Source organism: Prinia subflava, chromosome 5 (genome assembly GCF_021018805.1).
Source record: "Prinia subflava isolate CZ2003 ecotype Zambia chromosome 5, Cam_Psub_1.2, whole genome shotgun sequence".
NCBI classification, from domain to species: domain Eukaryota; kingdom Metazoa; phylum Chordata; class Aves; order Passeriformes; family Cisticolidae; genus Prinia; species Prinia subflava.
In genome coordinates, this window is record NC_086251.1 from 59,316,541 (window position 1) to 59,458,934 (window position 142,394).

The 142,394-nt window shown below is 45.7% G+C and overlaps 2 protein-coding genes across 4 annotated transcripts; both read left to right on the plus strand.

The window, feature by feature from the left end:
• The first annotated feature begins 11,411 nt into the window (after positions 1-11,411).
• SLC35F4 (solute carrier family 35 member F4) lies at positions 11,412-121,265 on the plus strand. 3 transcript variants are annotated; one of them, XM_063399610.1, is made up of 8 exons: positions 11,412-11,586; positions 98,472-98,660; positions 102,654-102,951; positions 109,780-109,999; positions 115,602-115,727; positions 116,819-117,011; positions 118,316-118,405; positions 120,186-121,265. In XM_063399610.1, the coding sequence occupies exons 1-8, from the start codon at positions 11,484-11,486 to the stop codon at positions 120,425-120,427; spliced, it is 1,461 nt and encodes a 486-aa protein (XP_063255680.1). In that variant the 5' UTR covers positions 11,412-11,483; the 3' UTR covers positions 120,428-121,265. The 3 variants fall into 3 exon arrangements, with proteins under 3 accessions (XP_063255680.1, XP_063255681.1, XP_063255682.1); XM_063399611.1 differs by lacking the exon at positions 98,472-98,660; XM_063399612.1 differs by lacking the exons at positions 11,412-11,586; positions 98,472-98,660; positions 109,780-109,999 and having other exon boundaries at positions 102,811-102,951.
• Positions 121,266-127,514: 6,249 nt separating this feature from the next.
• On the plus strand, positions 127,515-137,320 carry CCDC198 (coiled-coil domain containing 198). The gene is made up of 6 exons (XM_063399613.1): positions 127,515-128,130; positions 131,169-131,245; positions 133,909-133,995; positions 135,027-135,125; positions 135,509-135,674; positions 136,562-137,320. The coding sequence occupies exons 1-6, from the start codon at positions 127,941-127,943 to the stop codon at positions 136,804-136,806; spliced, it is 864 nt and encodes a 287-aa protein (XP_063255683.1). The 5' UTR covers positions 127,515-127,940; the 3' UTR covers positions 136,807-137,320.
• The last annotated feature ends 5,074 nt before the right edge of the window (positions 137,321-142,394 follow it).

Below are 142,394 nucleotides of genomic sequence, written 5' to 3' on the forward strand. Positions count from 1 at the left end.
GGCACTATCAAGTGGTTAAGTGGGAGGTTTTAAGCAGCAAAATAAATTTCCTTTCACACTATGCATTTTAATGTGAGGAACTTCTTGTTGTAAGACTGTGTTTATAGAAATACCTGCAGACATTCAGAAAAATCAGGGAATAAAAGTCCTTTTAGATGCAGCTTAGCAATCACAGAAAAACATCTTGCCACCTGTCTGAGGCATTTGAATTAGGATGGGATGAAGCACCCTATGGAACTGATTATCTTTCTCCATTAATTGCAGCAGGAATGCAAAGGTTCACTTTAGACTTAACCAGGATGTTTGGAACAGCTAAAGGAAGGTGTGATAATTCTTCTCACCCTTTCTGACAAGTTCTCCTTGGAACTGACTTGCACAAGGCTTGTAGGAAGATAAATCCTTTCAGGTACGAGGTGACAAGCCCAGCTTGTGATCAGGTCAGCAAAAGCTGGATGCTCTGGCTCAGTGTTGGAAAAGCACAGAAACAGCAGAACAGAACAGAACAGTGTCCTGGAAAGATAAGAAGCAGATCCAGAAGGGAGCAGAGGAAGGTGGAGGGTTCAGAGTGGCACAGCCCAGCCCTTTGGTACACAACTGCCATCCATTGTTGCTGACACTGAAAAGGAATTACAAGTGCTTGGAAGCCACGAGTGTTCCCTCAGCTTCCACAGCAATTCTGTGAATTACAGATTCCTCTGGGTTTCATTTGATGTTCTTGTAATCTCTTAAGTAGCATTTTGAGGCTGCTTTACAAAGTGGTTGCTTTTATTTCTGTTTGGTGGTGGTGTTTTTTTTTAAACGCAGACACAATGTGTCTTTGCATCACAGAATTTTGGTCTGATTTCCCTCCTGTATCTCACTGAGTGATGCTGTCCCAGAGGTTTTGGTCTCTCAGGTTCTGATAAGGAGATTGATTTTTGCTCCAAGAACACAAAGCCTTTGTCAGCATTTCATTGCCAGGCAAGGCAACCAAAGCAGGAGGAGGGATGATAACCAAGTTTCTTATCCCCTGTGGTCAGTGATTATCAGTGATTTGTTTTGGGAGGACCACTCAGACACCCAGTAAGCTTGATTTGGGGATGTCTTGAGCTCTTCAAGCTACCCCTGAAAACACTGAGAGCTGTGCCTTGAACATAGAAAGTGCTAAACCACAGTTAAATATCTGGAGAATTGGTACTTTTGTCTCTGCACCTACTTCCCTGAGTGTAAAACAAGGGCTTTCCATGCTAGTGGTATGCTGTGAAATCTAAAAAGTGATTTTATTTGCAAAAACTCCCAGTTTCTCCTGTGATGAGCATCCCAGAAAAGTCCCACAGGGAATAATTCATGTTCAGTTCAGTGCAGAGGTTTGGTTCTGTGTGGGAAGCAGAGGCTCAGCTCTCACACAGAGCATGGAAAAAACAATGACTTGGTGTCCTGTCCCCACTGTGTCAGCAGCTCCAGGAGGTAAGAGACTTGCAGGAAAAAATGTGTACAGTAATCTCATGGAATGTGGGCTTGGATTTAGAATGATGAGTAAAAGCCAGCTTTGAGACTTTGCTACCTTTTAAGCCCTGGAGATGTGAGAGGGGATGTGTGTGGAAGGCAGGATGGGGATGGCTCTGTGTCCAAGACAAGGGGGAGCAGGGGATGAAGAGCCATCCTTCAGACTGGGCATAAATAACTTTACCATAACATGATTTCAACATGAATAACTCAGCTTTTGGAAGTGGGGCAGCTGCACAGGAGAGCTGGAGGAGCTTGTCAGGGCTGCTTCATAACAGGAATGATTTCACAGGTGGTAAAAGCCCACCCAGCACAGACACCCTAAAGTCTGGTGCTTCTGAACCTTTTAGTGCTTGGCCTTACAACCTTAACCTTAGTAGTGCCTGTTCTTGGAGTAATAAATTGAGAGTATCAACAGAAGTTTCAGGTACTCATGACATCTCCTTGAGATAGAAACATTTGATTTATACCACAATTGAGTAGCTCACAGGGAGGTCATTTATTAAAAACAAAGAAAAATGACTGGAAACCAGTTATTCTTCACACCAAATGATAGGAAATGGTTATTACTTCTCCAGATTTCAAGAGTATAACAGTCACAGCCCTGAGTTTGGTGAATTCATTTCTCTTGGAGATTATACAAGCAAATATGTCACCTCCATGTTACACTTGAAATAGAAACCCAGCACTGCCCTGGCTGTCACAGGTTTCCTGCCCTAGAGTATCACTTCTCCAAGTATCATATTAAAAAAATACAAAATAAAATTAAAAAACCTTCCACAGAACCAGTGCTTTGTGGTACCCTTTCACGTAGCTCTCAGTGCCACCCCAAATAACATTTTTGTCATTGAAAAATGATCCTGCCAGCAGTGTTGGGAATGAATTGAGCATTTTTTCTTCCCGAGTAAAGAAAAATTCTGGAGATTTTTGTAAAGATAAAGATTCGCATATGGCAAGAGGGAGCAGCAGAAAATGAATCACCTGCAGACACTGAAAACATTGTTCATGGTAAGTTGCATTACTCTGGAAAACAGCAAGAAGTGTTACAATTTAAAAGTAATATATTTAGCTAAAACCAGTAACAGCTGGCTCTGTTCTTGATGAAAGGTTTCATAATTTATGCGATGAATAGCAATCAGGTTGGATGTTTTCTGGATATTTCAACATGACAGTGTCTGTGCTGGTATTTGACAAGCCCTGTTAGAAACACAAGCCAAACTCTGATCACTGTGAAGACCAAAGACCGCATTTAAATGACACCAGTGGAATGTGTCTGATCACTAAAGGAAGAACCATATTGCCATTTTCCTCCTGGCAATTTCAACTTTAAAAGAAAGTGTGGCATTTGGCAAACATGGGATAAGGGGCTTTGTTATAAATATCAGATGGAAAGGTTGCCCAGGGCTTGTTGGCAGTCTGGAGAGCTCTCTAAATAAAATGTCATTAAGAAGGAAAAAATGAGGTCTCTACACTGGGATCCTACCTCTGAGGGCTGAAGCACAGCAGCAGACTAGGAGATCTTGCAGGAAGAAATTTTTAAATGCTTATGGAAGCAGGAACAAATCCCATCAGAAAAGTTTGGGTAGCAGCAGGCATCTCTGTGGACACAGAAATAAATCTCCAAGTAGAAGAGCTCACACAGGAATTTCAGAGGCAGCCAAAAAATACGCCGGGAAAAACCTAGATTTCATTAGAAAACTGTTTGCAAAAGAGATCTGTTGCCCCTCCCAGGCTTTCTCCTTGGACACAGGGATAGATCTCCAAAGAGCAGGGCCAGGTCAGTGGCAAACAGCACTGGAGCAGCTTTGGCTTTGGTAAAAGGGAATGGCTGAAAAGTTGTACCAGCAGAGGGAGCGGGACACCAGATTTCTTTTCCTACACAAGCGTCCAATCCAAGGAGTTTCCAGAGAGAAACCAGATTCTAAAATGCAAGCTTTACCCACTGATCCTTTAGAGAAAGGGTCAGTTGATGTACATTTTCTCCCATGGCTATGAAGTAGCTGTAGAGGCAGAAGAATAAAGTCCAAATATGTTTTGCATATTTGCAAAGGAAATGAGGAAAAAGCTCTTTTTAGAGTACTGGTCAGACCCTTCCAGTTTTGGTTTTGAATGGCTTATCATGAAACATCTCAAATTTGAGGCAGATGAGATTCAGGAGTGAATTCTCTGGGCAGTGGGGCTGCAGCATGTGATGAGACCTGGATAAGGACACCGGGTCAAGTTTCTGGGGTTTTTTGGGGGAAGGGAACTGGGCTCCTTTGGCAGGGACTTTGGGAGTGATGGAGCTACATATGGAGCACCAGCAGCAGGTCACAAGTCCTACATGTCCACTTGTGAGGCAGAAGAGAGATGACAGTGCTGGGCTGCAAACCTGGCACGAGGTGTGCAGGGCTCCAGCCAGATCTGCCACATGGCAAAGGTGCAAAAACGTGACAAACACAACTGCAGCACTCCCAGGCAATCTGAATTCATGAGGTCCTTCTGCAGAGGGGTCAGGGATGTCAGAGCTGCTTGGCAATGTGACAGAGCCAGCAGGCTGGGGCCGGGCAGCGAGGGCTGATTGCGATCTGCCTGACTTAGCCCAGCATGGCAAACAGATGGAAAGCAAAGGATAAAAATCAACCTCACCTCCACAGACAGTTCACGCCATAAAAACCTCATTCCCAAGAGCAAAAGGGCTCAGCTTGCAGCTGTACTGCTCCAAAGGGTGATGAACCATCCTCCTGAGGCTGGCAGGAAAGCAGAGCACAGCTGAAGGTACCATCCCCAGCCTGGGAGCCTCTTTCTCCACGTTTACCTTCCTGCCAGACCAGCATGTCTTGAAAGGAGATATGCACACACACAGGCTAATCTGAGTGCTTGCCCCTGGCCTCTGTTGACTTGTGCTGCCCCATCCCATTCCAGGTACAATTTGGATAATTCAGAACAGGTAATCACCAAATCCAGCCTTGAGATGCAGAAACAGCCTGCTCTTGTGCCTCCTGGAAGTGACTCAGGATGAGACATCCCAGCCTTCAGAAGAACCAGGATGATGTTTTTTCCCAAGCCAGTCACTCTGGTATTTAGTGGTGGCACTGCGGGCTTCATTCACACAAAACTTCAGAGCAATTTTGGATGTGCTCTGATTCAGTCTTGGACATCAGAAAGAGCTGAACCTGCATCCTTCTACAGGATGATCTGAGGGACCTGTGAAGGGCAGGGGACATGACTCACTTTATTGCTGGAGCCAAGTCACATCACTAGTTTCAAACTCCATGTTCTGAGAGCGGGTGTGGAGAGTTTGCTTTCTCCAACAGCACAAGATACTACAAAAGGAAGGAGGCAAAAGAGGAAATCTTTCATCTTGGCTTTGCTGTCCAGAAAAGTAAAGCCAAGATGAAAGATCTCCTCTTCTGCCTCCTTCTGTGGAGAAGCCTGAAGGAATTGATCTGATGTAGGCAGGGAGAAGTGTGGGAAGGAAAAGCTGAGGATAATACCTTATGTATCACTGGGAATTTTGAGGAACTATGGAACAGATCTGAAGACACCAAAACCTTTGCAGCGATGTGAGATGATCAGGCCTCAGCCCATCAGCATCTCTCCTGTGTACACAGACAGGAAATCTCTGCCACCAGGAGGTGGTAGAGATTTTTGAGCTTTTCATGCAACTTTTCATGAACTCTTTATCTCCTCAAAACACCATCTGGGTAACTTCATAGGTGCAGACGTATCAAAAGAGCCAGGAGTTTATCATTTGCAAGAAAGCTGCCTTGTAAAAGTGCCCAATAGTGCAGATTTCTTGTGTGTGCTACATTGTGAGTCCTGCTGATGTCAAAAGCCATTGAAAAAATGCCACAGACAATCTCAGAAGAGATTTCTGGCACCACATCATGAGCTCAGCACTGTCCTGACCACCAGCTGTGCAGACACTTCCATGTCAGTGCATCCACCTGCATTCCACTTCCAGCCTCTAGCTCCAGGGGCAGGGATAAATACACAAAACCTTACCAGGTGCTCAAGAAACTGGTGTGGGTCTCATCCCAGCTGAGTGCTGAGCCACAGTGTGGAACTCCAGTTTCAGAGAATATTCAGGGATCAAGTCCTGGTTTGAACAGGAAGGGCAGGAAAGGAGTTCCTTGGAAATACCAACACAGATTTATTCCAAAAAGCATCCCATGTCCTGTACAAATAATGATTTCATTTTCCTATCCCTACCACTGCACTGGAATCTGGAAGTCCAGCAGACTTTGTCAGTCTGAATTCTCACTGCTCCCAAGAAAGATCTGCTGGTACATGTGGCCACAGCTCTACTGAAAAGTGCAGAAGAATTTAGTTGTGGTGGTTTATCATTCTCAGACCTGCTGAAGAAGTGGGAGTTGAAAAAGTACAGCAATGGATATTGCTCTGTATCTCCAGCTGCTAAAGGGAAAGGCAAAAACATGATCAGTACTTTGTAAAAACAAGTCTCAGCCCATCTTAAGTGATGCAGAACACAGTGGCCATGTGCTATTTGCATTTATATGGAGTTCTGTGACTGTTAGTCTTATTTTGTCATTGAGACTGAGCAGTCTTGGATGATCCTTAGGGAGCAAATACCTGCAGCAACCAGCTGCAATTTCAACTGAGTCTCCTCTCTGCTTCCCTCCCTTTGAAACAGGCATCAATACATTGACAGTGCTACTGCTAAATAAATGTTTCCAGGAAATGTTTGAGTGTGGACTCAGAGGAATAACTACGTCCCCTTGCTGTTTGCAAACAAAAGTGATGAGTGCCCTGAAAGCTCCTTTCTTGCTGCCTTTGGTTAGAATGAATGCACTGAGCTGGGGGCTTTCATTTTTATACAGCATGGGGGCAATTGTTACTTGCCCCCCTGACTCCTGGTGTCCCAGGTGGATCAGAGCATGGATACATCCATACAAACTGCTTTGGAACATGCAGACTGCCCTGGCAGCTTTCTCCTCCATCCTTAATGCCTTCTTTGTGCCATGGTTTCAGAAAGAATTGATTGTTTCTTGTTCTGCCTCCCATCAATGAAATCAACTGGCATTAAAAAAGCTGCCTTGCTCACTGCCAAATCAAATCCTTTTAATATCTGGTGATGCTCTGAAATATGTTGGAACTGGGTTGCAAATTTTGGTCCAAGCTGGAATCTCCCCAGTGTTCAAAGAGAGGGGGGAAAAGCTCTTAAAGCTGAGCTGCCAACTTGAGGCATCTTTACACTAAATAATTCCATATTGTCAGTGAGTCCTTTCGACCTTGAGCACATCCTTCATTCCTGGTGTGCATGAGGCAGATTAGGCAAGAACTGGCTTTGCTCCAGTGACCTTCATGGTGCCACTTCAGAGGACAATTAAAGGAACTTCAAACACTATAGATTTTCTTTTCTTTTCTTTTCCCTATCTATGGGTCCAGCTCCTTCATGTTTATGCTGGTTTTGCACCAGTGTGACTTGTCTGAAAGGAGAACTGGGTCCATGACACACAAAATAATTTTCTCCAAATGACAGGAGAGAAGTCCTCTTGGCCATGACTTTTTAAATGTTCTTGCTAAGGTGTAATCCAAGCCAAAATGACACATTCTTGTTTAAAAACCAGTGTATTGGAAGGATGAGAACAGCTAATTTGGAATGATCAACTTGTAATTAATTTTTCACTTAAAACTCTTCCTTGGCATTAAACAATCCTCTCTGTGTGAGTCCTTTTTTCCCTTTTTCACACATTCACGGGCTCACAGGTAAGCTGCATGACAGACCAAAGCTGCCTGCTGCTTTTTCTTTTATCTCTCAATCCTCATAACAACACAGGGCAGAACCTCCTAAAAAAGATGAGATGACAGGATTGGCAGCAACCTCAGCTCATGGTGAAAAATCTCCCCTTTCTCTCACCTCAGGTGGACTGGGGAGGCACGTGGAGAATGATGGAGTAGAGGAGAAGGACATGGAATTGGCATGGGAAAGAGGGGAACTGGGTTGTGTTCCTCAGATCCTGTGGTTGATCTGCCAAGGGATCTCAGGCAATCTCTTCAACTCTACGCATTTTTTGCCACCGCTCTTGCCCTAAATCCTAAAGTTCTCAGGCTCTGGGGTGAACTTATTCAGGCTTTCAGTCCCTAAAGGGGCTCCAAGACAGCTGGAGAGAGACTTTGCTTAAGGGCATGGAAGGACAGGACAGGGGGAATGGCTTCACACTGCCAGAGGGCAGCGTTAGGTTAGATTTTAGGAAGAAATTCTTCCCTGTGAGGGTGATGAGCTCCTGGCACAGGGTGCCCAGAGAAGCTGTGGCTGCCCCATCCCTGGAAGTGTCCCAGGCCAGTTTGGATGGGGCTTGGAGCAACCAAGGGATAGTGGAAGGTGTCCCTGCTCATGCTAGGAGGTGGAACAAGATGATTTTTAAGTCTTTTCCAACCCAAACCATTCTCTGCTGTCCATGACCCTTTGGGCTGTTTGTCCAACTTGGGGAGCTCTGAGCTATCACCACTGGGTCTTTAGGGTATCTTGCAACACAAATAAGCAACTGCAAAGAAAGAAATTGTGCCTCTTACCTCACAGAGAACAAACCAGTGGTCAGAAAATGGGCAGATGAAGAAAGGTCTGCCTCTTCAGGCTCTGCTCACATGAGGATACTCACGGTTTCATGACAGCCCCATCCAGTGGGACTTGAAAAGCAGCTGTGAAGTACACCCAGACTCTTGTTCCTTTCTATTTGAGGCTGTCTGGGAAAGCTGTGAGCAGCAAAAAAAAAGACACTGGGACTGTCTGCAGAATCAGCAAGATGATCAGGAGACATTTACATTGTTCTCTCACTTGAGAAGTTATTTTTGCAAACATATGGCCTGGAGTTAGGTGTGGTTTTTTTGTTGAAAACACTGTGGCCATATTCTGTGGCCAGTAATGGTGTAAGGCTCTTTTTTTTCTTTTAGAAAAGGCACCTATTTGTGGAATCTGGGGGAAATTTACCCTGTACAATAAGCTACAGGTTAAATTGATGCTTTTAAAGCTCCTTTCTGGATCAAGAATCAAATTTTAGTCACGGAATGGTAAATACACAAATCTCTCTGCAAAATCACTTCAGCATATTTATGCAAATAGTGACTTTGATGGCCCTGTTAACTTGAAGAGAGGAAACAAATCCCCATGTGCCCCTCACCATGTGTCTTTTTCTTGGTAATAAATGTAGTTAATACATCTTGCTCAGCGACGTTTCCTCTGCACACCTTTAACTGTAACTTGCAAAAAGCCCAATTGCAGAGAAAGCAATTTGCTTGATCTTTCTGAAAAGAAAAATAGTCAGCACAGAAAGAATTCAGAAACAATACAGAGCTGCTGCAATTCATTATAAGCTTTCAACAAGACAGAAGGTATCACTGTGCCTCCATTGCACAGAGTGATATTGGAAGGAAACCACAGGCAGGAGCAATTTCAAGAATGGCTTTGCTTGTATTATCATCTAGTGATGTTTAAACATGCACAGCATGTCCTTGAAAGCCTAGGGATAAGAGGAGGAGGGGAGATGAAAAATTAAGCCTGAACTAAGGTGTTTGGAAAGCTTGAAGCTCAGAGTTGTTTCTGGGTACATCAGTTTAACCTTCAAATGAACCAGCCATTTCTTTCCTTCTCTTCAAAGTAACACTTTTAAGTCCCAACATTTGACTTTGAAGCTGAGATCAATGCTAGTAATGTTCTCATAACACCAACTCCCACTGGAGGTGAAATTGGGAAGGGGGGGACTTGTGGTTTGTTCAGAGACTCCACACAACACACCAGGCAAGTGATTTTTGCATCAACTGTGCTTCCCTAAGTAGGACAGGGAATTTTCATCCTGCAGAAGAGCTTAGAGCCTCACCAGCTCCTACTGACCCAGCACCTCTCAAAGCCAACTAATATCTGGTCTGTGTCTCAGCTGCTCTGTCCCACGGTCTGGGAAATCCTGGAGGGATGAGGGCTGCTTTGGCACTCCACAGATTAGAGGTAAAGGCAAATGTCTTATGTCAGTTGGTGTGAATTTGCCATGCAGGGGTCAGTGCTTCTGTTGGACAAATACAAAAAAAATCTCTACACTGAAAAGCATGAAGAGTCACTGATCTTGTTTCGCACCTAGCTTAAAAGGGGATGGGGAAACTGTGGAATGAGCTGTGCCTTGAATTCCTGAGTTATTTTAGAGGTTGGTGGTTGATTTATTGCTGATTTGTAACTGCCCTTAGTATTACCCAGCACCAGGGGAAGAGACAAGAAATCAAGATCAAAAGGGTATTTCATATTGCAAGTGCATTTTCATATCTGCATCCACACATCAGAAAACCTTGATCTTCAAAGCACTGTACAAACACTAACCAGCTAATGACTCCCTGAGCAAAGCCACAGCAATGGCTATTTTTAATACATCTGTTATTTGTTTGTGCCCATAAAAGGCAGTTTTGTGCCATCAGCTTATTTAGCCAAGCACAGAACGGAGAAAAACGAGTGTGAGCAGAGGAAGAAGCAAAGGATATGGAATGTCTTGACTGAGCTTCCCATGTACCAGATAATGAAAATGACTGGTGGAAAAGGGGCAAGTGAAGGGAAGCATGATACAGCCACAAGAAAAAAAAAATAGGGAGTTGATTACTGTATACAGACACATTGTAAAGGAAAAAAGGCTTCTTGCTAATGGTCCTTTCAGTCTAGCAGTGAAAAGCGTGGCAATACCAGCGGCACGAAAAGTCAAGTAATTCAAAGCCTAATTGTTGCCAGAGACAGAATTAGCTTCTGGAATGAGTAACAAAGCCAAATGGTGAATTTGTCACCTTTTTTTTTTTTTTTTTTTTTTGAAATGCAGGCAAGGATTTTGTGGACATTGTACGGAGAGATCTTAAAACAAGTGTGCAACCTGTCTGGGTAGCAGATATCCCTTTTCTTCCTGAACTCTGGCACAGTGTGGGATGGCAGAGCTGCCAGCACTGAGGCAGCGTTTCCAAGTGACACAGGGAGAGGCAGGGGCTCCTCCGGAGGGATGTGATGAGGGTGTCAGATCAGAGGCAGGAGCTCCTCTGACATGGGGACAGGCTGGAGAGCGGGAGCTGTCCAGCCTGGGGAAGAGAAGCCTCTGGAAAGACCTTAGAGCCCCCTCCTGGGCCTAAAGGGACTCTGAGAAAGCTTGGCAAGGACTTTGGACAAGGGCATGGAGTGGCAGGATGAGAGGGAATGGCTTTAAACTGCCAGAAGGCTGGGCTGGATGGAATATTGGGAAGGAATTCTTCCCAATAGGGAATGGTGGTGAAACCCTGGCACAGGGTGCCCACAGAAGCTGCGGCTGCCCCTGGGTCCCTGGAATTGTCCCAGGCCAGGTGGGATAGGTCTTGGAGCAGCCTGGGATACTGCAAAGTGTCCCTGCCCATGGCAGAGGGTGAAACTGGATGGGCTTTGAGGTCCTTCCCAACCCAAACCAGTCCATGACATGCACAGCATGGCGAGGTGAAACCTTGTCCCCTCACAGTCCGAATTAAAGGACTCTCTCCTCCCTCTGACACCTGCGTGCAGCCCCTGGAGGGGTCAGATCTGAGGGCCCGCACCCTCAGGAGCAGCCCAGGATCGCTCCCCGTGCCGGGCTGACCCCGCTCAGCCCGCGGCCCGCCGAGGCTGTGGGGCTGACGGGGCGACAGCGGCGCCGCGCCCGTCACACGGACACAGCGCCCGAAGCGAGGGGCAGGACAGCCCTGAGCGTGCCGGGGGCAGCTCCCACCCTCCGCCCCCGCATCGCGCCGCACCTGAGGCCCGCCGGAGCCGCCCGCTGCCTTCCCGGCCGTCCGCGGAGGGCGGGGGCCGCGCTGCGGACCCGTCCTGCGCCAGGCGGCGGAGGCAGAGCGAGCGCCCCGCCGGCACCGCCAGCTGCGGCGGCCGCGCTCCTCCTCCCCCTCCTCCTCCTCCTCCTCCTCCTGCTCTCCTCCTCTCCTTCCTTCCCCCTCCTCCTGCTCCCGCTGCTGCTCCTGCCCTCCCGGCTGCGCTCGCCGTCCCGCCCGGCCGCCCCGCGCGGCTCCTTCCCTCTATGGATGGGAAGGCAGCACCCAACGGCGTGGCCACCATCGAGGACAGGATCCTGCGCATCACCGGCTACTATGGATATTACCCGGGATACTCCAGCCAGAAAAGTAAGGCTGCCTCCCGCCTCTCCCGGCCCTTGAGGGGGGTGTGTGTGTCGGCAGAGCCCTGAGGGTGCCCGTGCTGCCCCCCAGGTGCTGCCGCGTCCCTCGGGGTGAGTGTGGGGCACAGGGCGCGGGGTGCCCGCTGTCCCCCGAGGGGACGCGGCGGCTCTGCGGCTGGAGACCGGGGCGGCGGCGCTTGGCCGCGGAAATTCGCGGCTCCGAGCCTCTCAGGGCTGGCGTTTTGGGGGTTCTTTTTCATTTCCACCCTTCCCATCCCCGCTGGGGCCGGGGGTTCGCTCTCCGCCTGCTCCGCGCCCGCCGCACCGGGAAAGTTTCGGTCTCGGTGGGTACCCCCGGGCAAGCGCTCTAGCTCCTGAATTATTCATCTTCCTCTCGAAACTAATGAGATTTTTCCAGAAAAGTGGGGAGTTACCGACGATGGGAATGTTCCTTCGTGCCTCTTTAATACCAGACACTTGTGGTTTAGGGGGTCGATGCTGGTTCGGGGTCTTTCCTTTTTTTTGGTGTGCGTTCTCTTTATTTCCCTTCAGCGAAGACGCAGAAAATAAAGCAGGCGATCCTTGCAGAAAGTTTTTTTTTTTTTTTTTTTTTTTTTTTTTTTTTTTTTTTTTTTTTTTTGCTTTTTGAAGTTTTTAATTAGGAGCAGCGGGTTTCTAGCAGCTGGGAGAGCCTTAGTGGGTTTCTCTGGAATTCTGGCGGTCCCAGCACTCTGTTTGATGGGGAAAGTTTGGCTAATGAAAGAAATGATTCATTTTTACCACCGAGGAAATCAGGTTTTTATTGTGTTAGTAGTTGCTTTGCAGTTGGCAAAACTATGACATGCCATAGCTTAATGAACAGAAGAGGAATTGAGGTGAAGTGAGGGGCAAAATAAAAGGAAAGGCAAGGAGCCCACTTGGGTGAGGTGAGACTTTCTTCTGCACATTCCCCTTGGAATATTCTGCTTTCCAGAACAGCCTGCACAGTACTCCCCAGCTCCAATGCCATAATAAACAAAAACACAATTAATAAACTGCTAATATCAGAAAAAACATATCTGTGGGCTTTTTATGATGGAGGAAAACCATGCATTGAAGCCACTTAATAGGAATTCCTCTGTGTAATAGATGAAAAATCCAAGTCAAGCCCAGTGATTTTATCCAGCTGTTATTTGTGGCACACTAACAGCATGACAGGTGTTATGGGCATTTATTTGGTGAGGTCAGTTGGTTTTTCTGCAGTCAGAGGAGTTGGGAAGAAGCTCTGAACAATCTGGAGGTGTGGCTATATGCAGTCCAGGGATTAGTTAAATCTGAGCCATGTGGGACCTGTGTCCCAAATTCTGTAGTGGCTCCAGAATATCTCTACAGTGTGATCTCCCAGAGAAGGGTGAGGATTCCACTTTAATAGTTTTTTGCAAGTTTGCTTTGGTGGCAGCATGCAATTTTTCAGTCTGCAGCAACACTCCCACTCTGTATCAGGTTGTAGATCTGAATCCCGTGTTGTCAATCCAAGTTCTCCTTGTGGTGCAGTGGGAATGTCAGGAGAACACTGCCTGGACAGAGAAAAACTCTCTCAGACCAGATTCTGCAGATGCTGCAAACTGCATCTGCTTAAAAATTAGCAAAAGCATGCCAGGAGAGGCCAAGACTTTCACATGTGCTGACTCTTGGGATTTTACTGCAAGTCTCCTGGCCTTTTGTGCCTTTCTGTCTGGGTGCTGAGGCAAAACAAAATCATCAGTAGCTCAGGTTTTGCTGTTTGAAGAAAACAAGCAGAATTTGTGGTTGTCGTGTTTAAAGAGGAAAACTGCAAGTGTGTAAATCAGAGGTATTCCAATACTTAAATGCCTTTGGGTAAATGAAAGACATGAACCCCTTCTAAGCTGTGAATGCTTTTTAAAGCAGTTCCCTAAGTTTTGGAACCATCATCATAATTTTTAGAGTGCTTGCAGTTGGCAGATGACTGCTTTATCCTCATGGCTCTATGGTTTGGGTTTATAAAGTACTTGAATGCTTCTACAAAGATGTTTTGGCCTTACCCAAGGTAAAACCAGGCATCCGTCAGGAATCATGAACGTACATCCCCTTGGCACTCAGCAAGAGTCACTCTTGGAGATGCTGGCTTGGAGTTTTTACTCTATTCCTGTGTCGTGGCCAAAGTATTGCCTCTGAGTGGTGCTGCTTTGAAGTTCTGTTGTCTGACAGTTCTTGTCGTGGCTATTTGTTCACACAGAGGCAGCACTGTAAGCATGCAAGGTGGGGAGATTGTACCCCTAATTATTAATGGATTTGATATCTCAGTTTATTCAGTGAGGGCACGATTTTTGTCACCGCTATCTAAACTCAGTTCAGATGGACAGTGCTGGTGGCACGCAGCGTGCTCAGAATTCCAGGCAGGTTGTGTCCGTACCCTCCCCAGTGGCAGAGGAGCCCTTTTCCTGTCACATGCCCAAGCCTGTGGCACGGGCATTCATCCCCTTGTGCTGTCACCTTGCTCCTGCCTGGCTCTGGAGCATGCCTGAGGATGAGCTGTTGTCCCCAGGATGGCTTTGTGCTCTCTGCTTCAGAGCAGAGAGCTGGCCAGGCACCAGATGGAGTGACATGATTTGGGTGGTGACAGCCTGCTGAGGGTCACCACCTTCCTTGAGGCTCCTCTTTGTCCCCAGCCTGCAGTGCCCAGCTAGGGACAGAAAGATTCACTGGGGGAAGTTGAAGGCAGCAGTGGGTGGCTGCTGTTCTGCGCACTCGTGGAGGGTGCCTGGAAGATGACAGGGAAAGCCCAAGGCTTTGTGAGATGTGCTGGTGATTTGCATCCCTCCTTCAGTGGATTGGCTTGTATTCCATGGTCTAACAGGAGATCATGCCATGCTTTCTGTGTGGGAAGGCTGAGGACTGCTCACAACTAGCCATGAAATCTGATGTTAAAGCACTTGGTGTTCAAGAGCTGAGATCACAAAGAACTGCAGTATTTTCTATTGACTTGTGCCTCATCGTCTATATTTGTGTGCATTAACCTACTTCAGACTTGGGGTGTGCATGTGATGATTCTTCTATTAATTTTAAGTCAGGCGCTTTTATAGTTTTATTTATTCTTAAAAAGTTGCTAGAGAAGGAAAATGCCTGTTTTATTTCTCTGTACATCATCTGAATGAGCAGAAAAATGTATTTTTGTCTGTTACTTACATCCATGCCTATTGCAAAAATCCTATATCCTGCCTAATAAGAAAAAGATAAAATTTTTTCCCCCTCCACTTTGTGCTGAGATGGGAAGGACTCTTCCTGATCCCAGTTAGCTTGTACTTGGGATGCATGGCTTGATCCCTCACTTTGTGCATTTTAAATATGCAGACTGTGTATGAGGTACCTCACTTTTGTGGGAAGGGAGGGGGCCAGTGTCTCTCTCCCAGCCAGTTTCTTTGGAATTCATATTTTCCAGGGCATGGTGCTGTTGTAGATTAGATGCTCTGACCTGGGCTGCACATGGTGCTCCCATGTAAGCTCCCCTTGTCTCCATGTTTCCCTGTGTGCAGTTTCATTTGGTCTGATGCAGCTTTTTCATCTACACAAACAGTGGGAGACTCTGTTCCCTCTCCTGACCTTTGCTGTAACTTCTCATTCTTCTCTGACTTTTCTGCTGGCAATACAATCACGTTTAGTGTCTCCAGGGTCAAGAGTACGTATGGGGTTTGTTTTTTTGTGGGTTTTGATTTTCTTGTTGTTGTTTTTCTCTCTTTTTTCCCCCACTCTTTCCAACTGCCACCCCATCTGCCTTTCATCTCAGTACTGAAACCTTTTTTACTTTCACACTACCAAGTTCCTCTCCTTCAGGTCTGTCCTAACACCTCTTCTGTGCCTTCCACTGAGTTAAAACTGCTCCAGTCAAAGTTTCTCATCTCTGATCTTCATCAGCTTCACCCAGTCAGGTTTCTGCCTGTGTTGTCTTTCTGATGGAGCCCTTCCCACTATCCACAAATCCTTATGTCTTCCAGGGTGCTCTCAGCATCCCAGATCTGCATTTCTGTAATGCTGTTTTCTCAGGCCTGGACGAGCACAGCACAACTCTACTGAAAATGCAGTGGTTCCTCACATGGGCTCCATCACCTTCTCCTTCTCATTGTGCTTGGAGAGCTTCTCTTACTTGCACTTGTGGCTGGAGGGTTTGATTCCCACCCCTGCAGGTTATGAACACCCATCTCAGTGAGGCTCTTGCTAGACTTTTAAACGAGTTCTTTGGACATTATCCCATGCTGATTCCCTTTTTCCTCTCCTTCAGGCCTGACCTGCAGCCATGGAGTTGTGTAAGCTCCTGGAAGCAGAAGGTGCTGTCACGTGTCTGTGCAGCAGCAGGGCTGTGACACTGGGCTCACAGTGGGACACTGGGTGGCCGTGCCTCTGCTGGTGTCTGCCAGGGAGCTGGGGAGCCCTTCCAGCAGCCTGTGACCTTAGCAGTGCCTGGGGGAATGCTGGACCTGTCCTTGCCATGAGCACAGTGGCTGTCAGGAGCAAGCTGTGTGTGTTTTCCTGCTCCCCTGCAGAGCAGCTCTAGCAAAGCTCTGGTTTAATTTGGCAAGTTCAGCCTCAAGTCAGCAATCTGAATTTAAGCACCGAGTTAAGTCTGAACTTGCTCTAAGACACCAGGCTTTGAGAATGCGTTCAAAGTTAAGTCTGTGCTTAATTGCTTTGCCTTAATAAAACTGGGATTAAGGCATTCTAAGCCAGCATCAGTGGCTTGACAATTCGGCTCTTGCTCCCTGAGCAGAGGAAAAGCCTGTGGAGGGAAAAGCTAGCCCTGAAACACTGGAGAGAATTTTCTCCTGGTTATCACAGCAGCTGTGCCAGCAGCTCTGCTGCAGTACAAATCACATGGCAAACCCAGATCATCTCTGTGCTTACTGAGCACCCTTCCCTCCTGGTGGCTTGTCCCTTCCAGTGAGAGAAGCTGTCTCTGTCTGCTGGAGGCTCCCAGCCTCTCCTCCAGCAGTTTCCAGAGCCTTCAGCTTCTCCATGCAGAGCAGGCACAGTGGGAGCTGGGAGAGGGGCACTCGAGGAAGGGTGCTTTGAAATTTGTGGTGGATGAGGCTGGTTTTGCAGAGCTGTGTTTGAGGGCTCTGGGAGGGAGGAAGCAGTGTCTGAATCTCTGTGTGAGTTGAAGTCTCAGGGCTGTGTTGGCTTCTGCCACTTGTGGCAGCTGTCCCTGTGCCACCTGGGAGCCTTTGGGGTTGCAGAGACTCCAGATGCAAGGCTAGCCTGGGATGAGCTTTATTTCAAAGCCTTCCCTTTCCCAACTGGACAGGGTTTTCCACAGCAGGGCTATGCCCTGGGAGGGTGTGCTGCAGTGAGGGCTGGGTTGCAAACTGCCAATTTCAACAATTTCCTCCTCCCAGCTCTGGGGCACAAGTGGATGTCGTGGCACTGCATGCAGTCTTGTTGTGGTTGCTTTTTCTCACACACTTGCCTCTCTGTTTGGGTGGAAAAAAAAAGTATGGCTGTATGTCAGCACTGGTGGCAGTAACTTATGAAGTAATTTCTTTCAGCAAAACAGATTTTATAAATACTCCTTTGCTGACTAATATTGGCAAGACCAGGTTTGTTTCCTGTAGTGGAATAGGGCCAGGGTTTGTGTGGATTTCTGTTTGTGCTGGAAGGGGATGGCCTGGCAGTCTTGCACTGGTAGTTGGAATATGGGACCTTCCCCTCAGGTGAGGACATGAATTCTTGTGGAAATGGAGGGGTCTCATCAGCTGGGAGGAGAGGAAACGGCTTCAGTCCTTCCCTCAGGGACTGATTCATCCCCTTGGGGTCAAATCCCTGAGCTGTGGAACTGTGGTACTGGGCATGGATACAGTTCTGGACATCTGTGGGCAGGAGGGATGAATCCAAATTGGGAAGGACACCGTGGTGAGCAGGGCAGTGAAGAGCATATCCTTGTGAGAGGGGGCTGACAGAGCTGGGCCTGCCTGGGCCAGGATGGGAACAAGGCTGCTGCTCCAAACACATCGTGGCAGGATGAACAAGGAAATGTAGGAAAGAAGAGTTATTTAAACTGAAATTGCATGTTGGCACACAGGCAAATGGGTAGGAACAGGCCATGAATAAATTAAGGCTGGAAATTAGCAGAAGGCTGAGAGTAATGGCCAAAAATCTTGCTCGGTCTTATGTATTTAAATAAGAATTATTTCCCAAGCTTTAAAGATGCCTCATAAAGACATCTGCCAAGATTTTAAGAAAAATTACCCCTATTTGGCAGGGAAAATTGAGACAGTAAGATGAGGGGAGTGATGCTAATTTGCCAGAGGTTGCTCAGAACAAGCCATAAGTTTGATGGAGCGATCTCTGCCTCCACTGGTGACTGCACAGCAAGTCTGGTGCTGGAGCTGGCCCAGTGCTAAAGGTGGAGGAGGTGCTCTCTATAACTTGGTAGCTTTCTACATGTGCTCTCTGCCCGCTGTTGAGCTCCTCTGCTCTTCTGTGCTCATTCTCAGGTCACCAGTGGGATCCCAGGGCTCAGTGTTGGGCCCATCCTGTTTAATAACTTTATTGATGATCTGGTTGGGGGGTTGAGTGTCCCTTCAGTAAGTTCATGGATGACACCAAGTTGTGTGGGAGTGTGGATGTGCTGGAGGGCTCTGCAGAGGGATCAGGACAGGCTGGATTGATGGGCTGAGGACAGTTTTGTGAGTTCTAGGAAGACCAGTTGCCAGGTCGTGCACTTTGGCCACAATAACCCCATGCAGAGCTACAGGCTGGGACAGAGTGTTTGGAAAGCTGGAAAAGGAACTGGAGGTCAACAGTGGCTGGACATGAGCCCAGGTGTGCCCAGGTGGACAAGAGGCCAATGGCACCTGGCCTGGGACAGCAGTAGTGTGTCCAGCAGGGCCAGGACTATGATTATCCCTCTGTGCTGGGCACTGGTGAGGCCACACCTCAAGTGCTGTGTCCAGTTCTGGGCCTCTCATGACAAGAAGGACTTTGAGGGTCTGGAGCATGTCCAGAGAAGGGAACAGAGCTGGGAAGGGTATAAAGAGTAAGTCAAATAAAGAATGGCTGAGAAAGCTTGGGGGACTTGTCCTGGAGAAAAGGAGGGTTAGGGGGAAACTTCTCATTCTCACAGCTCTCAGACAGGAGGATGCAGCTGAGGAGGAGTCAGACTCTGCTTCCAGAGAACAAGGGACATGATGAGAGGAAATGGCCTGAAGCTGCGCAAGGGGAGGTTCAGGTTGGACATCAGGAGGGATTTCTTCATGGAAAGGGTTGTTAAGCAATGGGATGGGCTGCCCGAGGAGGTGGTGAAGTTGTGTGTTCAAGAAACAACTGGACACGGCACTCAGTGCTCTGGTCTGATTGACAATATGGTGATTGGTCACCAGTTGGACTTGATGTCTTTTCCAACCTCAATGATTCAGTGGTTCTGTGATTATCACAGAAAGTCTTCCTGGCTGCTTGGCCCTCTGGGTGTTGTCTGGGATGGTGGCACAGCTCTCTGTCCCCTCCTGCCTCACCTCACCTGCACCTGGTTCACCTGAGGTGGCTTTAACCTTGCCTACTGTGACATCACCATGGCTGCATGGAGCTGCTCTTCCTTCTTTCCTTGTTTTGCCTAAAAGTGTTGCTGCTGCACACAGCTCATGGGGACATGACCTGGACGTGCCCTGAGCTCCTCAGTGCTCTTCTGGAGTGCACAAAAGGGATACCCCTCATTTTGGCTGTTCTTCCACCACTGTCTCCTTGACATTGCCTTCCCCAGGCAGGCAGCAGCATATTTGGTCCTGGTTGAATGTGGTAAAATTATATTGCAAAGTGACAGATGGTTCTGGCAGACTTTTATCCCTCCAGTGCTTGCATTCCTGTTTTTTAATAGTGGTTTTAAAGGTTTGCAATTATTTCTTCTGCACATTTGGAAATTGATGGGCTTTTGCTCAACTGCTTACATGGGAATTCACCCATGAAAGTGAACTTACTGTTTGTGGAAGGATTGGTGGCAGGAATTTTTTCACATAAACCTGCTGCTGAATGATCACAGCGATGAATAATGAAAATGCCTGCAAAAAAAAAGTCAGTGTCTCTTTGTGGCAAATGTGAGAATAGGGTGGGGGGAACAAAACGCAAAGTGCTTAACTGAGTGCTTCAATTATTTATCAAGTGGGCCAGCTCTACTTAGTGAGACTGAAAATTGTTTTTTCTTGTGGTGAGGTGAAGTGAGACTCCCTGGTGGCCAAAGGCTTGGGCTGGCCCTGTGCAGATTTCACTGCAGGGAGGTGGAAACTGCAAGGTTATGCTGAGCTAATGCCCAGGGTATGGCTTTCACAGAGCTGTAAGTGAGAGCTGCCCTGGCACTTCCAGGGCCAGCAGTGAATTTATTCCAAGGCGTGCAGGATGGGCTTTTTGGTGTGTCTGCCACACAAAGACCTTCCTGTTAGTCCTTTAAAAACATATTGATTCTTCCTAGACCTCCCTTGGAAATACTTTTGGTAAAATGAATATGCACTGTCCAGCATTCAGCTGGGCTGGATCAGGGGTAGCAGAGTGAGAGAGTGAGAAAGGTGCCTCTGCTGTTCTTTTTGTGGAGGCAAGGAAGATGATTTGCTCCTGTTCTGGGGCAAAAGAGAAGATTTTAGGTCCAGGGTGATATATGATGTTTCCTGCTGATTCTGGCAATCTGAAATCTGTTCCTTGTCTCAAAGCTGTCCAGTCTGTTTTGTCTGATACAAGAAGAGCTCCCATGCCTGTTTTGATTCTTATTTAAGTTTCCAACTACTTTTTGGGGGGAGAGCAAGGGAGAGGCAAGCACCAGCCTGGCAGCTCATGAGTCAGTAAAACTCCCCTAAAACAGGTCTTCCAGATCCACTTTTAGACCAGTTTTAGTCCTGGCAGTGGACTCTCCATCCAGAGTGAGAAAGACATTGTAGCTTGAGGCCAACCTGGTGACTCTTCCAGTTTTATTCCTTCTTGCTCCTTATGGCACGGAACTGCTTGAGCAATTTCCTGCTGAAGGAAAATCCAGTACAGCTCTCCCTCTTCCTGTGGAGGCTGAGTCTTCTTGGGGACTTCTAGAGCTAACACACCTCTATTTTTAATGGGGTAGTTGGTGACTTTATGGAATAAAACCTTTCCTGCTGGGGACTGATTTTTCCTAGGATTCCTGGGAACACAACTCTTCAGGCCCTTTCCAGCTAATGGGCATCGTACATGAATGTTCTGAATGTTCAGAGGACAGCACTGGAATCATCTGTGCCTGTGTAAGATAAGCATGAAACAAGGCTGGAAACACATGTTCTCTGTTGGGGAGAGAAAATTAGTCCTCATGGTGTGATTTATATTCTGCATCTTGAAGTGAGATGGCAGAGTTGTAATAAAGCAGTCGACAAGTGCAGTCATTGCAACCCTTTTCTTTTACATATCTGAATCCTGGAACTTTAAAATCCTTTCTTACACAAAGCTTGGCATGTGGAGTGTGCAGCCCTGGAATTGTGTGGGTGCAGATTGGGGTTTTTCTCTGCAGTGCCAGAAATAACCTGTTGTGTGATACGTTACAGGGGCTAGGATTTGTAGCAGCTTGTGTGCAAGGATGCTTCAAAGGGTTTCACCAGAGGAAAATCTTCAGTGCTGACAGCATGGATAACAGGAAGATGAACTTACCTGGTGTTTCTGCACCATGGTTTGGACTTCTACATGAGGAGGGTTGGTTTTATGTGTGAGAAAGCTTTTGTTCAATGCTCAGTACTCAGTGGGGCTGCTAACACAAAGACCAGGTGGAAAATGATTGAACTTAGCATTTACCAGGGATATATTTGAAGTTTCCCGATTTCCTATCAATTTTTTCTTCTTTCTCAGGTGGGATGGAATGGGGCAAAAAAAAAGTGAGGAATTAGATAAAAAGAAAATTAAATACTTCAAGAACGTTTCTGCTGAGGAAAAATAATCGAGGTCTGAAATGTAACTAAAGAAGTGCATTCCACATGCATTGGAAAACAAGCCTTGGAGGAAGGAACAAAGAGCATTTTTCAGCTGAAAGGCTGAGCTGAGCTGCTGTTGGTGTGCCAAACCATATGTGTCCTGTCGAGGTGATTCATCCATACAAGTCCTGCCTTCTGTCCCTCTTCTTGGGGGGCCCTGTGGCAGCAGGCACGGGTTTGTGTGTGCTTGTGCTCTACAAAGCAGGGAGCCCTGGGCTGAGATCAGTGTGCAGGGGAGTGCACGGCTGTCCTCTGCTCTCCTCATGGAGCTGTGTGTCCAGGAATACTCATTCCTGTGTCCATGTGCTCTGGGATGCAGCCCTGACTGGTTGTTCAGTGTCAGGAGTTGTCCTTCCACCCATAATTGTTCTGCAGCAGGGAAAGGTAGTGAGGAGGCTGCTTAACTGGGTTTTCCAAGGCATCCTGTTTGTTTCAGTGTTGGAAAGGAGGTTAATTAGATCAAATTAGGGCAACTCTATTTCTAGCTGGGGTCTGTGCAATGTTTTTGTGCATTTCTGCTTTGAAATTAATTCAGAGCAACTGTTTTGAGCATCCTGATTGAGACAAGCAACCCTGGCTGTGGGTTTAGAGAAGTCAGCCAGAAGAAAAGGTTGTCTACATTTGGGCAAAATCAAGAGAACTTCCTTAAACTTAGATATTCCCACTGTGCACGGGTACAGCAGTGACTCCTCTGAGAGCCAAAGACTCTTGGGCAGACCTGGAAATACCACTGGAGAGGGACTGTGAAGCTGCACTGCTCTCAGATTTTGTGTGCCTGACTTTTAGAGGCACTGCCTCCAAGATGTGCTCCTTAATTATTACTGGTGTAATGTTTAGTGAAGTTTTGTAGCACTTTGTGGAGATAAAAGATTCATTATAGTTTATTGCTTTAGGAAGGCAAAGAAAAGTGGGTGGTGCAGCTCCCAGATTTGCCCTGTGTAGGGGAATGTAGGGTAGAAGAAACCTGTCATTGTTATTTGGCACATTATTAACAGATGTTGGCTTTGGTCTCTATTTTATCTGCAATCTCAAATTTGCTGTAGGAACAGTAACTCAGTTAGTTTGGTTCAGATTTACTTTACTTCCAAGGCTACTCCCAGACATGGGTTGTTCACAGCTGAGGGTGTTTTTGCAGACAAAACTTTTGAGGGTGTTTTAGTTGCAGACAAAACTTAAGCCATTTTAAACATGATGTTCTGACAAACACAGCTTTGGGGAACAACGTCAAGGTTCTGATAATTTTCAATGCCTTTTTTCCCCCCTCTCCATGCTGAAGCAGTGTGATACCTGGAAAATTATCACCTTAGGGCAGGAGAATCCTCTGGTGCTTTAATGACTGTTGCCATTCATGTCCTCCCTGTGGATGATGGATTATGTGGGGCTGCCTAAAGCAAGTAATCCCATTCTGTTCATGATCCCCAAGTTTTTCTGTTTCCTTTCTTGGTACTCTGGACAGAAACTGTAGTTTTGAGCAGCCTGATTTGCCAAATATCCTCTTTGCACACAAAGACAAGATTCGCAGGACTTCATTTGAGGGTTACAGCCATCTTCTGTCACGTTCAGGTGTCTCTGAAAGCCAGCTGGAATTGCACAGTGCAGTTTGAACTGACTCTGCAGACACTGGGTCTTCTGCTGTATTTATGCTTTCCCTGTGTATTTTGGTGACTTAAGCCACTCTCCATGGTCCTGACTTTCCTTTTCATCCTATCAGCCTCCCTTCTCTCCCTGTCTGTGGTGTCTCCCTTCAACTGGGCTGGTTGAAGGGATGATCTGAAAGGAATTTTATTTGGTGCCTTTGATGTGCAGAGCCTTTTTTCTCTTTATGGGTTATGAACAAAAATTGTGTCTGTGTATTCCCAAACTGAAGAATACATGATTGCTGTTCCCAGCCTTCCTCTGAGAACAGGCTTTGACATCATTCATACTCTATAATTCATGGTATTTTTGTAGCAGTCTGTTAAGGTCTGCAAGAGAGTGAAAGGGTTGGTTTAGAAAGGCAAGAATCATCCTGTGCCTTCTGGTAGGTCTGTGACCAAGCAGATTCCTGCTCTTTGGAGTTGTTACTGGGTCTCTTTTATCATGGAATAATTTTTCTTTCTCTTTGGAGTTGCTACTGGGTCTCTCTTTTATCACAGAATCATTTTTTAAAGGATGATGTTGTTTTCCTTGGTGCAAGCACTTGCTCCTTGTCAAACACATCCTCGTATGCCCCGCTAGGACTTTGCGCCTTGTTCCGAGGTGTTTTAAAAGCAGATTACAGAACGTCTTGTAACTCGTCAGCTGTTGGTTTTTTTAACCTGGTTTCTTAAGGAAACAAGGCTTATGTGAACACCATCCCTCTCCCCCTACTCCCTCCCCGTGTAGCTTTTGAATCTGTTGGCCGAATCCAAGTGAAATTACCAGGAACGAGAGAGCACAAAAGGTGCGAAATCCTGATGGACCTCATAAAAACACAGCTAGAAACAGGGGGCTCTTGGTTCTCTGCCAGTGGAAAAGCTGTAGGAGTACCTCATTCCTGGAGATGAGACGTGCTGTGTACAATTTTTGGGGATCTTGTCAATGACACATCTAGTTAACATCCAGCTTCAGACAGTGACCAACAGGAGATGTGCAGGGAAGGGAATAATGAAAGTTCCTGGTGCACTTCTGTCCATCATTGATCTGTGCTTTGGGAAGCTCTTGGTGTTTGTCTGTTGTTGTTGCTTTTAATGGCTATTTCTTCCATGAGTTGGTAGGGATGTGACTTTGTCCTTTTTGCTGTTGTGGGATTTCTTTTCTCTGTTGCTTCTGGCTCTTTGGGTGTGGCTCTTCTGCTGAGGAGTCAGGGTAACTCCCATGAAATCTTGGAGGCAGATCCTTCCCACCCCCTGATTTTGTGGAAAGAGAGGAGGAGAAGGAGAACAAAATGTTGGTCTGTTAAATGTGAATAAACATCCTGTGGAGCTAACACATGTTTTATTTCATAATTCTTTCCAGCACAGAGATAAGATACTCTCCTGGGAGGAAAGAAATTGGCTTTGGACTGTTTGGCTGCTTCCTCAGGCTGTAGTGGGATGCCAGAAGCCTCACAGGGTACACCTGCCTTTGTTTGGGACTTTGAGATGAGGCAGTGAAAAAAACATAAAATGATGCCACAGGACAGTTTCAGGTTTTGGTCTGAAATTCAATGAATAAAAGATTACTTTGCAGAACCACAGCCATTGGTAGAGATCTGTAGAGCAATGCAGGCAATGGTTGTGAACACTTTGCAGTTTTAAAAAATGGAGAGAATGGAGTTGTTTTATTATGGCTACAGAAAATGTTATCAAATATTCATGATGATCATCTCCTCTTATTTGAAATAATAAATCCAAGGTTAATTTTGTACTTGTAGAAAACCGGTGCCTGACTGTTGGCCCCTTATTTTTTCGCTGGTGTAATGTAATGATAATATTTAATATTTTATCTACTTTGCAAGGATGTTATTAGGCTCACAAGTACATCATGGTACCCAGAGAAGGAAAAGTAAGCTTCTTCCTCTTTCTCCTGCAGGTTAGGGAGAGGTTTCTGCTGACATTTTAGAGCTCAGGGAAAGAAAACATTGTGCTCAAGAAGGCTCATATAGGGCATAAGTTTGTTGATGAGTTTAATGTTCAGGGTAACTATGAGGTTTAAAACAGGCAATAAAGAAATGCCGCCAGTTCTGTTTATTTTAAAGGCTAAGTCCTTAAAAATTATTTTTATCACTCATGCCATCCATCGTGTTGCCAGTTGTGACATTTGTGACCTGTGTTGCAAATTAGAATTCGACATTGTGGTGACTGCACTGAGCAAGGAAATATGCCCCAGGGGCTTAGAAATAGTATTTAAAGCACCCATCCCATGATTGCATTTTATTATTCTGCTGTATTTGTTTTTGTTATTTATTTCCCCCCAAAATGAATGCAAGTTTTCAATATCACCATTTGGCAATGACATGAAGACTTTTCAGTCATCGCTGCTGTACAGAGTATTGTAAAGTCTGACATCCCTTTGAAGAACTGTTCTTAGCCACTGCTGCTATTTTTATTTTTGAGTTGTTCTCTGTGGAATATTTTTTATTTTGTCCTCACGTGCCCTGAATTTTTGAAACATTTTCAAATCAATCGAGGTCTTTCCCTTTCCTATGTTTTCCCCACTCTTATTAACTTGTACTGGACTGTGCCTTCGAAAATCTAGTTGAAAGTCGTTTTCCCTTGAACTCCAAGGAGCCTTTAGAGAAACATCTGCCAGAAGCACTGACCTACAAAATCTATTAGGCTCTTCCCACTGGTGTGAAGCTCATTTATGTAATGCTGCTGGATGGCACTGCTCTGCTCTGGAGATGAAATACAAAATTCAGTTTTGCTTTCATAAGCATAGGTGCAAAGAAGTGGCTGATATTGAGGTGATGTAATAGTGTTAAAGGTTGGATGTTAATTGTGATCATATATAACTTGCCAGTTGTAATGTGGCAGAGAATGGTGTCAAAAACAGGGGAGTTAATTGTCCAAGAGAGAAATATTTCTTCCCTCCATTTCTGAGCAAAGCAATAATTTAATGTAAAATTAGTCAGGTTGATTAATCTCATTATAAACACAGAAATATAAACAGGTGATGGGAAGCATGTAATTAGAAGAGTTTATAGATTTTCATCAATTATTTGATGATCTTTTGAGTTTGGTGGTTATAGTTAAAACTGGCAACTTACTCACACTCTGTATATTATTTATAAATACTCTGATAATGGGAAGTACCAGATAAAGTACCAGAAGTTTATCAAACCTTTGCCCTCTGAAAGATCTTCCAGGGGTGGAAATGCGAAGGCATCTGCTCCGTCAGAACATAAAAGTGGAAGCAACAGGGGTAGTAAAATGTCATGTGTTTCCAGTGGATCAGAGGAAAAGGGAAACCAGCACATGAATTTGAACTTGCACTTGCCTGATGTGGACTTGGGAGATGAGCAGAGAAAGTTCTGAAATTTTCCTCTTCAGTTTTGGGGATTTTGGCCTTTGGTGATATTTCACTCAAACTTTATCCCCAGTGGATGAGTGAAGTCAAAGCACAGCAGAACCCATAATCTTCACTACATAAGCAGTAGTATTTGGAGAGGCTAGTATTATATCCAGCAGCTTGGAGCTGTATGAGCAAGGAGCTGCTCAGAATTGGAATAATTTAGAATGCAGCCTTTGGTGCAAATCCAGACCAAGTCTGACCTTTGCCTCAAGGCTGATGAAAGGATGCCTTAATCCTACTGTCCCAGCACCTATTTTTAACGCTATGTGTGCCCCCATTTGATTTTGGAGGAAAGTTTTCTAATTCCCTTTGAATTCCCTTCTTGGACAGTCATCATCTTTATCTTTTTGAAGAGACATCAGAAAGCTGTGAATCCCTTCTGAAGTGGGCTGGGGGATGTGTCCCAGACACATTAATAAAGCTCCCCATCCTGAAGTATCAGGAGGAGCTAACAGAATATTTATGCCTGCTTGTTCCCTGACCTTCCATAATTGCCCCTGATTATTCTATTACAGCAGAACATTTTAAAGTAATTGTGGACATTGGATGTAAGTGTGCAGCCACAAAGGCTGTCCTGAAACTTGGCAAAATCATGGACAGGCATCCAAACTGTGAGTCAGTCTGCCCTGATCTTCCTTCTCAAGTGGGATGTGACCCAGGCTGAATAATGATTTGTCCCTCCAATGAAGTTACATGGTGAAAAGTGGCAGAACCTGACTTGGTTCTTTGATATTTTTGCCACCAATGCAGATTCCAGAGTCGGGAGTTTGGACTGCCTACAATGTTTGGGATTTGGCCACTTTTACAAAAATTGTCATTGGTGAGCTCTGTGGTTTGAGCAGTGATCATCTGCTAAGCAGATTGCAGAGCTGGCAGAGGTGTGGAGAAATACCTTGTGTCTCTAGTGGGCAGGGTCAGCTGGATCATTCTCAGGGGATACATGCCTGATCCATTTTGAAAACATCTCTGGTGGGGACTGCCCACCTTCCAGGCATTCTGTTCCAGTGATTCATTTATTGTGGTTTTCTCATGACTAAATCTTTCTTGCTCTAGTTCAGACCCAATCCTTGTCCTAGTACCTTGTAACTGGTCTCCCCCTCTGCAGCAATATCTTTCAGATCTCAGAACCCTTTTTTCTTGTTTTCCTTCATTTTTACTAAACAAACCAAATTCTTCCACTCATTCTGTGTAGTCATTCTTTCTGGAAGCTTGCTTCTTGTCTTTATCTTCTGAATTCTAAGCAGTATCCATCACCTTACTTAAAATTTCATTCCTCAAATTGGACCCAGGTCTGAAGTTGAGGTCTTTCCCATGTAGCCTTGCAGGGAAGAATTACTTCTGTTCATCTCACTTCTGTGTCTGAATTTTTGGCAACTGTATAAAAAGTGATGCAGCTTCAGCTTGGGATTTCCTTTAAACTCCCAGTCCTCTTCTAGCAAACTGCAGTTGTTCCCTGAACTGTGTCTGTACAGCTGATTCTCCACTTTGGTGGGAATAACCTTTCACTTTTTACAAATAGTTCTTTATCCAGGTGATTTCTCCATGTTGTTAAAATCATTCCAGTTCTTTCTTCAATGTACTTGGAGCCTTCCTGTTTAATGTAACTTTAAGCTCCCTATTATGGAAATAAATGCTAAAAGGACCCTCACTTAAAATCCTTTTGCCTGACAGAACCAAATGATGGCAAGCCCACGGTTGGCTCTTGAGCACTTTTCCTCCCGATTAAATTGTTTCCCTGACATGTTCTGCTGGGAATTGTCAGTCCTGGCATCAAGATCTGTGATGTCTCATGACCTTCACTATGCACCAACCTGTTATTCTGTCATGGAAAGAAATGACATTACTCTGATGGGATTTAGTCTCAAGGAAGCTCTGACTGGCATTTTCCTGGTTTCCTTTTCACGTATCCTGTTTGATTATTTGGTCTGGTATTTTGATGGAACAGAGGACACGGGCTGCTGGTTACATCCAACCGCTCCTGTTTATTTTCTATTCAAGTTTATATCTTTCCACTCTTTTCCAATTTGTTTGTACAACCTAGCATTGTCAAAGATGTTTTGGCAACCTGCTCTAGTGGAAGATGTCCCTGCCCATGGCATGGCACTTTATATTACGGTCTTTAAGGTCCTTTCCAACCCCCTTTGTTTCTGTGAAGCTCCCTGTAACATTTTTTCAGCTAAATTTAAAAATTCCATTGATTTCCCAAAACTGAGCCCGGCGCTTTTTGTATCAGACCAAGCTGTTGATGTGAAATGCATCCCGGAGCTCCAGACAGGCCTTGGTTTGGTTCCACCTCGTTACTCCTCAGGATTTACTGCTTCACAGAACAGTGACTGCAGAGCCACATTAAAAATACAATATTTCATTGCTCCATTAACAATTTAAAACATATATGTTAAGATAAGGTTGTCCTTTTCTCTTATGTTTATGAGGAGATCAAGGTAAAAGCTGGGCAGATAATGAAGCAAAATTTTTGGCCAAGTTGTCAGTGACTTTGAAATGATCTTTGCAATTTTTGTTATCTTCTCTCCAGCATTTTGCCAGCACTTGGGAAGTGAAGTCATGTCAGCATATTGCTCACAGATGGTGACATTGTTAGATGTGGTATATGGAAGCAAAGGCTCAGGTACCTTTCAGAGTTAGATTTAAATGCCTTGTAAACACTGCTCTGACCTTGGCACAGGTTGAGAAATTCACCTGCACAACAAATTACAGGAGACAAAAGGAATCGGAGAGGAGAAACTGTTTAAATACCAGACGAAATGTGTTTAATGGTCCTAATGAAGAAGTACTGTGTAGTATTGTGAGTGTTCAGGAGATTGTTTGAGATTGTCTGGTCCAGGCCATCTTGGCCTGTACCTTTGGGAATTCAAGAATATCCATTAAACAGCAGGCTGGCCCACCAGGCAAACATCTCCCACTTCATCACCTCATGAAAATGCTGCTGAGTTGCACCAAGAGTTGCAGCTGTACACATGGGAGGTCTGAACAGTGAAGGGGCTGGAATTCAAAACCAACACCTAACCCATGGCTGAAAATTCTGAATGATCTGTGATTAGGCTGTAAAGGACAAGAACAGGGAGCAGTGGCTCCTGGGGTTAGATTAGATCAGGCTGATGGTAGATCCACCTAGAAATGGTATCTAGGAGGAAGTGTCTCCCCGTGGCCACCCAGGAAAAGGACCCAGCAAGCTGAACTCTTCATCCTTTGCCTCATTCCAAGCCCCAGCTGGATGGATCATCATCACATTCCTCTCTGAATTTCATGAGGATTACTTTTTAAGCTCATAATCACCAGTGTGTCTCTTTTTAGTGTGACTCACTAATATTTTAAGGTTCCCCCCCCACCCCAGTTCTTTGTAAGTGAAGTGCTGCATTCTTGGTGGCCTGACTTTGGTTTAAGCTTCAAAATCCTGACACAACTCAAAGAGGGGATCATGACTCCTCTGTGCCTCAGTCTCATTTTGCATGGTATGGAGAAGCTGCCTCAAATAAGCTGCCTGATGACTTCTGTATTCTCTAGAACCATCTATTTTTTTGTCATTGACTCTCAAAGCTTGAGTTTTGCATGTTGTGCAAAGGGTGACAAATGCTTTGTGCCTTTGGTATCTTGGGAGATGGAGAAGAAGCTGATGAAAAGTAGAGTCTTGCTGTCTGCCACATGGGTTAGAGAGAGGCTCTGGTTCTGGCAGAGTTGTCTGTGGGTTGGATATTCAGCTGTTAGGCAGGTTCTAGAGCTGGATTCCTGACTCAGGCAAAACCACTGAAAGGAATGGGAATGTTGCCTGGTGACAGGGCTGCAGAAGTAGCCCTTGGTCTATTTTTTCCCCTCTGCTGCATTTTGGCTTGTTTGAATCAGCTTGCAAATCGACTGCACTTACCGGTGCATAAAGTGAGTTAATTTTGATCTTATTTGCAGCTACTCATCTATCAGCCTGTGTTTGTTTCTTTTGCCCTGCTCAGTGGCCATTTCTGCAGATCTAACTTGCAGACTAGGAAGACTCAGCCTGGGAGAGCAGATCACTTGGGTGTGCTCGGGTTTTGTCTGCTGCTTTGTGGAGTGTGTTATTTGAGTTCTTTGTAGAAAAGCAAACAGCTGACTAATAACTTTAAATGTTATATACTATTTCAAAGTGATTGCAGCACTGTTAATTTAGTGATCACAGGAAGATGGGACTGTTGTGTGAAATTAGAGAGGACTGTATCTTTGTTATTTTCTTTTATCTGAGAAAGCAGGAAAGCCTATTCTATTAGTTTTTTCTAGAGCAGCAATATGTTCTTATCTTAAACATGCCATGTAACATAAATAATTAACCACAAGGATTAAAAATAGAAATAAATATAGGTTAGTAATCTTGTGTCTAGATGAATCTCCTCTCCATTTAAAAAAAATACAGTGTTACACCAGTGTATAACTTCTGTGAGTGAGATCAAAATTAGATCACTGAATATTTAGGTGCTCTGTCTGTGTTTGACAATTCTCATGTCTCGGTGCTTTTCAGAAGACTGCTGGAGCCTATTTATAGCACAGATTTTGAGCATCTGACACATAAGCTCCTGTGGACAGTCAGGTTAGTTTTTAGATGCAGAATACACAGAGTTTGCTCAAGTTGAAAATGCTTTTTTTAATATTGCCTCGTTAAGCTGTCACCTTCTCCTCCAGGCTGGGAAATGTGGCTGTTTGTGAGCTTGGGATCAGTCTGAAGTAGCTGCTTATGAACAACTCCTTCACAACATGGGAATTTATTTCAGGTTCACACTGATGTAACTGGGATCAGAGCCTTGGGATACGCAAACACTTCAGAAACAGAGATCACTTTAGGGTGCTCTGCAGTAACTTGGAATTTAAATTGGCTTTGAACAAAATTATCGTCTGCTATCTGCCCAGGACAAGGGGGAATGGTTTAAACTAAGACAGGAAAGTTTGAAAGAAGTTCTTTACTCAGACAGTGCTGAAGCCCTGGCACAGGTTGCCCACAGAAGCTGTGGCTTCCCCTGGATCCCTGGGAGTGTCCAGGCCAGGTTGGATGGGGCTTGGAGCAACCTGGGATAGTGGAAGGTGTCCCTGGCCACGGCAGGGGGACTGGAGCAAGACAATCTTTAAAGTCCCTTCCAACCCAAACCATTTAGTGATTCTGTGAATTCTTGAGGCCTTCCAGATGAATCTCCTGGGGTGGCTAGTAGGGGAAATGAAATGTATTCTGCATTCTTCCAGCTCTCTGGAATCATCTGTTAATGATTTTACTCCTCATTTATCTGACATACATTAAAGGAAATATGATAAATATCTAAATAAAAGCAGGCTCTACATTTTCTCCTCTATGGGATTTCCCTACTTGTCTATTCAGATCTAATTCATGCAGGTCTAATGTATCCAGATATCCAAGTGTGTCTGCTTGGAAGGCATGTGGGAAAAGAAGTTTTGATAATACCTGAAATGAGCCTCCTAGCTATCACTGAACCTCTGAGGTCTTTCTGAATTTTCATGAGGACAGCTCTACCTTGGAACCACTTCTCAAGTAATTATCTTCTCTGGTAGTTTGGCTCCAGAGGTCTCCTTCACATCTGAGCTTTGTGATCTGCCAAGATGAAACAGGAAAGTGAAAGTTTAAAAGGCCTTTGGTGTAAGCTCTGTTCCACCTTTACCACTTTTAGTGGTCACCTTCACCAGTGAAAAAGAATCCTACCTGGACTGGAATATTCCTAGGAAGCTGTGAAGAACCCTCAGAGCTGCTGGGTTCTGCTACCACCAGTGCCATTCTTAGATCCCAATGATGTTTGATCCAGGGAACTCTGACCTGGTCAGGACTCCTTGTCTGGGTTTGTCTGGCAGCTGGATCAGCTGGGTCTAAGTGTTCTAAAGCCTTGTGACTGATAGATGTTTTTAAGGCCAGAAGGGACAATTAAGGTGAATCTGACCTCCTTTATTTTTGTATTACCTTATATACCAATACCCATTATTATCTAGTCTTAACATTTACTATATAAACCAAGACATACATTGTAATACAATTTTAATGTAAATGTATTAAAACCACAGTACAGCAGTCAAATGTTCTTGAAGCTATGAGAAATCCCTGGAGAATCTCTGGGTGTAGTTGGACTCAGTCTCTGGATCTCAGCAAGGGAACATGAAATTTTATGCCTGAAGCTTGCTGTGAACTTGGACACCGTGCTTTGCTCCCAGCCTCCCATGCTTGGACAGAAATTGGTCAGTTCCTGCTCTGGGGAAAGTCATTGCAAGCTCAAAGTGAATATTTACAGATGGTAATCAATGGGAAAGGGAGGACAATTATTTTTAGTAATGTGATTAAATGCAAACTGTTCCACAGCATCCAGGCTTGTTTTAGCACCTCATCCTTGGTATGTTTCTGAAGTCAAGCAGAGCTTGCTCACAACTCACGTTCTTTTAGCACTTTTGACCATAGTTATGTGATTTAGTTGACAGACTCTATCTCTGAATGAAATTTTGATTTCGTATTCTAAATATAAAAAGGTACCACCCTTCATGAGAAATTCTGGTTATCTTTGCACAGTAATTCATGAATACCTGGCAATCATTGAAGATCTTTCCCTTGGTTTTGCGTGAAAACCCACAGATTTTAATGGAATTGTTGGGGATTTGTCCTGATGCAATTGAGAGAACCTGGCCCATGTGTTGCCTGTTTTTTCTCAAACACATCTTGTGTTTCAGTCAATGCATCTCATCTCAGAGCACAAAATCATTAAACCAGAAACTTCAAATCCTAGGAGACAATGCAGGTTGGCTAGTTTTCATTTTTATTTTCATTGACCTTGACAAATGCCAGTTTTTCTGTTATCCTTGTTTACTTTAGCTTGTCTTGCCCTTAATCCCCTCCAGTGTTTGTAGGAGAGATGCTTGTGGATACTCAGGAGGTGTGGGCCTTCAGCTAAAGTTGGATTGGTCATGGATGTCTGGACATGGGAATGGAAAAATCTCTGTTCATTGGAGTTTATACTAAAGTCTGATCACAGTGAACAAAAAAACCCCAATAAAACCACACCAAAGATGAGTTTTGAGGTTTTTCTTTGGCTGTTCTGCCTTTGATCAGTCTAAATCCAGCCTTGTCAGAGTATTTCATCATACATTTCTGTCTGTTTTACATACTGCATTGCACATCCATCCAGGATAAGAATAAGGCAAGGATAACTGCAATGATCCAGCTGTTTGTTTGTAGTAGAAATTATTCTTTGATACTGAATTAATTAGTTCTTAATGTGGATCAGACAGATTTATATAAACATTTGGAAAGAAAGGACAGAGTGATGACAAAAAAAATCAACTGGTTATGGAAGAATTGAAAAACAAGACAAAAATGTTTTATAATTTTGCAACACAGCAAGCTTTTTTTCCCAGCAAATATGAATTGTTTAGAAGTGTAATAAAGAGAACTGCATTTACTTCATGCTGTCTGATTAGAAGTTTTGGCCTTTTATATATTTCAGCTTGGTATGTTTGCCAAGCACTCTTATTACTTCAATCAATTTAAATTTGCAAGACTGATGATCCTGACAGAATCCATTGGCACATCATGTGATCCTGGAAGCTAAAAATACCATTCTCTATGGGGCTTGCTTATTTCATGCTTCAAAGCTTAAGAAATGTTCGTTTTAGGAGAGGGAAAAAAAAAAAAAAAGAAGTTTGCACTTTGTGCAATACCAGTAACTTCTTGAAGGAAAAAGATCTGGTGCTTTTGATGGAATCTTAGGGATATTTTGTTTTTGCAGTAGTGAGCTGTGAGTTGTTTTATAGAAATGCCTGGAAATTCCAGCTGGAGAGTGGGAGACAATGTCTGGATACAGAAAATGTCCCCACTGTTGGGGCATGAGAGGGTGAGAGCAGCAAGGAGGACGGGGCACACTCCCAAACCTGCCTTCAGCAGGGATAGGAATAGGAGCAGCTCTCGTGTCTGTTTTCCTTAGTCCATGCAGCCAAGCCTCACGTCTTCATTAACCAAATGATGTCTCCCTGCCCCGGGTGTGATGGATAAGAGAGAGCTACAAGAATTGCTCTGAGTCTACCCTGAACTGTGACTCTTCATTTTAGAGAGGGTGTTTTAGAGTCTCAAAGTCATCCGGGTGTTTGCTTTGCCTGTTTTGGGGTGATCTGGCTCCACCATTCACTGTGAGTGTGTGCAAGTCAATACTAGTGGGATGCTTGAATGTTAACTGTTGAAATCTCTGTAAATTGCCTGTAAATCTCTGAATTGTCTTCCTGTGCATGATACAAAATGCTACTGAGAGCTTTCAAACCTCTCAGTTGTCTCTCAGCACTCACTAAGAGCTGAGGAACGTGAAGAAACTCATTGCTTTGTAGGTTTGCTCTGTTGGTTTTGTTTGCAGCAGCTACAAGCTGCAGTTACATCTCCTGAGCACCTCTGAAGTTGTCCCTTAGCTGGAGGTGAAAATAACAGTGCACCCCTACAGCTGATTTAAAAGGGTGAAAAAGGTCAACACTCTTGTCCTTCAAGTTGCTGCTTGGGAGGTTTGTTTGAGGAATTTTTGGGATTTCCAGTTGAAGCAGGCTGTCCCTGGGAATGGCAGACACTCCATGCTTGGCTATCAGGGTTCAGCTGGATAAAGCCATGGCTGACCTCATCTGCTGCTGGCCTTGGTCCCACTTTGAGTACAAGGTTGGTGGGAAGGGAGGAAATGTCTCCAACATTTCTCTGCCTGTATTGCAGAACAGCTGCTTTTTATCCATGCCTGATTAACGAGCAGTGTTTAATTAATGCCCGGCACTCTGGGTTTCCAACAATATCTCTGCTGCTGAGAGACAGTGTTACTGTGTTGTGACGTTTTTTCATTTCTAATTTTCACCTGCTTCTCTCCACACATGGAGTTGGGCAGCAGGGCAGGAGAGATATTACTTTATCCAGAATATATTCTGGAGGTTTAGCTTTGGACCTGACTTTGTGTGAGCACATGCTTGCCTGCAGAATAGCAGAATCTGAAGTGCTTTTTCCTCTGTTCGTCCTTCAAATTCGGAGAGCTGAGTTTGAGTTGATTCTTCATGCTTGGAATATTTTCTTTACTTGTGTTATTCCTTATTCCACAAGTATTTGTGCCCTGTCCTAAGATGAGAAGTTTGAGCCATGATGAGCTGTCATCTTTTAGCTTTACAGACCAGACTTCTCAGAGCTGTGTAATGTGGGAAAATTTGGGCTCTCATAACAAACCAAAACAAACTTCTTGTAGCTTTTGATGGGCATTTCCATTTTTTCCATTCCAGGCTGTTTTGTGACACTCGAGTGTTAATTTACTTCTGATAGAGCTGGCAGAACTTAAAGCTAGTGTGGGAAAGCTGGAGGTAAAGTCTTGATGCAAGTATCTGGAAGAGTACTTAGAGAATTGCCTTGTATAGTGAAGCATTTGACTCAGCATTGTCCTGGCAGGGACTTAAATTATTCGCAAGTGGTAAGAGTTCTCTAATGGGATGAACAAACACTCGAAGGAAGAGCTAAACAAAATTTTGCAGTTAGGGCAACAGCAGGTTCTCAGTCCTGGTCTCTTTGCTTTCAGAGGATTTTTTGTGCAAACAGCATCTCAGGGTTGCTGCAAAATCTGGGGATCATTTGCTTTTTGTATGTAAATGTGTTCTCGTCCTCCAAACAGCATGAGAATGAAAAAAGAATTTTTTTTAGATGGCCTGGGGAAAATCTTCCTTGGAAAGTCTAATAAGGATCAAATTAGTGCAAATAAGATTTGATTAGCTCCAGAAAGGGCAGTTTCATGGGACTAATCCTTGACTTTTTTTTTTTTTTTTCTCCCTTGAACTACTTAGTCATCCGGCAAGGGTAGGATTCCTTTCATCTGCTGGAGGCAGGAGACAAACAAACTGATGTACTGAGCAATACACTGACATCCTTCCTTCCATATCCATCTCTGTGGTGTGGAGCAAAAGTCAAAACCTAATAATATTTGTTTAGCTCTGGCCTTTGCTGATGAAGAATCCTGCTACAGCAGGTGCAGACAGTGCCAATTAAATCAAATGTCCATCCTCCAGTGGAGCTTATTGACTCTCCATCTAAATATAAACACTTGTCAAATCTGTACTTTGGAGCTAAATATAAGCCTGAGCTTGCTCAAGAGACTGTGTCCGCTGCTCCCGTTGGAAACGTGCAGGCTGGGGTGAGGAGTAGGATCCAGTTTGATCTCCAGGGGTGGAACAGGAATGTGCTGTGTGTGGGTGGATAATTCCAGGCTGACATTCCTAAGCTGTCCACTTCCAAGGAGTCTGGGATAACCTAGAAAGGGTTTTAGGTCAGCTGAATAAGGAACGAGGAGTGCTGGAGTTAGAGGCGTGTGTGGTGGTGTGTTATTTTTTGTTTGTTGTTCTGAAGTGCTTTTGGTACCTTTGATAATGATCTTGAAATTCTGTGTGGGATGAAATGGGACAAAGACAAGTGGATGGATTTTTAACTCTTTTTGCTCAGCTTTTTTTTTTGCAGTGCTTTGGCTCAGTTTATCAATAAAAGGAGCTTTTGCTGTCTCTCTGGAGTCTGTTATTATGCTTGCAAGGAGTCTTTGATGGTGAAAGGAAGTATTGAGTGAAAGTAAACCATTCCTAATTCCAGCAGCAGAGCCTGCTCCTTCCTCGATAACCCAGACACAGCAACTGACTGAGAAAACCTGATAGAAATTCATGGGCTCAAATAACATTCTGGCAATTTGAAGCAGACCAAGTTCATCTTAAATTTACTTTGTCCCCTAAAAGATCAGCTGGGTGAGACATGCCCTTCAGGGATAAGTTCCTCTAATCATAAATAAAACATGCACTTTCCAAGGAAGGCAAGGGAAGGAAACAGAACTGAAAGATTCAGCAGTAAATTAAGACTATTGCTTTGCTTTACTGTGGTGCTTTTCTTAATAGTGTGGCTGTCAATTTTGGTTGATGCAGGCAAAGGTTCTGTTTTGATCTCTCCTCAGTCCCTTGAATTTTGCTTTATACCAGTGTGAAATGATTCAGGTTGTATTAAGTAGATTCATTTCAGCTCCTAGTATTTAATTATGCTTTTGAAAGAAAAAATCAAATTTGGGATCAGATTGCCTCCTAGTTATAGTAAGTTCTCTTCCATCTATTACTGCAGCAGCTGAATTTCTGTCTCTCAAACATCTTTATTATAGAGCAGAAAAATGTGCGAGGCAAGAATCAATGCCTTACATAATCAATCCAGCTTCTGCAGTGAACTTCTTACGCTTTGGCTGGAATGCTAACAGAGTGTTTGTTTATCAAAGATGAGGTTTTTCTGTCTTTAGGAAGATTCTTTAACTGCTGGAGCAGATAATCTCCTGTAGGCTGTAGAAGAGATACTGAGGTCAGCACAAAGCACTGTGATTTGCTCAGCTAGGCTGGTAAAAAACAGGCACATTTTCTAGAAGATGCATATTTGGAGAAGGTGTTCTTGTGATTAAATGAAATAAAATGTGGTATAAAAGAATTGCTTGCTTGACCTTTTAGTGGGAACTTTGTGGTTCTCTTCAGAAGGAGACGCCTTGGATGTGCAGTAACATATGTTGATCCAAGACAGCTTTTTCCATTGAGTTTTATTTGGTGTTGAACATTTGAAAAATGGGAAGAAGATGCAAGCAGCAGTGAACAGTGGTGACAAATATGCCCTCATGCCCTGGTATTTATTTCAGGGACGACTTTCTGACTTCTTTCCTTGAACCTGGTGTACTGTTCTTTTGGATGGCAATAGCACAAGTTGAAAACAATTTCCCCTTACTCCATTCCATGGACTTTGGCCGATTTTTTCCTATCAATGCCAGCAGAGAGTTGCTCCCAGGATCTCAGTCCTCAGGCTGTGTAGGCATTCCTGTTGATGGGAGCTTCCCAGTCTCTGTATCCCATTCTTTGGGCCTCACATTTCCTAGGAAACACAGAGCAGTACCAAGCCTTTCGTGGAACTGCATGTCTAAATCAGCAGTGCCTGGTGAATTGGATTGCTTAATGGAATGAGCACTGCTATAATCCTAAGTAATCACCAATATGCTGGCGTCTCAGGGGAGGAAGAAAAAAAGAACCCATGAAATCATTTTTATTGAAACAGTAACAAAGTAGATTGCCTGGTGTGTACATCGCTGGATTTGTCACATTGGGTTGGAGCAGAAGCCATTATTCTGTGCTGAACTGTTTCATTTTAAGGAACAGCAAAATTATATCCATGTTTGATTACTTGGAGCTGTAGTAATGGGGCAGGTGAGAGCACAATCCTCCTTTTACTCTAAGAAGGGTATTTTTTCCCATACTTTATTTCTCTGTCTTGATGACACAACACCACAGCACAATAATCCATGGCCTTCATGGAACATTTAGTAATTTTGATCCTCAGATAATTCCACTAAATATATTGCTGAAGTATGGCTAATTTTGCAGAGGGTACCAGTATTTCCCAGGGATGCATTCAGCAGGCTCTGCTCTGCTCCTGCCACTCCAAGTATGATTTGCAGTTTCCTGCCTTTAATTGATAATAAACCAGATGCATTCCCGTTTTGCTCGGGATCCTTTTGTTGTATGATGAAGAGCCCAACGCTGTTGCCTCTGGAGAGTGAGATGTGCTGGTTTTAATGGACTGAAGGGCTCTGGTGCACTCCAGAATGTCCAAGGTGACTTTGGGACCTTCCCATTCTCAGGGGTCATTCTTGTGTCCTGCAGACCTGATGCTCTTCTGGACCAGCTCAGTCTCTGATAAAATTTCCTGCAGTGGCTACTCAAGTCCAGGTCTGCTCTTGGGGTTTTTCTAGAGCAAGTCAGAGCATCTCAACTTGAGGCAAACACTCAACTCGTCAGACACAAGATTACAGCTCCTGTTGTTTGGATTGGCACTCTTAACTCAAAGTCCCTCTGTTTGCTTTGTGCCTGATCCCATAGTGAATGTGAGGGTACAGTGAATTTTGCTGTGAAACTCAGGAACATGTTTTAGATGAGCTGCTTTTAGTGGTCACTCCCTGCTTTTAGGTGGCAAAAATGTTAAAATTTGACCTCTTCTTTCAGCTTTAATTTACAGATCTCAACTTACCTGGATGTGTTTTCTTTTTTTTTTTTTTTTTTTTTCTTTTTTTGTTTGTTTGTTTGTTTGTTTTGTTTTGTTTTGTGGTTTTTTTTTTTTTTTTTTTTGCCTGCATGTCCATGTAAGACACACGGCCTAAGCCAGGTTCAAATTATTACCTTTATTTTTCTTTGGTTTTTTATTGGTACTGTTTCCTTAGTCAGTGCAAGAGCAATCAGAAGCTGGCTCTACTTGCCTGTGGAGCATTCATCACTGTTTGAAGGCATTGGTTTGCTGCTGGAAGGTGTCTGTGTTGTTGACTGAGTGCTACAGCTTTCCCTTCTTTTCCAGCCTGTATCAGACATGCATTTTTATCAAAATGTCCTGGGCAGCCAGCAGTGCAGTGTGAAGGGCAGCCAGCTGAGGCAGGGCAGATCTCTGATGGGAGCAGTGGATTTATCACCTAAAACACAGCTGGGAATTCTCCAGCTGACAGATTCCAGGAGATGGCATTTTGTAGGAGGGATGGCATTCCTGTGGGAGTGCTCCACCTGAACTGACAAATGAGGAACATCTTTCAGGTCAAAGAAGAAATTCTGACCAAAGGGAATAACCAGTGCCATGGTGCTAGGGCTGTGCTGCTGGAGCTCCAGGCTTGTCATTTTTATGAATTTAGGATATCAGGGTGGGTGGAATCCACCACAAGAGGAGGTAAGTGCTGAAGTGGGGATCACTGGAGCTGAGGACACTCCATCTGTGGAGACATTAAAAACTCAGCTGAGTAAGGTCCTGGGCAACCTGACCTACCTGTGATGTGAGGCCCTGGCCTGAGCAGGTTGGACAAACACGTGGAGGTCCTCTCCAGCCTCAGTTACTCTGTCATTGCCACACAGTCAACATCTGGAGAGCTTAGAGGGCCTAGAGGGGAAGGCAGGAGCCTCATCATAAAGCTGTGACGCTCTGAAACATTCTGCGAGATAAAAGGAATAAATTCAATGCTCACATGGGGCCTGAAATTGCAAGAAATCTTTCCAAGAACTGTTTTGTTGTGGGAAAGCACAGTGACCTGGAGGAGATGGAATGTCCCTCCCAGCTTGGCAGCCTTTGGCAGGGCTTGTCTTCAGCAAATGCTGCAGTCTGTTTCTGGTTCAGCAGGTGAGAATCACATCCCAGCTGCTGCAGAATAAAATTTAAACAGTTTGGGCCAGTCACTTAGTATCAATTTCTGTGTTCTGTCAAGGTCACTCCAATGCCTTTTGCTGACAGGAGATGGAAAATGCCCTTTGTGGCTGAGCCACGTATGGGATGTGTCTTACACCAAGAGAGGGTAAACTGACCCCAACCACATTTCCGTGCAAGTTTTGGTTATTTCACGTCATGTGGGAGCAGAATATACTGACAGCAGTGGTTACCATACTGCTACCACACATCAGTAGTGTTCCCTAAAATCGGTGGAGCCAATTCACCTGCTTAGAGGACTTCATTTCAGAGTCAGAAAGGCTCAGAAGGGATATCTGAGTGCTCCTGCCTTTGTGGCACGAGGCACAAGGTGGAGGTGGGCAGTAGGTACAGCCACTCCTTCTTGCCTCACCCCCTTCTCCAGGTTTGCAGCTGTCCTGGTGAAAGCAGCCTGGCTCCTGCTGTCCTCCAGAAAGGCCGTGTTGGACACCAGGCCATCCATCACAGCACAGCCTGGCACTCCTGAGGCTGCACAGTTGTGAAAATCCATGGACAGGAGAACAAGCTGTTCCACTTCAGGTGTCTGAAGTGGATTTGTGATGTCGGCACAAAAGCCAGCTCTGTCCTGGAAACAATCTGCTGCTTCTCAGCAAGGGGAGGTGCCAGAGCTGCCTTCTGCCACGGGGATGTTCAGGACAGCTGTTCTTTGTGTGCCCTGAGCAGTGGTTGATCCAGGTGGCTTTTCAGGCCCTGTCCCTTTTCCTGCTGGTGGGCCCTGCTTGTAGCATTGCTTGAATAGCTTTGGTTTTCTGTCTCAGGACTTTCCTCTACACTATTTTTTTGCCTACAGTGTTGTTTGCCTTTACATCATTTCCCCTCTGTGCCACGTTTGGGGTAAAGTCAGGAGAAGCTTTTTCCCTGCTTCCCTTCCAGCTGATGCTGGTACTGTGAGGAGCCCAGGGGATGCTGAGAAAAACGAGACAGGATATAAAAAACCTGCTCTTTTTATGTAACATATCCCTCTTTGCCGTTCTGAGAGGAGATCACTGGTGTGCCTGATCTGAGGGGGAGAGGTTATACATGTTCTGCCCAGTGATGCTCTCTCCCCTTTTCATTTACTCTGCATTTTGAGCACATTCCCCACAGGGGTGATGCCAACTTGTCTTGTGTCGTTCAGCACCATTTTACTGCCTCACATAACATGCAAACCCCACAGATGAATTGATGTCAGCAGGAAGCAAAACCAGCTGATACTTTTGTTTGGAAACTGCTATTTCTTTCCTTTAACCACCAAGACTTTGAATTCTGAAATAATGTCCCTCTCCTAGGAGCAGTAGATAAGGCAGCTCTGGGTTTTCTAAGCTCTGTCTCTTTGAGGTAAAGCACTCAGAGGGTGATGTGTTCATGTGAAAAAAGGGTATCTCACCTCTGGTTTGCTGTGACTGATTTAAGGTTGACGTTGCAAGCCAAGTTCTCCATGGGTTATAAAGGCATGCAGTGGAAATTCATGGGGAAAGCAGCCTTTTGGGGCAGGTTAGAAGTAAATGTCTTACAAATAGTAATGTCAGTCCCTACCTCAGCTGTAAAATCAGTATCATAATTTAAAGGTATTAAATTAAATAGGCTTATAAAGATGCATCTGTGTAGCACAGACCTTGCTTGCAGCTGCAGCAAGCAGTGAAGGGTTTTTGTGGAGCCTTTGGCTCAGCTCTGGAGCTGAATTCACTGGGCACACACATTGAATATGAAGGAATATACACATCTCTCAGGCTGATCTCAGGTGAAATCTGTGCTGTGTCAGAGAGGTTCCTTTAGAATAAAAATGTGCTCTTTGATTTTGGGAGTAGTTTGGTGAAAAGGGCACAGACTGAACAGGCCAAAGAAGAAATTGTAGTAGTAGCATACCTGACAAATCAGTTTGTGGAGATGTGGAGTGGCTCTATGGCTCAGAGCCGGGCAAGGCAGCTCTCTGAATTGTCAAGTTGCTGGAATAAAGTATCTACTTACGTGGGCAAAATAGCTCATTGTAATGCTTGAATAGGCTGTTATTTAAAGGCCCGTGAGTCTCATTCTATATAGAGCAACATTTCAAGGGGTAAAAAGACTAAATTTATATTGGTATTTTATTAAAATTTATGCTGGCACAGCAGCACTGGAGCTCCAGTTGAAGCTGAGTTGGCTCTTTCATTCAAAGTCACAGTTCTGCCTGCTTTATAACTTAGTGAAAAATTACCTGTGGAGATGAGGTTTCTCATCCTGATCTCAGCCCACCAGGGTGTTTGGTCTTTTAAGTGCTTCATAACCACTCTCTGCTGCTGTGGGTGTTTAAATGATGGGGCTGGAGAAGGTGCTTTCCTGGCGATGCTTTCTCTGTATTTAAGGATTGATGCTTTATTATCTTACTTAATTATTTCTTTGCTGTTACAGAGGCTGGGGACATGGCTTCAGGAAAAGCAAGGGAGCTCCTCAGCCTCTGTCCCACGTGGGAAGGGGCAGGCAGGCATAAGGACAAGAAAAGGATTTGCCTGCCCTGCACAGTTCAGCCAGCAAGAGGACCCAGGGCAGCTTGGCCAATTTTGTGCCCTGGCCCACACTCCATCCTCAGTTAATTACCTCCAGCTTGTAGACTTGGGAAAGGCTGAAGTCATCCCTGTCATCTCTTGGCTCCAAAGCTGTCACTTGGCCTCTTGCCTTTGTGCTGGAGTCTCCTGCTACGTGCACGGCTCACAGGAGCAGAACAGGAGCCCTTTTTACACTCATCCCACATTGCTAAGGAAAAGCAAAAACAATACTGTAACCCTCTCTGTACCTGGAAATAAAGCTGACCTCGGTTTAGTTCCATACACACAGCCTGGATGGCATTGCCTCTGTTGTGCACCCTCATTCCTGTAGCCTCTCTGCTCAGGGGATTGTTTCTGTTGGATTTATGGCTGTAAGGGCCTCACTGAGGAACTGTTGTTGTAGTATTTTGGACAGACTAGGAGGAAATTTCAGAGGATTGAGGGGTGGTTTAAGGGTATGGTGTGTTCTCCTTTGAAATTTATTTCCCTTTTCCTTATTCTCATGTGTTCGGGCAAACCAAGCCCTGTGCCCATTCCCTGAGGTGTTTTTGTTATAAATGCTGGGATAATTTGTCCACAGCAGCCTTGGCCAGGTGATGTCAGAGTTGGCTCAGTGAGGTGTCCTTGGAGACAGGAGCCACCTGTCTTCACTGTTCTTTTGATGTTGGAGCCTGGCAACTTCCTGCTAGGGATGGCTGGCTGTGAATCCCTATTGAAATTCTGGCCCAGTGCTGCCTTGAAAACCCTGCAGCAAGTGTTCATATTTGGAAGAGCTGTAGCCTGAAACCACCACCTGACTTCTGGTTCCAGAGCAAAATCATCCCACAGGGTCTGGTAGAGATGTCCCTCACAGATGTTAATGCTTCAGGAGGATTTATTTTCCAATCCCATAATTTTCCTGTGTGGTTTCATCCTAATGGATGCCAAAGTCACCTCTGAAGTCCTGGTCCTGTAAAATATTCCTTGCTAGATAGGTACAACCTGCCTGCCTGAAGGACCTCTTGTAGTTTAATCTGTGTAAATCCTCCTCTGCTTTCCATCTTGGAGTCACCTTTATGGGGCCAGTCACATGTGGCTCATTCCTTCACCTCAGGAATGTGGAATATGGATGTGCGATCCTCAAATCTGAAGTTCCTCAGGAGTCTGAAGGAAGATGTGCTTTCCATCAAAGGAGTGAAGCAGCTGCTGGGCAGTGGTGGATAGGAAGCAGGACTTGTGTGGGGTGAAAATACCTTGGAAGTTCTTGACAGATGAAGGCAGGAAAAGCAATGCTTCAGTTCTGCCTTTCTTTGAGAGCTAGAATGTAGGTGTCCTCGTTTTTTTTTAACTTGTGACTTTGTCATCCAAGATATGGCCGAAAAGAGAGACTAAAATGAGCAACTTGTTCTCTTTTTTCCCCTCCACCGTTGATGAACATATCAGCAAGGACTGTGACCTGAGACTAGAAAACATCTGGCTTCTTTCACTTGTTCTGTCCTTGCTTCTCAACAGGCAGAGGGAGGGTCTTTTGCAGGGTGTTTTTATCATGCTGATGCTCAGGTGAATTCCCCTGGGCTCCCAGCACTCCTGATCCCATGTTCTTGCCCCTTTTGCTCCAGCATTGTCCTGCTCTGCAGTGGTTCTTATAATTTCATTAAGAATGTGGTCAAGGTGGTTGCATTTGGATTCTCTGTCTTTTCGCTGTTCATGCAAAGTCTCCCTTAGCTTCTCCCAGTGCTGTAGGAGCTGTGGACTCTGTTCCCTTCCTACCTCCATTATTTAGGGCTCGGTACAGCAAAGCTCTTAAGCTCATGGTTTATTCTGAGCCTGCAGATGATTTCACTGGGAGCAGAGTTTGGGTCTCTGTTCCAATTTTTGTTGTGGTTATTTCAATGACAATCAGAGAGCTGAGATAAGACAGGGAGAACGGCAGACATGAGCTTGAGGTTTTTTAATTGCTCTCATCTCTGCAACAAAGAAACCAGTGGAAAGATCCTGTGAAGTGATGCAAATACAGAGCAGATGCTCCAGCTGGGCTGGACTGGTTCCAGATCTGTGTCTTGATGAGAAATGTGATCTGTGGATCTCACTGGCATTGGGGGGAGAGGGTGGGGGGATGCTCATGGTTCCAGAGAGGGACAGTGTCTCTTCTGGGGACAGGCCCCAGAGTGGCACTGCCAGTGAGCAGCTCCTTCTGTCAGTGCCCAGCAGTGGCTGAGATGCTCATGAAGAACCTGGCTTTACCCAAGACCTGTCTGATTTGATGACTAAACCATTACAAAGTATGTGGCAGAGAAATGCTGAGGAATTTTCTGCTTTGGAAGGGAATATTGTTGCTTGGTTGATTTGAAAGCCCATTTATGGCATCAGGTCAAAGGCAGTTGCTTCTGCTTCTTCCCAATTAGAAGACTTATTTATTGATGGATAACTGAGGTGAGGAAGTGAAAAGTCTTGATATATTTGTCCTCCTGGAAGAGCTGGCTTGCTGTCACAGTGGTCATTTCTCTTCTTCTCTGATTAGGTCCTTGTTTATCTTAGGAATGCAGTGGAAATGCTAATCATTGTGGCTTTTTTAATGCTGTGGACATACCATCTATCAGAGCTGGCCTCTGCTCTTTCAGTGACTCATTTTCCTTCTGGAATGTTCTGAGGATGTGCCATGGAGCAAGTTCTGTCTTTCTGACATTACAGATGAGGAGCTGCACTAAACTCTTCTTCCTTTTCCATGCCTCCCTCCTTCAGGCACTTCCCATTAGGTTAACTGGGCAAATCTGTGCAGTATAAAATTTTTGAGTACCCCTCCTCAGCCCTGTGGTGGGAATGCTGTGGAGGGAAGCATCAGGCTCATTTTTTTTGACATCATTGTCCAGGAGTATCAAGGGGTTCAAGAGTTCAGGGTTTTTAAGTCCTGGTGAGTCAGCACTGAGGAACACGTGAGCTTTCAAATGTGTGAAAGAAAGACAGGACAAATTGTTCTCTGGGACTGTTGTGGATAGGGCAAGAGGTATTTTGCCTCAAGCTGGTAAAAGGGAGTTTGGCTTTTTATAAGGAGATGCTTTCCCATGACTTGGGAGGGAGAAACATGTGAAGCACTGGGACTGGCTGAGAAGGAGACTGTGGAGTACCCAGTGCTGGTAGCTGTGTGGACAGGATGGATCCTGTTTTTTGGGAAGGCAGGGAGGGATGGGAATGTCATGGTGCATGTGGTACCAGCCAGGCCAGGCTCTGCACTGGCCATGTTTGATGGTGAAGCATTGAGGGGCTCTTGAATGGCAGAGGATGGAATGAGCAGTGCTGTCTCCAGGAAAATTTTAGTGGATTTGGTACTCAGGGATGCTCAGAGAGACCCTGAACTCAACAGCTGGGCTTAAAGAAATAGTTCTCATTGTAAGAAGGTTCTTGTGGAAAAAACACTCAAAATTAAGAATCCTGAGATTTTTAGTTTTGAGATCCTGCTGCATTATCAGCTGTGAGTCAGGCTGCTGGAGCTGAGCTTCGTGCTCCCACTTCACCCCGCACAGGCTCTGGGAGCGTTGTGCTGATTTAACTCCCCCAAACGGCAGAAAACAAACACAGAAAGAGGGGGCGAGGGGAAGGCACCACAAATACCCTCTTGATTTCTGTCATCTTTCCAAACTTGCAATTTTAAACACTGTGAGCTGTGTGGGGTGCCTGGAGGTAAAACGAAGATTGCTGTGGAATTAAGAGCAGGAGCAGGCAGTGGGGTATGGAGAGACCTTTCCCAGTAACAGGCACAGTGCAAAATTCACCTCTAACTGTGCAAGCCAAGGGGGTCTCACAAGCACCCTGGAGCAGAATCTCAGCCTTCCAGAAACATGAAAATTGCAAAGTTTTAATGAGAGTGCTGGCAGCAGTGTGGGGAGCAGGATTTACCTTCCTGCCCTAAGGAGAGCCATTATGTGAAGGTGGGAGGTCTGATGCATCCTGGAGCTGGTCACCATAAATTCTTTGGAAACAGCAGAGCTGCTGGTCAGGCAGGAGGGAGGGATGTGTCTCTTTGCTGCACTCAGCATGGGATGGTGCCATCATCATCATCTCAACCTCTCTATAGCCGAGGTTTCATGATAAAAAAAAATAAATCCTTGAGTTAAAATCCTAAAGAAACCCCTTGAGCATCTGGGGGAAGGGGCTGGGGTGAGTTGAGCTCTTTGTTTATGGAAATGTGCCAGTAGCTGTTCTGTGCTCACTTTCCCCTTCCTCTTGTTCAGGTAAGATCACCCTGCCCCATCTTTGGTGTACATTTTTGGCACTCATGTGCTTGCACCCTGCCAGGCAAAAGATTTCTGTGGCTGACTAACAAGACAAAGCTGCCAGCCTCAATGTTCAGCAAATGACCTCAGTTCTTAATCTTCTTTCCTGAAAATACCAGGTTGCTGAAGGAAATGTTACAGAGAAAATGCATCTGAGAAACTGCACCATGTTCTCAATAGATCCTGGCTTCAGGTGCGTGAAAAATTTAAGAATTTCTCCCCTTGCTGTATTTTAGCATGATTTCTTGGGAGGCAGTTGATATTATGTTACTGAGGATCTGTTTTTTCTTAGTAACTTTTGAAACCCGTTGCTCCATTTGAAGTAAATTATACAGATCTTGGGGTTTTTTGAATTCACAAAATATTCAAATTGGAGTAACAGTTAATTATTAGTTTTAAGATCCTATAAATTCCATTACAACACTGACTAATTTCCATGTCAATACTAACTAACTCTATTATTTAGTACTGCAATTCAGAGAATGATGCAAGAGGCCAATGTGGAGCAGGGAATCCTGAAGAGCCAGGCTGTGCTGGCTCTGCTGTTCTGGATTTGCTTATTTCCATGTGAGACAGAGCCAAGGGGATTCCAGCATGTGCAGCAGTGACTGGAAGTCAAAAGACAAAAAAAAAAAAATCCTAACCAAACAAGGTTTTCAAGTGGATTTTGTTTTTGTGTCTCCTTTTTATTTTTTGGGTGCACCAGACTTTTTCTTCTTCTTACAATGACATGATGCCATATCCACCTTCCTAGATTGTGCCAAAACTGAAAGAAAAGTAGTTTTTCATGCAATTCCACGTTGCATCTGTGTCTTGCTGCATTTCTGAGCAGTTGTTGATGCTGATTAAAATAAGTCCCTGATTTGGTTGACAACTAAACAACGAAGACTTGGCCAAATTTTCCTTTGCAGTGGCGCTACAGACAAAATTGCAGATGTGAATTTTTATCTCACATGTCCTGACACCCATCAGGTGCTGGGGTGGAGTCATCTTTCAGACAGACATACAAACACCCAAACAAGTATCCAGGTGTAGCAGCAAGGTTGGGCAGTAGGGAACAGGGATTTTCACCTTTGAAAAGGCTGTGGTTAGTTGTGTTGGAGCTGCTGAGCAGCTCTGGGCCCTGTGGGGTACTCACATGGCTGTTCCAAGAGAATAATTGAGGGTTTAAAATAGTCACAGCTCATCCTCAGCTAGGAAAATCTCGCAAATCTTGGAAAATCTTGCAAATGCACTGCTGCAGTCCAGCTTGTACCATATCCAGGTAGAGAGCACTGATGTTACATCAGCTTACAGCCTTAGCTCTGTGTCCACAATGCTTCACTTATCTGCTTCTCCTTCCTGTGATCCTTGCCTAAGAGGGACTTGTGACCGTGGTGATAATTATATCTCTCTATATATGTCTTCATATTCTGCTCCTTGAAGTGTCTGAAAGCTTCCTCTTTGATGTGATTCTGCTCCCCAGAATACATTATACTTTCCCAAAACAAGCACTGTGCTTGTTATAATTATTGCAGAAGTGCTGAGCATTTTCAAGTGCTTTTCATCATCCCCAAATGTGGAAATAGATGACTTGGCACTTTCTTTTTACTGCCAGCTGCTAAAGAGGCCAGTTCTGGATTAGGAGAACACAGTGAATCCATTGCAGAGAAATGTCTGTGGTGGTTGCACAAGACTGGTTTTGTGTAAAGACTGCTACGGTGTAGGGCTGGAGGTTGGGGTTTATCTTCTGTCTTGTATTAGATTTTAATACAATTAAAATCTGAGATTTTAATCTTTGACTTGGTTTCCAGTTGTGCTCAGTTTTCTAGGGCAGGGGCTGGCACAGGGCCTCAAGTGTCTGGTGGAAGAAATGGTCCTTTGTGCTGTCAGTCATAGAATCACAGAATCACAGATTGCTTTGGGCTGGAAGGGACCTTAAAGGCCATCCAGTCCAACCCCCTCCCATGAGCAGGGACATTTTCCACTATCCCAGGTTGCTCCAAGTCCTGTCCAACCCCTCCTTGAATATTCCAGGGATGTGGCAGCTGCAGCTTTTTCTGGGTAACCTGTGCCGATGCCTCACTGGCCTAATTATACAAAAAAATTCTTTGTAATATCCTGTATGAACCAGCTTGATTTTTGTGTAAAACTTCACTAATTGTTTGGTGGGCCAAGCAAACCCCCTGGTGAGGTGGGACCTGTGTACTTTGTGCTGTACTAATAAAGGGCAGACTTTGACTGACGCTCTCTTAGTACTCCAAGTCTGTGTTAATATTCCAAGAGTAACACTTGTTGTCATCTTCATTGTGGAGGAATTCCCACAATCTTGTAACAGATATTTGCTTATTAATAATTTCTATACCATTAAGAACTAGCACTAGTTATTATCATGGAATCACTTAGATTGGAAAATCCCACCTAAAGATCATGAAGTCCAACCAATTCCCCCAGCACTGCCAAGGCCACCACTGACCCATGTCCCCAAGGCTTTTAAATCCCTCCAGGGATGGTGATGCCACCACTGCTCAGGGCAGCCTGTTTCAGTGCCCTTTCAGTGAAGAAATTTTCCCTAATATCCAGTCTAACTCTCACCTGGTGAAATTTGAGGTCCTGTCAAATGTGGAGCCTGACCCCTGCCTGGCTGTCCCCTCCTGTCAGGGAGTTGTGCACAGCCAGAAGGTGCCTTGATGCCTTGAGAGGCTGATCTGGAACAGAGCCTAGACAGAGTTAAGGGAATAAAGGAGGTGTTTATTAAAAGGCCTTCAAAGGATGCACTTTGGGCAGTACAAAAGCCCAGCCTGGGCTCTGCCCAAGATGCACCCAAGATGGATGGCGTGTCATGAGTTTTCACACTTTTATAGCTTATGATCCATTTGTATATTGGGGTAAATTGTCCAATTACAGCTTCAGGTTATGAATCTCGTCCTCCTGGTTTGCTCTCTTCCATTCACCATTGTTTATGCTCTTTGGGCCTGAAGCTGTAATGGTTGTCCTTGGTTCTCAAGCTGGAAAAGGATTGTTTTGTCCAACTACCCTGTGAAGAGAGCTGGTTAACACTTTATATGAAGTTCAGAGTTAAACATTAAGGCAGTACACAATCTAAAAAATATGAAAACTAAAATTTAAGGCATCACCCTGAGCCTCCTTTTTTCCAGGCTGGGTCCCCCCAGCTCCCTCAGCTGCTCCTCTTGGTCTGTCCTGAAGATTTTAAACTGGAGTAGACATCACCTACTGATGTCACCCAGACCCCACAGCTCAGCCTAGGGGGCTCCCCTACCAAATACTGTCTCCAGACCTTTTTTCTAAAATATTCTTTAAAAGCTTGGTTTTCAGAATTGTACTCAAATTAGCCAGTGACTATCTACAGATGAATTTCCATCTCCAGAATGTTGCTCCTCTCCTCAATTTCTAACAAAAGCATTGAGAGCTACTTGCAAAAAAAAAAATCGATATTTCCAATCAAATCCCTAATGAAAATTCTCAGGAGAATTCAGCTCCCCAGACAGTTTAATTCAATTTGTTGTCCATAGGAAGAAAGCATACAACTAATTATTTTAGGGGCTAGGACCTAGACTTTGTTGAGCTGTGCAAACATATTTTGAATACAGTAAAGCCAGATAATTCTTTGCATACAATTGAAAAAAAAGAAAATTTCACTAAGCCTTCAATAAGATAATTAATCACTAAGGAAGAGTCCTACTCTGAAGCACAGAAACTTCTCCAGCTGAAGTTGGTCTTTGCAGCTGAGCCACTTTACCTAAAGATGTTTGTTGTTTGCTGGAGAAACTTCTCCTTCTGGATTAACACTACTTTTTAAAAATAACCCTGGCACTTCATAGCTGGAGTTACTCAAGTGTCAGATTTAATAATGATATATCAGTTTGGCTAATGAAAGCCAGTAGCTCTCCCTAAAAGCAAGCTTTGCCTGCAAAAGGTTTGCAGCTTCTTACAAAATGAATTTATGTCCAGTGAGGAATGTTGAGCAGTGAGTGTGATGTTGTTGGCTGCTTTTGGATTCTCCAGGGGACAGAAAATCCCGTTTCACTTGCCAGCTTCAGCTTTGCTCCTGAGAATAATGGATGTTTTTACTAGAGGATCAGTGAGTGATGTGGCATCAGTTGTGTCAGTCCCTTTCCCTTCTCTTGTTTCACTGCTGCTGGGTAAGAAGGTGGAGGTCAATTCTGACACATTCCTGCAGGGATTACAGGTGGTGAAATCCACTTGGTGTTGATTCGTTTTGTTGTTAGTTTCTGACAAGTTCAAAACAAGTCCATTTTGTTGTTAAGAAGGACTGGTTTGCCCTTTAACCCTTCCATCTTGTTCTTTACATTGCTGGCTGTTCATTCACAGATTTCAGACACAAGTTCTTACAATTCTCCTTTTGAACTCATTTTCTCAGGATACTAGGCAGTCATTAAGGTCTTTTTCTGTGTGTGATGTTCATCTCATCCTCTTCTGAGTTTTGAACTTTGTGGACCATCCAGAAGGTTAAAGAGATCCAACCTCTTGCAATATAATTTGAATTAAAATTGAAAGGTAGTCTTTTTACTGGTTCTGGGCATGCAGCAGGCAGAGTAAGGAAATAATTCCTCAGAACTCTGGGAAAGTCTGTCGTATGAGCTCAACCCTTACTAGACATCAGAAGAAGAAGCAGCAGCAGATGATCCTTATCCACTGCTGAAATTCCAAAGTCAGAGTTTGCATCATTTTGGATACCAAAGCTAAGTCATTGCAGGAGACAAGACTGAGGAAACCAGAATTTCTAATGGAATCATCTCTGTTTTTCCCGAATTGTTTGTTTTATTCTGTCACAGTTATTTCCCTGTCAGTCCTGTGCTTAAGCTTGTTATGGGTGGTATGTATATGTACTGAAGAAATACAGAAAAGCAGATGGATCATATCCTGCTTTCCTCCCCCCACCGTAAACCCATAAAATGCATATGTAGACCAAGCATTCTTTCAGTTTGTTCTTTACCTCTTCAGCTATGTTTTATACTTCCAAGGTTGCATGTGGTCATCTGGATCAAGTAGCTTTGCAAGAGCTGTTTGTGAGCTGAAGAACAGCTCAGCCTGGGGCTGCTGAGGGCTGGACCTCAGGAGTTTTGTATTGCAGAGCCACCAGGATGGCTGAGGGTCCAGGCACTCAAAATAGGTCTCCCCCCAGCTGGGAACCAAGAGGTGGAATTTCTGTCATGACTGGATAGTAGACAGTATCTGTATCTTGTGAACATCACTCAGTGCCTCAGAAATGCATTTTGGTGACTCAGAGGAAAGGGCAGCACCACAGAACAGCAGTTCTCAGATGTTCCCAGCAGGTACTCTGGTTTCTATAACATTTATTTGTTCTCAGGCAGGGAACAGCTCTGTGGTGGGAGTTCCACTCTGGACTCCCCACACGATCCAGAGGCTCCAAGTGCTCCTCTTCTGCACAGAATCCAAACTAGTTTCATGAGCCTTTGGGTGTGATTGCCACATGTGGTTCACAAAACTTGCCCCACCTGACCAAAGTAGGGTTGAAGCGTGAAGAATCTAATTTGGAAGAAAAGTGCAATGTGGGTTTGTGAGGGTGTGAGTGACCATGGCAAAACCAAAGCCCTGGCAGGTTGAGCTTGCTGTCTGTCAGTGTTTCTGTGAAGGTGAGCACACAGGTGTGATGTAAAGAGTGGGTTCAGCACATGTGCTTAGATTTATCTGCATTTAAACAGGGTCTGCTGCCCTGTGCTCTGCTGCCCTGCTGAGCCTGGGGCTGCTGTGGTCTCAAGTGCTTTGCATGTCACCTCAGCAGTGCAGGACCTGCTGCCTTCTTGCTGTGGGAATGTGCTCCAATTTCATGCCCAGTGTATGAGCTGTGGCTGCTCTAAAAGAGTAATGTAGCTCCCCTGATGCTAAACGTTTGTGGTTTGTGCAGAGAGACTGGATAAAGTGAAAATAATGTGTATTTAGAGTGGTTTGACCTTATACTGCCTTCCTTCTAGGAAGTCCAGCTGCAAATGCTCAAATGCTCCCTTACTGGTGCTTGCCAGCCAAGTATTTTGAGTGTAGCAGTGAGCAGTGACTTACTACTGACTCCCCAAATAAAACTGGTAGGGACCAGTAAAAAAAACACTGAAAATTCATACAGGCTTTACTGGAACCCTAGAAATACCTTGGTCATGTGGGCTGAAAGAACACGAGACTACAAAGGCATGGGGTGTAACTGCAGCCCTCCAGCATCCTCCTGCTCCTGGGACACGGCTGTGTTGCTCTGAGCCAGCTCCTACAAGGTGTCTCTACTGATCACAGGCTGTTCAGCAGGGCAGAGCCTCAGCTTAATCAAATAATCTTTGTTATATCTAGTATGATTGTCTATATCTGACTATTTATAGCCTGGCGCCCTGTGTGCCAGACACGTGTCCCAGATTGTGTCTGAGAGAGCATTTGATAATAGATTTACAATTGCTGGAAAGAAGTGTGGCGATGGGCACGGAATTTTGATGGCTCTCCCTCTGCTGTGCTGTGGTTCAGATCCCTGTTCCTTAAGGATGCTGTGGAAATTGCAGAGGTGCTGCAGCAGCAGCAGCAGCTGTGTCTAGGGGCTCCATGCATTTACTTCCAGGGTGAGCCTGGCTGTGTTGGTACCTTTGACTGGAAGTGAGGAATGGGCTAGCAGTCATTTGAAGAGGTTTTTGGGGAGGGTTTTTATAAAGAGACAATGAATGTGGCTGGCAGATAAGGCTGTACAGGGGATATCAGGTGGATCTGGATGCTGCAGTCACACAGACATTCCTGCCTGGTTTGCAGATCTCTATCACTTGCAGTGATGATATCAGGGCTGTGTCCTCAGTTTGGCAACACAGAAACAAAGCTGGACTAAAGCAGAAAGTCCTAAATTGACTCTGCTTTGTGGATTTTCCATTGGAACGGCTTTAAATGCAGAGGATTGTAAACACTGTAAAAAAATCTCAGAAGTTTATTTCTGCCCTTCAGCTGTGAGGCTTGGAGTGATGCCTCATGACCCTCCTGCCTGCAGGCCCTGGGGCTTTTTGCTTAATGCAAACCTGGCAGAAATATTGGCAGTTCATAAATTGTCATCTTTTCTTGTCATCTCAGTTGGGACAGCTCATCTTCACAACAGATGTGGACAACTGGTGAGACTGCAGGCAAATGCTCTGTGCTCATTGCATCTGAATTGAGAAAAGGAAGATCTGTGGAGATCCTTATTCCTATGGAGAAGGAATAAATGATACATGGATTAATTGTTACCCCACTGCTTTCTGTTATTCTCAGCCACAGCTGGAAAACTTCAGCCGCAGCTCATGTATGACCACTTGAGCTCCTCCAGCTTGAAATGACAGGGCAAGAGTTTAAAAGAGGAGTCATAGAACCAGAGAATCCCAGAATATCCTTAGTTGGAAGGGACTCACAGGAATTACTGAGTCCAACTCCTGGCCTGCACACATACACGAACAATCCCACACTCTGCCTGAGAGCATTGTCCAAACACTCCTGGAGCTCTGGCAGCCTTGGAGCTGTGCCCATTCCCTGGGGAGCCTGGGAAGTGCCCAACTCTCCAGATCTCTCTTTCCTGGAGAGATGGAACTGTGGCAGAAGTGGAAGCAGTGTTTCTGCACTTGTGTAGAAAAGGGATAAATCTGTAGAAGAACAAGGCATCGTCTGTTCTCTTGTTCTGAGAACAGCTTGTTTTTACAGAGATCTGTCCCTTCACATTGGAGAGCTTTGCCAACAATAAACAAAAAAAAGGGAAGAAAAGTTAAAACTTCCTGCACAACCTGCAATTCCCACTGGTTCCAAATAAAATGAGATGTAAGCACCTCTCTGACTTTAAATAGCACATGGGAGATCATTCCTCAGAGTCTGGTGATAGCATCAGTAAAACTGATTGGATTCAGGGAATTAAACAAAAGAACCAGATCTGTGCCACTTTCATCTGCATTGGAGTGGCTGAGGAAGAAATCAATATTTGTTAGCTAAGTAGGGACAATATTGTGAGTGCTGGAAGTTATTTTCCATTCTCTCTACTCTATTTAGAGCTTGAGAATGATCTTGGGTCCATCCAGCCAAGCCTTTGCAGAGGAGACAAGGGGTGATTTGGGGGTTAAGGCTGAAAACAGGTCTGGGGTTTGCTTTCAGTTCTCTTCTGTTCCACAGGCTCCTCATGTGAGCTTGGGAATCTTAAGCTATCTTCTTAAGCTTTCTGCAAACGTTAGGCAGCATTTCTTCTCCCTCCTTTAGATGGGGAGTGATTGTGGGCTGGCAGCTCAGTTGATGACCACGTTCAGCTAAGTCTGTCTCCTTTGGTTCCTGGTGGGCTTGGATCTTCCTCAGTTCTATTTGGAGGATGCTGTCTCATCCTCCAGTGACTGAAGCTTCTCCAGTGACTGAAGCTGCTCTGTGAGCTTGCCACTGTTTATTCCCACAGGTTAAACTGGGAAAGCCCTTTTGTGACTCTGTCTGCTCATGGCCAAGGTGTCCCTGCTTGTCCCTTTCTGTAACTTTTCCATATAAACTCAACTCTGCTGGCAGCCAGGAAAGGTCTCTGCTGTTTCTCTGTGCCACCTTAACTGGCTGAACACTTTTCAGTGATTTATGATTAATAGAGACACTTTCAAGGGTTTGTGGCTTTTCTTCCCAGGTCCTGCCTGTGCTGACAGTGACCTTATCTACATTTAACTTTGCCTTCTGGATTCTTGAAGACAAGCATAGATTTAAGCAGTCCAAAATGAAAGATTAAGCCATGTTTTTAGCTAATCTTCATGCAGAGGAGGCTGCCTGCTCTTCCTATCTGGGCTTTGAGAAATTCTATTATGCTGCAGCATATCTCCAAGGAAGGATTTGAGTGATGATGTTAGCAGCCTATCTTACACTAATTTTTACACTTAATAGCACATGATAAGCCTGTTGTCTGCAGAGTAGCATTTTCTTCTTGAAAAACGACTCCTGTCATTTGTTGTGCTGCAGTGTGAAAACATTTTGCATTTTCTCTCTGAGGAGTTTTAACTATCCTGTGTCTGCTTCTTGGTGATTGTTTCCACTTTGAACCCAGCATACTCCTGAGCCAGAGCTGTTGCTAAGAGGTTTACAGGAACTTCATGGTCACAGAATTCTCCATGGACTCCTTGCAGTGCACCTGATAGAGCTGTGAGGTCTCTGATCACCTGTCAGTTTTTTAGGACATTCTTTTGGGTCTTCAATTTGTCCCTTCTTACAAAACATCCTGCCAGAATAATGCCCTTCAAAGACACTGAGCCTCTTACTTGAAAACCTCTTGAGGGCTTAGAGCTTCTAAAAGCCTTCAGACTGTGGCATTTCTGTACCTGCAAAATAATCTCATGCATTTCCCAAAAGACAGTCACAGATAATCTCCTCTGAGGCCTCATTAGAGAATGCCAAGATTTTCCTCTGTGGGTTTGTGTCTTGGCCCTCCATCCTGGCAGAAAGAGGGTCCCTGTTCACTGTCATTCATCTTTCTGTCCTGCCCTTCTCTTGGAGCAATAGAATCACAGAATTGTTTAGGTTGGAAAAGACTTCTAAAATTGAGTCCAGCTAGTCCTCAGCACTGCCAAGGCCACCACTGACCCTTGTCCCCAAGTGCCACATCCATATGGCTTTTGAGCACTTCCAGGCATGATAGCTCCACCATTTCTCTGGGCAGCCTGTTCCAGTGCTTGACCACTCTTCTGGCATTTTTGCTCCTTTCCAATTCCCCGCTTTTCTTGTGCATTCTTCTTCCATGCCAGTTTCCATTGTTTCTCCCCTGCCTTTGAGTGACATTTTGTGGTATCTCTGCTTTTTCCTCCTTTTAAATTCTGGTATCTTCTCACTTCCTCACCAATTACTACAAGTCCTTTGTGCTGGCTTTTGCAGTCACTCCCTAACTACATCTGCAGTCATTGAGGCAAGCTTTTTAAAGCTGTCTTTTCCTTAAAGCCATTCCTGGGCCTGAAGTCCGCCATGTGGTACACTTAAAACCTTTTAAAATCACTGCAAGAAAGCTTAGGGCCATCTGCTCTGTTTTTACAGACAGACTGTAGACAGGCTGCTGTGTTGGCCAAAATGATGTGGTCATTAAATCACTGTGTTGTTTCTCATTGTCAGGTTGAAGTTCTACCACTCCAGCCTAAAACCAAAGTCCTTTCAATTCTGCATGTGCAGGCAAACCATCACTTAAATGGACTGATTAAATGTTCTGCTGAAGTGGGCTCATCGAAGCAAAGTCTTTTTCATGCCTGAGACTTCTGCTAAGAAATCAGAGAGCCTATGGAGGAGAGAAGGCTCTGGGGTGACCTAATTGTGGCCTTGCAGTACCTGAAGGGAGCTGACAAGAAAGATGGAGAGGGACTTTTTACAAGGGCCTGGAGCGATAGCACAAAGGGAAATGGCTTCAAACTGAGAGTAGTTCTAGATTAGATATTGGGAAGGAATTCTTCCCTGTGAGGGTGGGGACGCCCTGGCACAGGGTGCCCAGAGAATCTGTGGCTGCCCGATCCCTGCAAGTGTCCAAGGCCAGGCTGGATGGAGTTTGGAGCCACCTGGGATAGTGGAAGGTATCCCTGCCCATGGCAGGAGGTTGGAACTGGATGATCTTTGAGATCTCTTTCAACCCCAGCCATTCTGTGATTCTGTGATTTTGTGATGTGATACTTTAGCTCAGTCTTGAGCATTCAAAACCATCTGGATTTTTCCAAATTTGAGCCTTTTCACGAATCTTCCATTTGCCTTCCAGTGTTGCATAAATTTAGTAGTAGCTAAACCAAAGTGGCATCAGGTACCTGGTGGAGCCTGTGCAGCAGGTTTATGCTCTGCCCTTGGAAGTTTGTGATTCCTGCTGACACCAAGGAGCCCTCTCTGTAGGCGAGGCAAGAACTGGGCTGCTGTTTCCACGTTGGCCAGACAGCCTGGCAGCCAGAGAGGTCTCTTGTTCTTGGGTGTCATGAGGGCTGACAGCCTCCCCAGCAGCTCAAACTGCTGCAGAGCTCCCATTTAATTGTTTTTCCAGAAATTGCACTCTTGAATTGAAACCTCTCTTCAGAAGAAGGTGGCTGCAGGCACTGCTGCTGCTCTTGGGAATGGGTTCTGCTCTACTGAGCCGAGGTGGGCACTTACACCAGTGCCATGGAGAACTCCATTAACCTGGTGATTGAAAACCTGGCCAGAAAAAATACGTTTTATAGTCACAGCCCAACCTTCACTTCTTTTAGCCTTGTCTTGAAGCTTTGACTGGTATCGGTTTCTAGGAAGTGTGTTATTGCCTTCCTCATTTTTTGCTGCTTTTGGTAAAACAGATGGATTTCAGTGTCTCTGTGGTAAAGCATTTGCTCTAGATTCCCCCTTCCCAGAGACATTTTCACAGGTTCTTTTTCTCAGAGGAGGTAGATGAGTGATCAGAAGACCTCAGACAGTTGTCAGAGGCCCTGCAAAAGCCCCTTGGCCCTTGCCTCCTCCTCAGAGCAGTGTTCAGGGGTCTCAGAGGTGCACAGCTGACAAGGTCACCCAGCCAGAGCACATTTCCACCTGTTTTCCAGCTGAGATGGCCTTTATGAGCTGCTCTTTTATTGAAGATGGGCACATTCATCTGTTGTTTAAGGGCAAGTTTTCAAACAGAATTGATTGGTGTGTTGGCATCTGAGTGGAAGGTTGAATTTTTGAAACTGAAGGGCTTTGGAGAAGTTCCTGCTCTAATATTTATGGCTGTATCCAGACATCCAGACAACTCAGGCTGCATTGCTGTGATAGGTTTTCTTATTGACTGAAAAGGTCTTGTGGTCCTTTAGCAATTCAGGTGGAACCTGGGCCACATTTGGCTTTGCTTGTGCTGTTCAGTGAAGGGATAGAAACACCCAGGTGCATCTTTGCTGTGGCAGCCGAGGAGCTCCTGGTCCCAGTGGATTTTCCTGCAATCCTTGTCACAACTGGAATGGAGAAGCTGGTCAGGAAAGTCCTTTGCTTTGCCAGGTGAGTTATAGCTCTGGGCATCATCAGCTGCCCACAGCTCCCAAGAGTATTCCCTGGGAAGTGCTGGAGCACTGGGAGTCGCTGGCATCTCCTGTTATTTACTGATGCTCAGGGAGGTCAGCAGCTTGCCTTCTGTTTCCACAGTCTGCTTGTGCCATGTGTAGGGAATTAGATTCCAGGCTGCATTTTCAGGTGGATTTGTCCAAGTGCCTTGTACTTCTCTCTTTCCAGATGGGACTATTTTTTCTTTCTGAAAATTGAGTTTTCCACACTGTTACAGCCTGTTTGGTTAAAAGCTGGAAGAGGTGAAGCACTCTGGGCTGCTTGGGTAGGACCTACAGGGACTGGATAAAACAGGGCTGGGCTGGTGGATGCTCCCTGAAGAGCCACACCAGGTCACATAAATTACAGCAGCCATTAAACTGCTGTTAATTGCTGTGGCTTAGGTCAGGCTGAGATCAACTATGACTAGAGAATAGTGGAGGTGAGACCAGCTCTCTGAATTATGTTAAGAAGATTCTTATGGAAGCAAAATTTGAATTTATATTTTTTATGGATTTCTGGGATAGAACCATCTATGTGAGGGCTCATTTCCTATCAGTTTGTATTAAATCTGTTGTTGATGCTCTGGAGCTTAAATATGTTTCTATAAGAGAAAAAAAAAAAGAATAGTCTCTGGGTACTTTAGAGATATGCTGAATATCAGCTATGATGTGACAGCAATAAGCACATCAAGCTGTGGGCTACTGGCATCATTGGTATGCTGTGTGTGCAGAGGCTTTGTACATCACTAGGCTTTGTGCCTGACAACTGCAAGGATGTTAATTATTATGCTATAATTCATCAGCTGAAGGACCTTGCAGTACTGCTATTAAGCCAAATTCTGAGGCCTTTGCTAGGTCATTAAGCAAAAAAGTAAGTAAAGACTAATTTACTCTGTTATTAATCAATGAATGAAATATATTTTGAAGTCCTGTTTTAAAAAGGAAGGTACTGCTCAGGTGGAAAGTGAAGAAATTACATGAAAATATTTAAACAGAAAAATAAATTACTCTTCAAAGTTTAAATCATTTTGGAAAAGAGTTCTTTCTTCAGAGTGCTGTGAGCCCAGGTCAGTTCCTGATTTGAAGAGTTACTGGGCTTACAAGAAACAATGAGAATGGGCTGGAATTTTCCCCAGTAAGGTAGGTCCTTGTTCACAACCTGTGATCCCTCCCCTTCCTCCTGTCTTGTGGCTCTGCTGTGGTTTGTGACTGAGGACCCTTTTTACTGTCCCAGTGTAATCAAGACATCAGTTTTTCAGATTTCCTCATCCTTAGCTTGGGCTTTAAAAGCTTCTTGACCTTCTTGGCTTTGATTTCAAGGCCCTCAACCTGTCTTGGGTGAGACCCTGACCCCCAGATGAGCTGAGCAAGGGTGGCCTTGTGGACATTGTGTGGTCCTGGGTATATGAGTGACCTTGTTGTCAGCACTCACTGAGTCACTTCTCAAATCCCTGGGTTTATGTTATCCTAGAGTCCCTCTTCTCTCCCTGGCTCGGGATAGTTTTTTCTTCCTTGGCACGTGACTGAACAGGGACAGGCTGCTTTTCAGGAGTGATTTTCCCGACCAGTCCTGTGGCAGCAGCATGGTGTGATCCTTCAGCAGGTGCCAGATCCTCCTCGCTGGAAGCACTGGTCAGCTCCCAGTTCAGCTCGCCAGAGCTCAGCTCCCAAACCAAACCCAGCCCTGGCTTCTCCTGCTTGGCCCATCCCTGCTGCCAGAGCTTTTTCCAGCTGCCTGGGCCATCTCTAGCTTTGAGTGCCTTTTGGAAGTGCCAGCTCAGTGACTTCCCACAAGGACAGGAGATCAGATCTGGGAGCCTATCAGCTAAACAGCCTGTGGGGCTTCCAGTTGTTTTTTTTTACTTGCTTTTGCATCAATATCTGACAGGCTCAAATCCCAGGGTGCCAAAGAATCACAGCAAATATTTACTCTCCTTTCTGTTGTGGTAGCACCTGGGAGGTGTCTATGAAATGTGAGGTGTGTTGTGCTGGAGCACCGTTCCTTGTGCTTGAATTTCAGACACAGCTCCTGCCCCAAGAGCATTTGATTCCAGCAGACAAGGAAATTGCAGGGAGGTGAATATATTTAGGACCAAGTTGTGAGGGCAGAGGCAGACACTAAACAAAACCCTGACGAGCTCCCTTCGGCTGCAGCCCGTGGTTTGTGCTGTGAGCAGGCTGCCAGCTCCTCGGACTGGGCTGACAGGGATATGTTTTGTAGGCAAACCACGTCTGCCACCGCCCCACCAAACGAAGGGAAAGTTGGAGAAGGCTTTTGTTGCTTTCTTACTTTTTTTTCACATTACATAAGTACGTAAGCTGCTAGGATCATTAGAACGAACTTCTCCCCGTATTTCAAAACCAATCTCTTGTTTTGACATTTGCAATCTGGCTCTTCCCTGGTGTTTTCATGGTGCTCGTGTGGAAACGAGCAGCCTGCATTCCCTCCTTCTCCTTACGTGACTGGAAAAGAGAACTTCAGGCATCTATTGAATTCCCATTGAGAGACAGGCGCTGAAGTGTGAGCTGGCTAAGGTTTCGTGCATCTTTCCTAATATTTATACTTCACCGATTTAAAGCATATAATCAAGTTTGTTGGGTGAGAAACACATTCCAGCCCATTCCTATTGCCACGGGACAGCCAAGGAGGGAGGCTCTGGTGGGTAAGCAGAGAAGTGCAGAGGAGATGGAGCAGGGGACTGACAGTGCCTGGCTGGTACTGGAGGCAGTGTCTTTTCTCCTGAAGTGTCTATTTCTGGCTCATGCATATTATGGCACAGATATTTCCCAGAAGATGATGTGGATTTTATTTGAAGGCAGCTCTTTCTGCTGACTCCAGGTGGAAAGGCAGGGTATTTGGGTTATGGCCTGTATGTGCACATCACATTCCGTGTGATAGGGAAAAGGGGCTCAGTCCATGGAGTCACAGAATATCCTGAACTGAAAGGGACCCACAAGGATCATCAAATCCAACTCCTGGCTCTGCACAGACACCCCAGCAATCCCACCCTGTGCCTGGGAGCATTGTCCAAACACTGCTGGAGCTCTGACAGCCCTGGGGCTGTGCCCATTCCCTGGGGAGCCTGGGCAATGCCCAGGACCCCCTGGAGGAAGAACCTTTTCCCTGGGCTTTATGCAAGTCTGAATCCTGTGATCAGGGAATGGTTTTAAACTATGAGAGGAGAAGTTTAGATGAGATATAAGGAGGAAATTCCTGACTGTGAGGGTGGGGAGGCCCTGGCACAGGTTGCCCACAGAAGCTGTGGCTGCCCCGTCCCTGGAAGTGCTCCAGGTTGGATGGGGCTTGGAGCAACCTGGTTTTGGTGAAGGTGTCTGGAACTGGATGGTCTTTAAGATCCCTCCCAACCAAGCCATTCCATGATTTTATGATTGTATGATATGGAGGTCACCTTGTCTTTTGCTCTCTGAAGAGCACAGTTGCTGGATCTCAGCTAAATGGAGGTTTGGGGGTTGCTGCCAACAGCCCTGGCCTCCCTGTGTTAATTCACTGCTGTTTAATTACACTGGAGCTGTTCTGCTTTGGCTCTACAAAGCCGTGTGCAGGCTGGTCGACTGCCATCATCCCTAGGGCTGGACTGTACAAAGCTGGCCCATCAAATAGTTGCTTTTTGCAAAACCCAGAGCTGTCCCAGGCCTGCTGATGATCCAGGGTAGCTCAGCAAGGCTGGGATATGCTGCCTGCCCGTGCTGAGGGCAGGGAGGTTTGTGCTGCAGAGGCTCTCAGCTGTCCAGGGTGTTGTGCTGTGCTCTCCAGGTACCTTGTCTGCCACTCTGTGGCTGCTGTGTGGCAGCAGAGATGCACCAAGCAGCCAGAGCCAGGGGCAGAGCCTGCACAGGGGCTCTGCTCAGCACTGCCAGAGCTGTCACTGTTTTCTCCTCAGTGTGCCAGGCAGAGAGCAGAACAAGCTTTAACCTCTGTGCAGGCAAGACACACGCTATGTCAGCCCTGAGATTTGTCTTCAGCTGGCTTCAGCTTCAGATTTGTCAGGGAAAAACGTTTGGAAGCTCATCACTGCATGCCAAATAGGTTAGTATTTTGTCCATCATGCACAAATAGGCTGCAAGAAGACGGGGCATACACATGGAGGAGTGTAAGACTGTCGTGCAGAAAGATCATGTTCTGCCAATGTGAGCAGCACAGGGGAAGAAAAAAATTGTAGTAGAGAACATGTTTAACCTTGGTCAGCAATGATGTGCCTAAAGCTGAAATCCATCACTGTTACAGCTCTACAAGAGGACAGAGAGAGATAGAGGGACTGTAACAACTGTGTGAGTAAGAAAATCCAGTTGCAGCAGCAAGGCTCAGTGCCCTGGCATGGTGCAGGTGCTGTATTTTTGGGTTTTTTAGCTCCCTTTTTTCCCTCTGCCTCAGCATGCCTGCCTTTGTAAGGGCCCTGCTGACCTCTCCATCTGACCCATTGGCTGTCTCTGCTCTTCACTGCCTGCTGAAGACAACTTGTCACAAAGGACCCTCACACTGTCACCTCCACTGCTCCTTGCACGAGGGAGGCATCCTCTGAGCAGCCACGTCCTTTCTGCTCATTCCTCAGATCTCTGCTTAAAAACCTCATCTCCTGTTGAGCCTCCAAACCTCTGCAGCAAGCCTTAATACCCAAAGACAAACTCTGGAGATTGTTTCTCAGGGCTGATGCTCTGCTTTGTGTCTCTGTTCTTACTGTCTGTGGGAACAGAAGTGCTAGGCTGGGTGACTTCCACAGCAAGCAGCAATGTTTAAAAAACCTCCAAGTTTTCCTGAATGTTTTCATTCTCTATTTTCACTCTATTTCATCAGAAGTGACCTGAAACTCCTGCTTTTTTATCAGGCACCCTGGGGAAGCCTTGCTATGAAATATTCCTTTTTCTTTGATGCAAAACACTTGGAACCAGAAGGAGAAAGTGTTTCCAGTTGGAGTTTTTTTGACCATGACTATCACAGTGGGGTGCTGGCTGGTCAGACATGTGATATGTGATCATACAGTCTGTTTGCTTTGGAGTCTGGAGTTCATCTGGAGCAGCACAGAAATCCTGTCCTGGGATGCACTTGACTGTGCTGTACATGAAAGGTGTGGAAGCTGAGACCTGGTGAGTTTGGTCAGTTGTAGTGTTAGATACTGATCTGAATGGAGCTCATGGCCATAGTGAAAAAACCCCACACTAGAGGGTCTTTTCCTTTCTTCTATTTCAAACTGAAGCTGCATTTTTTGGCCAGGATGTACAAGAACAGGGCCTCTACAGCACAGGGACACCCACATGGAGCTGACAGGTCTAAGCCTTGCTAAATGCAAACTCACACTTCTCTCAGCTGGTTCACCGCTGTGTGCAAGATCCTGAGCAGACTGGCTCTTGTTCCCAGGATAAAACACCTAAAATCTTCTTCCTTTTACCTGCTAGATTGAATGTTGTGGTAGATCCCACAGCAGAGAGAGGTGCTGTGTTTGTCAACCTGCTTTGTCTATGCTCAGCTGTGCTTCCACAGATAGAAAAGCAGGGAGAAAAGTACCAAAATGACTGGAAATATTTCACATTTGTTCAGCTCAGATACCTCTTTTGAGTCTCCAGGACTGGTAAATAGGTGCTGAAGTCAAAGCACTCAGAGTCTGTTCGTATTTTCCTGCTGTGAGGGGCTCTGGCCAGTGCCCTTCCTTGGATTGCTGGAAGAACAGGGCTCAAAGCTGCTCAGATTTTCAAAACACTGGCATCAAATCCTGCCAAAGAGGAAACTTTGTCAAATGAAGGGGAGGAGGAAAAGAGAGGAGGAAGACAGGGAGATGAGCTGTGGCTCTGCAGCGTGGCTGTCCTGGGACTGCTCTTGCCACTCAGCTCTCTCTGACCTGCCTGCTCCATCCCTTCCTTCCCCAAATGCTTCCCCAGCTGGGTGATCCTCCTCTCCCTACCCCTCCTCCCTCCAAGCACTTGAAACCTTAAATCCTCCTGCACTTCCCTGTGAGTTGTTGTTCATGTCAACTCAATATACCTGCAGATAGCCAAACATGCAGCTCCTCCCTTCTGGTTCCCATCCACCCCGGCATGAGGAGCCAAAACCCTTGGGAATGGTGTGTGGGGAGGTGCTCTCATCCTTCAGCCAACACTGAAGGTAGTTAAGCACTGAAGTGAATAAACAGCAGGGTTTGAATAGACACCCCACCCCCCCAGCTGCAGTGATTTTTCTCGTGGAAGCACTGATCTGTAAAGTTTTGAGTCAAGCACTGTATAAGTTGATTTAAAAATGCATCCAGTTGTGGCTGCAGGCATCTGGCCTGGGGTGGAACAGGGAATAGCTCAGAGGTATGAGCTGCCTCCCTCCCTGGCTGTGGTGCCTGGAAAGGATGGATGAGTGCTCTGCAGTGGAATGTGGGGCTGGGGACAGATGGGTCTCACTTTCCCATGGCCACAGGAGTGGAACATCATTATGGCTTTACAGGGAGCAGAGGACTGGTCATGGACAAGTTTTCGAACTGCCTGGTGATGTTGCACTTTAAAGACTGTTCCTTTTTCAAACTTAAAGTTCCATTATCTTCTGACTATCACCCTCATTTCAGCTTTCACAATGCACAGCCCCCAAATCAGCTGTTCTTTTTTTTTTTTTTTTTTTTTTTTTTTTTTTTTTTTTTTTTTTTTTTTTTTTTTTTAACAAAGCCTGGCTTAGGAAATGTCCCTTGAGACCTCTGTGAAAGATTCTTGCTTGCAAAGCTACCTACTGATGTGCTCCTAATTATTGCAATCACATTATTTCAATGATGCCTCCAGTGCAGAGGATTTTGTCTCATCTTTTCACGTACAGAGTGTCTGTATTTGGATTTTCTTTGGAATTGGAATTGTGAGTAGAGTTTCTGGAGTCTTCTAGTGGAGTATATTTACTCTTGCTTAAATAAAAGGTGTGTGGCCAAGTGAGAGGCAGTTTATCTCTCTTGCCTGTCATGAAACACTGGAGAGCGGTGCTAAGGGTCAGGATGGGATTTTTTCAAGCCTTTGCAGGGTTCACTTGAGTGTTGCTGTCTTGTTCTTCTGGCAGTTTTAAGTTTCACACTGACCTTTAAACTGCAAACGTCTTTTTTGGACTGACTAGAAGAGTTATGGGGATGTTTTTGGTGTGGTTTGTTTGGTTGTTGTGTTGTTTTTTTTTTTTTCCATTTGAAGCATCAGGGCAGGAGGAAGAAGAGGACAGGCCTGTGATGAAGTCACTGCCAGCAGTTGAGGCCTCAGTTCAGTTCTGGTTGCCTGCTGTGGTACATTGGCTGGCATTAAACCCAAATATTTGGGGTCAAGTTCTAAATCCAGCAAGGTGAATATTAGAATGGCCGTTGTTTTCTGGGGGGAAATGTTTCATTGATTTTCTTTTTTTTTTCCATAGGAAGAAAACCTAAATAATTAAAAGTATCCCAACCCAGGGTCTCATTTTCCATTCTGTTAGCTGCTGTTTCTGATGCCTGTTTAAAAAACATTTGAGGCATCACAGTTTCCTAACCTGGCACTGTTTCATGCACTCCTGATGCTTGCCTCGCTTAGAGATCAGTGAAGCAAATGAATCCAGAAGCTGAAAGGCTTTTGAGTTGGGCCCCTGGAGCAGAGCAGGTCAGGACTGCCAGAGATGGTGGCTTTTAGAGGGCTTGTAAGCACCAGAGCTGCTTACTCTGGAGAACTGGAAGGAAAACAATAAACTTTACTTTCCCAAATGCTGGAAAAGTCAGCAAGAAACTGTTCCCTCTGACCTTTGTTTAGATTGCTTAGAGCAGTGATAAATAGAGGGTCAGTGTGCACATTAGTGGATTGGTGTAGGTGGTTAACATCTCTCAGGAGCTGTATTTTCAAAAAACAGCATCTCTGGGATGTTTTGTAACTTTACTGGTACCTTGATCTCCATGGGTCTGCTGATGTTAGTTCCTTCCCAAGGGACTGAGCTGTGACAGTGTTGGACTGGTCTGGGCTTTGTCCACTGGTGGATCTCAGAGCAAGTCTGAGGAATCAGTTGTCTGATTTTTTCCTAGGCCCCTATGAGGCAGATAAATGCCATATGTCCCTCTGCCAGCTGAACTGTGGCTGTCACAGGGTCTGTGCGTAGGACAGCGAGGGGTTTGAACCATGTCCTACCCAGGGATCTGGTTTCTTGTGAGGATAGAGGAGAGTCTTCCCATAATGAGATATCCCTGTCAGTGCTGCAGCACCACAAGGCTCCTTCAAACCTCAGTGATGAAAGGCAGAGTGAAGCAGCAGCCTCTGGTAACAAGCACAGCGCTGCACTTTGATGTTTTCCTTGAAGAAATCAAATGGGAAGTTGTGTTGACTCCTGGGATGTATTTGCTAAGCACACATATATCATGGGCGTGGGGAGAGGGGGAGGTTTAGGTTGGATATCAGGAAAGGTTCTTCCCCCAGAGGGTGCTGAGCACTGGAACAGGTTCCCCAGGGAATGGGCACAGCCCCAAAGCTGCCAGAGCTCCAGGAGTGTTTGGACAACGCTCTCAGGGACAGCGTGGGCTTGTTGGGGTGTCTGTGCCTGGATTTGGATTCAGTGATACTTGTGGGTCTCTCCCAGCCCAGGATATTCTGTGATTGTCTGTTGGGGACTGTTAGGTTAATCTAAGGGCTTTGTGGAAACCACAGCGGCCGGGAAATACGGTGTCTCTGGGAGCTGGCTGTGCAGGGAAGGGGAGACTCTGTGCTGTTAATGAGGCACATAAAAATGAGTGAGGGCAGGATTCCCTTCCAGACCTGATCCCAAAGGGGCTGTCTGGAGGAGCCCAGCTCCCTCCATGGCCCACAGGCTGAGGGTGCCTCAGCTGATGCCAAGTTTTAACTTCTATATTTTTTAGATTCTGTACTGCCTTAATGTGTGACTTTGAACCTCATAATAAGTATTAGCCATTAGTTCTCTTCACAGGGTAGTTAGAAAAAACAATCCTTTTCCAGCCTGAGAACCAAGGACAACCATTACAGCCTCAGGCCCAAAAAGCATAAACAGTGAAGAGAGCAAACTGAGAGGATGTGACTTCACAACCTGAAGCTGTAATTGGACAATTAACTCCAATATGTAAATGGACCAAAACTTACAAAAGTGTGAAAACTCATGACACACCATCAATCTTGGGTCTATCTTGGGTGTAGTCACGGCCAGGCTCTTGTACTGCCCCAGGTGCATCCTTTGAAAGCCTTTTAATAAATACCTACTTTATTCCTTTAGTTCTGTCTAGGCTCTGTTCCAGATCATCCTCTCAAGGCATCACAGCAAGCCAGTGTGAGCTGTCCTGTGTGACCCTTTCCACAGGCATTCTCTGGCCAGAGAAGTTTGGATGGGCATAGCCCAGTGGCAAGGAGAATCACTGGGAAGAGAATCTTGCTGCCAGAGCAGACTGAGCACTGCTTGCAGGGATGTCTTACATACAGGAAAATCTGTCTTCAGGGTGTGTAAATATTGCTCAGTGTGTGTCCCTCCCTCACCAATTAATTTACATGGAAACATCTTTTGGCATCAGCTGAGCTACATTTGTCAAACTTTACCAGCCTATTTGCTCATGTAAGGGTGCCAGTCTCCCATTTTGCCCCCCAAAATCCATGGTGTGACCATTGCACACATCCATTTCAGTGCTGCTGGCAGAAATCCCTGCCTTGCTGCTGTTGGGAGCAGCTCCCTCCTGCCTGTGGCCATATAGGAGAGAATTAGCAATAATCTTATTCATGCACACCTGGAGTGTAGCTTGGAGCACAGAGGGAAGCTGGAGCAGTCAGTAAAGCTTGGAAATCCTGCTTGGTGGCAGACTTTGGGGGTCAATTTGCATTGGTTGTGGTGGCCACTGGGAGCAGGACAGGAAGCAAAAGGCTTAAACTGCAGTCAAGGCAGAGTTAGGTTATCTCTGCAGGGCAGTGAGTGTCTCAAGCAGATTGTGAAGTCTCTTCAGGGGGGTTTAAATAGCAGGTCAAGCTCACATCATCCCCCTGCAAGGCTGAGTGGATCCTCTGCTGCACCAGAGGAAAGGATTGAGTGACCTCTGGAGGTGTCTTGTTAGCCCTGTTTCATCATTTAAAGCTTTGAAGAATAGCTTCTTTTTTGGGGGGTAGTCCAATTACATGAAATTATATTGCACCCTCAAGACCCCTTGAAGGCTCAGTCTGGTTGTGGACTGCAGCAGGGGTGGATCAGAGAGAATTATGAAGGTGGTTCACTGAGCCTTTTAGCTCCGTACCCCCAGCATTGGTGGCCACCCCTAGGGATGTCTTGGAGAGCTGGCAGGCAGCAGAGGTGAGCTGAAATGTGTTCCACCTCACTTTTTTAGTGGTTTGTAGGATTTGAGACTGCCTCTTGAGCAAAGTCTGTCACACTGGTATCATCACCACTGAAAAATTTCGTATCCGTGAAATGCTCATTTACTTTGAGGTTTTGGACACAAATTCACACCCAGTGGTCTGAATTTAACTGCCACATAGTTTTGCTCAAGTCATCCCACTAAATATTTCCCCAGGGCTGGCTCTCAGCCTTCAGCAAGGCTGGTCTAGGTGAGTTGTAGTTTTGTTGTTCCACCCTTTATGTGAAAATCTGATGTTTCTTACAAGCTCTGCCTCACACAGTCTGTGATCAGCCTCAGAGCCAGACAACTTCCATGCAGTATTTTTTGTGTGTAAGTGACCAGTGAAAAACCCTAAATCTGGAAATAATTAAACTTCTACTTTAATTTTCAATGTCAGCTGAATGCTCGAGGGAATTTCAACATGATGTATGAATAATTAACACTAGCAGTTTAAAGCGGCTTTCTTGCTAAGACTAAGCACTATGCAAAGGAAGTAAAATAAAAACACTCTACAATTTCCTAAAGGGAGAAGGAAAGTTAAATAATTACTTAATCTCCTGAGACTCTGGTGAAGTCAGAAACTTCTATTTCAATTACCCTGTCAATAATTTAATATTTTAATTGCCACAAAACCATGGAATTCTGTTACAATTTCCAGAGCAAATTGTGGCTGTGTGCCCCTGGTTGTGCTCCTCATGTCCTTTCATGATTATACATTTTAAAGGCAGTGGCCCAACATGTTGCATGTGTGCCTAAAAAATTCTGCTTTGAAAGTAAAATCACAGTTTCAAGGTAAAATTGGATTTAAAAGCTGAGAGTCATAGCCAGCTTTCCTGGAGGAGGAGTGTTGTCCCATTCTAGTATTTTTCTGAGCATTCATCACTTGCTTCTGTTGTGCCACAGAGATGAAATAGATACACTGGAAGGGAGGGAGTTGGAGCTGGTGCTGCAGCTTTCCATCTTTGCCTCTTGATTTTCCACAGTTCAGGGTCTTGATTCTGCTCTCACCAGAACTCCTACTTGTCTTCTGTGCTCCTTTTAGTTCCTTTTAAAGCAAAACAAAAAGCACAGTTCTGCATTAAATACGTCACCAGGAGATTGTACTGCCATGCATGCTGATGATCATAAAGAAAATACTGAACAGATTTACATTAACTCTCTAAAGAAATTCACTTCCAGGCTGAATGCCAGCGTAAGAAATATTGGCTTTAAAAGGAGCAGTTTTGGAAGGTGATACAGCCCTGGAAATAGGATGAAAATTCCAAATGCTCCAGAGCTATAACAAACAGCTTGTGGCAATAAAGACTTGGCAAGGATGGTCTCTGTTTGAGGAGAGATTTTGGAGGATGGAGCAAAATAAAGTCACTTAATATCAGTTTAAAGTCTGGCCTTGTTAGTGAAGTCATTTTTTTCCATGGAGTCATAGAATAGTTTGTGTTCAAAGGGATCTTAAAAACCATCCCATCCCAACCCCCTGCAATGGGCAGGGACACCTTCCACTGGACCAGGATGCTCCAAAGGAGTTCCTGCTGCAGGGTTCCTTACCTGTGTGGCCAGGTGATTCCAAGAGTTTCATTCGGTGGTGATTCATATCTGGTTAATATCCATTGGAGTCAGTCTGCTCAGGGAAGTACAGCTCAGCCTATAAATCTCTTTTCTTCCTGTTGCTGCCTTTCAACGACAACGTAATTCCATTTAATACGTTCTGGTAACACTTGGTAGGTGCTCTAAACTGAGAGGAGATGGGCAGAAATGGATACAAATGCATCTTGGCAATGTTTCAGCTGGATCTGAAGAGGAATATCAGAAAGGGACAGGGTGTCTGTGTGTGTGTGAAAAGTCTCCCTGAAGGAGAGCCAGTGAAAATGCACTGTTGTTGTGTAGCTGTGGTCAGGCAATCTGACAACTCTGTGCTGCAAAAAGCAGGATAATTAGCACTTTTTCCTTCAGACAAGGTTGTTTTGGGCATCTTTAATTTCTCTCTCTCCCTGAATTTGTTCCTAGCTCTTAAAATATTGTTTTTAATTGCTCTGTTCTTTGGAATAATTAATAATTTAGGCTCATAACATGTAAGAAACGCTGTTCTCCCAGACTGGTTTTGAATGTACTTTGCAAACCCAAACCAAACCGCTTCATCAGTTGCTGAATTTCAGCAATATGTCACTGCAGGCTCTTCCTACATCCAGACACAGATATATCCAGAGCACACCGTGGGAAGCTGACTTCATCCCTGCTCCTTTGGCACTGCCTGGAGATGCTGATCTGTGACCTTGCAGCCTGGAAAGTGCCTTATGCAGGAGGCAAGGAAAACAGGAGAGTGCAGCTTGAGTTGGAGGTTTTCAGGGACTCTGTGGTGCAGGAGGGGTGTCTGTGCTCGGAGGTCAGGTGTCCAGGTGCACACAGGTGCCAGCCTCAGTGACACCAGAGGGAGCTGTGGACTCTCCTGAGATGCTGCAGGGTTCCCCCAAGCATGGGAACACGTGTGGATGGGCAGGAGAAGGAACCTGAGGAGCGCAGGAACCTCTGGAAAGGCAGACCAGGCATCTGCTGTGCTTGCACTTCCAGGGTGGCTTTGCTACTGGTTAATCCTAAGGGATCTGGAGAGGGAGCTGGAAGGGAAAACATCTTCCCCAGGAAATACAGATTAAAAATAATAGATGGTTAGCACCTGGACTCGATGATTTAGAGGTTTTTTTCCAATCTAAATGGTTCTGTGGTTGTTCCTGAATCTGATGCCATTGGGGAGATACGAGTTAGATGTGTGGAATTACACTTGCTGTCCTAGTGTTGAGCTTCGCTGCTTATTCCTTCCTGTTTATTTTGAATTACACCCGGCTGTAAATCCATGTCATTAATAGGCAATCCTTTAAAGTTTGCATTATGTGAAGCTCTGTGAGCATCAGCTCCATCAGCAGAGCTTCCTTGGAGGCTTCAGATCAGCTGCTGGGCGAGTCCAGGGCTATCACCAGTGCTTGGAACTCTGCAGATTCCCAGTCTGCCTATTCCCTGCCTCAGCCTCTTTTTCTGGATAATAGCATTGCTCACATTATCAGGTGGTCTGGAGCTCTTCATCCCTTAACCAGTGGTCCATTCCCTGCTCTGTGGGTTTGACTGTGCTTTTTCTCCAATATCCAGTGTATTTTCGCTTGAGCAAAATTGCAGCTTTCCCTCCCCATCTCTTCTTTAAAGCTCTTTTAAACACCTCTTGCATTTTTGTCCTCATTCTTGCCTTTCACCCCAGTTCCTGGGTGGATACTACGTGCTATACTTGATACAGTCTGAGCTATAAATAAGAAGCAGTTTGTTGGAAAGTAAAATTAGCAGGCCAGATTTTCAGCCGCGCTTCTAAATGTGTGCCCAGGCACCTCAGAGTGTGCCTGTCCTCGTTTCCCGAGGTGCTGAATCCTGTTGTTACCCTTGATTTCAGTGGGGATTGGTGATGCTCAGGACTCCTGGAAATCAGGTCACTTTTATATTTGGGAAGAGCCTGATCTCCACAAGTGTGTTGTCAGTGGCGAGATGAAGGCATGGGCAGGTTGGAAGCTTGTTCCAGGTCAGTGCCTTACCAACCAGCAGAGTGAAGAGGGGGATTTGGGGAGGGAGGTTCCTGTATGTAAAGGGTAATGGGAGATTCTCAGTGGGTGACTGTGGGCTCACTTATCTCCCTGTGATGACAAAGTTCTTGAATCCACAAATCACAAAACCCATCATTCCACTTTGAAATGTGGTCACAGGCTGGAATTGTTACCTGAACATTGCTGAAAGGGAATCATATTCAGATCTACTCCAGGAATGTTCCTGCTGAGTTATGGCTGGAGGAAACCACAGGACTTTGTCTCCCTGTGATGGTCCTGAAGTGGTGCCAGCTCCATTCTCTTGCAGTCATTGGAAGTGTTGCTGTACATGGGAGTACAGGGATTCAGTCAGAAGCCTAAGTGAGATTTTTTTTTAATAAGAATCTGGAATTTAGGCAAATAGAAAAATATAACTGTGGGTACATCGTGGTGGCTCCTGGGTTAGTCTTCAGCTTGAATCGAATTGTCCAGCTGAGTGTGTAGCACTGAGTTACCACACTAATGAGCACAACTAGAAATGCACACAGAGAGAATTCCTGGTCTTTGATTTTTGACAAGCAATGAACTGATGCAGATCAGAACAGGGACAGCTTGGTAGTGCTCCTGAAAATGCTCTCAGCTGGGGCGTGCCGCTGTTTGTGTTTTAGGAGTGTGCAATACCTGGGCATTACCCCAGTGATTAAGCTAATTGGAATCACAATTTCCAGCCAGCACTGCACCAGTGCAAAGGGAGATGCTTTGGGGGTGCAGATTTTCATACAGATTGATTCCTGTACCAGGGAGGTTCTCCTGTGCTGCAAAACAACCAAAATACAGCTGGTAGTGCTGGGGGAAACAGCAGCTCTGTTATTTTCCTTCCTGGGGTGCAGGAATTCATGAATGCCACCTAAACCAGTGATGAGCACCAAGGGATGGATTCCTCAGCAGCTCTGCAGCCTGCCCTCACCTTCATGCTTCCAAGGCTGCCCAGCCAGGCAGGCATTGGGAAATGGGCCAGGTAACAATTAATCTTCTCTAGTTCAGGAATTTCTAGAACCACAGTAGGAAGATCATCTAAGAGTGGCCCTTGTGGCAACTTTACCCATGCTGTGGCAGCTCATGCAACAGAGCATCATCATGGGAGATGATGGATTTATTCTGCTGGAGTCTCCTTATGGGTTCGTCTTGCTCTGGGATAAGTGGGAGAATAAAGCTCTGCAAGTGGAAGAGGTGGCCAAATCTCACCAGAGTGCTGACATCACTTTTGTCTTTCAATTTGCTTTGTGCTCTAGGAAAAAGCCCCAAGTGTGAATTCCCTGGGAGCAGAATAAGAGGGAGCTGCAGCTGGAGCTGGAGCTGGAAGGAGTGACAGAAGAGGGGCCAGTGTGATAGATGCTTGTTGACACTGCAAAGAGAAATACTTGCTTTACCTGCCACCACGAAAAATAGTTCTGGGCTTTTGACTGTGTTTTTGGCAGCTGTGCTTTTGTAATTAAATTGTGCCCCTGGTTAGGAAGGCACAGGTAGAGGATGATTAAAAGCCTCAGAGGATGTGGTTGCTGCATTTCTCCATTTATAGCTGTGTAACCCAGGGCTCTGCTTTACAAAACCTGAACATACACAGAGTATCAAGCAGAAAGAGTATCCAAAACAGGTTTTCTTTGTTAGTTCAAGAGCCTCCAACTTCTCCTTCCCAGCCTCCTGTGTGTTCATATGCCAAGACAAGTACTTGGCATCCTGTTCCACTGCTTTGAGCTCTGCTGGAGGAAGAGCAGCTGCTTCAGTCTACATTTCCCAAGCCCTCTCCCAACACAGCTTTTCCCTCGTAGGGAAGAGTGTTTACATAGCTACTTTAAGCAAGCAGGGATTACAGAAAGAGGAGGTTAAGGCTGAATTTGGCTTAGAGGATTTCTGAAAGCTTCCTCTGTTGCCAGCCTCCTCCTGCTGCTCCTTCTGGGATCCTTCAGAGTGGATCTGGTCTGGTGAGGACCAGGAGTTCCTGAGCATGGAACGCAGGAGCTTGTGCTTGTGAATGAGGCTGTGTTTTGTGATTAGTTTCCAAACTTAGTCCATGATGCCAAAGGACTGGGCTGTGCATGCTCAGCCATTTGGTCTTGTCCTGTTTCTCTGCTCCCCTCTTACCGCAACAAAACCACCACAAAGTCATTTGGGGATCGATTTCAAAACAACTTTCCTTTTGCCCATATTAGAGCCCAGCTCAGCACCACTCCTCAGTTCTGGGGTTGCCTGATCCAGGCAGGGAAATCTCACACGGTTTAACAAGACCAAGTGCAAGATGCTGCACCTGCATCAGAGCAATCCCCAGATTCTTCTGTATTTTATATATTGCTTTTGTCATCCAGGAGACTCATGTTAAACACCCCAGATCCCACAATGGAAAGGGCAGGGGACAGGAGAATACATGTAAAAGAAAAAAGATTGATGAAAGAACAAGTGGAAGGAAACCCTCTGCAACATCCTTTTGCAGTAATTAGGTAAGTTAATGCTGAGTTGCTTCAAACCCCAGGAGAGGAGAGCTGGAGAAGCTCTCCTGGATTAGGATTCCTGGGAGCAGGGAAAATCATGCTGAGTGGCATATCATGGACTAAAACCAGTTCAGAATACCCCTGGTGGGACAGTCCCAGGGGGAGAAGCTGCTGTTCAGGTGAGAGCATGGTGTGAGGGTGGTCAGCCAGCTCCACTTGTACCAGAGCTCGAGCAGAGCAGGGTGCCTTGGAGGTCCTCAGGGTGAGTTCCCTGCGTACTCTGCATCATCAGAGCAGTTTTTGTGTCTACTAAATACAGACCTGAGCTGCTGGCTGAGCTGCAGCAGTGCAAGCCTGCAAGCCAGGGAGGCTCAGGTGAGCATGACTATGGAGATCTGTTTTCCTCCTTCCTTTATTTTTTTTTCCCTTCATCATACCTTTGGAGTTTTGGTGGAGAGAGTAAAAAGTGTGTTCAGTCCAACTGAGCCTGCCAGGGATCTGCACTTGAACCAAATCCCTGCAGAAAGAGGCCTACAGGCATTTTACGTGCATGAAAAACTAATGCAAGGTTTTCTCAGTGTCAAGACACATCTGTAGGAAGCAGAAGAGTCTGTGTGCTCTTCCAAGGCCTCTTCACCCTGTTGCTGCATTCCCTTTATCCCTGGAGTGCTGCTTCCTGACAGGAGGGTGTAGCCAGGTGAGGGTTGGTTCCTTCTCCCAGGTAACAAGTGGCAGGACCAGAGGAAATGGCCTCAAGTTGTCCCAAGGGATATTTATATTGGGTATTGGGAAAAAATTCTGCACTGAAGGGATGGTCAGGATTTGGAACAGGCTGCCCTGGGCAGCAGTGGAATCACCATCCCTGAAAACATTCAAAATACCCTCTCCTCACAGAGAATTTCTTCTTAAAATCCAGTCTAGGTGTCCCCTCCCCACTCAGCTTCTCATGTGTGTTTAGAACAGAGCCCACGTCCCTCTCTCACACTGGAAAACCATCACCAGACATGAGACAGTGTTTGAGTTCTGTCTGCTCTCACCACACCAGGACAATCAGAGACTTGAGTAATTGACCCAGGGACAGTATGAGGAGCCAGACTAATTACGGTGAACACTCAGCTTCGACATTTTTTTGTGTCACGACTGTTTAATCCTCCCTTAATCCCCTAATGCTGCTCAGTGACTTTTCTTGTGTTATCTTTATTGTCTTGCTAATAAGATGTTGCACGTAGCAGAGATTTACACTGAAAGGTATTAAGGAGGATTATGTGAAGATTAGACAAGAAACGTTCACAATAGGTTGGAGATTTCTGAGTACCCAAAATTTTTATTTCTATAGTGCAAGGATTTTAGTGTTTTTTCAAATAATTCACAGAGAATTTCTCCTAGAAAATTCAAAAAAGTTGCTACTGTTCAAAAGAATTCTCTTGAATTGCAGCACTGGTTGTGTTCAGGCTGTTACTAGCTGTATTTGTCATGTACTTTTATTGGGTTTTTTGGGGTTTTTTTTTCCAAAAAGTGGACACAAATTATGAGGGGCAAAAAAAGAGGGGCAATTAAACTCACATGGTATCTCTCTCTGCTGGACCAGGCACACATGAGCATCCTCCCTGCTGATGAGTGTAGATGGACTTTGACACTCAGATCACAGATTTCAGAGGGCTCTGTGGGTGCTGGAAAATGCTTTGTACTGAGCCTTTATAACCACAATTATTTAACCTCTGGGCCTGGCTGGAGGAGGAGGGGTGATGTCTTGCAGCTGAGATTTTGGGCTGTTATTTTACCATCATTAAATTGACGTAGCTGGAATTTTGCAGGAGCAAAGGCACCTTTCAATTAGATCGGCACTTAAAGTGGAAAATTAAAATACTTCAAAATTAAATAGCAGAAACCAAGGGGAGGTAGATTTTACATTTAACTCTCAAGAGCTACTGGAAATTAATCTTACTGTAGGGCCTTAAACAGAACCAGCCACTGAATTGGGATTTGGTCACTGTTCTCCTTCAAAAGCAACAACTCTGTGTGTTCAGTGTCAGGCTGGGACATGGTGCTTGTGAATCCTTGATGAGTCCCTGGTGCTCTGCCATAAGAGCCTTACCCAAGACTTCTTTGCCTCAGGAATCTTCTGTAATTGAGTGTCTGGTGCTGGTAGGTGAGAGGCTGATTTGACTTTTCAGGTTCCTTCCAAAGAAGACATAAAAATAATGAATAAGAAATGGTACCTGCTGACAGCTTTTCTAACATTTCTTGCCTGTCCTTAACAGTGGTCTTGCATTCCCTGGTCTACAGGGATTGGAAAACACCTCCTGCAGTGATTTGAATGCAGTGGTGGGATGCTTCTCTGGGAATTCTACAGAACATCCTGCTTCTGACACCCATTCTGAGCACTCAGCAGGCTCCCTTCACCCTAGTTTTTCTTGTCAGCCCAGCTAATAATAGCTGGTGTTTATTATTAGCACCCCTTTGTTATTAGCTCCCTGAATAGAGGTTGAGTGAGTCACAGAGTCACTGAGTGATTTAGGTTGGAAAATACCTCTGAGATTCTCCAGTCCAGCTGTTCCCCCAGCACTGCCAACCCACCACTAACCCATGTCCCCAGGTGCCACATCCACATTGTTTTTAAATCCCTCCAGGGATGGTGATTCCACCAGTCCCCTGACTGACCACCCTTTGGAAAACCTGCCGTGTCCCCATGCTCTGAGCTGTTCTACTCCTTCCATCCCAGGCAACCTGGTCTGAAAATCTTCCAGCAGTGAGAATTTTCTGCCTGACATCATCTCATCTAGTGGTTCACTTGTGGAACAGTTGACCTGCTGTCCCACTGAACCTCCCATTAATGCAATTAAAGCCTCTTAGTCCTGGCCTTGTTTACAAGGACCTGCCTAATGAATCCTTCCTGACTGGAACCAGATGATCTTTAAGGTCCCTTCCAACCCAAACCATTCTCTGATTTTCTCTCTCATCTCTGTCTTGTTGAAGTTATTTGACCCCACATAGAGTTGTGGGTTTGTTTTTTAAGACTTCTGATTGCTCTCATCATTTTCACATCTTTGCTGAAGCTTCAGGTCCTGCTTCAAAAGCTCTGGGAATTCTGCACCCAGCCTTTAAAATCAGAAGGGCTGGGGAATGTAGTGCAGCATTACTAACAAGGCAACAAACTTTATCTTATTTTGTAATTTTCCATAAAAATTATTTATGTTTCTTCATCCAAGGAACTTTGTGATTCCATCTGGAGTGGTAGGGGTTGCAGATGTTGCAAGTTCCTACCCCTACCACAGAACCTGCCTAGACAGGAACATGCTGGTGGCTAAATTTTGGGACTGGCCAGCCCTGCATTTCTGGCCTGCTATACAATTCTGATTTGTGGTATTGAAAGAAGCCCTAAGCCATCTAATTAACTGCTAGCTACCCAAAACACAGCAAATATGAGCGATGATTTACTGTCATACTGACATGCTATACAGTCACAATGACAAGCACAAAATGGAAGTTTTCTCAACTCAAATGCTCTCTTGTGGTAAAAAAGAGGCTCTTCATAATTGCAGAACCAGAAAATGGAGACAATTTATTTCTCTCCTGGCAGCTTTGTTAATAAAACATTGGGAAGGCAAATAATTACTTGACATGCAATTACATCTAAGCTGTTTTCCTTGGGAAAAAAAAAAAACCACAATAGAAGTGTTGGGCATCTGATTATATTATCCTGTCTGGAAAGGCTGTATTGGGTATTTGGAATGGATACTCGATTTATGCTTTGTTATTGAGCAGACTGAGAGCTGGTTGTCTATTTGGGCTGTGTTTTACTGCCAGGGAGTTTCAGAGTGGCCAAGGTGAAGTAGGAACCTTTCTCCTAAACTCTTACACATAGAAAGAGTCTGAAATGCAGGTTGGGGAATGCCCATATTTTGAGTTTTTCAGAAGCTGGTGGCCTTGCCATTTTGCCAGCACTGCTTCTCAAACAATCAGATCACAGAACCACTGAATGGTTTAGATTGGAAGGGACCTTAAAGGTCACCTAAATCCTTCCACCTCCAGCAGGGTGGGTGGGTTGTGGGGAGTCTGGTGAGCTCTGCTTTCTCAAATGAGGTCTGTGCATGCTCCAGGTGAGACTTCTGTGCTTTCCCCAAGAGTTTCTTGCTCTTCACCACGCCTGGCTGTGGGTAAAGCACCTAAGCTGTAATTTATGATGGGGTACTAAACACATTTTGTATCAGTGTTTCAGGATTAGGACAGCAGGATCCATCCAGCCCGGCAGAGGCTCTGGGGCCAGTAACAGTGTTGTATGAAACACCTCCTCTTGAAGGAAAATTTTCCTTTTTTCATTGAGCAATTTTTCCTTCTTTTTGATTCTTCTGTAAATATGAGTTTCTAGTACTGGAGGTGACTTTTTAATATTTTTGTCAGCCTGAAGTTACAGAATCACAGAATGGTTTGGGTTGGAAAGGACATTAAAGCTCACCTCATTCCAACCCCCTGCCATGGGCAGGGACACCTTCCACTGTCACAGGTTGCTTGGGCCCCATCCATTTTTTTTTTCTTACAACAGCAAAATGTTGAAGATGCATCGAAGTTAATATATTTGCTGTTTCCATGAAATGCTGGATGATTTTTATTAAAATTGAAGAATTGCTCTCCATGCCCACAAGTAATATTTTTCCTTCCATCTTTAATTGCATTAAAAGTTGAATATTTCTTGCTGCATGATATTTCCATATTCCAGCAGAATAAAAAGCCTAAGAAGCTGCTTTTCCAGCTCTGGAGACATCAGTGTGTACCTCCTGATCCTTGCGGGTGGGTGGTTTATGTTTCAAAATTAGCGTGATTAAGGAAAATCTCAGGTTTATTTTAATTGAAAATTTAATCCTTGTGCTTCCCAGGGACACTGTGGATGTCAGGTCTATAAAATCACGTAGTAAATAAAAATCTTCCCAAAAGCACTGTAGCAGAAGATGTTGCTGCTTCGAAGTCATTTGAGTGCTTGTAGAGGGAGGGGATGAGGGAACCATAAGATATTTTTGGGTTTTAGGTGCACGTTCATGCTTTTAGGTGCATGCTCTTAAGCCCAGAGGCAGAGGGGAAGGAGCTGGACAAAGCAGGGTCAAGGCAGGACTTCCATTAGGCTGAGACATCAACATGTGATGTGGTTGGTGCAGTTGAAGATGTCTCTGCTTGTTGCAGGGGGTTGGACTAAAGGAGATTTAAAAGTTCCTCACAACCCAAACCATTCTGTGACAGAGGACCTGGCCTCTGGTAGTGATGCCTTAGGATTTTAGCTTTTGTATTTTTCAAATCCTGTACTGTGCATTAGTGCATAAATCTAAACTCCGTATTAAGTGTAAGTTAACTGTCTTCACATTTTGGTCAGACAAAACAATCCCTCTAGGCCTGAAATCCAAGGACACCCTACTGCCTCAGGCCTCAAAAAGTATAAACAAAAGTGAAATAAGGGGGAAGCAAACTGGGGGTGTATGACTTCATTACCTGAAGCTGCAATTGGAGGATTAACCCCTGATTTGTAAATGGACCAAACTTACAATTGTCTGAAAAACTCATGACCATTGTCCAGCTTGGGTGCAGCCCCTCTCAGAGGCTTTGACTGCCCAAGGTGCACCTAGTGAAGGCCTTTAATAAATATCCACTCTTACTCTCTTAATCTTGTCCAGCCTCTGTTCTAGGTAGCCACTCCAAGGCATCAGTAGCCAAGAGACCACTGGCTGTGGGTGGAATGAGTGTTCTGGGCTGGTTTCAGTGGTGTGGGAGCTGCTGCACATCCTCACATTGTCATCTTGGAGTGGATGTTTAGCCAGTGCTGTTTATCTTATTTCCAGGATTTGCCTGCTAGGGAAGGCTAAAAATAGATCACATTGTGTTTTTCTGTTACAAAATCAGTGTGATTATTGAAGAGTGAGTTCTTGGGCTGATTTATTGAAAATAGCAGCTCGTGTTAACGTGAACCAGCGATCAGTGTACAAACATGCAACCCCCAAGGGCATTAAATTGCTTCAGGTTTAGTAGGTATTGCAGTCATTAGGTGAGATTTTAGAGTTATTCTACATCTTGGCATTTGCAAAATACAGGAAATTCTGGTTGAAGTTCAGTTTTGCCTCAGTGAACAAAATATATGAGACTGTAGAGTGCCTTCATTCTCAATTGAAGAATGAACATTCTCAATTAAATCATACCTGCTTATGAGGGGTCAGTTTTGGATCTGGTTTAGCCTCTTTGGTGACATGGACAGTGGGACTGAGGGCAGCACTGAGGGACAAGGCGTGAGCAGTCCTGCCCACCCTGTGATTGTGGCACACACTAGAGGGGCTGGAGGACCCTTCCCTGCCTGGCAGTCAAATGCTTTGCTGATATTCTTAATTGCTGAGCAGGGATATCCAAGAGTTTTTAAGCCAGTGAGAGTTCAGACAGAGTAAGGACTTCAGAATTTCATTTCTTAAAATCCATATAACATGACTGGGTACAGCACTGAGGTGAAGGGTTCTTTTCTCTGCGAGCATTGGAAGTCGTTTTGGATCGAGTTGTTCAAGTAGCATTTGCTGCATGCTTCTGATTTTGCTAGAAGCAAGTAAAAGTTTAAACTGAAGTCTTGACTTTGCTGTACATAAAAATTCCTTTGTAGGATACATCTGTTTTGATCTCAGTTTGACTGTTTGTCTCTTCTGCATCTTGCATCTAATTTGTATTCCAGCAGGATAAAATGAACTTGATTATGGCCTTTTAGCTTGTCATCTTAAAACAGGCGCTCACCCTGGAGGAGCCAATAAAAGTCATGTTTATGAGAGTCTTACAGTCTAGTGATTGGGAATGGACTGACCTGCTGGCTGCAGGCACATCTGCAAAGTGGATTTTAGATGGATCTTGTAACTAGTGGTGTTCAAAACGAGCAAACAGCATAGTTTTGGAGCTGAGCACTGTTCTAAAATCAGTTGAAGTCGAAGAAACACTTTGATATCGTTATCAGGCATTCACACACTCTGCTTCCCATTAGGAGCATCTGCTCTACCACCCAGAGTATCTAAAATCCATATGACCAGCTGGGAGCCAGTCACATTACTGCCAGCACAGCCAGGGGGAAGAGGTGGGTGCCTTCAGAGTTACTAATATCAGGTTATAGTTCACCTGTAAGAGAGGAGCTTGTGAGTTGTCTTCTAACATTACCAGTTTCTCACCACTCACTTTATAAAGATGTTGGTATGTCTGGTTCAGACTTTGGCATCGGAAGTCCAGTGAGATGGATCCCATTGTCAACATGGGAATTCATTGTTCCATGCACTTGTGCAGCTGTTTTCCTTTAGCAGTGATGGTTTTATTTGGGTGTGTGATACCACACCTGTCATCCTCTCTGGATCAGAAAACCCTGTGGCTGCCTGGAGTTCAGCTCCAGCTGCGATTGCAGCTTTGGTGAGAAGATTAAATAACCTTTTCTTGTGCAGCAGGTCCCTGAAATATGCATGGCTACCTCGTGCCAGCAGAGCTGGGGTAAGCCAAGGAGCAGAGCGTGTTTTTACAGCACCAGCCCCTCTGTGCTGGGAGCGTGCAAGGCTTGTTAGTGCATGTGATTCAGCAGTCCCCAGCCCTGACTCCACTGCCAGGGCTAGTTTGCTGTCTGGTTAGTGAGTCAGCAAGCTTGCAGCTTCACCCTGCCCTCGTCTGGATGAATATTTACTGAGCCCAGGGACAGAGAGTGCTGCAGGGAGGGAGGGAGGGTGGTGAGAAGCGAATGGGATGTGGCGCAGAGGCCTCCAGCCACGGGCACTCTTGGCTGGCATCAGGAATCTGTCCTGAGACATGCCTTTTTCAGTGATTTCCTTTTATAATAGTGCTGGTGCTGGTCTGTCTCCAGAGCTTTGGAGAGTGCCCCATCAGTGTTTGCCTTAACTGGGAGCAGGTTTGGAGAGTGTCAGCCTGCAGCCTGGGTTATCCTGGGTTATCCTACACTGTTATCCTGGGTTATCCTGGGTTATTGTACACTGCAAGCTTCCTTGACAAATAGTGACTCCTGAGGAAAAATAATTGGATATATAGATTGATGATAGAATAATTGAGATTGGAAAACACTTCTAAGATCATTGAGTCCAGTCATTCCCCCAGTACTGCCAAGCTCATCACTAAACCATCTCCCCGGGTATCAGATCCACACATCCTTTAAATCCTGCCAGGGATGGGAACTCAATCATTGTCCTGAGCAGCCTGGTCCAGGGCTTGACAAGTCTTCCCATGAAGAAATCTTCCCTAATATCCAATCCAAACTTCCCCTGACTTAACTGGAGGTCATCTCCTCTCCTCCTGTCCCTGTTCCCTGGGAGCAGAGCCCAATCCCCCCTGGTTGCACCCTCCTGTCAGGGAGTTGTGCAGAGCCAGAAGGTCCCCCCTGAGCTTCCTTTTCTTCAGACTGATTCCCCCCCAGCTCCCTCTGCTGCTTCTATCAGACTTGTGCTCCAGAGCCTGTTATTATTTATTGTTTATTATGAGAAGCATCACCCTGAGAATAAGAAAACTTAAAATGTGTTCTAGGCTGAAAGCATAGAACTTGAGGCAGGCAACAACATACGAAGAACTGTTTTAAAGGTACCTGGAAACTTAGTTTAGTCTTGAATTTTGAAGGGAGACCCCCATATTTTCCCACTCTAGTGCCTTGCATGAGTAAGGTGGCACAGGCCTGAGGATTTTATGTTGATTTGTAATCTTGCAATAGTTACTTGGAGTAACTGTTTTACCATCCTGGTAAGTCAGTCATCATATTTCACTTGTGGATGGATTGGAGAGAGACACAAGAGCTTCCTTCTCTCTCTTCCTCCCAATATTAATTTACTCTTTTCTTCAGTACTGGTAGAGCAGAGATAGAGAGCACAGAGGAAAGATCAGAAATGCAGGAGAAGAAACAGATGGCCAACGCTCTTTCTTGTTTAGACAGAGAAACTGGTGCTTTTCAAACTGCAATCTTTGATGGAGGTTCTAAGTACCAATTCCACATAGTTCTAAGCAGTTTTGTATCATCTTCGTTTCTTGTGTGTTTTAGGAAGCAGAGATGGCTGGGGGAAGATCTGAGCGATGGCTTAGAGGAGTTGAATTTGGCTTCTGACTTAGTGTTGAAACAATGGCTGATTCTCCTTTGAATAAAAAAAAAGCAGCAGCTCTTAGATTCAGTCACGTTCTGTTGTTAGTGCTGAAATTGTCTGAAAGAAATGTCTGGAATTGTCTGACATTGTCTCATGCGTTTCATCCTCACCATTGTTAAGGTTCGTTAATGATTCCATTATAAACCCCTATTTGCAGAAATGGTTTTCTAAAAGCAATCTCTGTGTTATATTATTATGTTGTTTATATTATATAAATGCTCAAGGACTAGACATGTATTAATAGGGAGCCTTGTGATTGTGGAGCCAGCAATTACTTGACTGGTGATTACTCTATCACAAACTCTGCTGACTCTCAGCACTTTGGACAGAAGAATAAAATTCCTTCTGCAAATTGGGAAGATAATTTCCTTTGGAATAGTGGTTGTTACACAGTGCTGGAAATCCTCTGAATGCAGATAAGCAGTAAAAGCCAGTTAGCTCTAGGCAATGCAGTTCATGCTTTGGAACGGACTGTCATGGTGGAGAGCCTTGTGAGTCACCAGGGAAAGAATGAAGATGCTAAAGGAGATCTGCAGCCTTTAAGGAGAGGATGTGCTGGGTGCAAAACCAGGCAGCTGTAACCACTTGCCTGTACTCCTTCCATGATGTGTCCCACTGGGTGGGATGGCTGTACTTTGTCCCTCCTTTCTGTGGGGTTAATCACTGTCTCTTCCCTACTGTGTCACTGTGTCCCAACAGAAAACTGAGACCACTCAGTCCCCAAAGAGGGACAAGAGAGCAGCTTGAGAGGAATGTGCAGGGCAAGATCAAGTGATCATGCCCTGCTTGGTTGCTCCAGGGACCCAAGAATCCCTCCCTTCCTCTCTGGGTACAGTGGAGTCACAGGCTATCCTCTTCCCTGAGGATACCACAGGGCAGTTCTCCCCAGGTGCCAGCCTCTTCTGTGGCTGCATCCAGAGGATGATCCAGCTGGGACTCTGCTTCCTCCCCTCTCCTCCCTGAGGGTTAGGGAGGGGACCAGTCCTTGCACACATATCCCAACCACAACACATTATTGTGTAAAACCTGGGAGATTCCAGCACCGTGCCTGAAGAAACCTAAGATGGAAGATTGTAGCCCAGTGATTCTTCATCCTTTTGAAACCACTTCTGCCTTCCCTACAGCCAGTGGCTTCTCCCTTTTTGGTGGGATAGTGGGGAAAGAAGGACCAAGCCCCAGGCCAAGAATCTCCACTCTCAGCTGCTGTCAAAAGCACAAGGACTGTAGATAAAAGGTCTGTACTAGTCCCAAGTCCCCTTAAAAATTCAGCAACTTTGCCAGCAGATCCTGGTGGAGCTAAGCTGCCTTTCTGGTTGTTCCCTTTTTATTTCTCATTGTTTCTATAGCAAACACCTCGAATATAAATGGTAAAGGTTTCTCCCTACAAATTCTTGGATAAGACTTGATAGTTGATCTCTTGGTGAAGAGCTCTGGAGCCAGGGCTCTTTAGAGGTGTCAGTAACCACTCCTGGCAAAGGAAGGTCCCAGCACAGTGTTGGTCGGGATGGGATCTTCTGAGAGTTCCAGAAGTTGTGTGGGTTGACACACGTTTGCACAGTGAAACTTTTCCACTGCTCCAAGTGAACAACTTCCCAAAATATTAACAGTAATAATAAGGAAGTAGAAGAGAGAGAAGGTGTCAGGAGAAGAGGGACAAAACATGTCCTAGCTGTCTCGAGGGAAATGAGGAAGAAATGTAGACCAACCATAGCCTATATATATATTTTTTTTCTTCTATATCTGTCTGGGTTGTGACAATTTTTGTTGGATGTTATAAGAGCCTCCTGCAATATCACTGCTTTATTATCAGACACAGACCTGGATGTCACCTGTTCTTTTGCCCAAGGCATTCCTGATTTAGCAGCTCTATAGGAGCCCCATTATTCAAAGTTTACTTAAAATAATTACTATAATCATCCGTATATTGTCACAGTGTAAGGAACCAGAAAATTGCATTGCATAATTTCCTCGCAGTTGTCTGAGAAATCTCCCGTCTGCGTTGCCAGCACAGCGCAGAGATTTGATGTGAAATCCCGATTTCCTGCGAAGGGGCTGCCGCGGTTCGGAGTCCGCGAGGCGCCGCCGCCGCTGATACATTTATATTTTATCTGCCGCGCTCAACAATTGAATGAAAGAGAAGTGTTGGCAGAGGTCAAGCATTGCTTGAACGTGTTGCAAATGGTTTCCCAGGGAAACAGCAAATCAGTACTCGTAGGCTCCTGCAGCATCTCCAGAAAAACATCCAGCCACCAGGCATAGCCCCGTGTTTGCTGTAGTAGCCGGGACCAAGGGCGATGCAGACTAAAGCCAGAGTGAGCGCCTGAATGGGAGAGCAATTCCAGAGGATGAGGAAACATTCGGCAAGAGTGGCACCGCTACCATCTTACAGTGTTTCAGAAATAAATTCGCCTGTGCCAGCCGGTAAATGCTTTTCTTTTTCCCCTGTGTATCTCATCCTAGGCAGGAGTTCACTCTGCGTGCTCCTCCTGCTCTGTTCCATGTGGAGCAACAGGAATGTTGTGTGTCTGTGTGTGTGTGTGTGTGTGTATTTTTAAAGTAATGCTCAGATAGCATTTTTAGCACTTTAACATCATCTGGGATAAGTGGCAGTGAAATTTCTGTTCCCTGTGTTCAACTGCTGTGTGAATGATTTCTGGTGAGGAAACTGATGTTGAAATGTGAACAACGGATAAAGTTGTTGTACTTCAATTCTGGTTTTTAAAATTATGTGAAATTAGGTCCATGTAATGTTATTGGCTTTTCCGGAGTATTTTACTGTGGAGCTCTAGGTTTATTGTTTTTTCTGTGAAGACAGAGACACCAACTTTTTTTTGTGCTTGCTGTCCCTCAGCTCAGTATAGCAGTTGTCCCCTTAAACTGCTTTTTCCCCCTTTATTTTCAGAAATGTCACTCTTAAGCAATTCTTTAATACAGAAAAACCACAAGACAGAAATTGGGAATTCTTTTGTGTGCTCTTTATCAGACATGAGACCTTTGTTCCTCTAAGAGTGCCCATCAACTTCATGCTTCAGAGTCACTGGGAATGGGTGATGTTGTCCAGCAGGAGATTTGACTGCCCTGACAGTGAAACAAATAAAAGTCAGTGTGCTGAAAATTTACAACAGGTGTACATGCCGTATAAATCAAAGGTCAAAACAGAAAGCTTTCTTAAAAACACTCCTGATGTTCAGGTTTGAGTTTTTGAGTTAAGTGTCTGTACAATCTCAGGCTGTAACTGCACTGTTTGAGTTTGCAATCCTCAGTGTCAGATATTTTCAAGAGCTGCCTGGTACTTCCCAAAGTTGCTTGTTGTGCCAGAAATGAGCTGTTTTCCCACCAGGTGCGTGTGTGGTGAGAACACTGGAGCTGTAAAACTGCAAGGTGTGTGCGCTGTCTCCGGTTTGAGCCAACCAGCAATGAAAATGTAATCCCTTTTTTTGAGTTTGAATTCATCCAGGAGCAAAACAAAGCCAGAGCCACGGTCCAGCGCTGGTCAGCAGAGCGTGACTTCCAGTTCCTCAATCTACCTGGCTCGGGCTGCCTTCAATTACAAACAGGGCTGGGCTTTGATAGACCAGGCAGTAGTTTGTGTTGTTTTTCTCAGAACCGTGTGTGTGATATTTAGAATTCTGCAGGCTTGATAGCTGCCTGGTGTTTCTTCCTTGAGGGGAAAATGCCTTAAGGAAAGTTGGAGGAGCTGACTGCTTATTGCTGGTGCACAGCACCAGGCTTTAGGATGTGTGATATTGTAATTCATACCCTCACCTGCTTTTTTAGGAGCTGTGTTACGGCCAGGTGAGCTGGCTGTGCTGGTAAAATGGGGTGATTTGCTGCTTTTTATTTCCTGAGGGCTCAGACCAGGCTCGTGTCACGCCTGGTGGGGAATGCAGAGGATTAAGGATTTTTCCTGCCTCACAGGGGTCTGAGACAAGCTGTGGTTGCCTTCAGCTTCACCAGCCCAGTTGCTGCCAGGTGCCTCTGTCAGACCTGTCTGAGCCTTCTGCCCGTGTCCAAACTGCTCTGCCTGGTTCCTGAGGGAGGGAAAATCCAGTCTTCACAGGAAGGAAGGGCAGTAGACTGGAAGTGAGTACATGACAGCACTTGTCATATCCAACAGGCTGCAAATGGAAAGGTTCTTGCTTGGAAGAACCTTGGATGGACCTGGCCAAGCTGAATTAATGCTGGACCCATACATTAAATGTGTGTGCAGCCAGTTTTTACAGATCAGCAAAGATTTTAGCATGAATTCCCAAAGAATCCTAATGGGACAGAGCAGCCAGCTTCCCAAAAGCACTGCATCTGTCCCCCCTTTCTTTCCCAAGCATGAGAGGGCACTTGGAAGACATTCCAGAGCAGCTTGGGCTGTGTGCCTGTGTGCTGGGAGGAGAGCAGTGTGCTCTGTGTGGGCAGTTTTCACACAGGTGAGGATTGTGGCTTCCGAGATATCTCTGGATAAAACCACAGGAGCGGCTGGCTCCTGGAGAGTGGAATGAAATCCAGGCAAGAAGACTCCTTTGGTAGGGAAGGTACACCCAGTGCTTGGAGATAAGTGGTCAAAAGTGCTGCTCCTGTGGAAGGAAATGGAGCAGAGACAGGTGCCCAGAAGGGTTGGCACGTGTGTGAGTGGGAGGATGTGAGGTGTGTGCCAAGCTGGCACCACAGCCACCAAATCCTTTTGAGAATCCTTACCTCAGCCTGGCCATCCCCCACTCCCCAGCATCAGCCAGGAGTGTGGCATGGACACTGCATGGAGCAGACCTGTCCCAAAAATGCCATCATGGAAAGGCAGGGATGAGACCTGTTGGAGCTGTTACCTCAAGGGCAGCGGAGAAAACAGATGGAAATATCTCATGGGATTGCAAAATGCAGCAATACAGAGATAAATCTCTACTGTTGCCCCAGCTGCTTACCTGGAAAATGTTCTTTTAGCCCACCCTTCCTCAAATGTGCCTAATTAGGCTCTAAGTCAGGCAAGGGGATTGAAATGTGCTCAAGGCACTGCAGTTCTGCCATGGCCTGAGTCTGAGGCAGCCAGGCTTGGGCTCATCCACATCCATCTAAATATAAGCCTTGGTAAGAAGCTGGGGAGAGCTGGGCACCTCCAGCAGGTGATTCACCTCCCAAGATTGGTATCTGAGGGAGCTGGAATGAATCACTCCCTGGAGGCACTCATCAGCCAGGAGAGGCAATAGTTTGTGTAGGAAATAAATACAAATCCAAATCCAGCCTGTTGCTGAGGCTGTCTGTCAGTGTGTCTGCTGCTCTTTTGGATCTTGGGAGATCCATGAACCAGCCTGGATTTATTGCAGTGTTTCTTGAAAGTAGAAGCTGTATTGTAATTATTTATTAATGAGATACATACGAGTGATATCTGGACTGTCCTGGGTGTAAATTGCTTTCACAACAACTTCGTGTCAAAGCAGCCTCATGGCTGTCATTGAAGCTGCTCTTGAGATACAGCAGTGAAAGTAAAAGTGAGAGTTTAACTGGGAATGTCACCAAATTGTAGCAATGACAAGATTAATTTTTAGAGGATTTTTTTTTTATAGATTGTTAACCTTTTGGTTTGGACTAGAGTGTATAAATTGCAAAACGATTGGAAGCACATCTGGTATAATTCATTACAAAATTTATAGCAGAGGGCCTTTTAAATGGGGTGGTGTGCAGCTTTGAATCAAATGATTTGTGTTTATCTTGCTCAGTCAATGCTGGAGTGGTGGGAAGGTGGTCTCATCCTGAGACTGGCTTGAATTGGTGTGGGAGCAGGTATATCTGGGGGAAAAAAGTCCTATAGTCTGATGCAGCAAAGGATATCCCTTTGAATGTGTGGATCCCAAAGGTTTCACTCAGAAGTTGTCACTGAGGTGGTCTCAGAGAAGCGTTTAGGTAAGCAAAAGCTTAAAGTCCTGGAAGGAGACAAAGGGTCTTAGGTTCTGGTGTTGTTCCCTTCTTTGCCCAGGAAAAGTTCTGTGCTGAAGGAGATCTCCATCCCCTCCCTGTGAGAGGTCAGTGTGTTCTGCCTCCAGAGCTGTTGTGGTTAATTCTGAGATTTCAACACAGAATTTGTTTTTCAATGGAGAGGCCATCAATGTTTTCTGACAGCAGAATTCAGTCCAAAATACTCCACTCCAAATGAAAGTTCTAAATATTTTCAGTAGGTCATTTTGTGTTGTAGAAGTTTTGATTTCAGCATACAAAAATCATCCGTCATTTGCAGCACTCCCTTCTACATTCCTTCAAACTCTAAGTATGCTGTCATGACCAGTAACTTTCAAATATGAGTAGCCACTGTGTTTCAAAATGCATATTCCAGCTGCCAGTTCCACCCCAGATGTTCTCAAATAAGCTTCTTTCCCAGAACCTGTTCTGACGCTCCCACACTGGTGCTGTTGTGTTATTTTTGGTGTCAAATCAATGGAATTCCTTGTCCATGCTTTAAAAAAGGCAGTGATATATTTGTTCAAGTTACACCGAAATGAGAAAAAAATATTTCCACATTTTTAACATACTTTCAATAAAATGTAGATGGAACAAAGACTCAAATTTGGGGTTTTTCTGGTAATTGTTTTTATGTTTGGAGGAAGGGCCTTGATCCAGAGCAATAGAAGCAGGAGCTGCATACTTCAGAAAAACAGAACTTGAGAAGTCCTCTAGAGTGGCCTTTACACTCAGGGCTCTGGAAAAGGCAGACCATAGCTTGCCTACATTCAGTAACATATCCACATCCTTCCTGTAAGGTCCTTTTTTTTTTGTTTTTATTGTAGTTTTTTAATAGCTGCAGGTATTTCATACGAGGGTCATTTCAGCCTGGATCCACTTTGTGCTGCTGTCCTTGCTCAGAGGCTTTAGGACACAGCACTGGGTGCAGACCATGCACATTTGCTGTTGGCACAAGAGCTCCATCTCAGAGCAGGTTCTTCAGCACAAGAGCTGATGTGGCTGAACTGCAGAAAGATGCATTTAGAGCCTTGCATTTATCAGAGTTGCGTGTAGAGGCATCAAACTTGGAGCAATTAATAAGGGAAGCCCCATCTCAGAGATGAGCTATTGACTGTGGGGGTCTGGGGATGTGTGAGGAGATGCCTTTGTGCAACTTATTTGTGCTACTTGTGCAGCTTTTGCAACTTATTTAGCAACTATTTCCCACTTACAAAAGCCAAGTAGGTGCAGATCTGGGGGTGGATTTTTTTTACTAACTTGGATTCTCTCCCCTTACAAATAGGCTGAAACTGCTCCTCTAGAAGGGTTATTAGGGGAAAGGGTGTAGAGTGGCACATCCCTTGATCAGGCACCAAGTGAATTACAGGATGTGAAATTTAAGTTCTCTTTGCTAATTCTATTGCAAGGTGGGAGGACACGTGGAAGTTGTTGAGATTCCTAGTTGTAAGCAAAGTTGCTGTCTGCTGATCTAGAGTGAGGGCTGTGTACAGACACTGAAGAGATAATTGGCAGAAATTGCTGATGGATGTCACTAGTAAACCAGAACAAAAATATCTACTTTTTCTGCTTTCTGCTCCTGACAATGGTTAATCATAGTACAAGAGAAACGCTGTACGCCATCACTGAGTCATTTGTTTTTCATTATAATCTGAAAATCTTTTCCCCTAGGACAAAAAAAAAAAATTGTAACCTTCTCATCCCCTTCAAGCATAAAAACTTCCAGAACAAGCAAATAATAAAGGAACAAGGCATCACTCTGAACAGACATCTGTGCATTACTAATACACAGAGACCATTGCAGTGTTTAAATGGAGAACATTATCTCCAAATGCTTGAGACATGCCGAAAGGAATTTTCTTCACTTGAACAAGAGATGCTTATTCCTCAAACCTGTGTAGCATGCTGCCAGCGAAGTGCGTGTGCTTGTTTTCCTGATTTTGCTTGGCTTCAGTAAAATGTAATCATGACTTCACATCCCTGGTGAAACTGCTGCTTCTGAACACATTAAAAGTTGGAGAGTTTGTCAGTGTGTGTGCCCAGACCACTGGGCTGGTTGTACTGATGTGCTGTGGGTTTACACCAGTGTAGTGAAGAGCAGAATTTGATTTTACAGGCAGTGGCTGGGATAAAATAAGCTATGGACCTAAGTCACTGAGGATTGATGGTGTTGCATACCCTGCTCCCAGCTGTGTGCTAACAGTAGCAAATTAAATCCAATTAAAGCCGTGGCTAATCCAGCCTAATGAGGTTTTGTTGTAAAATGGACAGGAGCAGCTCTCTTCACCTCTCCCGACAGCAGCACCACTCAGCCTCCTTTCCATGTGCATCCAATATTTCCCTGGCTGCAAAACTCACGTCATCTTCTCCCTGCTGTGCATCAGTAGAGCAGAATTTCACTGTGAGAGCTTCCAGCCCTCCCGGTGGGGACGTGGCTGCTCCAGGGGAGCTCGTGCTCAGGCTGTGGGAGCGCTGGGCTCGTGGGGTGTGAGTGAGTCTGTCACCAGGGTGCCTGCTGGCTCCTGCAGGTACACTGCAGGGTAAAAGGAACGCTGGCAATTCCTTCTCCGGGGCCCAATTTAGCAGGAACATTCAATTGACGTGTTTTCCGCACCACACCAGACCCACTCCTACCTCCACCCATCTGTCAGAGCCCAGCGATTGTTCCCGTGGCAGTGCAATGGAGGCATCCTTTTGTCAGTGCAGAAACAATGATAGATCAGGAGCTGAGGTTTTGAGGACACGATAAAATAAGTCTATTTTAATACTGAATGAGTAAAAGGCAGATCCTTTTACCAAGTAGGTGCCTTGAGTAGCCCTTTGGTAAAGCTGCTCTCTCTCCTGGCTATGGTGGTGACCAGTGCTCTGCAGGGCTTTGGAAATATAACACACAGGAATTGTTCAGCTCGGTTCCATCCCCTATTTAACCATCAATTTCATTGTGTAATCAAATAAAGATAATGTATTTTGGCGCATCCCATCTAGCCAGATGTTGCTGTCTCCAAATGAGCCAGCACTTCGTGTCAGTAATGCGGTGTCGTGAATGCACAGATGGCTTTTGGAAGGGAATCGAGTTACCTGTTTGAGGAGGTTCTAAATTTCCATCAGGGCAGTTGGATAAAAAAGAAAAGGACAAAATCAATCCTAAGATGATCTAGCCATAGAATTTATTTCCAGGACTGCATTTTCGTGTTGCATTGGTTATTTAACTGGCGATCCATTTGATCCAGGACCAGAGGGAACAGTGTCAGGCTTTGTCAGGGGAGGTTCAGGCTGGATATTAGGAAAAGGTTCTTCCCACAGAGTGTGGCTGAGAAGTGGTCACAGCACCAAGACTGACAGAGCTCAAGGAGCATTGGGATAATGCTTTCAGGCATGTGGTGGGATTCCTGGGGTTGTCCTGTGCAAGGCCAGGACTTGGACTCCATGATCCTTGCAGGTCCCTTCCAACTCAGGATATTCCATGACTGGCTTTTAGTAGCAACTGTGAGACCAGAGACATTGTCCAAATGAAATTGCATGGGTTGGTTCTTTTTATTCCAAGCACTGCTGTCACATGCTAAAGATGCCATATACTTGAGGATGATCTGAAGAGAGTTGATTTGGTACCCCAGGGTGTAATCCTTCTCTCCAAGCCCCCCAGAAAATAGTGAAGGGATTTTTCTAGCCAAGAAAAGGACTCATATTCTCAATTTCACATGTCTGTGTGAGCTGCATCTGGAAACCTGTACATGAGCAGAAAGCCACAAGTCTTGTACTGCATCTTTCAGAGGGGCAAGGTAGCTGTGCATTGTTCACAGGTGGTTGGTGAAATGTTCTGAGGACCAGCATGTGCTTCTTCTTCCTGGCTTGAGTGGACACGATGGTCACCTTCTCTGCCAGCTGGACTCAGAATGGAGTTAAAGAACTTGGAAGGCTGCACTTAAATGATATTAATCCTGTGGTTTAGTCACAAGCATGATTACCTTGCTAAATCAAAGTACACTGGGATATGTATGTAATAATTAATGCAAGATGGGGACAGACTTTGAGACATGTGGAAAGCCACATGTTCCCCTTGCTGGTTTCCCTTTGGTCTCCATGTGCAGATAAGTGGCCTTACTTCTTAGGCTATAAAGCATCTACATTTGCAGGGTGAGGAAATAGATTTGCTGAAACAAATTAAGAATCTAAAAGTAATCATAAAAAAAATGGGAAAGAGCATGGATTTGTTTTTATTCAATGATGAAAAATAATCCAGGTGGATTTGGTGCATTAAGATGTGCTGGATACAATAATGTGAGGTACTTTCCATTTCTCCCTTTCCTCTTTGGTCAGTCCCTTTGGCAGAGTCTTGCTTTGACACTCAGTTACAACATCCAAGGAACTCTTCTAGCAGCAAGATCTGACGGTCTGGCAATGTTTTTCTTATTTGTTTTTTCCCAGTCCCTTCCAGTAGCATTCTCTTAAGATAGCAAATGATGCCCAAATACGTAGTTTTGTTCTCAGCCTGTGATTCATCCCTGCTAAAGCCATAAACTGTGTAAGAAGTCCCACCCCATGTAGACATCTCTGGTTGTTGTGGGCCAGGTTGGATGAGTTTTTCATCACTCTGGTCAGGTGGAAGATGTCCCTGTTCATGGCAGGGGGTTGGAACTGGATGATCTTAAGTTCCTTTCCAACCCAGACCATTCTACGATTCTGTTATTCCCTGCATGGAAGTTCAGTGGAAAATGCTGCTCTTGATCCCTCCGAGTTTGGAGGGTCTTAGTGGATCCCTGCTCGGTAGCTGAGAGTTGTGGAGTGAGACAAGAGTTCCATGAGCTCTGCCTTCCCTTCCTCTCCCATGGGACAGCACTGCCCACCTGGGAGGTTTCACTGCTCAGCAAATGGTGATTTCTCATCCCTGCTGCTGGCTCCAGGTTTGGAAAGTGAGCCCAGCATTTATCTCTTCACCTCTCCTGTCAACAGATATCCTTAAAATATGTTCAAATGGAGCAGCATTAGGTGTCCCAGGCTTTCTGTCTGTAACAATGAAATATTGATAAATGGCTGCACTGTCTGATTGCTTCAGGTATAAGGGAAGAGGAGTTCAGTAAATCAAGCAGTGACTTTCGATTTAATGCAATCTCTTGAATTACAGTTTTGGTCTCACCTGCTGGGTTTGTCAATGCACAGGAGAAGATTCATGCTTCTGTGTTGTACCAGATACAAATAACTCTTTTTGCACATGAAGAAAAATAGGCTTCCATCAAATTTGCATGTCACCTGCCAGACTTCTGGTGAGTACAATGTGAATCTTGTCCTGAAATGAATCTGAATTGAGACATAAGGTGTCTTTCAACATAATGAAATCTCTTTAAATGGTGAATACCAAAATGAGGAGGGATTTGGAGCTAGCCACCTCAGTGGCTTCTTCTCCAAGGACAGGCAGCTGGCAAACACATCCTGAAAATAAAACCTCTTTAAATTGTGGACCTGAAAAATCAGAAATGCCTCTTCGAACTTTTGTCCCAAAAGTAGTGATTGGCTTAACCTCATGGAGGCTGGGACTAATTTTCAGATGACAAACAAAGGTGTAACCTGCAAGAGTAACTTGCAAGGTGTTTACTAAGTCTTACGAAGTAGGTGATGTTATTCTTGTTTGAGTGGGAGAGGTAACTCTTGGAGTTTTGAAAGAAGTGGAACAAAGTCATGCTGCGAGTTGTGTAGCTGCTAGATCATTATTTTCTCCATTAAAAAGTAAATTTGTGAAGGCGAATGGCTTTTTAAAGGTCTGAAAACATCCAGTAGGCTCTAGAAAGCTCTTTAGACAGTAACACTCATCAAAAATTGAGGAGAGGCAACACAGTGCTTAGGTTGCTTCTCATCATATAGGTTGTAATTTTTCAAAGTGAGTTTGTGGGTCTGCTGTCAGAGTGTAGGTTGTTTACTGCATTGATTGGATTTGTAGAACTTTATCATCAGTTGGAATCTAAACTTGGGTGCCCCCCTTGAGTCAGAGTTCCCTCATAATGGACAGAGAAGAAAGGGAATAGCATCTTGAGAAGGATCATCTGGAAAGGGTCAGCTGCTGGTTCAGTCACTTGTCTGCTTGGTAGGTAAAAATTAACCTTGCAGGCTCTAAATAGGCTGAGAGATGATTTTTTTTTTTGTATAATTCTGTATTTTATATGTTGGTCTTTGTGAGACTTGGTGAACCCAACACACCTTTAAGTTCATGGAAGATTGCATGAACCCACTGGCAAGAGTCTTATCTCAAGTCTTGAGTCTTGGATACAGCCCTTGTTTTGGAATATACTTTCAAGCAGTAATTGGCTTTGATGTGTTTTGCTCAAAGTGCATTGGAATGGCTCTAGTTGCAATAAAGAATGTTCCTCTCCGGGATTTCTGCCTCAGTTGTTGCACATATGGCACTCACGCATGGGGTTTGTGTCTATTTCTAAATTCTTTTCAATGTGAAGTAGTTGGGATTATCATAATAAATCCTTCCAAGTCATGGCAAGGTCAGTGGCTGCTCTGGGTATGGGTATCTTCCACGAGTTTAGGTGAGATGGTCACCAGTTGAAGTAGCAGCAACAAAACAAGCAGTGGGTGATCTCGGGTGGCCATGAGCACACGTTTATATCTGCCAGAATGGCCTGGCATCCTGACTTTCTGCTGGAGAAGAAGACTCTTGTGCTGCTCGTGTGTTGACCTCTTCCAGAGACACCTTGAGTAAATTTGGAAGCCCATGCACAATCAATCACCAGTCACACTGATGGATTCCAGCACTGCACTCCTTGCTGTTGATTCCTGATTCTTAATCCACCCCTTCATGCTCTTACTCATTAGATATGGTGTCCTACTCACTGGAAAATTTTTCATCTGGCATCTGGGTCTTCTTTGCTGCCTCATGCCTCTGTCCAGCCTCCACTTGAAATGTCTCATCTTGGAGTTGTCTGCACGTAGCAGAGGAAGAGAAAGCAACTTTTCTGAAGATGTGGGGATTCTGATTTGGTGTTTGTAAAAGCATAAAATCGGCATCTTCAATCCTGTGGCAAAAATCTTCATCCAAAAGACCTGTGAGTGACCATGGCTTCATTTTGTACAAGAGTCTCAAGGATCATTCTGGAGGATGGAAAAAGGAAGCTCTCCTCTTGAGAGGCTCCCAGCACTGCAGGAAGCAGTGGTTCCTCAGCCCTCCTTCCCACCCTGAGGGGGAATGGTGGCCTCTCCTCTGGCCTGATGCAGTGTCAGTGCCCAGGAAGGGGCCCACGTGAGTACAAATCCCTTTGTACAGGCCCTGTGGATGGAGCTGTGGGGCCGAGAATACACTGCAGCATGGGGCTCTCATTTCTTCAGGGGGAAGACTGGTTTTCATGCAGCACCTTTTTTAATCTATAAGGGGGGAGAGAGTTAAGTATTTACTCACTTAATTTGCTTTATCCAGAGCAGAGCTGAAACCTGCATTTTTGCCGTGCGCTTCCTTTTGTATGCATTTCACTGCCAGCCTGTCTGAAAGCCCCGCGTTCCTCCGGGGACTTTCCAGACAAAACTGATGCAAACTCTTTCTTCTCAGGTGCCTCACGATCATCTGTCATCCAATGCAAGCCAGGAGGCAACTGCCCCAGCAGACACAGAGGCATGACTAGGCAGCTCTCCCCTCTATCTGTTGCTGAAGATTCTGCTGCTCCCATTCTTGAGCTGCAGAATCGAAGTCCCTCGGGAATCTGTCGGCACAGCAGAGTCGAGAGGCAGAGCAGATCAGGTAGGAACCACCGCCGCACTCCCGGCGCCGCAGGCCTCCCCCCTCTGTCTCGCAGAGATGGGGCAGGGCCCGAGCATGCTGAGGTTTGGTTTGGCACCTGCAGGTCCTTCCCGAGCCCGGGGGTGAGGCGGGAAGGTGGCACAGATGGGAGGAGAAGCCCGGGATCCGCAGGTACACGAGGGGCGTTCGGTGCCCGGCACGGCGTGAGGCACGGAAGATCCTCAGAGCTGGTTAACCCTAGCGCACGGTTAGATTTCACACAGTGGTTGTGTCTCCTCAGCTTCAGCCTGGCCACACGCCAGGGCCCTCAGGAGTTCCTTCTCAGTGATGAACCTCAGCTCGTGCCGCGGATGCTCTGATGAAGAGGAAGAGAAGGAGCAGCAGGTGGAAGGATTTCTAGGGAAGACCATCACAGCTCAGATCATCGGTCAGCTTCACGTCAGGGCTTCCATCACCCACCTCACTGCAGAAGTTTAGCTCAAATGGACCTGTGGGTGTGGTGAACGCTGACCTCTTCACTGTGGTGTCCATCCAGCAGCTGCAGGGATGGGCTGGGAGCAGTCACAATGGGCAGCCACAGGCTTGTGAGTCTGCTAAACCACACTGTTGAGGAGGAGAGACTTCAAATGAGTGAAATCATTTAACTGTCCAAACTTTTTGGAAGGAAATTATTTATTTGCCCAAGCTCATTGGAAGACTGCCTGTGTAGATACTGTGAGCAAAAAGGGGAGGAAGAACAGGTTGGATCTCTCTTGCACACTGGACCTGGGGGAGCTGAACCTTCCTCTTGTCACTTGACCGCCGATGACAACAAGGGTCACCCATTTCCTCCTCGTGTTGGAAAACAGAGGGATCTCGTACTCCATGAGTACTCCTCTAGCAGGATGGAAAGCCTCAGAAGAGTATTGGAGGTGATCATTGCTGCCAGGAGTTGATGCAGCATCTTGCAGTTAAGATCATAGCTAAGATATCTGAAAATCTCATTTTTCCAGATACCAAGCTGAAATAACTGTGCATGGTGGCACTAAGGTACATCCAAAATCAGAAACCTTCTTCTCCAAGAAAGGGCTCTAGGCCACTTGAGTAGTTCCTGGACATCATATTCCTCTAAACACTTTGCATTTATTTATTTCCCTTTTAATCCTGATCTTCCTGTACTCATCAGAGAAGGATAACTAGGACTGGCCCAGTAGGTAAATAAATACAAAGAATATGATTTCTAGTGTCTAGTTGCCAAATAGCCAGAAAAAGTTCTGATGAAAAGCTGTAGGTTTTGGTTTTCCTCATCTCACTCTTCTGAGCACTGCAAGTAAAAGGCTTTTCTTGTAACCATCTTGTCAGTAAGAATTGCACTGTGGGCCAAAGGACCCTGCAGGGGTGTTTCTGCTCACTGCCTTCCACACAGTGTGCCACTGGCCATTGCCATCTCCCTGTGTCACCTGCAGTGTGCTCTGCATTCTTACCTGTCCTTTCTACCTTGTTCCTGTGCTCTTCCCAGGATAAGTATCTTGGTTTGTGCCAGTCCCATCTAAATGCAGACCCCAAGGATTTCTGCTGTCTTGCCAATTGTAAAATGGTGTCTCCCAGCCACTTTGGCTGATCAATTTGTTTTCTCCTCATTCTCATTTGGTGTCTAAACACAAGTGCTTGCTCCAGACCCAGCTTCATGACTTGGAAATCCCTCAACCTCTTTAATAGGAACCCTGTGCCTGCTCATCCTGTGGCTTCAAGTTCAAGCCCTGTCATTATTTTGAAAGATATTTCTTATCTTGTCCTTTTGATTCTTTGGCCAGGAATTAGGTGTGCATATCCCATGGATTTTGGAAGCGGCTGTCTAGCTACTCTGTCACTGGGATCAATTACAATTTCACTTAAGTTAATACCTGGTCTAGAGTTTAAGCAAATATTTGGTCTGTTAAGCAAATATCTGGTCTAGAGTTTAGTGCCTCCAGTGAGCTTAGAAGTAGATAGATGTAGCTATGAGGATGGAATCAGCTCCCCTCTCACTATGCCTTTCCATTATCATTAAATATAAAGAGGCCTCAGACAACATGTTTATCCTGAATACACAGTTATTTGCTAACTGCATCACACGGGATGAATCCCACTGGTTAAACACTTACAGCAGCTCCCCACTGTGCCTTTATTCAGACTAAAACTTACACAGGTCTCTAAATCCAAGGTAGGTCTTGCAACAAGTGTGTGTTTCTGTGCCTTTCCCTGACATTCAGACCTGGGACTGTAACATCCAAAGCAAATGCTGGCGGTGGTGTCCTGCATAGTGACACCAATTGCATCATTATTTTGAAATTGGAAAATAGAAAGCATGGCTAAAAGTGTTTTATTCTTCTATCATTGTGTGATTATTTTAAGTGGTAGCTGAAAAAGGACTAATTGCATGGTAGTTTTACTCAGCAGGAAGACCTGCAAGTTGATGCTACTATAATATATTCTTTTAAAGCCATTCTAACTTGCAAATAAACTGTAATTTACCTTTCAATAGATGTCAGTCATTATTAGTACCATAAAAATATCTACTTTCTCTCAGCAGCCAAGGAGAATGCTAAAAGGATGCTTGTCTTTTCAGACCCATGGCTGATTATCCTCTGCATGTTTTTAATAAACCTGTAATTTTATTTAAATTCTTGATTCACCACTAAACAATGGAGCCACTGAATACAGATTATTTTTAGGAACACATCACACAATTAAAACTACAAAAAGCTCCATGTCCTAGTTAGGAAAATTCTTGATTCCAAATGCACTCCCTGCTATGATAAATCTTTTTTAATGCGTAATGTTGGTTTACAGGAATAGCTTTTAACCCCAGTTTGACATTTCTTTATGGCTGATGTAGCAAAAACAGTAATATACAAGGAAACTAAACCTGATTGTGAAAAGATAGCTCTGTCACATAAAAGCTGAATATAGGACAGTGTATGCTCTCACTCAGTGCATCTGTAACCTCTCAAAATCATATTATTTCTTCTGTACATCACATCATGTATTAATGTGGCTGATAATTGATAAGAGTAGTTAAGAATAGCTTCAGGCTGTGACTTTTAGAAGATTTTCCCGTTTCTTCTACCAAAGTGGTGTGATGTGGTCAGACAGGGTGAGTGTTTGGAGCTCAGTGCTGCCCTGTGAGCTCCTGGGACAGCAGAGTTAGTGCTCCTTGTTTTCAGCTGGGATCTAGGGAACCAAAATAGGGATCATGGGTTGCACCTCTGGGAGCTCTGTCTGGAGAGCGAATCACCAGTCAGTGGGATTAAATTCTCCTCACTTGTGTGAGGAAATGTGCACTTGGGTCTGAAAACCACTGTGCTAAAATGGGAAATGCCAACTCTCCAGTCACTCCTCGTTCATGTGCAGAGGTTTATTTCTAGCCATGCCAAGCTTCACTTTTGTCCAGTTTCTTTTGTCAACTTCAAAAATGTAAGTACACCAACACAACTGCAAAAAGCCTTTCTCTGCTTGGGTACATAAAACCAAACTGTTTCTTGCTTCCCCATCCCATCTTGCAAATAAAAGGAGTAATTCTGGAGATAAAGTGTTGAGGAATAAGAACTTGTTCCTGTCTCCAGACCTACAGGGGCTCAGAGAGCTCTTCTGTTACACACATGAACAGTAATTGCCTCTCTAATGCCGTTGGTTCCAAGGGTTGTATCTTTGTTCTGGAGGTTTGCTGGCAGAGGGAATGAAGGGCTGATAAAGCAAATAGTGACAACAGACTGTTTGTAATGCTGTTACCTCAGCCCTCAGTGTTATGTTTGTGTTTGGTTCTGCCTCCTTGAAGTGACAGAGATGGTATTATTAAAATACTTCTGTGCAGGATTTCAGTATTTATGGGACATAGAGAAGTTACAGGGAGAAGGCAAGGGATGATTTGTGACTTGGACCAGAAGAGGAGGTTTTGCCAAGAATCATTTTGAATGCATTCATTACATATACAGCTCTTTTTCTATTCTTCCTCTTTTTTTTTTTCTTTTTCAGGAGAAGAAGGAGCACAAACGCACACAGAGAGCAGCAGCCAGGAAGCTGAAGGACAGACACGATGCCAGTCTTGCACATCCACATTTCTCAAGCTAATCTGGAGATTCCTGATCATTTTGTCCGTCTCTTCCTCCTGGGTTGGGACCACGCAATTTGTGAAAATCACTTTTGAGACCTTTGACTGTCCCTTTTTCATGACTTGGTTCTCAACAAACTGGAACATTATGATTTTTCCCATTTATTATTCCGGGCACCTTGCAACTGCGCAGGAAAAGCAATCTCCAATCAAAAAATTCAGGTAGGCTTTGTCGTGGCAGTATCCCTTTAAAAAACCCAATTCCTGAGGGCTGAGATCACTGCTGTGCTCAGTTCCACCCCTGGTGTCAGGAGGCAGAGTAAAGGTCATGCTGCAGCAAACCTCATTCATAAATAGCTCACAGGAGGCTGACAGATGAGTGATGTGTGCTGAATAAATGGATACTTGATTGTTAAAGGGGTTTTTTTAATGAGTAAAAGTCAATAATTTGCTCATAATCTTGCTGTTGTGTTGTCTAATATCTCTATATTTTGTGTTCTTGCCTGGATCAGGCCATTGATTAATCTGTCCTGGTCCATTTATGATAGAATAGCAGTGGTGGGTACAACCAAACCAACTCCTTGCTGAGAAGAAAGTTGCTCAGAGCTGAGGAGGTGTTTCCATGTGGAGGTCCATGGCTTGCTCTCTGTGCTGAGCAAGTCTAGCAGGATGCAAACTGCCCTTTCCTTCTGCTGGAAATTTATTAATCCCTTTTCAGTAGCCCCTGAGATATCAGAGAAATACAAGGGTAAGGGGGAACCCAAAGAAATCATCCAGTCCAACCACCAGTGCTGCAGCTTAGCTTCACCTTAACCAGTTCTGAAGAAAACCACATCTAATCTGTCTCCAGGGCTTGGAAGTGCCTCACATTCTGTGACAAATGATTTCACAGCTCCTCCTCCACTTTCATTATTCCTCTGATCCGACAGTGACATGGGAGCTGCTTTAAAGGACAGGACAAAACTCAGCTCCCCAAGAGGTACCACACCTTGCCCAGGGAGGGAGGAGATTCACAGGGTCATTCTGAGCTGGAACACAATTCTGTTGTTCCAGTACAGGCTTGTTTGGAAAACAACCTGCCTGACTCCAGCAGAATTGTCTGTTCCACCAGGAATTACCCAGCACGGGGCTCATCCCTGGCTCCTGCTGTCACTGAGCACGCAGGGAATCCCATCTGTGACCCTCAGGCTGCAGTGCAGCAGGGCCAAACTCTTCCCTCAGCTGTTCTTTGCAAGGATCTGGGATGTAATTTGGCCCTAAATTATCATTGCTGTCAAATCAGCGTGACTGAAATTGAGCAGTTGCACTTAATTAAGTGCTTCTCTGCAGACCCTGGTGCTTTGTTAATGATGCTTCATTCAGATTTCTGCTGGAGTGTTTGTGAGAACATTAACAGTGTCAGCTTGGCTTCTGCATGTGGGGTGAAGTAATAACAATTGCACGACAGATAAGGAAGCAGGTGAGAAGAAATATCCCTGCAGGTAAATCCCCTGCAGTTGGTTCATTGATTATATCTCTATCAGAGCAAAATTTTGGGGCAACGCATAAAAAAATTTCCTGTGACTAAATAATTGATAGATTTCCCCAGCTCTTAAGAATTCAGCTTTTAAAGTTGAGGACACTGTCTTAAATGCCACAGGAATATCTGCAGTGGGTCAGTGAATGTGAGCACTAAGGACACTGGTGTTAGAGCTGATGGGAATCTTCCCAGAGTATTTCTTATTCCAGAGATGTCAGGAACTCAAGTCCCCAGGAGGAAGTAACTGCTGGTGAATAATGATTTCATCATTTCACTTGGTCTGTGCTATGCTACAGCTTGACTATCCAAACTCTTACAGGATGGGCATCTCCTCAGGATGAGCTCTCGATTTTTTGGTGACTTAAGGGATTGAAAATTTTTAGTTTTAACTTGTAGACAGGTTTAATTTCACCCAGCCTCCTCTGCAGAACAGGGGTGTTTTCAAACGTGCATTGATTGTTTGTGTATTTTTTCTGATTTGTATTCTTAGCAGTGTTATTGTTACAAAGCTTTTTATTACATTTTGTAAGATTTCTTGCTGCTTCATTTGCCTGTTTTATTCCTGTGCTGTAGCTAATTCTTGTCAATAAACCCATTTGCAGCAGTCCCAGGCGTTCCTGAGAGACCAGAGGTGATTTATCTTTGTGTTTCTGGAGGATGTAGTTACTCTCTAGGAGCTTTAAAGACATCAGACATTTTGTCCAGCAGATATTCCCAGTGGATCTGAACAAACGATGTCTGTGACATCTTGGCAGAGATCAGTGATTCTGGGAGTGACTTGCAGAGTGCTGCCCCAGGCTGGCAAAGCTGCAGAGAGCCACTGCTCCTTTAATAAATCCCACTTGGAAGGACAGCAGCCTCAATCCTCAACTTTAGATTGGTTTTCTGGAAAGTTTAGGGTGGTCAGTACCTAAAGAAGCTGCAAGAGAGATGGATTTTTGAGAAGAACATGAAAGGGGAATGGCTTCAGACTGAGAGAGGGCAGGTTTAGATTAAATATTGAAAAGAAATCCTGACTGTGAGGGGGTTCAGGCTCTGGCACAGGTTGCCCAGAGAAGCTGTGGCTGCCCCTGGATCCCTGGAAGTGTTCCAGGCCAGGTTGGATGGGGCTTGGAGCAGCCTGGGATAGTGGAAGGTGTCCCTGTCCATGGCAGGGGTTTGGAACTGGATGGGCTTTGAGGCTCCTCCCAATCCAAACCACTCCAGCATTCTATTATTGTAATATTTGAGATTATAAATTGTGTGTTTCTTACCTTTCCCACTTTACCTTAGAGGTCCAGTCTTGTGGTCTGAGAAAATAACTGATGGTTGTGAACTGGCTGCTGCATTTAGGTAAAGTGTCTTGGTTGTCTTGAGGCAGAGGACAGCTCTTGGTATCCCCTCAGTATTGTAAATAAAAGCTGTGTCCCACATGAAGAGCTTGAAACTCCTTCCATTGGTACTGGATAAGATGATCTGAAGTTCAGGGAGTTCAGAAATAGGAAATGTAACCCTGCCAGAGTTTACCTCAGCAGAAGACACTGCAGACTTGACTCGGGAGCCTGATGCAGTTGTGGTGTGGAGTAGGTGGGTGAAATTTCCAATGTCAGTACATTTTTCCTCCCCATCTGGCACCTTGGCTTCCCAAGGACAAACGCTGTGACACTGAGCAGCTTCCTGCCAGGTGTGAGAGCTGAGATTGCTGCTGCAGGCTCTTCCCAGCCTCGGGGCAATGGCCAGGGAAAGGTTGGTAGGTGCAGGTTCAGTGTGAACAAAACACATTGGAAGAGTTGGATTTCTTGGATAACAAGAAGTGTGCATCACTTGAAGTGCAGGCTGAGCCAAAAGTAGCTGATATTTGTGTATGAAACGTGTCACTGCAGGTTTCTCACCCACAAACCTCTCCCTCTGTGTGCAGCAGCAGCTCAGCCCAGCTCCCTCAGCCACCTGTGGAACAGCACTGCAAATCCAGCCCTGCTCTGCCAGGGGCTTTCCAGGGGAAACATGAGGAGCACCATCAGCACAAAGCTGGGCTCCCCTTGGACCATTCCTGCTGCACACAGCATGCCTTGGTGCTGCCCCCGAGCCAGGCACTGCTTGTGTGAGAGCTTCATGCAGAATTCCCTTTCCTTTTGCTGCAGCTCCCCACCAGACAGGGAGAGCTGTCAGGCCCTTTCTGCCAGTTCAGATTCAGTCAGTGCTGGGACACAGCTCACAGGGTGCTCAACCACACTCAGTTTGGTGCCTGTCCCCTGCAGTGGAGCTGGGAGGTGTTTTATTGCTGCAGATGCCATCATTTAGGCAGAAGCCCTGAATTTGTGCTCACAGAAGGTGCTGCTGTGTGATTTGCTGCCCTGATGTCACTGTGGCCTTGCCAAGTTCTAACCCAGGTGATGTCACTGCATTCTCTGTGTTCCTGTGCCCCAGGTCTCTGCCTGTTTGCTGGGGTTTGTTTTGTCAGCTGCTTAAATCCAGCAGCTGGATTTCACTCCAGAGGCAGATGGAGTGTGTGTCAGGAGGGAACAAACCCGTTCTCCTGGCATCAGAATAACTGAGAGGGCACACGAGCTGTTTGCTGGGTGTCAGAGGCAAAGCCTCACGGCTGCCTGAAGTGCTGTAATTCCTGAGAGCATGGCACGCTGCCCAGAGCTGATGGCTGAGGGCTACCTGCAAGTGAAAAGAGTTATTTGTGTTAGAGGGCAGTTTTTAAATAGACCTCTTGTGCATTTGGAAACAGTTTGTGTCGTAGTTTCAGGGTCAGCTGCCCTTAGACATGTCTGTGCCTCCAAGTCAGCAGCCTGCAGCTTTATTTGTGTGGGGAGAGTTCCAGGGAGCCCTCTCTCCTGAGCCCAAGGTTTTAATCACTGTCATGTCTGATGACTCCTGCAAGTTTAATTTTAGTTGCATGTCAAAGAGGCTGAGTTAACCACTGAGCCACCAGCCCTCACAAAGCCTCGGGCGATCTGACTGGGAAAATAAAGTATTCTCCCTATCTCCTCATTGACTGAGCATTATTCATGGAGCTCTCCTAAGCACAGGGGTGAATTCATCAAGTCTGTCTCAGCACGACCCTGTCAGAGACTTTGCTGTATTTTCTTCACTGAGAGTTGAGGAACCACCAGCCCTGTTTTGTCTGGGCACTGCTGTGTGTGATGGAGGCTCTCCCACCTGCTAAAGCAGCCCATTGCCTGGGGCCTGTGAAGCATTTCCAGATTCTTTTCCTGGATCTGCATCTCTGTTCCTCCCTCCCACTGCTTCTGGGAACTCAGAGATAAGAGACATTATCCCAAATAGCCTAGATTAATGTAATAACCTGACCCAGAACAGTAATTAATCTGACCCAGAATAATGTAATGACCACTGAGCCTTTCTCCTTTGAGGATTCACACTGTCAGGGCCCTTGGATCCATCCTCCTCACGCTGCTCTGGGTTTGTCTGTGTGCAGACATCCCTGGGACCTGCAGGACAACAAAACCTGGCCCGTTCTGGCATCAGGGTCCTGCTGTGCCCTGCGTTTCTGGGGGCAGCCCAGGCACCTTTCTACCTTATTTTAACACAGCACAGTCTCCTTTCCTCTAAGAGCCTGACAGCTCCCAAGGCAGGCTGGATTTACAGAGATCCAGCCGTGCCCCAGAAGTGGTGGCAGAATTCCACATGGAATTGCCACCACACGGGTGTGCAGTCCACAGTGCAGTCTGCCAGGGGATGGTGCCCTGGAATGGTGACACAGCCACACTGCACCCACCTGCCTTGAGGTGAGATGTAGTTTGAGCCCAGAATCGCCCTTTGCACCCCCCTGAGTCTCAAGGGGAAGCATCCTGTAAAGGTAAACTGCTGTACCTGCGTGCCAAGGAACACTGAAGTGCTGCCAGTGAGTCCCTTCTCACACAGGGAAACTTGTCACCCCTAGCTCCTGTTGAAATCAGAGCTACAAAAGCCTGCCATCAAAGTTAGGCATTGATTTATTTGCTTCACCGAGTGTTTGCTTTGCATCTCAGATAAATGATGCACACCCACAGCTGTTCTTTTTTTATATTTTAAACATTTTTATCCTGATCTTTGGTGAACAGCACTCCTGAGAGCATTGAGGTCAACTGGAGTGAAGGAGATAATTAGCAGATCCACCAGCCTGAGTGTTAACTTGTTACACAGAATTTGAGAATGGAATTTATTATTATCAGAAATGACTGCTTTGTACACCAGATTGTCTTACTGGCATCAGGAAATGAGTGATTATTGAGTAGTATTATAAAACCATTTAGGTTAAGATGTAGCTGATCTCAGTTATTACATAGATGTTGTTATTCTACTTTCCTCAAAATGAGAGTGATGTTTTCCAATCTTACGAGTAAAAAACTGTGATGTCTTTAACAGCAAAATCCCCAAGGATTAGTAAAAAATGGTTAAGGGGCCCTAAAAACAATTTTGTCTTCCAGATCAGGATAATTACCAGACCATCCCCAAACAGCAAACATTTTTGACATCACACTGCAGCACAGTCTTTGAAATTTCTAATTAGTTCTTCATACTGACTGCTTTAGCACTCTTCCAAACACACCCATGTTTGGCTGTGAGCACTTTGGAGCCCCAGGGCCTCAGGGCATTTGGATTATTCCCTCCATGTCCCTTTCCTTGGAAGGATGTGCTGCAGGTTGAGGGTGCCTTGGTTCACTCCACTGCTTTTTAGGATCACTTGTGGGACTTGCCATGTTTTAAGCAGTGTCAGGGAGCCTGCCATGCCAAGGAGGGAAGCACACTGGGAATATCTTCAGGAATACCAACCAAGAGTGCAGATGTTTTTTAGGAGTTGCTAAAAAATGCCCTTCCCAGTCTGGGAAAGGCAGAGATTCCTGAAATCCTAAGAAGCAAACAGCTCACTTGAGCTGTGTGTGACACTGTGTTTGGGAAGCTGGGGGGGTTTGTGATTTAATCCTCCTAGAAAACACAGCTTTTCCCTGTACAGTAAAATGAAGCTGTTAAATTCCTTTCCCTCCCTTTTCCCTCCTTCTCCCACACTCCTGTTTGCCTGGCTCACTCCCACTGCCTAGTGGCTCCTATCCCCACCATGCTGATGTGTCTGGCAGTCTTTTTGAGTATCTTTAGGCAAATCTTAAAACTTTCTTGACCATACAAAAAAAAATATATATTTCAACAAGAATGAAAACAGGGCTTGGAGCAACGCAAAAAAAAAAAAAAGGAAATTGGCAAGCTACTGAGAAAAAAAGGTGATTCTAATCCCTGTGCTCATGGCCTTGAAGGCAGTCTGGGAGCTGTAGGAACATTACAGATAACCTTCATTTCTGTGTGTGAGTCCCTGGGTTTATTGTTGCACAAAGTGTGATTATTCCAGGTAAGTTACGTCTTTTCTTCTTGCGGAATTGCTGTTTTGAGAAGATTGTGGGTTGTTGTCCCTGTGTGAATGAAGTCACGGATTCTCTTGGGCGTGTGGAGTAGTTAGGAAAAGCACGAGAAAAGCCTAATGAATGTTTGTTGTGCTGGAGTGAATGCTTAGGAAAACCCTGGCTGAGACTGAAACTCTTTTCTTTCCGTAGGGAATGCAGTCGGATTTTTGGTGAAGACGGTCTGACGCTGAAACTCTTTCTTAAAAGGACTGCTCCCTTTTCTATTCTGTGGACTTTGACTAACTACCTGTATTTACTGGCTTTAAAGAAGCTCACAGCCACAGACGTCTCTGCCCTGTTCTGTTGTAACAAAGCTTTTGTCTTCTTGCTTTCTTGGATTGTGCTCAAAGACAGGTTCATGGGAGCAAGGGTAATGAACGTGCCTCCTTTTCCACTCTCTCATGTTTTCATAATTGCACTTACAGCCATCAGCCATGGTGCTGCCATAGCACTGCTGCACTGGGGTGTAGACCATAAAAACCTTTCTCATTTAGTTTTATGATGCAGCCTCAGGATCAGTTAGAGACCTCAGAACTTCAGGAGGGAATTCAGTGTGGGAATTGCAAGGAGCTATTACAGCCAGGTGTAACTTGATGAATTACAATAGAAGAACTTCCAGTTTCATATAAACCTATTCTGTCTTGGCTTATTGTGCTGAAGTTTAGTTAATTTTATTTTAAACTTGGTGATGAATGCTTAGGTTCTAACCAAAGCAGTTTAATTCCTTGTTTGGGTAGACAGATGTTTTTCAATGTGTGATGTATTTTTCTTGTGCTATCATATCACTTTTCTCACACATATTTACATGTGCATATGCCAAAATTGCTTTGAAATTAACACAGCTCTCTTGTGTGGAGGTGCATTTTGCTCTGAAGCATTACAGGACTCACTGGTGCTAAAATGGACCCTGAAAAAGTTTAAAACAGAACTCGAACAAAATGTTCTGGATCTGGGAAAAGCAAACTTGTGTAATTTTTCTATACATACATCTCCCAACATACACCAATTTAAATTTACACATGCAATTTAAACTGTTGGCTTCACACCTTGGATGAGGAGCAGTGAGGATTTCTGCTACTTCATTGATGCAGATTCCCCTCTGAAATGGCTCAAGGTCGTGTTGGGCACAATCCTGACTGAATTATTGAAAACCTTGAACTTCATTAGGCACTGGGTGGGGCCAGGTGTGGTGGCTGAGACCAGAAGGGACCAGCAGCAGCTGGATTTAACTTCCATGGAAAGTGTGAAGGATCAGGACACTCATCTAAGTCAGTTTGGTTTTTGAAAATGGGCACAGCAGCTTTTTTCTTTTTCTTTCTTTCTTTTTTTTTAATTTTTTTTTTATTAATAATGTGATGGAAGGGTTCAGAAATGAAGGGAAAAGACATCCTGTTGTACAGGTATCTCATCTGGCTTTTGGAGCAGCCACCAGGACACTGAGCAGAGCTCTGTGCTTGCCAGGCTGAGGGGGGGAGCCAGTGCTTCAAGGTAAAGGCAGACACCTGGATATCAATTTCACAGGCAGCTGAAAATACAGAAAGATCAGGTGAATGTGACCCACCCTCAGCCCACTGACTGACTCAAAGAATAAACAGGGTGTAAACCCCTCAGTTCTCTCCAGAAATAACAGGAGCAGTAACTACCCCCCTCTGCCCCTTGATCATCTGAAGAAATTGAGCATTTTGTACCCTTTAAGCTAATTTTCAGCTCAAAGCAACATCTTCCTGGGAGAGCAAGCAGAGCTCTCATGCTCTCCTAGCCTGCTCTGTTAAAAAAACCCCTAGAAATAAAAGCTATTTTCAGTTATTATTTATTTTTCACTGACTAAAAAAAGGTTGCCATAAATATGCATTAGTATGAGTGCTGTAAACACCATGGGGTTCACACAGGAAAAAGCTGGAGGGAAAAGTGAGCAGCAAATCCTGCACATAAACTGGATTTCGCTGCTTGCTGGCAGAGCCTGGATGCCGATTGCTGGAGAGGTAATTCACAGCATTTTCCAGCTGCTCTCCTGACAAGAATAACACTTAATGATGTTAATAACCACGCAGGAGAGTGTTTGAGAGCTAAAATACAGCAGAGCAGCACAGATCCAGCTTTTCGTGCTCTGAATGCCTCAGCTGCCCTCGCCCGCAGCCCCTCGGAGAGCAGCAGGAATTGGGTTATTTGGCCAGCAAGGACATGAAACGAAATAAAGGTTTAATCCTATACCCTGAGCCATGTTTTTGTGGAAAAACTCTGCACCCAGGAGCTTTTCCAAGCTCCCAGCAGCTCTTCCAGAGCTCCAGGGCTGTCGGGTGCATCCGAGTTGCATCGAGGTGGGGCTGCTCCAGTGCCTGGGCCAGCAGTGGCTCTGTGGCACATTCCCAGCTCCCTGTCTGCCCAGAGTGGCTGCAGCAGTCCCCAAACTGCCCAGGGATGCCCACGGGCATGTGGCAGCTGCCTGACATCCCCCTGATCCCCTGGCACCCTTCCTCACACCTGAAAGCAGCTGCCAGCCAGGCTGCAGGGCTGCATTTTTAGATGCCACGTCTGAAGGCAAACCTGTCTTGCTGGCCACCCCATGGAATGGCACAATCCCACCTTTGGGAGCACTGAAGAACTGCAGAAGGGCTGCACACAAAGTTTCAGCTGCTGTGGCTGTGTTTGAGGCACCCCAAGTGTGTGTTCTGCAGGGAGAGCCACGTGGCATCAGCTGTAGCACCCAGAGAGAGAAAAACACCTGGGGAGGTTTAGGTTGGGTACTAGGAAAGATTTCTTTACAGAAAGGGTGGTCAGGCTCTGGAACAGGCTGCCCAGGGAAGTGGTGGAGTCACCATTCCTGGAAGTGTTCAGAAAATGTGGAGATGTGGTGCCTGGGACACAATTTAGTGGAGGATCTGGCAGTGTTTGGTGAAGGGTTGGACTCGGTGAGGTCTTTTCCAACCTTAGCAATTCTCTGATTCTATTTATCTATAAAAGTAGTGCAGGTAGAGCTCAGGTACCTTGAAGTACCTCCTGCCCTGGGCAAGGGCACACAGAACCATCCCTGCCTGCACCCTGACCTTTGCTTGGACACCTCTGAACATCTCTCTCTCAAATTAATAACGTCTCTGTGTTACACTTTGGGAAGTCCAGACAGCTTTGGCTCAAAGCAAGCACAAATATTTAAAAGACTTTACATATTTGAGTAGTTCTGCTGGCTTGTGCTCCTTAGATTTAGACACATGCTTATATATTTACATATTTAAGCCCTTGGTTGGGCTCCATGTGTGGAGTTAAATCAATGTTTTTTAGGTAGGTACAGAGTAGTTTAGGAACATTTTTCTCCCCTGAAAATGTTGACTTTAGCCCGGAGAGAGGTTCCTTCCCCGTCCCTGAAGGTGTTCAATGCCAGGCTGGACAGGGCTGGGACAGGGCTTCCACTAACCTGGGATAGTGGAAGGATAGTGAGGGGGTTGGAAATGGATGATCTTTAAGTTCTCTTCCAACCCAAACCATTCTGGGATTCTTCACACCTCATTTTCTGCTGTGCTACTCATAGAAAAAAAAATATTTCTGATAAACCGTGGGTTGGCCTTGCTCTCTTTCAAGGAAAAAAAGGAAAAAAAGAGGCAAGCTAATTTCATTCCTCACCTAGGAGGCTCCAAAAGAGAGTTATTACACTCTTCCATTAATTAAAAGCCTCATTTAATGAGCTGACAGCCACCTTTGCTTCCCTGTGACCTTGCAGAGCAGCCTGCAGATGTGAACTCAGCTTTCCAAAGCCAACACCTGAGGCAGGCACAGGTCAGCTGTGCTGATGCCCTGGTATGTAACATACAGGAGGAGCCTTGAGCATGAAATTTAAATAATGTTTTTGCTGTTTTCAGTCTCAGGTCTTACTTACGTCTCAGGAGGTGTTGATGCTCCACATGTGTCCATCATTTTAGTTGTTTCAGGGGAAAAAAAGTGCTTGGCTTTATAAATATTTGATTAAATTAGGAATCTGGCTCTCTGAATTTGGTTTAGACAGACTTGAGAGTGAGTTTTTCATGACAGGAAGAAAGGGGGTGATGGATCTATTCATTTTCACTGACACAAGGAAAGGACTGGGCAGTGAGGGCACCAGGAGTTAAATCTCCATCCTTGCCCTTGGAAGGAGGGCATTGCCACGTTGGACTCTTCTGTTTTGCCTTCTGAGACAGACACACTGCTGGAAATACTCCAGCTGAAGCTGAAATCCTGAATTTCTGTGCAGGGCAGGATGTGTAGTGCAGCCTGAGGGGAAGGCAGCCAGGCAGGGCAGGCTCTGGACACTCACAGGAGAGGCTGTGGGTGTCTGCGAGTCCTGGCTGTCCTTTGGCATTGCCTCCAGGCTGGGACTTCTGTGCTGTCTCCCAGGATGGCCCAGCTGCTGGAATGTGTTATCCTGGGAAGGAAAAGGGGAAAACCTCCTGTCCCCCTCTTGCTAAAACCCTCCCAGATCTCATCACACGCTGAGAGACTCCAATTCCACAGGGGGCTCCAGCCCATGGCACTGGATCCTGGGTTTCAGCTGCCGTTTCGTGCTGAATTTACAAGTGTCAGTGACACCTTCAGGTTTTGTATCTTGGAGTTAGAGTGTTTTACATGTCACTACAGACCTGCAGTGGGGTTTGTGACTTTGGCACAGCCCCTGCCATGTGCTGGGGGCACCAGGGTGCCTCAGGGACTGGTGAAATAGGGCTGATGGTGAGGGGGAAGGACTGAAAGCTGCACCCAGAGATGAGTTTTCCTGGGAAGATGTTGGCCCGGATTCCTGTGGGATTTAGGAACACTGACATTTCTGCCTGGAGTCTCAGAGATTGGCCCTGCCCTGGGAGGTGATTCTGGGTTCCCCATTGTCCCCTGTGTGGGAACACCTTCACCTGAGTCAGTTGTGTGTCCCTGTCCTGTGTGTCCCTTGAAACGTGGTTTTGCTTTACTGAAGTTATTTTGTGGGAATTTTTTGTGCTTATTTCCTCATTCTGGCTCTCATCTGCTTGGGATAATGTCAGTGGTTTTCTGGGACTCCTGATCAAACTGTGAGCTCTGAAAGGCTGTTTCACAGAAGGGCACATGTTTGGGTCAAGATGAAGCCTTTGAAGTCTGTGGGCTGAAACTTAGGTTTATCCAGGACTAAATATTTCTTAAATGAAGTTCAGTGATGTTTTCAAGAGGCAGGGTGCCCATGTCATGTTGGTGTTGGCTCAGGAGTTGTGCACTGGCTCAGGAAACACTCCATGGAAGTTGGGGATTCGGTGTCTTTGAAATTCACACTTCACATTCACCTGCTGAGGGCAATTAGGTGGAGAGGGGGAGTTTTTTAAAGAATAAAACTCTTTGGGGTCCCTACCACTTCCTTAAGGTTCTTGGAGTCAAGACCCAGTATTTCAGATGTGGTGTAGTTAATGATTCTTGTTCTTTTTCTTTGAAGCTCCTTAGATGCTCTCTCTGGGATTTTCAAATGAGGCCAAAAACCTAAGCACAAAGGTAAAGGCTTCATGAAGAAATTTGGTCATGTCTGTCCAAAAAAAGCTGTCAGGGCACAGCCAAAACAGCTGGAAGAGCTCCCTGTGGTACCCTGGTATTCCAAAATACAGGGCTCATTCCCCTGGACTAAATTTCCAGGATATTTGGCCATCTAATGTTTGCATTTCAAGTCAAATTGGTGGCATAACTAAATATTTCTCTTGTTGTACAGTAGAGCTTGATGCCTTAAAATTCCTTCACCTCTGCAAAGGGGATGTTTAGCTCACAAAATGCATAATGGTGGATGTCCTGTCAGTGGGCCCCAGCAGAATGTGCAGTGCTGTAGATCCACATCCCTGTCAGTGCACACACTTCCATTGTGCTTTACATCCCTCCCACGAGCTTTCCTATTTAAGGGAAAACAAGAAAGCTCCAGGTCAGAGCAAGTGGGTAATGACGCTCATGAGAAGCCCCTCCCAGTGATGATCTCAGCTTCTCACTGCTTTGCTTTGTCTGTGCAGATAGTGGCAGCAATCATGGCAATCACAGGGATTGTAATGATGGCATATGCAGATGGTTTCCAGGGTGATTCCATAATCGGGGTGGCCTACGCCGTGGGATCGGCCTCCACGTCTGCACTCTACAAGGTGGGTCACAACTGTTTGTTGGCACCTAAATTCATTGACATTGGCTGTTGAAAAGACACAAACACAAAGAGAATTGCTGTAAAATAAATTTTTTCTTCTACTCGTCACTCCTGCGTCACTCGTGTTGTGACAATGTCACAAAATCTGCTGTGAGGGTAATTAGCTGTCATCTGCCAATTACCCAGAATGGCTTTTCTTGATGAGCCTTTAATGAAATCTCCACTGCCACGCCACGAGGAGTTTCAGTTCATTGTTAAATCATGACAACAGAGTTTATCAGCACTTTTCAAAGGGGCTTTCCATGCACAGCAGGGAGGAGAGCCACGGTGGCAAACTCATCCCAGGTGTGCCCTGCAGCTCCCTGGCACATGCTGTCCTCGGAGCCCTGGTGAGAGCCTGGCACAGGCAATTCATTAGAGACACTTCTGCCTGGAGGAGATGCTGCTCTGGAAGGTGAGGGCTGGGAAGGGCAGAGATTCTGTGTCTCAGAACAGGCTGGACTGAGCGTGGCTGGGTTTGTTTTCAGCTGGGTTTGGAGCGAGCTGTGGCAGGGTCAGAAGCTGCCCTTGCAGCTTTAGACCTCGCTTGTCTGACTCATAAATGTGTTGTGGCCTTTCACAGGTCACTCAGAGTTCATGAATTTAGGCTCACAGAGGACAAATTCTCACAGAGTGAGCCCTTCCAGGCTGGTTTTCCTCTCACAGCTGGGTCATGCTGTGGAAGTCACTGGAGTCTCCTCCCAAATCCCAGCGTTGCCATACTCAGCCCAAATCCTCTACATTCATTGCAGGAATGGTGTGTCCTTGGGTTCTTGGTTTATTCTGGGTTTTTCCTGGGTTATTCTACACTTGCTCCTTGTGGTATTTTGTGGAAAGCTTTGTTACACAGACTCAGCCATCCCCGTGGTAAAGCTGTGGTGCTAAAATACAGGAAAGGGCACAGAAATCCCACCCAAGACCCCCTTGAAAGACTCTTGTGTAGGAAAAGGGCTGGGCTGTGGTGTGTTCTCCTTTGCTCCACTCTCCCCAAGGGAATGGAGTGCTTCCATGACAGACATGGAATCTAAACCCCCCCCCTCCTCTTCTCTCCAGGTTTTGTTCAAAATGTTTCTTGGGAGTGCAAACTTTGGGGAAGCAGCTCACTTCGTGTCCACCCTGGGCTTCTTCAACTTCATCTTCATCTCCATCACCCCCATCATCCTCTACTTCACCAAAGTGGAGTTCTGGTACCCCTTCTCTGCTGTGCCGTGGGGTTACCTGTGTGGAGTAGCTGGCCTCTGGTTGGGTAAGTGATAAAAAAATAATTGTTTATTTTTCTAGGTTTTTACCCCTCCAACCCTGTGTAAAATCAGCCTTGTGCACAAACAATTTCCCCCTGTCCCCTTAAGCAGCAGAGCTCTCTCATGGATTAATTCTGGTCCTGGTGCTCCTTAGAAATGATTCATATTTTTCATTACACTTCATGAAACATTACTATTAATTGATATGCAATTAATAATTGATATGTAAGCATAGTTATAATTAATAATAATTAATAATTAACAGTAATAGCAGGGAGTAAACATGAAGCAGCACTACTAATTGCCCATTTTTTCATCCCTGCCATAGTTCCACACCAATGCCCCCGTATCTGGCACAGCTTGAGTGCTGCAAATCCCATTTCAAGGGGCTGCATGTTCCCACTCAGCTCCTGGGAGATGTTTGAGCACTGACAGGGGCACCCCCAGGCTGGAGCACCTTTCTAGGGTGCTGCAGGCTCTGGGCAGAGCTGACATAAGGCTCCCTGTTTGTAAGCCAGAATTGCCAGCAAAATATCTGTTGGATTCAGCCCAGGGGCATTTTAATTTCCACATATAACAACATCCTTTCCTTTGGTAAAGTCTCTTTTATTCCATAATTGAAGAGGTTTTTGTCTCACTACATGTTTATTAAATGGAAGCAAAGAGAATGTCATTGCCCATCCCATCCTGAGCTGTGGCCAGGCTGGCAGCTGAGCTGCTGTGAGCACCTTGGGCTGCTCTAACCACAGCTGCAGCTGCCCTGTGAGCTCCTAGGGGACCAAATTTAGGGATAATTTGTCACCCAAGTGTATAAACCTAACCTTATGCAGGGGACTCAGCAGCAGGACTGGGTGGTGGATGATCAAAAACTTAAGTTTGCTTCTAATCTTTCAAGGAAAGGTTAAAGAAACTTAAGCAAACTTTAAGGGGTTTTTTTAATCTTTCAAGGAAATTGGAGCTCTCTGGGAGTGCTGTCATGTAACAAAACCCTAAAATAACAAAAGACCAGGTTTTTTGTACCTGATTAAAGCCTGTGCAAATCCATGGAATATGAGTGTGATAACCTCAGTATTATAGTTTGAGAAAGGCCATCCATCCCTCCCCATTCCTCTCTGAAGAATTTCCCCTCATTTCACACTCATATAGAAAAAACCAAAAATCAATCACTTTGTGACAACTCCCTCATTGTAGGTACTTAATATCAAATATTAATATTAATATTGTGCCTGTAGGGTCAAGGTGGAGAAGAAATGTCTCACTCTGGTGTTTCCCCCCATTTTCATGTACTATTTTCTCTGTTTTTCCCTAGCTTTCAACATCCTGGTTAACGTTGGGGTGGTGCTGACCTACCCCATCCTGATCTCCATCGGCACCGTGCTCAGCGTCCCTGGGAATGCAGGTACCACTGCCACGGCTGCTGCTGCTGGCAAAACGGGCCCTTGGGAACTCAGGAAGCAGTTTTATTGCTTAAATAATTCCTTGGGTGGAAATTTACTCCAGAGTCCTGTCTTGAACAGCCTCTGTCTCTGCTCTTCAGTCTCCTCAGCCTCGTCACTCTGAGCATCAGAAACAATCTGGTTTTAGGGGAATGCAGGTGTGGAACAGTGCCTGTGGGAGGCTGCCTGAGGGCTCAGGTGTGCTGTGGGTGCTGCTGGTGGAGCTGGGAGGCCGGGCCTGGAGGCACCTGGAGCTCTCTGGCCCATGTGCTGCTCTCTCCCCATCCCTGGTTCCTGCAGCCTGAGATGCAGCCTGTTGTGGATAAAGAGTCACCATAAAGGGCCTTCCGTCTCAGGAATCACAGAATCACAGGTTCAGTAAGGTTGGAAACAACCCCCAAGGTGGTCAAGTCCAACCTTCAACCAAATATCTCCATGCTCACTAAAAGAAAGTGAAATATATAGGAAAGTGCCATGTCCACTCATTTTTTGGACACTTTGAGGGATGGTGACTCCACCACTGCCCTGTGCAGCCTGTGCCTGTGCCTTACCAGTCTTTCAGCAAAGAATTTTTTGTTAATATCTGTCTGTCTTGGTTTGGAAAGACAGGTATCTGTCAGGGGAAACCTGAGTTTCCCCTGGAATGGAGAATGTAAAACCCCCTCCCTCCAAATTATTACAATTTTGCAATTAGGAGCTTTCAGGCAAAAAATATGGGAATAGGAATATTCTTTACTAAGAATATTAAAAAATACAAATGCAGTAATACAAAAAAAACCCCAAAAAAACGCAAGAAAGCAAACAAACAAAAGTCCTAGAAAATCCTGACAGAGTCAGAGGTATGACCTCTGTTGGTCAGGGTGTTGGAAGCAGTCCAAATAAATCCTCCTGCAGTGACAGATGTGGTTCTGTTGGAGCAGAGATGATCCTGCAGACAGGTTCAGTGGTGGTGAGATGGGTCCAGTCTTCCTCTGGGAATCCAGTGGAAAAGAGGAATGTCTGGGGTCCCTGTGTCCCCATTTTTATCTGGGTAGGTAATGGTTGGCTCCTCCCTCACTGGGTGGAGCATCTCCCAATGGATGATGTAATGTGTGATGGCACTGGTGAGCCTCAATGGCCCATTAACAGAAGATATCCCCGAGGGTGGATGAGGTTGATGAACGAGATAAGAAACACTGCCCCACCTGGTTTTAACAGCTGGTCTGTTATCAGAAGGCATCCACCCCCTCCCCCCTGGAGTTACAAGAGATAAAGAAAAAAGAAACCATCCCCCAACTGCTTTCTACAGCTGAAATAGAATACACTTTTTTTTTTTTGGTGACATAACCTGACACTGTCCCTGCTTGAGTCTTTCCCCTTTGTGCTGTCCCTTGTTCCCTGGGAGCAGAGCCTGAGCCCCACCCTCTTCTTGCAGAGAGCAAGAAGGCCCTCCTGAGCCTCCTTTTCTCCAGGCTGAGCCCCTTTCCCAGCCCCCTCACAGACCCTTCACCATGGAAATCCTGAGGCTTAATCCAACCCCTCCAGGCTCACTCAGATCCTGGACAAGGTGGTGAGGGACAGAGGAGCTGTGGCACCTCCAGTACTGCACTGTCAGATCAAACTCAGGCAGATTTGAGATCCCCACGGCCACTGTCAGGCCCAGAGTGCAGCACAGAGGGTCCCAGGGCTGTGCCAGGCTGCTCCTGGTGCCTCCATCCATCCCTGCTGCTGCCCTGACACCGCTGCTGTTCCCTCTCCTCGCAGCCGTGGACCTGCTGAAGCACAAGATGATCTTCAGCGTGGTGCGGCTGGGCGCCACCATCATCATCTGCGTGGGCTTCCTGCTCATGCTGCTGCCCGAGGAGTGGGACGAGATCACCCTGAGGTTCATCAACAGCCTGAAGGAGAAGAAGAGCGAGGATCACTCCGAGGACATCACGGAATCCAGCGTCCACACGAGGAGCAGGAGCAGAGCCAACGGGACAGTGTCCATCCCGCTGGCGTAGGGCTGGAGGGCTCTCCCTGTGTATTCTGTGAATATGGCTGAACTCTCCTCACCACCTGTATGCTTCAAACAATGTCATCCAACCTGAGCAGGGGGTGAGCTGTAACATAAGAGAAATACATCTATAATAAATGTTTACATTTATACACTTAACAAGGAACGGGTGTAAATAACTACAATAAAATCTTTTATAATAAACAAACGTTTAAGCTTGTGTCTTTCAGGGCTGGTGAGTTTAAAATGGGGGTGAAATTTGCATTGTTTATCTCTCTTTACTGGTAGAAGTAGAGCCATTTCGGAGGATACAAATCGTGAATATTTCCAGCTAAATCTCAAAATTTAACATCTTGATTTATTTCAGATGAAAGGCCCTTTCAGCAAGGCAGCATTTTCAACTGCTTGGAAAAGCATTTAAGACCTCTCCTAGAATTTGGAGAATTCATTTCTGAAAGGCACTGATGTTTGCATTGGTATTCCCAATTATTATCAGAATAAATATTCCATTATGTGCAGAATATGAGGCCTCTCCTCCCAGACCACACTAAGCAATGCTTCTTTCCAAGATCACCTTTATAGAAGAGGTGCTGGAATTTGGATAAATTTCCTTTCAGGAAAGGGAATGAAATCTGGAGATTTCAATGAAGATTCATTGGGAAGCCTTGGCTCCCTTTCCCTGCTCTTCTTGTCATCCTATTCATGTTTACTGTTTTCCCTTGCTTTCAAAATTTTCCTCTATTATTTGTTCTGATTTCATTTCTTCCAATTCTTCTCCTTTCTCTTTATTAACATTTCTACCCTGATTTCATGAATGGAATTGGAGAAATTTGGCAAATTTTGGTCCTTTTCACTCCCCCTCATTTCATCTCAGTGAAATGAAATTGATTTTGGCTTAATCACTCAATTTCCAAATTTTCTTGGTTTTTTCATTTACACATTTTTTTTCTTCAAATCTGCTTTCCGGAGCGTTTGTCAGACTTTGTTCTCTGATTTCCAGATTTCATTCCCTTTCCTGAAATGGAAAAAGTAAAGCTAACAATATCTTGATTTACCTTTTTTTCTCCCATTAACTGCACTTCCAACTGAGTTACAAATGTCTCAGGAGAAATGGAAGTCCCTGGATCACCACTGTCCCTGGGAAATGCTATTTCCTATATTCTAGATTGTTGTGAGAAATGAATATATATTTTTAATCGCTACAGTGGAGAAGTCTTTTAAAAGCCAAATCAAACCAACTGACCTCCCAGTCCCTTCCCTAAGCCTGCTGCTGTGCAATTTAGGCTGTTTTACAGCAATTCTGGATTTTGCCACTCAAAACTGTCTTTTTTTGAGAGGATTTGATAGGAAGACAGACTGGGTGGGTTTTTTCTTTTTTTTTTTGGGTTTTTTCCCCTCTTTTTTGTTTGTTTTGGTTGTTTTGTTTTAAGGAAGAATGAAACCAACTGGAAAGTAGCATAGATTGCTGTGCCCTGCTGACTTTCCTGCTCTAAATTTGTGAGTTTGATTAGCAGCCAGCTAGGGATGTGTTTTGTTGGTATTTCTGCCATGGGAAAGAAAAAATCATGCAAATAATAATTAATCTGACTCTTTTTATTTGACTTTTCTACAGGATGTTTTTTAAATCTTTTGATGTTCATGTCTAAATGTTCCTTGTAGCCAGGAGAGTGGAAACAATACTGGTGTGTATTACAGAAGAACCCTGTGCCCTAAACCCAGAGATGTAAGGTTTGCACACACACACAAGCCTCTTACACCTCCTGGTCTGCTGCTTTTGAGAGGAAATGGACAAAAAAATATTCAAAAAAAGTTAATTATAAAAATCCTGATGAGTTGAAAGCACCCAGCACATGACAGCTTGGCCTCTCCCCACAGTTTTGGAGCTGATACATACATTTAGATTGCTAGATAATTTTGGGGATGTGTTTTACTGAAATTTTAACTCCTGCCAAACTGAACACATCGGGAAAACAAAACATTAATTTCTGTATGCATTGATGAGTCCTTTCTGGCAAGCAGCCTCATGGCAGCATCTTCAGGCCCGGGACTGGATCCTTCAGGAACCTCACTGAGAATTCTGCAGGGAAAACTGTGGGAGATCCCATTATTTGGGTCAGCTTTCCCCTGCTTGACACCCTGCATGGCCAGGGGCTCAGGGTGTAACCCCACAAGGAAGGCCTGGGCAGAGCACCCCTGCTTTGGTTTGATGTTCATAGAATGACTCAGGTTGGAAAGGACCTTAAAATCATCCAGTCCCACCCCCCTGCCATGGGCAGGGACACCTTCCACTATCCCAGGTTGCTCCAAGCCCTGTCCAACCTGGCCTGGGACACTGCCAGGGATGGGACAACCACAGCTTCTCTGCTCCCAGGTGCTTTCCAGGGGTGCTCCTCCCCCTCAGCAATGCCTTAAACCCCCTCCCTCATCCTCTGCCCAACCTCCAGTTCAAATTCCTCATTAAGCATGGAAATAATGATTTTCCCTGGAGTGCAGCTCAGCCTTTCAGCTGGAGAAAACCCCACCAAACCCAAGAAATCAGACAACAAAAGGAGGCTCTTTGGCCTGATCCAGTTGGTGGTTCATAAGAGGAACAGCAAACCAAATCACCCCCAACAAGTTGATGCCTTAAGTTTCAGCTTTCATGTTTTTCAGGCTCTGTGCTGCCCAGGGGTGCAGTTCTGAGCTCATATTAAGTGTTAGTGAGCTCTCTTCAGGGAGCAGGGAGACAAAACAAATCCTTTTCCTGCTGAAGACCAAGGACAACTTTCAGGCCCAAAAGCACAAACAAGGGTTGCTGAAAGGAGGAACAAGAAGGATGGGCCCTCACAACCTGGAGCTGTAATTGGACAATTAAACCTGTAATAAACACCAATCGCTTGTTTTTAGAATTTATAAAAGTTTAATAAAAATAAAATGGTTATAATACAAATATAGTAATAAAGGTTAAACAATTAGAGTTAGGACAATTAATGAGACAATACCAGCAAAGAATTACAGCCCAGGCTGGGTACCTCTTCCTGGACCCTGTGAGCCATGAAAAGGACCCCGTTAAAAGAGAATTTACCCCTTAAGAGGAGTAACCTCATAATTATGCATATTTTATTTAAAACAAGAAATTTGCCTGGTACTTGTAAAAAACTTTGTTAATTCCCAGGCACCTTTGAGTCTAAGGCTTAAAAAAGTTTGTTTCTGTTGATAAGGAGAGCCATAAATTATTCTCCACTGAAAAATTTAGGGGTCTCTGTAATTGTTATCTCTGTGTGAAGAATTTCTTGATTATCTTCTCCTTTTCTTAAGCTAAAAAAAAGAATATCTCACACACATAGTTCCTATTTTAACCACTAAAGCTTGATTGTAACTACACTACTACATTTACTACATTATTAAAATGTTAATACAGCATAACTTTCCAACCTAGCATAATACATATAATAAATATCTGCATAGAGCCATATAATATGCATTTTTCACAAAACCCCAATATGCAAATGGACCAAAACTTATAAAAGTGTGAGACCTCATGACCGGCCAGCCATTTGGTGACCATTCTTAGCCCACCTTGGGTGTAGCCCTGGCCAGGCTCTTGTCCTGCCCAAGGTGTATCCTAAAGGCCTTTCAGTAAATCCCTACTTTATTCTCCAGCTCTGTCCAGTCTGTTCCAGGTCAGCCTTCCCAAGGCATCAAAGTGACTGATCAGATGTCACTGCAAGCCTAGCTAGATAAGGACACTCAGCATACAGAGGTCTGGGTTCAAACAGAGCAGCAGGCAGGAGAGCCCAGCCTTAGTTTATTCTTCCTATTATATACCTCTCACAAGATGACCATGGATTGGAGGGTGGTTATTCCACCTCTCACCCACATTAGTCAAGGAAGCTGTCATTCAACCTCCCCTTCTCTTGGACAAGGAATCCATAACAAGGGCAGTATTTACAAAACACGATCTTGTGTTTACATTTACAAGTGTGAGAAGCTGCACACTTCTACTTTAGTATGAACGCTCAGCAAACTGGGAGATCTCAGGGCAACAATCAGACATTGCCACTTCCACTGTTGGTGTCTCTCACAGCCCCTTCTGCCCTCCCCGCTGATGGGAGGCTCCACTTCTGTGGCCCTGTCTCCCCAGGAAAATGCCCATTTGGATCCAACAGCTGCGTTATTGGCTTCTCCCCGTGGCTGGAAGGAGAACCAGACCTGCAGTGAATCCTCCTGGAGCATCCCCAGCAGTGCCTGCCCTCCCTGGAGGGCTCTGCCAGCAGCACTGGCAGTGTTATCAGCACTGGCAGTGTTATCAGCACTGGCAGTGTTATCAGCACTGGCAGTGTTATCAGCACGGGCAGTGTTATCAGCACGGGCAGTGTTATCAGCACTGGCAGTGTTATCAGCATGGGCAGTGTTATCAGCACGGGCAGTGTTATCAGCACTGGCAGTGTTATCAGCACGGGCAGTGTTATCAGCATGGGCAGTGTTATCAGCACTGGCAGTGTTATCAGCACGGGCAGTGTTATCAGCACTGGCAGTGTTATCAGCACTGGCAGTGTTATCAGCACTGGCAGTGTTATCAGCACGGGCAGTGTTATCAGCACGGGCAGTGTTATCAGCACGGGCAGTGTTATCAGCACCACCCGTGTCCCCAGCCCGGCTGAGATAAGATGAATGTCCCCTGTCGACAGCAGCGACAAGGAGCAGAGGCAGGAACCAGCCGTGTTCTTGACCTTACAGACGTGCAATAACAAGCTCTGTCAGCCACAGCAGTTTGTGTCCCAGCCAGGGGAGCCGTGCTGGGTTTTTTCCTCTCGGTGCTGATGCATTTGCTCACGCTGTGGCTGCCTGAACGTGCTGCAAGCAGGATAAGCAGCAGCCCGCTCGCATCGCTGGGCTTGTTTCTGCTTTACTCACTGGGGATTTGCATAAAAGCAAAATTATTTTGGCAAAAACCCATTCCGCCCACTTTCCATCTCCTCCTTTGCCCACGTATTTTTTTCCTGTGATTTAAATTTCGAAATTTAAAAGTTCTGTGATCAATTCTAATCTTTGATACGCATTTCTTAAGTTGTATGCTTTTGTGGATAGAATCGGAATGATCAGATAAATTCATGCAACATATTCCCTCAAAATCTTGCATCCATGTCCTGGGGCTAATAAAAGAAAAATTCCAGCTCTGTTTTACAAAATTGCATGCCTATTACTTAATGCAAGAGAGGTAAAATTGAACTCTTTACTCAGCCAGCATCCTCATCAATCTAATTGTTTCAGTGCTACTGCAGAACTAAGTTGTGGTAAAAAAGGAGCTGTTGCAAGTCTTTCTCTGTAATTCCAAAATTCAAAATCATCATTGCAGCCTGGCTCATATGGCTTGATGGCTCTTTTACTTCGTGTATTTTATAGACATTTTTACACTGGGTGTTAGCAGAGTGAGTTTTCCAATACTACATGGTCCACCTTCAATGTGTGCTGGGGTAGCAGGCCAAATTCTGTTTCCACAAAAAAAAACATTCTCTGTTGGTGGCAATTGATAGGAAACATTGAAAGAAGACTGCACTAAAGCAATATGATTTCACCCAAGAGTCTGATTCTTATTTATAGCGTGATGAGGAGAAACCTCCTTGACTAAAGCTTGATCTTCTCCTGTACAATTAAATTTGGCACAAAAGCTAATTTTTACAGAACTAAGGATTTCTAATTCTTGGGGTTCAAAAAGATCATTTGGGAAAGTGAGGAACTCACTAAGTTTTTTTGTGATTTAAATATTTTTGATGTTTTTTGTGATTTAAAATTCGAGAAGCTTTAAGGCAGAGGTGATCCACTGCTGCAGTTGGGTGTTTGAGAGGTGCCCTTGGTTCACCTCTGCCCTTCCATGTGAAAATGCCCTGCCCCAAGGCATGGCACTGCCCTACCCTTGAGCTTTTCCCAGTATCTCCCTTAAAGCCAGGGTAACAGAGCTCTTAGGAGTCAATAATTTCATTTTGACCGCAATAAATTTGCTGGAAAATCCAATTCTGGTGGGATCATCATCACCTACAGGTTCCAGCGGAATTTGGTAGAGAGTTTAAAGCAGTAAATGAAATGGGAGAAAGGGATAAAACTCTTCCAGCTCTCCTGGGAAGGACTGTGGGCTGTCCCTTACAGCACTGTATGGGACCAAAGCTCCTCCCATCCCGTGTTTCTACAGCACAGTACTCAGGAATTTAACTGAACTTTACATATAGACCAAATAAAATAACATTATTGCATTAAATAACGCCCCATTAAAGAGAAGGATGAGCATCCCTGACCAGGATAGACAAAATAAAATAACATGATTGCATTAAATAACCCCCAGTTAAGGAGAAGGATGGGCATCCCTGACCAGGATCTCAGCTTTCCTGCTGGAAGAGCATCCTCCCAACCCCAAACCTTCAGCTGCTGCTCTTGAACCTCCTTGCTTTACAGATTAAAGCCCTGTGGGAAGGAAACATGGACAGGAGAGGGGATTGGGGAGTGTGGGGAGCAGGGGGACCCTGTCAGGATTTTGGCAGCACCTGGGCAAAACATCAGATAAAGCCCACATGGGTTTCCACTGCTCCCACACATCCATCATTGCATTTAATTTGTGATTTCCCCAAGCTGCTTAGCAGGAATGACCTGTTCTCACCAGGGGAAGGGTAATTAAAGTAAAACGGAAAAATAGACAGTAAGCATTGAGAAACTCGGGAGGGAAGCAAGGTGTTGATTTTACATTTTCATTTGAAAGGAAGAAGGAAAAAAATTACAGGCCAGGTTGCTCTGCTCCCTCGTGGCCTGAGTGACCTGGGAAAAGCCAAGTCATGAGAGATGCTGGTGCTTTGTGGCTGCAAACATGAACTGGTTGGGTTGTTCCAGGGATGAATATTTTCCTCTGGGGGCAACCTGGTCTAGTGGAAGGTGTCCCTGCCCATGGCAAGGGGGTAGAACTAGAATATCTTTAAGGTCTTTTCCAACTCAAATCTTTCTACCATCCTTAGGTTTTATGAACCATCAGATATGACTCCCTTTGATCAATATTCCCAGTTAGCTTTGTGCTAAAGCTGCATTTTTTCCAGCAGTGCCCACAGCCAGCAGCAGCAAAGATGGGGGAAGCTCCTGGGCCAGGCTTCATTCCCAGCTGCTCCTCCCATGCAGGATGGGAGACACTTGAACCCTTCCAGCCCTCCAGGGGTTGAATTTCCTTCCAAAATCTGAAGATTTAGCACAAGAGCTGCTTGCAGAAATACCTGCAGGCCAGCTGAGGTGGTGGCCCTGGTTGAAAATCACTTGTAGGTAAAAACAGATCTTCTCCAGGGCTTGGCACTGCCTCCCAAGCTGCCTTCCCCTCCTCAGTCAGCAGCAGCCACCTCCCATCCCTGCGGGGGAATGGCTGGGGATGGGTCAATCTTTAACCAAGCTGGGAAAGGACATTTGTGAGAGCTGCCAGGGAGCTGCCTGGGCTCTGAGATCCCTCCCCACATTCAGGGAGGGGTTCATGAGGGGTTTTCCTTCCCCTCTCAGAGCCCTGGCTCTGCAGGATGGGTCTGAGCCCCTCCAAGGCGCACCCCAGGGTGACCAGGGTGGCCCCGGTGCCCAGGCAGGGGGATGTGCCTGCTCTGAGTGCCCTGCACGGGCTCCCAGGAGAGCCAGGACAGCCCTGGGGAAAGCCCATCTTCCACCTGGAGCTGCCACCTCTGCGGGAGACCTGGTACGGGAGAGCCTCTGCAGGTGAGGGCTGGAATGTTGTGAGTTTGGTGAACCTGGGGGTCGCTGGGGCTGGGGGTTTGCTGGCTGTAGGGGTGTGCTGCTCTGCACCAGCAGCTTTGTGCCATTTTTGCTATTTCCAGGATGTTTGAGCTTTGGGAAAGCTCCTTTTTTTTTTCCCCCTTTCCACTGCTTTGGAAAGCATCTCGCTCACCAGAGCCCAGACCCCAGCTCCTTGGTCTCATCAGTCACCCCCTGGAAAGAGCCCAGCACCCACCAGTGTCCAGGCAGGCCCTTGTCCAGCCACCCTGTGAGCCCCATCACAGCCCTGTCCTGCTCACCTCCCTGTCAGGCACATCACTGCCCCAGTCAGAATTCAATCCTGGGCAGGTAAAACTCAGCATTGGAATCAAGGCCGAATTTCCCAAGCCTGGAGCAGACAGAGGAAGGCAGGCAGCCTGGCAGCCTCTCCCCACAGCCTCCAAACCATCCAGACCCAAAGGCTTCCCAGAGCTCTGCATCCATCTGGATGCTGACAAATGCTTCCCAGAGCTGCAGGGAGAAACATCCACAAAAACCAATGGGGTGTGATGGAGGGTGAGGCAGAGGGGGGAGGATCTGCACCCCCAGCATCCCCCTCCCTGCTCTTCCATTCCCAAAAATCAATTTCTGACCCACACCAAGCGGTGTTAAGCACTGCTGCCTCACCAGAGGCTGGATATTTCCTCCAGGATCATTCATCAGGTGGCATCAGGAAGCAGTGAAAGCAAATATACCTCTGGAGTGATAGCAGTGACATTCCCAGAATGGAGGTTTTGGGGAGAATACAGATCAGGTCTTGCTGTAGAAGAGCAAGGTATAAGTACTTCATGAGAGCAAGAACAACTAAATGTTCCTGTTCTGGAAAATTATCACCGGGCATTTAACAAATGCTTGTTAAAGAAAAGGTATATTTTATTTAAAAATGTAATAAATATAATCTTCCATTACTTTCCATTTTCAGAAACAAGAAGAGTATGCTCAGGAGGACTTGAGCGAAGTATTAGCTTGAGCTGCTGTCTAAATAAGCAGAGCCTCCAAGAGAATAGGTTTTATTTGGTTTACGAGGGTTCAGCTTGGCTTATTTTAAATCCAGATTCCCCCAGAGGGGAGGATCTGCTGCTGCTGAAGTGCAAGGGTGGAAAACAGGAGAACAGGAGGCACGAGGATGCCGTGAGCTGGGGTTTGGTGCTGCTCACAGATTTGGGACAGCCAACCTCAGCCCCCAGTTCTGTATCTGCAGAGGGTAAGGGCAAATGTCCTACGAGCCACAGGCATGGATGGGATGGGAGGGAAGAATTAAAGACAGCCCCAAACACACATAACACAAACCATCAAACCCATAAGGGAGAAATAATCTCCCCAAAGCCCTACCCTAGGTAGCCCTAGCCCTACCAGGACAAGCTTTTCCCAAGTCACGGCCACTTCCCTGTGTCATGTCCTTGTTCCCATCTCATGGGCCACCTCCTTACCTCTTCCTTTCCCCTCAGAAATTCCCTGCACACTCACTACCCTGCAGATTGAGGCAATACTCCACAAGCCCCTTTTTTCTCTAGCAAGCTGCTGTTTCACCACGTTGTTCCCTGCAGATGAGGTTTGTCTCCAGAGGAGCCTCCAGTGCTGGAAATTCTCCCTTCAGGCTCCCATTCCTGCCTGTGTGGAGCAGCCACAGCTTCACTCAGTGGTTAAACATTGCCAGGGCTCTGCAGGGCCCAGCAAACATTTACCTGATGGAGTCACCACCTCCCATACCCCACAGGAGGAAGGAATTCCTCCCTCTGAGGGTGGGCAGGCCCTGGCACAGGGTGCCCACAGAAGCTGTGGCTGCCCCCGGATCCCTGGAAGTGTCCAAGTGTTCCAGGGATAGGGCTTGGAGCAACCTGGGATAGTGGAAAGTGACCCTGCTTGTGGCAGGGGGTGGAAAAATAAAGATTTTTAGGGTCACCTTCAACCCAAACCATTCCATGATTCTGTGATTGTCTTCTCTCTCTTCTCCAAGAGCCCAGCCTGGTGAACTTCCATGAGGTTCAACCCCACAAACTGACCTCCAAAATACTGCTTTTCTCATTAAATATGACTATTCAATTTGACATCAACTGTAATTTCTTCCTGCACTTTTCCCCAGCTCTCCTCCCCTGTCACCTCCTCAGGGCTCCCACCCTGTGGGGGCAGGAGCTGCTTAGCCTCACCTCACCTAACTCCATGTATGAAATGGCCTTTGAACACAGCAGGACAGACTTTTGGCGTGGACAGGTGGGATAAACAGATAAACTGTTGTGTGAAAGAAATAATTCCTGCACATGCAAGTATTTATTTGTGCAAGATAAGACCAAAAAGGGGCAGTGGTGTCCACCTGAGGGCACCAGCACAGAGCAGGCTGGAGCCTGGATCCCACCCAGGCCTCAGAGGAAGCTCTGTTTAATCACTAACAGGGGATCACTGGTGTGTGACACATTTTTTGGGATTTCCAGGGTCTGGGAGTGCACCACTCCCCTGAGCACAGCCCTCTCACTCCTGCTGCTGCAGCCCAGCTCTGCCACAGTCAGTGAATCAGCAGGGGTATTGCTCCAGCCCACCAAAAAAATAACAATAATCAGGGGCTGAGCAGTGGGGAAAGACCCAAACTGCTGCCTGTGCCTGACTTCAACAGGGCAGGCAGTGGGGAGGCAGCAGAGGTCGGGGATTTCTTGGCCAGCTGATGGTCACAGGGCATGGGAGGAGAAAAGTCCCTTGACCACCCAAATCCCAGGGGCTGCGAGAGGCCAGAGGAGACACAAGGATGGGGATGGTCATATTTGGGAGCATGAGTGGATGTAGAGGGAAGCTGGAGAGGCATTTGTCAGAAATCACAGGCACAGTTACTCCCACTTCACTCCTGCAGCCAACAGAATATTCCATGTGTCACTGGAACACACAGACAGGGACATGCCAACCCAAAAAACTGGGCACAGAGCTGCTGCTGAGGGCACCAGAGCAGCTGATGATCACCCAGAGTAACCTCACCCATTTCTTTAACCTTCAAGGGCCCCTCTCTCTGAACACCTCTCCAGGAAAGGACGGCACCAGCATCATCAAGCAGCACCCACCTCGAAGGCCCCAAGTAAGGCGAGTGTGGGATGTCCCCGTGGGCTCTGTGGGGACAGGGACACGGGTCACAGCCCCACGCTGGGGGAGGCAAACACCCTGCAGCAGCACCAGGGGAGGAACCACTTTGGGGTGGTCAGGAGCTTGTGTGCCCTGAGACACCCAACGAGGACGGGTGTGGGACACGGGGCCAGCTCTGCTGGGATGTCCCGCTGCCCTTTGGGGTGTCTGCAGCCAAATCCTGCTGTCCCCATGGGGACAGTGTGGCCCAGACAGAGCCCACTGCAGGAAGGGTCCAGTTGGCATCATGTGGGGCTGGTTTTGGCTCTTCAGGCCATAGGCAGCAGCTGTGGGGCAGAGGAGGTAAAGACAAAGACATGCTGTGCCCTAGGGGAGGGTGGAAGGCACAGCAATGGTTCTGGGTCTCAGGAATTGCTGTTCATGCTCTGTACCTGCCCAAACTCCCTCAATTTCCCCATCCTGCACTTCCCACATCTGTTCCTCCCCAAGGCCCAGACCCCAAGACTCAACCTGACCTAACAGTCAAGATTTTCCTCCACCAGGGCTATCTTATTTAACTAAAGCTCAGAAATATCTTCAAATCTTTATTTCTCCTCCTGTACTTGGCCCTGGTGAGGCCACAGCTCAAATCCAGTGTTTATTCATGGGCATTTCTTCCTAAAATCCAGCCTGAATCCACCTGGAGCTACCTGGTCTAGTGAAAGGTGTCCCTGCCCCATGACAGGGGGTTGGTTGGTCCCTAAAGTCCCTTCCAACCCCAAAATTTCAGGTTTCCATGATTCTGTGAACAGTAAACCCACTGGAGCAGGGATTCTTTGCTTGAGACTTCCTTGCTGTGATTATGATCTTTCAAATATAATAAAGAACAGAGGAGCCAAATGGGGTCATTCAAACCCGCTCCCCTCAGGGCTGTGGCTCTGGTGACACTGGTGGCTTCAGAGGTGGCCACCAGCTATGGAATAAAGTGTCCCTGGGTTTGGTGGGATGATGCAACAGTGGAACTGAGCCCCCCTACACCCTGAAAACTGTCATGTAGGATCCTTTAGAAACCTCTTAGTTTCCTTTAGAAACCTCTGACCTGCAGGGAATTTTTAATTATTGATTTTATTTCCATCACAGCTGTACCTGTGTATTATTGAGACACTCATTGTTAACGCCCAGTTGAGGACAAAGACTCTGTTAATCCCACCCTGTTCTGCTGCTGCTGCTCTTAGGGAGTGGGCACAGCTCCAGCAAAAACCTTTTTCCTGTGGGAATATTCTCAAAGGCAGCAGAGCAGGATGACGTGGCCTTCTCAAGGACCTTCTAGAGGATTTTTGTCAGGGAGCATTTTCAGACAAAAACCTGTGACATTCACAAAAACTAAAGGGAAAATCAATTTTCCAGCCTGGGACAGAGCTTTGCCCAAAAGCCTTTGGCTTCCCCATCGGGGCAGGGTGGTGAGCTGAGGGATGAGGGAGGATTTTTGACTTCCTCCACCCCGTGCTGGTGGCCTCAGTGGCTTCCCAGAGTGATGCCAGCCTGCACCACAGTTTGTGGTGTCACATGCTGCCATCTAGTGCCATTTTTCAGTTTCATATTTAGCTTTGTGGGTTTATTTTGATGCTAAGAGTCGTGCACTTGGCGCTGGGGACTAGCAGGGATTTCTCCCTTTACATGGCCCTGATTTTTCCTCCTGCATGGGTTCAAAATGACAGCTCAGGATTCAGCAGCAGTTCAGTGCAGACAGTCAGAGATGTATCCCCATTTATTGGACACTTGTTCATAATCAAGGAGTAAATGGTGTCCCAAATAAAGTGTAAGTCAGGTCTTACAGACAAAATCCTTGATGATGTCCCTTTTAACTTTTACAGAAGCTGTACTGAGCTCCCCTCCAAAAGGGAACTGTAGAAGTGTTCAAAACCCTGGGAGTGTTCAAAAATTGTGTAGATGTGACATGGTTTGGTGATGGACCTGGCAGTGCTGGGTTCATGGTTGGGCTTGCTGATCTGAGGGGTCTTTTCTAACCTTAGTGATTCCATGAATACCAAACCATGGAATGACCCAGCAACACCTCAGAGCTTGGCATGATTTATGGAGGCATCTTTGCTCCTTGAGATAAAAATCCGTGCTCAGAGCAGCCTGTAGGGCAAGTCTCTGCCTCTTTTCACCAGCCACCAGAGAAGGAACTTTGTACCATGCACAGTTTTGCAGAGAGAGGTCTTATATAGGCCAGTGTAAAGACAGGCTGGACAGAGGGGACAGTGCTCTAGGTCTCCTCTAATTGGGATCTGCTCTTTGATGACCTGATAAGATTCTTCAGATTAAATTATGACACCTTCCAGCTTTGCCATGAAGCAATCTGAGCTGTGGTTTGGCTTCACTCTGGTCTTGGATGGAGCTTTGGGCACTGTTGGGGCTCAAAGAGAAATCCCTGCAGGGGTGGAATTACTGTCAAACTGGGGCTTTGCTGCTTGTGCTGTAGTGCAGAAAGTTTCCCCAGTTTTGCCCACTCCTGAGGGACCAAATGATGCTCATCTCCCTGAGATGCCAAACTCCTTCCTGTATCCCAAGCAGCCGGGCCAGAATTGGAGCTGGAAAATGTCAAGGTGGTTTCCTATCTGTTTTATGATCCTGTGGAATGAGCAATGCTAAATATTATAAGTATTGGACTTGCAGAGGCTTGAACCTGCCATCCCTCCACAAGCAATCCCTCCTGCAAAGCCCTGGAGTCAGCGAGAAGTGGCTGCAAGCCCCAGACCAAAGGTAAGCACATGACTTTGTGCCCTTCCACGAGCCATTCCTGGCTGCAGGCTCCCTTCCCTCACACTTCAGGCACCCTGAAGGGCAGAAGTTGGTATTTAACCACTGGCTGTGCTCCTGTCCCTGGCTGAGCCCAGGACACTGAGCTGAAACGCTGGTGAGTGAGAGGGTCCAAAACAAGGGGAAGGCTTCCTAATCTCCAGCATGACAGTTCCCTGGATGAGATGGACCTGCTGAGCCAGGATATGAAATATTTTAGAGGCTGAAAGTATGAAAGACACGTTTTTAAACTACTTAACTGAGCACCCTTCACTTGCAGTTGGTGGGGAGAAGGGAGAGACCTTCTCACTCTCCTTGACAGGAGTTTGGAAACAGGTGGGGCTCAGGCTCTGCTCCCAGGGAACAAGGGACAGGACGAGAGGAAGTGGCCTCAACTTGTGCCAGGAGAGATCCAGACTGGATTCTAGGGAAAATTCCTTCACTGAAAGCATTGCCAGGCATTAGAACAGGCTGCCCAGGGCAGTGGTGGAGTCACTGTCCCCAGAGGGATTTCAAAGCCCTGTGGATGTGGCACTTGGGGACTTGGTTAGTGGTGGCCTTGGCAGTGCTGGGGGAACAGTAGGACTCAGTGACCTCAGATGCCTTTTCCAGCCTTAATTCCACAAGTCTGATTTAAAGCAAACTGCAAACACTGTGTGCCATAAACATCCCTGCAGCCCCAAACAGGCAAAGGCCCTTCTCCCCTTTGGATCATGAGATTATCTTGGAGAACTGACTCAATGCAGTAACACCTCGGGGGGCAGAAGCACGAATACACTGCTTTAATGAAGTTTTTTCCCCTCCTCCCCCAGAACTGTGGGATAAACTGCAAGCACAGTGGAAATCTGTGACAAATTCCTGCAAGTTGCCTACACAGGGAGATGCTCGCTGCCTTTATCCGGGATAAAGAGCCCAAGGGGTTGGTAGCTGGTGGCTCTTCCTTTCCCTTTCAGAAAGTGGAGGTGTATTTATTTGCATCCTTAAATACCTCTTAGGTGCTGGAGAAGAGAGGGCAAAGCCTGAATCCCCTCCCTGGCAGGAGGCAGCACTTGCACAAGCTTCAGATGCTGGACTTGACCCGCAAGCGGCGAGAGGTAATGCCAAGATGGGTTTGGGGAGGGCATGGGGGTGTCTCTCCCACAGACCAGGAGGCTCCAGACCTCTTGCTGGGAAGGTGAAAGGAAATTTTCCCTGAGTCTTAGGCAGAGGGTTGGTAGGGACCCTCCCCAGGGCCCCTGTAATCCGTATTTACCTGTGATTTTTCCAACACTTGGCCATGGCTCACAGAGAAACCAAAACTTCCCATCCCAGTCATGTTCTGTCATGCACCCAGTCTGGCAAATTCCATTTGTTTGGGTTAAACCACTCGGCTGTGCAGTTATTTCCAGGGCCAATTCCCTAATGCTATGCCACTTTGAGCTATCAAAGTGCGTTCACTCCTCTGCCGCTCGTGTTGACAACTCATTTGCAAACCCAGGCGGAGCTGAAGCGGAATCTCCACAGGGAGGCGAAAATCAATAAGCAAAAAATCAAGGAATTCAGCCCCAAGGATGCCCTTGACACTCCCCAGGGAGGTGACAGCGTCAGAAGCCCAGACCCCATCCCTGCTGAGCACAGTCAGCCTTTTCCTGAAGACCACCCTGGTAAGCAGAATAATTTTCCAAAGCGATGTAAAACTCACCAGAGCCCTCCTAAATGTCCTCAGAGAAGTTTCCCTCTGGGAGATGCTTCCAGTGCTCCATCCCCTGCAGTGCTAAGGAGCAGGTTCAGGGGGGAAGAGGCTGTGTTTGTAGGACAAAGCATTGGAAAGCTTCAGAGAGCTCTCTGGGGTAAATATCTGGTTTTATGTCTCCAGTGACACTCACTGAGGCTGACCACTTTTTAGGTTTAGAGGTTTTTTTTTCCCTGTCCCTACATGTGGGAAATGGATCTGTAGAGAATTCTCAAACCTGACAGAAGGCTCACATAGTGTGTATCCATATGCAAATTTTGAGATAAAAAATGATGACTTAGAAATTCCATGGACTGGGACAGATACTGAATTCTCCACAAATCCATTTCCCACTGTCCCTACAGAAGGGGGAAGTGAAGTGGATCTCAGCCCCCTCTCCATCCTGACCTGCCCAAGGCATGAGCCCTGTCCTCCTTTCCCTGCATGTGACAACCTTTGGCACAGGCTGGGAATGCATCACTGAGGCTAAAAGTGCTTAAATCAGTGAAAAACTTGCCTGAAGGTGAACTTTCACCAGGAGGAAGGGGAACAAACTCAGCTTCTTAAGCCTTCGTGTTCCTCAGCTCAGCTCTCTTGCCCTTGGGGATAAAGCCATATTGCCAGACTTTATAATTTCACCAAATATAATCCTGAGTGTGCTATACCTCACCCTGCCCCAGACATGGGGTCTGGCCTTGCAGGGAGCTCTCAGGATTTTCCTTGCGTGCCTCCAGCTGTCCATAGCCATCTCCAGCTCACCTCCAGGTGCCTGAGCAGCTCTGCAGAACCATAATATTTTATTTTTTCCCTCTCCCCTAGGAAACAGGTGGGGTGGAGGACTCTCCAGGCAGCCTGACAGGGCTGGACTCCCTCCAGCCAGGAAGGGGAAGGTTGACCTGTGGTTCTGCAGGGAGCCACGGAGCAGGGATCCGTTCTGGGACTCCTCCAGCACGGGGTCAGAGGAGTGGGAGAGGGAAGAGAAGATTCATCACAAACCCACGCTTGTGAGGACCAAGACAGAGAGAGTTTCCCTTTTTGATGACTTCTTTGACAGGGATTTCTAGTGGCATGGCAAGGGGTGTGCCAAAAAACAAACCCCAGCCCTGGAGGGGCTGGAATCCTCCCAGATGGATGGGCTGAGGTTGGAGACAGCGCTGGCTGTAAGTGGAATTTCTGTGAGTATGGAAAGATATCTGGAAATGAGGAGCTCTCTGATGTGGGGTGAATAAAAATCCTCTGGGTTGTGTGGCTGAATCCAGACATCTGGGGAAGAAAGCCTTGGATGGAGCACCAGTGAAATGGGGGTAGAGAGAGGAGCAGGGGTTGGCAAAAAAACCCAAACCCAAGCAGAAGCTTGGGAAAATTCTGGGTTAACCCCAAATATTAAATTTCAGCTGAAATGAAAAGTTTCAGTTGCCTTTAAGTTACTCAATCTTCCTGTTTAAATTGGGGTTAACCTTTTCTAAACCATAAACCAGCTCAAAATGCAAGGTAAAATGATTCATTTATGAAGTCTGTAAATTAATTTTTTTTGGCATTTCTAAAATATCTCTTTGACTTTTGTGGCTTTTCTTTTTTTTTTTTTTTTTTTTTTTCTTAAATTTGGTCTCCTCCCCTGTCCTGGACACAGAAATATATGTACTTTCTTCAGAGCTAACCTCCGGATTTATAAATAATCTGGAAAAAATTTAGCTTTGATTCACTTTTTTTTCCCCTATTCATGGTTCAGTGCCTGGGAATGAATGATGGAAAGGGAGAAATCTCCACCTTTTCCTGCAGACACTCCCCCAGGGAGGCTGGTCAAGGCTGCAGTTCCCACCAGGAATTTGAACAAGCTGCCCTGTTGTAATCTGATATTTCCAAGTATATTGAAAAAGATGATTATATGAAGGTGTCTGATCTATCAAAAATGCTCTTGCAGCTTCCATCTCACATAACCTGTATTTTTTTATTAAATTGTCTTATTTTCCTTATAAAATAATTTGTTACCAGAGAGGGAACTTCACCCAATTCTCCTGTCTCCTGTTTGGTTATTTCTGGAGGTCCATAAAGGCCACCAGGTTTGTGGATTCAAAGCACTTACATAAAAGGAGATTCCTGTTAAATATCACACAGTTATTTTAACGTGGCAAACTGGCTGAGGAGGGGACTGGTGAAACACAAGGGAGGGAGAGACTTCACCACCAGCCCTGGGGAACAGACAGGTCTGATTGCCAGCATCAGTTTTGCCTCTGTTTGAAGCTGCAGAGCTGACAAAGAACATTTTAACTCTTCCTTGTGCCTCCTGCTCGTCTCCCTCCCTTCCCACTTGGTCTTTCTAGAACTACCAGGGGGGAAAAGCATCTTCAGACCAGCTCCTTGCTGCAGGGCAGGGACTCCAGGTGTAACAAACATCGTTATCATCCCAGCCACTTTCAGCTGGAAACCTGAGCCTTTCTTTTTCACTCCAGGACACCCAGAATGACAAGATCTAGAGTCAGTTCTCAGTTCCCCGGGATGAGCAGGGCTTGGGCAGCTCAGGATGGATGAAGCTGGTCCTGCATCACTGTCCCAAAGCTGTGCTCCCTCCCACAAAGCTGTTGGGATGTGTCTGTGCTGCACCCTCAGACTCCTGACTTACCCAGCCAGGAAAAGAGCAGGAGACAGATTTTCACACTTATTTAAGGGAGCGAGACGCCCATGGCTGACTCACTTGCACCAGTATTTATCTTTATGGAAAATCCCAGGCAGAGCAGGAGCTGGAAATCACAGTCAAAGCCCCAAATCAAGCTGGAGCCTCCAGCCAAGCTGCCCAGACTGAGCTGCTCTGTCCTGATTTCACCTGCTTTTGACATCCCTAAATGTATGGCCCATTACAGAATGTCTAGATGCTCCGTGAGGAAAACTGCACTTTGGAGAAAGCCCACACACCATGTGGGATTCCACCAGAAAAACACAAAAACAAACCCCAGCACAGGGAAGGAAGAAGAGGAGGAATCATTTTAATGAGAAGGAGAGCTGCTCATGGCTAATGAGTGCATGTCTGGAGTCTGTGTGTTTTAAAAATGCCCTGAGAACTTTGGTGATGAACACAGTCACCCTGTGTGAGCTGCAAATATCGTGAGAGCTTCGAACTCAGTGTTGAGGGTGGGCTGAAAAGGTCAACGATTTAATGGGCTGGAACAATTAATCTGGCACTTGTCTATACACCTGTTCTCTTAATGATGTGACACATCTCCCTTCTGTGTTCCCATCTGTCAACAATTAAGCTGTAATTGGTGGAAATGCAATTTATCTCAGACAGAGCTGATAAGTTTTCCAATAATGATGTTGCCAGCCTCGGGGAAGAGTGCTGCCCACGGAGAAGTGTCTGTGGACCACTCAATCCATATCAGAGACTGTGCAGAGAAGACTCTGAGCATTAATTCATCAATCTACAGCGTGCAAAATCTGCTCTTACGGAAAAAATAAAATCAGCAAACCTGCTCCCATCACAGGGGGAATGGCTTCCCACTGCCAGAGGGCAGGGTGAGGTGGGAGATCGGGAAGAATTCCTGACTCCGAGGGTGGGGAGGCCCTGGCACAGGGTGCCCACAGAAGCTGTGGCTGCCCCTGGATCCCAGGCAGTGTTCCAGGCCAGGTTGGACAGGGCTTGGAGCAGCCTGGGACAGTGGAAGATGTCCCTGCTGATGGCAGGGGGTTGGAACTGGATGGGCTTTAGGGTCCCTTCCAAGCCAAACCATTCTGTGAGTGTATGAAACACTTCTGGTGCTCAAGGCTGTTTGGCTGTGCTGTTCCTGATTGTATTAATTCATCACAACCTCTAGAGAGGCAGGTGGCATCTCACCCTCTGTTTTCTAACATCCTTCCAGACACTGGAATGAAAACATTTTCTCCGTTACTAAAGGTGAAACACAGACTTTTGTACAAACTGCAGAAGATGAGAAAAAACAAAACAAAAACAAAACCAACAATTCAACCAAGCTCCCACAATGTGTGTTCAGCAATGGGGACTTCACAGAGAAGCTTTCAGTTCCCAGTTCCAAAAGCTGGAATCATTTGAAGGCTGAGCCATTGCTCCAGGGAGGACACAATTTACCACCCACCATATCTGAGCACACACAGATCCAACCCCAGTCACACCCCACAGAAACCAGAGTCTGTGTTTAGCAGAGACCCCCCTGTGCCTCCCCGGGTTAAAAATGTGTTTCTGTGGCTACTCCACACTACCCAAAGCTTTAGGGCAAGGCTGGACCCTCCCTGCAGGTTAGAGAAGTCTCCACACAGGAGCTTTGCTGGGGCAGAAACTGCTCAGCCCCGATTCAGCACCTTCAGAGAATTCAGATTGTCATTTCTCACCAAAAGGGCAAAGAATGGAGATTTTACAGTTAATGATGTGGGTGTGGAAAGCAGCAAGAGGTACAGCCCAGGAGATGTAGGTCAGATAGATCCCTGCCCCAAAGGACATTGGATCTCCCCAGGGAAATTGTTATAGGATGTTTTTGTCAGAACAAACATGGCCAGAGAAAGCCAAGTTCTTCCAGCTCAGGATTAGCTGAACTGGTTTTACTGAAGTGTTAAATCAAAATTATAATGCCCAGCCTGAAGTTGGCACCACCCTGGCATGATCATTAGCAATTAAATGTACAATTTATAAGAGGAAATGTCAATGACTGGTACTACCATATTTAAAAAAGGAGCCAGGGTTGCTGTAACACCTCTGGTACTGTTCTTGAAGAAAAAAAAATTAATTACACTTAGCAAAGAGAGGTGTTAGGTAAATAAAGCTGAACAAAGCCACACTGTAAGTGGATCTCACTGACTAGTCTGGATTAATGGGATTTTCTAACCTCCCCGGGCTCAGTCCCACCTGGTGCTCAGAGGATTTGACCTCCTCAGGAATGCAAGTGATAGAACATCCTAGAATAGAACAGGCATTCCAAGGCAGGGAAAACCCCACCATCTGAGCCACTGGGGTACATCCAGCAACCTCCCTAAAGCCTTTCTGTGCCCTGCCTCGCTGGGAGGTGTGTGACAGGGGCTGGGATTGCTGCAATCTGCTTACACAAAGCTGCAGGGAAAAGCCCCCAAGAACAGCGACTTGAGCAGCTCCGTTTCAGGCTGTACACGAAGATTAAAGTCTTATCACCAGCTTGAAAAAAACACCAAGCCTGGCAGGATTTTGTTTGCCTCACCAGGTATCCTCAGACTGCTCTGTGACAGCACAGCCCCAAACCCACTGTTTTCCCACACCCTCACAATTTCCAGCTATCTTTAATTCCTGAGTAAGGCCAGGCAGTGGCACAAGGGTCCTCTGATGAATTAAGAGGAAGGAGGCAGCTCCTGTTTGAGCATCTTTACCTATTCCTGGGTTCTGAGATGCCTCTCCCTCGCAGCAGTGCTGCTGCAGGGCTCTCTGTCCCAGTGGGGTCACATCCCATCTCCACTGAGGCCACAGGGCTGCCCACAGATCCCTCGTACTCTCGAAAGGGGTAGGAAAAATCTTTATTTCTTGCTCAGCACAAGGGTTGTAGCTTTTTGCCACCTACTGACACGTTGTGGGAACAGCGAATCCCTGCAGGAAGACACAGCCCTGCCCTGGCTCTGGCTGAGGGACACGAAAATAAAACCAGGAGTGAACGGGGTACCTGGTGCTCTGTCGGGAGAGCAGCACTTATCCCACAGAATCTGGCAACATCCTGGGCTGGAAGGGATTCACAAACATCATCAAATCCAGCTCCTGGCCCTGCACAGACCCCCCAACAATCCCACCCTGGGCACCCCTGGCAGCGGTCTCCAAACACTCTTGGAGCTCTGGCAGCCTCGGGAATGTCTCCATTCCCTGGGGAGCCTGGGCAGTGCCCAGCCACTCCCCTGGGGGAAGAATTTATTACCAATATCCAACCTAACCCCCTACTGACACAGCTACAAGTCCTTAGGACCAACATTTGATTGGTCCTAGCTGTAATTCCCTTTCTCTCAGCATCTGAGCACCTCATTTCATCATTCCAGAGTCGAGGAACACGTGAGAAATCATTCTTCCTGCTGGCAAAACCAAGCCTGGCTTTCTCCTCTTTCTATCTTGCCTCAGTTTATCTATTTTTTCCCCCTTTCTCTCCCCCTAAATTCCCTGCCTGAGTTGGATGGGGCTTGGAGCAACCTGGTTTAGTGGGAGGTTTCCCTGCCTGTGGCAGGGGGTTGGAATTAAAGAGGATCTTTAAGGTCCCTTCCAACCCAAACCATTCTGGGATTTTGGGGTTCCGTGACATGAGCCTGCACAAAGTGTCCCCACAGGAAATGCCTGTGTCAGTCCTGGGGAGCCTTAAATTTGGGGGATTCTCTATCTGCCCACAGCCTCTCCCATTTTTTTGCTCCATTTTTTTGCCCACTCCCATCAATGCTGACGCTCCCCCCGGGGATGGGGCAGAGCAAACCCTGCTCTGTGCTCCTGATCCAGCCCCAAATTTCCCTGTTCCTGCTGGCACACTGCTGATACCCACCCTGGCATTAACTGCTGGTGCACACAGCCGTGATTTAACATCCAAAATTGTTCATTTTACTCTGTTAAAACATTTAATAGCCACGGTTCCATCAGAAAAGAGGGACAAAAAGGAACAGTTTTGCAGTCACCCCTTGCAGACACTCACTCCTAATTAAATATTGAGGACCAAGC

What these genes read in the sequence shown, in the direction of transcription:
- SLC35F4 (XM_063399610.1), top strand. Translation starts at nt 11,484, where the DNA reads ATGGATGGGAAGGCAGCACCCAACGGCGTGGCCACCATCGAGGACAGG. An exon ending in CGAGAGGCAGAGCAGATCAG is followed by an intron (nt 98,661 to 102,653) that starts GTAGGAACCACC and finishes TTTCTTTTTCAG; the next exon opens with GAGAAGAAGGAGCACAAACG. An exon ending in CCACGTCTGCACTCTACAAG is followed by an intron (nt 115,728 to 116,818) that starts GTGGGTCACAAC and finishes TCTTCTCTCCAG; the next exon opens with GTTTTGTTCAAAATGTTTCT.
- CCDC198 (XM_063399613.1), top strand. Translation starts at nt 127,941, where the DNA reads ATGGGTCTGAGCCCCTCCAAGGCGCACCCCAGGGTGACCAGGGTGGCC. An exon ending in ACCCACCTCGAAGGCCCCAA is followed by an intron (nt 131,246 to 133,908) that starts GTAAGGCGAGTG and finishes TTGGACTTGCAG; the next exon opens with AGGCTTGAACCTGCCATCCC. An exon ending in TTTTCCTGAAGACCACCCTG is followed by an intron (nt 135,675 to 136,561) that starts GTAAGCAGAATA and finishes CCTCTCCCCTAG; the next exon opens with GAAACAGGTGGGGTGGAGGA.